This window comes from Callospermophilus lateralis, chromosome 12, assembly GCF_048772815.1.
Source record: "Callospermophilus lateralis isolate mCalLat2 chromosome 12, mCalLat2.hap1, whole genome shotgun sequence".
Taxonomy (NCBI): domain Eukaryota; kingdom Metazoa; phylum Chordata; class Mammalia; order Rodentia; family Sciuridae; genus Callospermophilus; species Callospermophilus lateralis.
Window position 1 is genome coordinate 86,881,830 of NC_135316.1, and position 143,694 is coordinate 87,025,523.

The 143,694-nt window shown below is 46.1% G+C and overlaps 2 protein-coding genes across 6 annotated transcripts in view; one reads left to right on the forward strand and one right to left on the reverse strand.

The window, feature by feature from the left end:
- Positions 1-24,362: 24,362 nt before the first annotated feature.
- Slc7a1 (solute carrier family 7 member 1) lies at positions 24,363-98,582 on the forward strand. 2 transcript variants are annotated; one of them, XM_076872349.1, is made up of 13 exons: positions 24,363-24,544; positions 58,624-58,721; positions 73,194-73,577; positions 76,824-76,982; positions 79,412-79,586; positions 83,815-83,936; positions 84,566-84,788; positions 85,922-86,061; positions 88,730-88,832; positions 90,835-91,052; positions 91,332-91,498; positions 91,989-92,097; positions 93,566-98,582. In XM_076872349.1, the coding sequence occupies exons 3-13, from the start codon at positions 73,208-73,210 to the stop codon at positions 93,667-93,669; spliced, it is 1,890 nt and encodes a 629-aa protein (XP_076728464.1). In that variant the 5' UTR covers positions 24,363-24,544; positions 58,624-58,721; positions 73,194-73,207; the 3' UTR covers positions 93,670-98,582. The 2 variants fall into 2 exon arrangements, with proteins under 2 accessions (XP_076728464.1, XP_076728465.1); XM_076872350.1 differs by lacking the exon at positions 93,566-98,582 and having other exon boundaries at positions 90,835-90,916; positions 91,989-92,071.
- A 6,168-nt stretch (positions 98,583-104,750) lies between these two features.
- Positions 104,751-143,694, reverse strand: part of Mtus2 (microtubule associated scaffold protein 2) — a 373,317-nt gene continuing 334,373 nt past the window's right edge. For all 4 annotated transcript variants that reach the window (XM_076872393.1, XM_076872392.1, XM_076872391.1 and 1 more), the window contains 7 exons: positions 124,373-124,587; positions 116,777-116,882; positions 112,853-112,926; positions 109,628-109,726; positions 108,477-108,596; positions 106,920-107,017; positions 104,751-105,098 (listed from right to left, as the gene is read on the reverse strand). In XM_076872393.1, the coding sequence (XP_076728508.1) occupies positions 104,885-105,098; positions 106,920-107,017; positions 108,477-108,596; positions 109,628-109,726; positions 112,853-112,926; positions 116,777-116,882; positions 124,373-124,587 (926 nt within the window). In that variant the 3' untranslated portion in view covers positions 104,751-104,884. The remainder of the gene's footprint in view (positions 105,099-106,919; positions 107,018-108,476; positions 108,597-109,627; positions 109,727-112,852; positions 112,927-116,776; positions 116,883-124,372; positions 124,588-143,694) is intronic.

Here is a 143,694-nt window from a genome sequence, read left to right on the forward strand (position 1 = left end):
AAAGAAATTCCACTCAACATTCCAGAGTTCTATGTGTGACAGGAAAGAATGTAGTAAAAGGATTTTGAGAAGAAATCAGTATGAAGATTAAGAATTTGACAAGGTAGCGTGGAACCAGCCTGTATCCCCACCATTTGGGAGGCTGAGGAAGGAGAATCACAAGTGTGAGGCCAGTCTCAGCAATTTAATAAGACCCTGTCTCAAAACAAAAAAGTTTTAAAAAAGACAGGGGATGTAGCTCAGTGGTAAAGCACCCTGAGTTCAATTCCTACAACTAAAGAAAAAAAATTTAAAAAACTGAAATGGGCAGAACATCATTCTAAATGGAGAAAAATTGAAGACGTTCCCTCTAAAACTGGAACAAGACAGTTTTACCACTTATATATAACATAGTTCTTGAAACACTGGCCAGCACAATTAGACGAAAGAAATTAGAGGGATACTCATAGGAAAAGAAGAACTTAAATTAGCACTATTTGCTGATGATATGATTCTATACCTAGAAGACCCAAAAAATTCCACCAGAAAACTTCTAGAACTAGTAAATAAATTCAGCAAAGTTGCAGAATATAAAATCAACACCCATAAATCAAAGGTATGTCTGTACGTCAGTGACAAATCCTCTGAAAGGGAAATGAGGAAAACTGCCCCATTTACAATAGCCTCAAAACAAAACAAAACAAACAAACAAAAAAAACCCTTTGGGAATCAACATAACGAGAGAAGTAAAAGATCTATATAATGAAAGCTACAGAACCCTAAATAAAGAAGCCAAAGAAGACCTTAGAAGATGGAAAGATCTACCTTGCTCTTGGATAGGCAGAATTAATATTATCAAAATGACCATGCTACCAAAAGTGCTATAGAGATTTAAAACAATTCCAATCAAAATTCCAATGACATTCCTCATAGAAATAGAAAAATCAAACATGAAATTCATCTGAAAAAAATAAGAGATCCTGAATAGCTAAAGCAATCCTTAAAAGGAAGGGTGAAGCAGGTGGCATCGCTATACCAGACCTTAAACTATACTACAGAGCAATAGTAACAAAAACAGCATAGTATTGGCACCAAAACGGACTGGTGGACCAATGGTACAGAATAGAGGACACAGAGACTAACCCACAAAATTACAATTAGTTTATATTAGACAAAGTTGCCAAAAACATACATTGGAGAAAAGATAGCCTCTTTAACAAATGATGTTGGGAAAACTGGAAATTCATATGCAACAAAATGAAATTAACCCCCTATCTCTTGTTGAGGGCTGTAATCAAGTCAAGATGATGCCTGGCACTTTGCCGGGAGGAGTGGTCTGTGAAGCAACGCCAGCGAGCCATTAAGATGATGAGGATTCCTTATTGGTTGATTGCTGTATCTAGTTTATGTTAATTGAGTTAAGCTGTGTGTAATTAGTTAAGTATATATACCTCTGCTGTCCTGCAATAAAGCGGCCCCCGCTGTATCAATCTTCACAAGTTGCTTGTCACCCCCCGGTTATTTTGCCCAGCCAGACTGCGGCAATCTCTGACCATGCACAAAAATCAACTCAAAGTGGATCAAGGACCTAGGAATTAAACCAGAGACCCTGGGTCTAATAGAAGAAAAAGTAGGCTGTAATCTTCATCATTTCAGATTAGGCCCCAGCTTCCTTAATAAGACTCCTACAGCACAGAATTAAAATCAAGAATCAATAAATGGGGTGGATTCAAATTTAAAAGTTTCTTCTCAGCAAAAGAAACAATCTGTGACGTGAATAGAGATCCTACAGCTTGGGAGCAAATTTTTTACCACTTTCACATCAGATAGAGCACTAATCTCTAGGGTATACAAAGAATTCAAAAAGCTAAACACCAAGGGGGAAAAAAACCCCGAATAACCCAATCAATATATGGTCCAAGGACATGAACATACACTTCTTAGAAGAAGATATACAATCAACAAATATATGAAAACGTGTTCATCATCACTAGCAACTAGAGAAATGCAAATCAAAACTACTCTAAGATTTCATCTCACTCCAGTCAGAATGGCAGTTATCAAGAATACAAAAAACAGGTGTTGGCAAGGATGTGGGGGAAAAGGCACACTCATACACTGCTGGTGGGACTGCAAATTGGTACAGCCAATATGGAAAGCAGTATGGAGATTCGTTGGAAAACTGGGAATGGAACCACCATTTGACCCAGCTATCCCTCTCCTTGGTCTATGTCCAAAGGATTTAAAAACAGCATACTACAGGGACACAGCCACATCAAAGTTTATAGTAGTACAATTCACAATAGTTAAACTGTGGAACCAACCTAGATGCCCTTCAGTAGATGAATGGATAAAAAAAAAATGTGGCATATATATATATATATATATTGGAATATTACTCAGCAATAAAAGAGAACAAAATCATGCCATTTGCAGGTAAATGGATGGAGTTGGAGAAGATAATGCTAAGTGAAGTTAGCTAATCCCCCCAAACCAAATGCTGAATGTTTTCTCTGATGTAAAAAGGCTGATTCATGGTCAGATTAGGGAGGGGGAGCATGAGAGGAATAGATGATAGGGCAGAGGGGTGGGACCAGAAGGGAGCGGGCATGGGGTTAGAAATGATGGTGGAATATGATGGACGTCATTATCCAAAGTACATGTGTGAAGACATAAATTGGTGTGAATATACTTTGTATACAACCAGAGATACGAAAAATTGCACTCTCTATATGTGTAATATGAATCGTAATGCATTCTGCTGTCATATTAATTAAAAAATTAATTTAAAAAATTTAAGAAAGAAAGTGAAAGGGGCAGAGGGAAGAATTTGCCTATTTGATAAGGAGATACATCACAAAACTGTTCAAAGTAAAATGGTATAATACTTAGTTAACAGTGAATCCATGGAAGAGCCTGAATAAGGTTTATCTTATTACATAAACTTAATATATGATAAAGTATTCATTGCAAGTCCGTCCATAGAAAGGGATGGATTATTTAACAAAAGGTGTTGGTAAACCATATCCGCCTTTTATTGCACACATTAGAATATATTTGAGATAGATTAAACCATTGAACATAAGAGAGGTTGGGAAATCTTGTTTGATATGAGTGATGGACAAAGGTCAGGGGATCATGGGACTTTAATACACATTCAGGTACATTAAAAGACCTCTTGTTGTTTTCAGCCTTGACTTATTAGCTCATTAACCTCTGCTATTGCTGTTCCTTCCATCCTTAGGTCCTTGCAATTAAATGTAGGACATCTCATAAAAAATTTTTCCTTATCATTAATTAGATAAAATTAAAAGTTTGTGCAGCAAAGGACATGCTACAGTTTGCACCTGAAATGCCCCCAAAGGCCCTTGTGTTAAAGGCTTGATCACCAACCTGTGGTGTATTGGGAGGTGGCAGAACCTTTAAGAGGAGGGGTCTAATTTGAGAATGTTAAATCACTGCAGGGGTGGGGGGCACACTCTTGAAAGGGATATTGGAATCCTGGCTCCTTCCTGTTTCTCTCTGCTTCCTGACAACTATGTGGTGAATAGGCCTCCTCCGCCATATATTCCCCACCATGATGTACTATGCCACCTCAGTCCCAAAATAATGGAGCCAACCGGTCGTGGACTGAAACCTCTGAAACTGTGAGCCCAAATAAACCTTTCCTCTTGTTAAGTCAATTGACCTCATATATTTGTGACAGCAGCAGAAATCTAATACAAGTCATGAAGTAAAAGGCTTACAACCACCCAGAGGAAATCTATTTTAAAACCATATGTAAAAAGGAAAACAATCTCTTTGTCTTCTGACATGGGATATCATTTCGTTCATTTAAAATACTTTTATTTTCATTTTTTTTCTGCAGACTCTCTCACAAACCCTGAACAGTCTACATTCTGTTTTCAGATATCATAAATGTGTGTGGTACATAGGACATTATATAATGTTTTTCTTTACTTCTTGTAGATCCAAGTTGCTATCGCTTAAAATTTCCCTATGGCCCAAAGAATATCCTTTAGCTTTCTTTCTTAGAGGGTAAGTCTACTGGCAACCAATTCTCTTAGTTCTCATTTATTAGAAAAATCTCTATTCCACTCTCAGGAGATATACCTACATATATATATATATATATATATATATATATATATATATATATATACACACATACACTCACGTATTATATACATACACACATGTATTACTTATATTATATATATATTTTTTTTCTTTTGCCAGATACAGAATTTTGTATTGACAGTTTGACATTATTTTGCATTTTTATTTTCTTTAAAAAAAAAATTGTCATCTCTTGGCTGGATGCTCAGTGATAGAGCATGTGTTTAGCATGTGTGAGTCCCTGAATTCAATCCCCAGCACCCAAAAACTAAATAAATAAAAAATGTCATCCCATTGTGGTTTGGATTCCATTTTTTGTCATGAAAATTCAGAAGTTCTTGTGAACTTTTTCTTCCTTGTTTGTGATGTGTCTTTTCTCCCCCTCTGACTGCCTTCAAAATTTCCTGCAGTCTGACTGTGGTAGAGTAGGTGAGCTTCTCCTTCTATTTGTCCTGTTTTTTGTTGGCTGATCTTCTTGGGTCTATGGATTATATTTTTCATCAACTTTGGAGAGTTTTTGCTATTATTTCTGCAGGTATCTTTTTCTGCTGAGAGTGTGATTTTTGGACAGAGACAAATTTATCTTCTGGCAGCATACTGTCCTGAGGGCCCTGGGCTTTGGCATGCCTCCCCTGTGTGATAAGGCTTTTTGGGAAAATTGTTTCAGCATGCAGAATATCAGTTTTTTTCTTCTACAGGGGAGGAAATTATTCTTCTCACTTTGCGGGATTTCTTCAATAAGCGGAAGAGTTCTCATAAAGGATTTAGAAGGTAGACATGAACGGTGGACATTATTTTGTTAAAGAATTTCTTTAGGAAATTCTCAGTTTTAAAATGCACATCTAATTAGTTATCCTCTATTACTTCCAAAACACTCATTTGTTGAATTTTTCAGCAAAGGACCAAAGGAATGTGCACATTCTTCTGTTGGGTGTGGAGGGGGGGAAAGCACAGGAAAAGTCCCCAGGATTCTGGGAGAGCTGACCAAGCCCAATGAACAGACAGGCCCAGCTTCCCTGACCTGTGGGCACAAGAACTAATTCATTAATCCTTATTGTCAAATGTGCACTTCAGACAAGAAAATGTGCAAAATTAGCAATCTCCATAACGTCACATGTTCTGCTCTAGCAAAACCAAAAGGCAGAGCAGACGTACTGTCAGAACCCATGTCTTCCGGTTCTCTCCACTCCATCACCACTGGTTTAATCTGACAAGAGTTCCTTTTAGATCTCTGTTTTTGTCTGTGAGCATTGTAGTCAGCTTTTTGTTGGTGTGACCAAGATACCTAACAAGGACAACCTACAGGAGGGAGAGTTTCTTTGGGGCTCGTGGTTTCAGAGGTCCCAGTCCATAGAAGGCTCACTCCATTGCTCTGGGTCCATGAGGCAGCACATCCTGGCAGAAGGGTGTGGAGGAGGAGTACTGCTGCATTCATGGCTGCCAAGAGGCAAAGAAAGGGGGTGGGGAAGGCGTCTAGGGAAGAACGACCCTTCTGGGGCATGCCCCCCATGACCCATGTCCTCCAGCCACACCCCATCTGCCTACAATTACAATCCAGTCAGTCCATTCAAAATCGGACGGGCTGACTAGGTTCCAGTTCTCACAATCCAGTCATTGTACCTCTAAATAGTTCTGCTTTATGGGAGCCTTGGTGGGGGGGGGCACACCTCACATCCAAACCGTATCAGTACGTAGTTTTAGCACAAGAAAAACAATGATGTCAAAACTACAAGAGAAAAACAAGATGTCCTAACTACATATTTCATTCCTTTATTCTCTTAGAATGTCACAGGGAGCTGCTGGCTTGCTGCGAGTAGGGGATGTGGCTCTTGCGTTGTTCCCTTAGTGATCATTCATGAAGGACAGATGGACATCAATCCTTGAAATAAGTGGGAGTGACCAAGGTCTACCAGGAGGGAAGAGCTGCTGGTAGGAGGTTGTGTTGACGTGGTGAGAAGGCAGGTAGAGAGGATGGAGGTTGGGGAGAAGATGGGAACCCTGCCACGACATGAGTCCACATGCTTCTTATGGGTGAAGGAGTCCAAGAGGGTGTTGAAATGCTCTCTGCCATGGTATCTGCCAATATCTATGGGCATAGATTGCTCCTTTTGATTGGCAGTGTGTTCTATGTATGGGAGGAGGCAGATGATAAGGCAGCAATGTTGCTGAGGAACATGGAACATGTGTTTTGCCAAGAAACACAAAAAGAAGGGCCTGAAAGAATTGCAGGCTGCCAACACCACGGCCACGTGTGCATGTTCCAAGGGCATCAAGGCCTCGTAAGGCCCCGTGAGCTTGAGCCCCAGACACCAAAGGGCTGAGTCAGCTTGTCCACCTCACCCACCCCACTTTCACACTTTCAGGACATGTGCTTGGGCCCTCATTGCCAAGTGTCTTAGACTCTGCAATCCAGGGGCCAAGGCCAAGTTCAAACCAAGGCCCAGGCTGTGGCTTTGACTCCAGCTCCAGCTCCAGCTCCGACTTCAGTTCTGGCTCCAACTTAAGATCCCAAAGGTGCTCAGATCCCCACGGGGACTTTCTGTCTGCAATATGTGGATAATGACTGAGGTGACTGCTGGGCTGCCATTTGCCTGTGGCCCGTGTCCTCTTATGCTATTTGTACAAATAACCCTGAGGCAGGGCAAACGAAAAGGAACCTGGTGGACCGTCAGTGGTCGGGTAACAGCTATTCGGGATGACTAACGAATAACTAGTGAAGGAAACTTACGTAGGAAATCTAGCCAAGGGAAAGATAACCTTCCTGAAACAGGCACAGCATGACCTCAGCTTTACACTGTGCCGGGTTATCTAGTCTGACCTGGAGAATGTGGAGCTGACCTGCCTGAAGCGTACTGGCACAAGAGACCCTGGAGCTGTCTGGGAAAGCATTCACCCTAAGGGGGAAAAGGTCCAAGTCTACACGTCCGGTTCAAGACCATGTCGAAAGGGCAGGAAGGGCATTCCTGATCACATCTCTGGCTCACGTTGCCTCCTTCTGCCTGATTGCCAGGAGAAAGGAGAAAGGAGGCTAAGAAGAACAGAACCAGTCTCTCCAGGGAGAGGGAGCACAGGGGAGAAGGGTGTGTGGTGTTCAAGGTTGTGGGACAGAATTCAAGTTTATTTTCCCTACTTGGAGCAACACTGGAGCCTAGGACACAGGTAGCTGGAGAGATCTCTGGGGCTGGACGGGGGACATGTGCAGATCCCCTGGGCCCTCTGGGAAGGAACTTCCAGACATTTGAGTGAGCAGAGGAGTGGGATGGAGAGTGGACACTTGGTCTTTACTTTTCTGCTCACCCCTGGGAGCTGCTTCTACCTCAGCAAGGCTGATGGCACTCCCAACCCACATCCTCTCATTGCCTCCACGTCCCACAGAGGTAACTTGCAAAACAAGTTAGCCAACAAGATGGCACGGTTCCACGGAATCAGCAAGAAGTAAATATGCATGGGCATCTGACCCAAGAGCCAGAGGCTTTTGATCAGGTTGAAACGATTGCTGGAAGGTCCTCTGCTCTTTGCTACAAACTGTAAAGACCACAGTTTCTGCCAATGGAAGGATTTGAGATGATAAAGTCATCAGGGAAGCTGTGAGAGAGAGAGGGACCAGGCGGATTTTGAGGACCTGACTCCAGCAACACGTGGACCAAATCCTGAACTTATTAGTGACATAACAATGACATTTCAAAATTTCTAAAATTGCGTTGCACATTCAGAGACTTATAATTGAGTGATTCCTGACTAACACAGAGGAGGGGTTTTGGGTGACCATTAAAAACTGTGGGCTTAAGAGGCTGGGGACGAAGCTGAGTGGTAGAACTCAGGCTTAACTGTGGGCTACTGTCACCTGTGGAAACACAAATCGCAAAGAGCAAAATCAAGGGGGTTGGAGATGTAGCTCAGTGGTACAGCACATGCTTGTCATGCACAGGGCCCCAGATGGAATCCAGGAAAATTGTTGCTATGCACACACTATACTGATCTGGAGTGGATGGTGACTGCTAAATCCCATGTGCTCCCTCTGAAGTATTCACTCCCTTCTCCAGGATGGAGTCTTACACTGTGGGCTTGGAGTCTCTGCCACAATCTCAGTATCTGTTTCTCTGAGAAATGAAGGGAATGGAAGGCAACCATATGTCTTTGAGAGTCAGGAGATTTCTGTCTGAATTCAACTGGGGAAGCGTTGAGAGAAGATGGGGGCGGGGGCTTTATCCCACCCCCCACCCCCGACATTGCTTCAATTGAGCCTATGATTCACATCTGGAATCTCCTTAGATCATTCATCATTCATACAGTGGGTGCTTACTCTTGGCAACCACTCTACTTGCCACACAATGATGGAGAGATAGAACAGGGTCTGTGCCTTTATGGAATTTACAACCTAATTAGGAAAGGTGGACGATGAATGATGATGAATCTGACAAATAAGGATGTAGGATACATTAATCAAGATTCTTAGTGAAAGTGAGAGAAACCAAATTAGAGCTAAATCAAGTAAAAAGAGGCTGGTTCCTGAATGTGTAATAGCCCTCAATACCGATGTCTTCAGGCTTGGCTGGATCCAGCATGCCTGTACTCTGGTCTCTCCCAGTTCGTCTCGTTCCTGTGTCGCTATTTTTCTGACTTCTGCTTTCTTCTGCATCAGCTTCATTCTCTGTTGGCAAAGCAGCTTTGGAAAACGCTGGAAATGCATCATCCTTAGCATCTGAGATCTCATGAAAAGAGCAATCCTCTTTCAGTCTCCATAGCAATCCCTTCATTATTCAGACAGACTCCTTTTGAGCCATGCTCACTGCTGGATCAGTAATTGTATCCAGAGATTTTGGACTTTAGTTATGAATGGGCTGATTTATAGGGGCATTTTCAGGCTGCACAAAGACTTGAAGATTTTAGGGTCAGCCCCTAAAGATAACATGAAAACCTCACATCACGAGTGGTGGGAGCGCACAAGAGGGTAAATGACCCACTGTAGGCCCTCAAGAGAGATACACTGGAGGAAACTGGCTCGTGAAGGATGAATAACGATTTTTGGAACAATAGCTAATATTTAGTGAATCTTTGCTGTGTGCCAGGCTCTGTGCTAAGCGCTTTCACATATACTATCTTACATCAACACAACCTCTGATGTAAAAACCTGCAGTGCCCATTTCAGAAAAAATAAAATTGAGGGTCAGAGAGGTTAAATAACATCTTGAAAATCCCACAGCGTGTTAGGTAAGTTAAGTGGGAGGGGAGAATATTTCAGGTGAAGAATTACATGTGGTCAGACTCAGAAGCACCTCTGAAGAATTGACTGTAGCCTGGACCCTGAAAAAACAAGGAGTTCCAGGTGGATTAGGCATAGACACAAGCACATCAGGCCCTTCGGCATCCTTACTTCCCCAGTGCCTTAGCTGCCCCTTTAGAACTTTGTTTTCAAAGACTGAAATGCCTGCTCAGTTTGACCATCAATCTGGATGATAAACTGCGTTGAATCCCTTGCTCATTTCCAAAAAGGAGGCCCTGTACTCCGACCAAAAGATCATAGGTTGATTAAAATCGGTCTTTTGAGAAAGTCCGCCCTGAGTGGCCCATTCTTCCAATGCATCATCCTTAGCATAGTTAACAACGTTGCAACAAACAGTATTGTTGGTTATTGCAGTTGTGTTTGACTCTATTTAGCGAATGCGCTAATCTGAGGGAGATTAGCCAGTCTAATTTGTCTGTAATCTTTCCCTTGGTCCTGAATTTATCGGTACTCCAGTGACCTGGTATTTGTTTTCTTCTTGTCCCCCCCCACCCCCGCCCCTTACTGGAGTATTCTTCCGGGCACAGATCAAATGCAGTGGCTACACCTCTGGATGTCTTTTATTTTAACAGCAGATCGCCACCCCCCACTGCAAGCACGATGCTACCCAAAGTGTGTCACCATCCGGGAGAGAAACGTGGCATGCCCACACTACCCTGCAGTGCGTGGATACAGAAATGGAATGTTTCCATTTACAGAGTCATTTAGAGGGCAAGACTCTCTTAAAACCTGCCTTGCAAAGTTCAGAAGGAAGTAAGTCGCTTGTGGTCATCACTAGAGTCAAGCCGTCTGAAAGGCCGTTCTGTGCTGTGGCTGGAAAGACCAGGAGAGGATAGCAATGGGTGAAAAGACCCCTGGAGCCACTGAGGCATGTGGGATGTCTTTAAGGAGGTGCTGCTCAGGCAGCACTCCAGCAGTGTGGGATGCCTCCAGGTAGAACAACAACCCTCCTTGACCTACCTGCCCTAAGGCTCTCCGGGGAACTGAGTGTTCCCTAGATCCTGATTAAAATTTCATCTTCACTTCTTTAAAGAGACCTTGACCAAAGGCTCCCCACAATGTGGGGCTTATATAAAGCATCCTTAACACGGCACAGGCAACAAACAATCCAAAGAGGTGCTGGGTTTCCAACAATGGTTCCACTGAACTGGAGTTGACCGGCTGACCTTCAGCCCTCCCTGTTGGGATCACATTATTTTTTTACCCAACAGACAGTACCCAATACCCACTGAAAGACAACCAGATATTCCTCTAGGCCAGTGGGAAATGACTTTTCTTTCAAGGGGACATTGGTGCTGTCGGGAGACCTGTTTGCCTGTGGGAGGATGCAACTGGCATCCCGTGGGTAAAGGCCGAGGATCTTGCTAACCATCCCACAATGAACGGAGCAACCACCTAGAGTGCAGAATTATCTGGCCCAAAATGGAAATAATGACAAGGCTGAAAAATCGTGCTCTAATTGTTAACCTCAGTCTGGGCGATGGCTGCCCATGCTCTGAATTACAACAAGTCTTTTGCAGATGGTTTTGTTGGAAAGTTCCTATCAGCTTTTTAATGTGGGGGCATGCCATTAGTTCACGATAAAAAAAGCTCGTTATAAATACCACTGCCCCTGGAGTTATTTCCACATTAGTAGCCAAAGAATAAAATAACTAGGTACTGAGAAGGTATTTCTGGTATTTCCTTATATCAGCAAAGTATGCATTAGGTGAAAATTATTTCTAATAATAATAATAAGTAGCTTTATGGAGTCTTTATTGTTATGTGCCAGGCAATGCTTAACTTAGGGAGCTTTGGGGCTTTATATTAATTCCTAAAGCAGATCATTAAACGTCCCACTTTTTAATGGGGAAACCAAGGCCTAGAAAGGCCAGTTACCTGCTGAAAGGCACACAGATGGCGACTGAGCCATCTGTGTTCTTTGCAACTGCATGATGCTCTCTGCTGTGAAGCGCACTGTTGCAGGAGGAGCGTTGAGAGTCCTGTGCAAACAAGAGACCTAATTCCATTGCTGAGAGGTTAGAGCAGCACAAGGCAGGAATGGGGCAGTCTAGGGCTATGGACAAACTGTTAAGCAGCCCAAAGTGTCTTTTCATAAAGATTATACTTGTTTCACCGAGTAGAAGTTTCTAGGGTGTGCAAGCAAGAGAGCTGAAATCTTTTACGCCTGACTTTTTTTTTTTTTTTTTAATATTGGAGAGCCAACCCAGGGGCTTTAACACTGAGCCAATCCCCAGCCCTTTTCACTTTATTTTTTATTTCTTTGAGAAAGGGTCTCCCTAAGTTGCCCAGGCTGGCCTGGAACTTGTGGTCCTCCTGTCCCAGTCTCCCAGGTTGCTGGGGTTACAGGTACACATCACCACACTCGGCTTTATGCCTGTCTTAATGAAGGCAGAAAGTTGTGCTTATAATGAGTACCGTCAGAGTGGAAGAGCCACTGTGGCTAGGAGTGACCTAAGTTGACATGCCTTTTTAGAAATAAATGGTGTTATGCCTTGGATCTGAAATGTGCCCCCAAAGCTCATGTATTGAAGGCTTGGTGCAGCAGTGTTCAAAGGTGGAGGTCTTTGGAAGATGATTGGATCATGAGAGCTCTGACCTTATTCATAGATTGATTCTTTCATGAGTGATTGGGATATGGTGGAAAATTAGGAGGTGCGGACTAGTTGAAGGCAGTAGGTCACTGGGAATGCACTCTTGAAGGCTCTATCTTGGCCCTGGTCCCTTACCCTTTCCCCCCAACATTTCCTGGCCACCATGAGCTGATCAGCTTTGCTCCATCACACTCTCCCCACCATGATATTCTACCTTAGACCCAGAAACAATGGGGCCAAGTGACCATGCACTGAAACTTTTGAAATCATGGGTCAAAATAAATATTATTATTTCTTCCTCCTCCTCCTCTTCCTCCTTCTTCTTCTTCTTCTTCTTCTTCGAGAGAGAGAGAGAGAGAGAGAGAGAATTTCAATATTTATTTTTTAGTTTTCGGCGGACACAACATCTTTGTTTGTATGTGGTGCTGAGGATTGAACCCGGGCCGCATGCATGCCAGGCGAGTGCGCTACCGCTTGACCCACATCCCCAGCCCCTAAATATTTCTTCTTTAAAGTTTTTATTTCAGGTATTTTGTCACGGCAACAGAAAGCTGGTTAATCCATATAACTTTTATCAAGTCAAACACCTACAGAAATCAGCCAAGCCCCACCAAAGGTGAGGATCAAATGAGCCTTCTCCAGGTGCCACATAGAATCTTAAGGTTCACTGATCTTCCCTGGTTCAGTGAGACAGGCCTGTCTTAGTGGAGAGGGCAATGAAGAGAGCCAGAAACCTGGGTCCAAGTCTTGCTTGCCCTTTCTTCGATTTCCTGCCATCTGGCAAGAAGGGGAGAGGAAGGAAAAGAAGGATGCAAGGGGTGGGGGGAATAAGATTAGGAGTGAGCTCATGATTTTGACCCCTCCTTTTACACAGTATCTTATCTAATCTCAAAACAATCAGTCACACTTGAATAGGTTGTCTTCCTGTAGGGAGACTTTAAGAGGTCAGATAAATTGAACAGGTCACAAAGTTGATTAACAGTGCAGTCCGGATTCAAACCTCACCTGTCTGTTGCCAAAGTCCCCCTTTTTTTTTTCCTACTCTGCTGTCAGTGGGAAGTGACAGCCCCCCTGAAGCTGACAGCATTGTTCTCCTATCATTTCAGAGCAATGGCTTGGCAGCATTTCTGGCTTGGCAGCAGAACTGCGACACTGCGGATGAGACCGATGGGGAGAAGCTGTAAGACTTTCCTATCGTCTATACTGGGCACCTGGACCAAACAACTGGAAATCAACAAATACATAAATAAGGAAATGGAGCTGTCAGTCTTAGACTGTGAAAAGAGCCCAGAACTGTTAGTTTGAGGGCTTAGTTCTGCCTCTAATTGGGCCTGTGACCTAGAGGACCCAAGACCTGGCATGGGCCCCATTGCAACCACAAAACTAGGTTTCCCCTGGCAATCATTCACTCTTTTCTCTTTCAGCTTTGACAGGCAATCTTTTTAAAATACGATTTCTACCATATTTGTTTCTAGGGCCACCACAACAAAACGTCACAGACTGGTGTAAATAACAGACTCTTATTGTCTTGTGCTTCTAGAGGCTAGAAGTCCAAGATCAATCTGGCTGGGGTTTCGGTTTCTTCCTGGGCCTCTTCCTTTGACTCACAGATAGCTGCCTTCTTCCTGTGTCCTCTTGTGCATCCCTGGTGTCTCTCCCTCCATGTCCTAATTTCTTCCTATAAGGACACCTCTCAGGTTGGATTAGGGCTCCCCTTGAAGACCTCATTGTACCTTAACTACCTCTTTAAAGCTCCTATATCCAAATGCAATCACATTCTGAGGTATTAAAGGTTAGGACTTAACATAGGGGATGGAGGACCATCACTCCACCCATGACACATCACGTTTTGAAATATTCTCTTTTTGTATTTCCTGAATTTAAATGTCACCAGATCCAGTGTTCCTATGTCAAAGAACACAGCAAACGTATGGGAAATTAAAGACTTTTTCATGGGCAGTTTAAACCTTCCAAACACTGTGAGAGCCCAGAGGAAACATGCACCACGGGCCTTTAAATTGGAAGCAAACTTAAATTGAGAATATTCTTGAGAAAGGATCCTCTTGGTGGCAACTTGGGCCAGAGCTCAGGTGAGAGGGTACCAAACACCAGTGCTGGAAAACTAAAGGGGTGAACAAGATTGTGCCAAGGGCCCCAGCAAAACAGGGCCTTTAATTATGATGCGGTGTTGAGGCTGGGGGGCAAAGGACAGTCAGTGTAGGTGATGAGGATTGGGTCAGGAAGATGGGGGCTGATTCAAGAGGAAATGAAATGCTAACACCTCCAGAGCACCTCCCCTCCTCCAGCCTGTGGCTAAGGTTTCCTGCCTGGAGGGCAAGAAGTTGTTAAGGAGTAGCCACCCCAGGGCTCTCTTCCTGCCCCTGGTCACTCCACCTTTTGGTCACTGGTCGAGATAAGAGGAGGAGGGGGCTTGAGAAGAAAGGAAACCTAAAATGTATAAAAGGGGCAGGACACCCCACTCCCTCTCAGGCACCAACTCAGATGCGCTGCTCTGGGAGGAGCCTCTGTCCCCCCCCACCCCGACCCCTCTCTGTTCTATCCTTTAAATAAAACTTTTTGCTCTTGCCTCAGCGTTTCTCCGGTGTTCAATCTTCAACACCCCGGGGAACAGGACTTGAACCTGATTCTTAACAGCTGTATCAATGTCAAAGGGAAAAAGCTTTTTTTTTTTTTTTTAATTAAAAAAAAAGTTTTATTTTTTAATTCTAATTTGTTATATATGACAGCAGAATGCATTACAATTCATATTACACATATAAAACACAATTTTTCATACCTCTGGATATGAAAAATTCTGTGTAAAGTATATTATTCACACCTTTTGTGTCTTCATACATGTATTTAGGGTAATGATGTCCATCTCATTCCACCATCTTTTTTACCCTATTGCCCATCCCTTTCCCTCCCTGCCCTTTGCCCTATCTAGAGTTCATCTAATCCTCCCATGCTTCCCCTCCCAACCCCACTATGAATCAGCCTCCTTATAGCAGAAAAAACATTTGGCATTTGGCTTTTTGGGATTGGCTTGCTTTACTTATCATTATATTCTCCGACTCCATCCATTTACCTACAAATGTTATGATTTTATTCTCTTTTATTACTGAATAATATTCCATTGTGTGTGTGTGTGTGTGTGTGTATATATATATGTGTGTGTGTGTGTGTGTGTGTGTGTGTGTGTGTGTGATATATATATCACATTTTCTTTATCCATTCATCTACTGAAGGGCATCTAGGTTGGTTCCACAGTTTAGCTATTGTGAATTGTGCGCTATAAACATGGATGTGGCTGTGTCCCTGTAGTATGCTATTTTTAAGTCCTTTGGATATAAACCAAGGAATGGAATAGCTGGGTCAAATGGTGGTTCCATTCTCAGTTTTCCAAGGAATCTTCATACTGCATTCCATATTGGCTGCACAATTTTGTGCATTGCACTAGCAATGTATGAGTGTGTCTTTTTCCCCACATCCTCACCAACACTATTGTTTGTATTCTTGATAGCTGCCATTCTGACTGGAGTGAGATGAAATCTTATAGTAGTTTTGATTTGCATTTCTCTAATAGCTAGAGATGTTGAACATTTTTTCATATATTTGTTTATTGATTGTATATTCTCTTCTGAGAAGTGTCTGTCCTTGGCCCATTTATTGATTGAGCAATTTGTTATTTTGGTGTTTAGCTTTTTGAGTTCTTTATATACACTAGAGATTAGTGCTCTATCTGATGTGCAAGTGGTAAAAATTTTCTCTCAAACTGTAGGCTCTTTATTCACCTCCCAGATTGTTTCTTTTGCTGAGAAGAAGCAAATAGGGGTTTCCACCTTCATATCAAATAAAGTAGACTTCAAGTGCAAGTTAATCAAAAGGGATAAAGAAGAATATTTCATACAGCTTAAGGGAACAATTCAGCAACAAGACATAACAATAATAAATTTATATGCCCCAAACAATGGCGCATCTACGTTCATCAAGCATACTCAGGTTCAAGAGTCAAATAGACCACAACGAAATAATTCTGGGTGACTTTAACACACCTCTTTCGCCACTGGATAGATCTTCCAAACAAAAGCTGAACAAAGTAACTATAGAACTCAATAGTGCAATCAGTAACTTAGGGAAAAAGCTTTAAAAGGATTCAGGCCAGCTTGGCGGAAAGGATAGAAATCACTGGAGTCTCTCCTTCTTATTTCAGTATATTCACTTTGAATTACTTATGGGGAAGACAGGGCACCACCATCTTTTTGAGCTCATTGCCATGCTTTATCAGGTTCTTTGGTGCCAATGGTTTGCAACACTGATCAATATCGTATACTAGGCCTGAGCCTGTTTCCTGGCAAACCACAGTGTTATGGTTTGGATGTGAGATGTGCCCCAAAAGCTCATGTATGAGACAATGCAAGAGTGTTTAGAGGAGACACAATCAGGTTATGAGAGCCTTAAACCAATCAGTGAATAATCACCTGATGCAGTTAACTGAGTGGTAACTGAAGGCAGGGAGGGTGTGGCTGGAGGAGGTGGTTCATTAGGGGCATGCCTTTAGGGTATATATTTGGTGTCTGGAAAGTGGAGTCTCTCTACTTCCTGATCATCATGTGAGCTGCTTCCCTCTGCCACGTTCTTCTGCCATGATGTTCAGCCTCACCTTGAGTCCTGAGGAATGGAGCTGGCTGTCTATGGACTGAGACTTCTGAAACCACGAGTCTCCAAATAAACTTTCCTCCCTTAAAATTGTTCTGGTCAGGTCTTTAGTCGCAGCAGCAAAAAAGCGGATTAAAACACTCAGAAACTGCAGGAATTGAGAGTGAAGGCTTAGAACACACCTTTGCTGGGTTCTTGAATGTAGGAATGCTTGCTGACATCTAATTTTAAGAAATAGGTGAGAACATTCTGGAATATGTGATATGCTATGGGCTAAATCATGCACCCCCCCCCCAATTTTCACGCTCTGACATCTTAACCCCAATTCCTCAGTATGAGATTGAAGGTTTGGATGGTTTTCGGTTATACAGATTTTTGGAGGAGGATAAGGCCAGACATAAAATTTTATTTTGGGGTACATTTTTTATTTTTAATAAGATCTTTGGAGTTTATTATAAATTTGGTTGTAGAATTTTGAGGTAATATACCAAAGAATTAAAACTCCCTTTAGGGGTACATTTTATGTCTCCATCCTGATTACATGTAACATGTATGTGTATATGTATATGCATGTATAACACATATAAACATAAAATGTTCTTAAGGGCATGTATGAATATATAGTTGTGAGCAGCATAACAATGTTTTGGTCAATGATGGACTGCGTATATAAACTGGTCCCAAAAGATTATATCACCAATGATATCATAGTCATCTTAGTTTGTATAAGTACACTCCATGATATTCATACAGTGATGCCCAGTAACATATTTTGCAGAATATACTTATGTCTTTAAGTGACCTGTGACAGGTTCTATAAAAATGGAAGTATATTGCAGACAAAAATGTTATAATATTCTCATAATATGAACTGGAGTCCTTTCCATAACATTAAACATTATTTGAAAACATGGTTTTAATGACTGTTTAATATTCTGTTTTATGAGTGCATCTGAATGTATTTAACCAATCCTTTGTTTTCAGAGATTTATAAAGTTTCTGCTTTTGCTATGAGAAATGTACAGGCACATACATACGCTTTGGTAAGCATCACTTCTTGTATTGACAGAGCTGTATTTTCTTACTAAGACATCCATGGTGGGCCCATTTCTCTGATGGTGGAGAGAAAGCACTTTCTATCATGGTGCAGGTATGCAGGCGGCTGGTTTCAAAGATCTGCAGAAAATTTTGGCAGAAATATCAAATCATTCCCTAGGGACCGACCAATAGCCAGAACTGTAGGCTCAGTGTTGCGCTTTTCGATCTAAGTGCTTGTCGGGTGCCTCTCACAGTCTTTTCTGCTTCATTGTCAAAGTGCTTCTAAGTCTTCCTGTCTGGACAAGGACCCATGATTCTAAAGATAGAAGTCTGTACGAATCAGGACTCTAATGGACATAAGAGACAGAGACCCAAGATTACGTGGGCCCAGCCAAAAGGGGCACCTCGCCGGTTCACATTTCCAGGAAGGGCGACCTCCGTCAGCACTGCGTGGGGACACAGGACTACTGACACTTTCTCTCTCTCCTTTGGCTTCTTTTGATATCTTTACTTCATTTTCCTCGGGGCTGGAATGGTGGCTACTGTAGCACCTGCCTGATGACTGCCCAGCTCTCCCCACAGGGAGCAAAGAGACTTTTCCTTATGCAAAGCCCCTAAGTGCTTAGCGAGGCTTCCCATGTGACCTCGGTTTAGGTCATCTGCTCACACACTGGAGGCCCTCCCATAGCGGGGGTGTGTGTGGGGGGAATTGGCTGGGAGCTTCCTCTCCCCAGCTCAATTCCCAGGCCGAGGGAGATGGGCTTTTGTGAAATGGAAGTTCCTCTTGAGGCCACAGCAGTGGGGGAAGTTGAGAGGAACAAGAATTTCTCAGAAGAGGAAGGAGTACTGGTTCCAGAAGAATGGAAGGGAGCCACCCAGGCAGTTGCAGAGACCCACCTTGGAAGACAGCAACAGCTACCCCAGCATCCCAGGAGCCAGGAGGGAAGGTTTGCTCACACAACCCTTGCAGAGCCAGCTACTGGCAAAGGCTTCTGTGTGTTCATTGTGAAGGACAAAGAAGAATTTTTTTATTATTACGAAAAAAGAACTGTTTCCTCCTTAGCCTTTCATGTGACACTACAAAGAATCTACTGTCATATGTAATATTAATGCACACCGGGCATTTGTTGTGTGTCAGGCATGGTGCTAAATGCACTGGGTGAATATCACCATATATTTGTTACAGAAACTATGATTCCTATCTTAGAAATGCAGAAACCGAAACCTGGAGAAAGGTGAAGTAATTTGCTAAAGGATGTGTGGCTTAGAAGTTCCAAAGTCAGGATCGGGACCCATGTCATCCAATTCAGAACCCACAAGCTTAACCTATCTGATATATTGCCTAAAAACACTTCAGAAATAGAGGACTCAATGTCCTTAATCAGTTTAATTTTAAGTATTATTTGTATATTGGTGCTGGGGAGGGAATCCATGGTCTTGCACACGCTACGCATGCAATCTACACTTCAGCTACAAGATGAAGTGCTTTCTGTATACAGATCGATAAGAGGTGCCACGTATGTGTGTATATATGTATGTACATACATACACATATATAATATGTGTATATATATGTTTGAATGTTTTTAAGTTTCTAAAAATATTGCGCAGCAAGAACAGAAAGTTTCCATATATTCCTTTACTGATCCCCCATTTCTCCCTGTTATTAACACCTTGCACTCATGTACTCAATGTGTCATAATTGATAAACCAATATTGATTTATTAGCCAAATTCTACAGCCTATGTTAAGATATGAACCTTAATTTTATATTGTATGTTCTATGTGTATTGACAAATGCACAATGATACATATTCAACATTATAGAACTATACAGAACAGTTACACTGACCTAAAAATCTGTATGGCTTTATATATTCATCACCCTCAGCCCCAACTCCTGGCAAAAATTGATATTTTTAAGGTCTCTGTAGTTTTGTCATCCAGTATCATATAATTAAAATAATAAATTACATAGATTTGCAGACTGGCTTTTTACATTTATCAGTCTGCATAGTTCCTCTATGTTTTTTCATGGTATCATGGTGCATTCCTGTTTTACTATTTAATGCTATTTCATTGTGTAGATGTACCAGTTGGGTTATCCATTCACTTCTGGAAGAATATCATGATTGCTTCCAAGTTTTGGAAACTGTGAATAAAACTGCTACAAATATTGATAGGAGGTGTGCTAGTCAGTTTTGCATTATTGTAACAATTGTATTTTGTTATATTTGCATTATTGTAACAATTGTATTTTGTTACATTATTGTAACAAAATACAATTGTTACAATAATGCAAAACTGACCAGCACACCTATCAACTAGCAATGAATGAGAATTCCTGTGGCTCCATATTCTCACCAGCATTTGTTGTTATCAGTGTTTTGGATTTTAGCCATTCACTGTATAGTGAATGGAGAGTCATTTCACTGTTGTTTTAACTTACAACTTCACAATGACATATGATGTTAAATATTTTTTCCTAAACTTATCTGTGGTCTGCAGGTCTTCCTTGGTGATGCATCCATTCAGATATTTTGCTATCTTTCAATTGGGCTGGCAGATATTCTAAAATGTGTATTTGGTATATTTGGTCATCATTTCATATGATTCCTAACATCTTTGGGATTTTCAAAATGATAGTACGCAAATATGATGATGGGTGGTTGGGGGATGGTCACCAGAAAGACAGGCCAATTAAGGTGTTGAGACTTTCAGTCCAGCTCTCAACCTCCAGGGAAGAGAGAGTGGCTGAAGGTTGATCCCATCATCAATGGACAATGATTTACTCAACCATGCCAACATAATGAAGCTTCTATAAAAATCCAAGGAGGACTAGGTTTGGGATCTTCTGGATAGCTGAACACATGAAGGGTGGTGGTCCAGAGAGGGTGTGGAAGCTCCATGCCCTTTCCACATGCCTAACCCTATGCATCTCTTAATTTTTATTAATTTGTTTATTGGGGCTCACCCAGGGCCTTGTGTCTGTTACCACACTGTCACAGAACTACACCCCTAATCTGCATCTTCTCACCCGTATCCTGTATATTCTTTAAATAATAAACCAGTAAACATAGTTTTCCCTTGAGTTCTGTGAGATGCTAGAGAAAACTCATTGAACCTGAGGAGGGAATCTGGGTCTCCCCAATTTGGCTGGAAGCACAAGTAAAACAACCTGAGCCTTTGATTGATGCTCAAAGGGGGTGATGACAGTCTTGGGGATTGAGTCCTCAACTACTGTCTCCATGTAGTTAGTGTCAGAACCAAATTGGATCAGAGGACACTCAGCTGGTGTCCACTGTAGAATGGATTGCGCAATGTGTGGGGAAAGAAAATGCCACATATTTGTCATAAAGTCTTCCTGGTGTTTTCCTCAGGTGTCTGTTTTCTTACTGAGTTTGGAGAGTTCCTTGAATACTTTGGATACTGGTCCTTTATTAAATATGTGTTTTGCAGAGATTTTTCTGTGGTCTGTCATTTCATTACCATTTTATTGTCTTTTGCAGAGCAGGTTTTAATTTTAATAAAGTTCGCTGTCTAACTTATCAATTATTTCTTTCATGGATCATATTTTGGTGTTGTCTTTAAAAAAATCATCACAGAATTCAAGGTCACCTAGATTCCCCCCATGTTTGTGGTCTTCTAAGAGTTGAGTAGTTTTGTGAGGGGTTTGGGTTTTGTTTTTGGTGCTGGGGATGGAGCCTAGGGCCTTGTACATGCTAAGCTTGTGCTCTGCCACTGAGCTACATCTCCAGACCTGAGGTTTGGAGTTTTTATTTTTATGGTTTATGGTTAATTTTGAGTTAGCTTTTGTGAAAGATGGTGTAAGGTCTATGTCTAGATTCATTTTTTTCCATGCAGATGTCCAGATACACTAACACAGTTTATTGAAGAAATTATCTTCTCTCCATTAAACTTCCTTTGATCCTTTAATCAAAGATCAATTGGCTGTATCTCTATGAGTCTATTTCTGGGCTCTCTATTGTATCCATTTTTACATATATTTTTCATATTTCCCATGGAGTTTGTATCTGCCCACCAGGTAGCTAATTTCTTATTTTGAAGATGAAGAAACTGAGGCTTAGAGTAGACAGGCATATGCTCTTTCTAGGCCAACAGCTGGTAGAAAGTAGAATCAGAATTCCAACTCACATCTGTCTGACTGATTCTAGGACCTTCCTGTACCTGGTGTTGCCCTGTGGTGCTACACTGGAACATGGCCAGTCAACCTTACCCTTAACTTTAACCATGGCCAGTGCTCTCCAGGGGTTAAATTCTAGCATCTCCTTTCTTTAAGCGTCTTTGGACTCTTGACCCAGCTACTCTTTGATTATAATCAAGACTGCTTATCACCTTTGACATAAGCTCTGACCTGTCAAAATTTAGTTTTTCCTAAAATAGTCAGCCTGTTTTATCAGCACTCTCTGTTTTTCTTTTTCCTTTCGTCCATCTGTGTAACCTTGAGCGTAATAATAATTTTTTTTTTCAGGTTCACACTGATTCTTTTTGCTGAGAAATCACTTTCTCTTTGGCCTTGTCATTGAGGGGGTCCTATTGTCTTTCTGAAGGCCAAGTCTACTGAGTGGGCTTGCTGGACTGAGCAGTGTTAAAAATCTCTGTCAAATTAACTCTATGTGAGCTCTCTGTGTTGACCTAGGAGAGCATCCCTACCATCTACTAAATTCTATTTTAATGTCAAAAGTCAGTTAAAAAATTGTAATCATATTTCAAAAACCAAGGGATAGTCTTTTGATCAGAATTGTCAAAGGACAAAATTACAACAATTTAAAGCTCTTAATTGGTTTTCTTTGCAATTCTAGAATTGGGAAACATTTCATTCTATAAAATAGATTAGATTCCAATGAGCCAAGGAGAAGAAGTTGGTTTTATAGACAGAAAAGAGCTGTATAATGTAGGAACAAGGAATGAATCGTAGATTGGTCATTTCAAAGTTATTTTTCTTATATATGAGGACAGGGAGATAGAACAATAGAAAAAATAACATCAGTTAACCTCAGTTTATTTCATGCTTCCTTTTTTAGTGTAAAGATTAAGGCAGAGAGAATTTATTATCATGCCAATTGAAATTTACTGCATGGGAAATTTGGCTATCTCTGTAATCTTTAATTTCTCAAAAATTTAGGTAAATAATTTAGTTTCAGTTTGGTGACATGGAACTTCAGGGTGAATAGCTCCATTTAGATTTTTTCCCTTGGTCTTTGGGGCCTACTGCAGGAGCCCTGTCCAAAACAATGGTCCCTGGAATTTTTATTTAACAGAATGTAAGTGGTGAAATTGCAGTATATCATCCAATAAATGAAGTGGTAGAGTTCCAATCAAATCCTCATCTGTTGCCAACGGCAGAGCAGGTGGACTTTGAATCACCAGCCTCACCTCTTGAGAAGCATCCATCCGTTGATGCCAGTGTCAGGAGGTAGAAGAGATTGTGAGAGTCTTAGGATACTTATGTGGCTAAGGTGTCATTTCACCATGGTATAACTGAAACTGAAATTCATCGTTTTAAAACAAAGAATGTGAGGTGGCTTATTATAATTCCAAACGGGGTTCAAAGAGCTTTACAAATATGAACTCATCTCCGTGTGTTCAATAAGACATTTTCCTACCCTGCTGGGTGGCATGTGCCTATAGTCCCAGCTATGGAGGAGACTAAGGCAAGAGGATCACTTGAGCCCTGGAGTTCAGGGCCAGCCTGAGCAACACACAGGGTTTCAAGAACCCTGTCTTGAAAAAATAAAAATGAAAAGAAAAACAAAACAAAAGCTATGCAGTAATGTACTTGATACATTGCTTGTCTAATTCCAAGGGAGGATGATACTATCGGCCAATGAGCCCCGATTACTGACCAAGGCCATTTGGGGCCATGGGCATCAAACACTGTTCTTTTGCTTTTTGTTTTGTTTTTCCTTACAGAGATAGATGGAGGATGGTGGTGTTCATCTGTTTCCTATTTACTTATCCCATGCTACAGATTATAGGATCTTTAAGTTTGTGGCTGCTACTTGGTTTGGAGAGCAAAGAGATGAGATGACAAGGAGTGAGACAGTGAGGTGAACAAGGTAGGATTCCTACTAAAGTTTGTGCAAATACTGCAGAGTAACTCCCAGAAGTGAGCTGCCCTGACTGGCCCACCAGCCAGGCATGCCTATGCCACAGCCGAGGGACACACAGGTAGATGCAGGCTTTAGGGCCTTTCCTGATAATGGACAAGAATAAGGTTTTAACAAGGGCAAAGGAAAAAAAAAAAAACGAAAAAGTATTCTAATGACAAATGAAGATTTGTAATCATTGTCTTAAAATCCTTGACGTACGCCCTAAATTTTTAAATTTGGTGATAGAAACTAGTCACCAGCCCGGGAGTTGGCACCGCGGGGCGGAGGCACGCGCCCTGGCCCGCGCGCGTTTGGGGTTGCGGGGGACCAGAAGATGCTGCAGCGCCGCGAGCTCGGATTGGCGGAGGAAAGGCCACAAGCGAAAGCGCCAGGAGGTGCCGCCCGCCGGCGGGGGAATCCCAGGTTGGGGCGCGCGAAGGCTCCGCCGCCCCGCCTACCATGGGCGCGTCCGCCCTCGGCTGCCGCGCCGCGCTGCCATTGGTGCCCGGCTGTGACACGCCGGAGCCGGCCGGGGCCCCGGGCGGGCGGCGCGAGGGGCGGGGGCCGGGCGCGCGGCTGATGAAACCGGCGCCGGATCCCGCCCGCCTCGGCGCCCCATTCACTCCGCGCGGGCAGGTGTGAGCTGCGCATCCAGCCGGGCAGGCGGGGCACGCTCCGGGCCGATCGTCCGCCAGTCCGTGCGTCCGTCGGTCCACCGCAGTCCTGCGCGCATCCTGCCGCCCGCCGCCGCCCGCCCGGTGAGTGCCCGAGCCCTCAGCGCAGGGACAGCTCCCCGGCGCGAGTCACCTTGGAGGGGCCTCGGCGCCGCGTGGGGTCGCGGGAGGCGGGAGCGAGGTCAGGGAGGGTCCGGCGCGGGGGTGTTGGCATCCTCCCGAGAGGTTCCCCCGCTGGGCGGGAGCGGGGACGTGCCCGCGGGGCCGGTGCCCATGCGGCTGTCGCTTCCACGGAGTCCATTTTGGTTCCCTGAAGGCGCGGCGTGGTGCATGATGCAACACCGACAGAGTAAGCTGGGGCGGCCTGGCGCCTCGCGATGCCCGATCCGCGCGCCTGCCCAGGGACCCTGGCGCCGGGGCCCTCGGGGTGGCCTGGGTGGCCCGGGGCGCGCGGCGGGCTCGGGGGGCCGGCCTAGGCGGCATCCCTACCCGCCGGCTGCGAGGGAGACCTTCCCTTACATGGCGCGGTGCTGAGCACCCCGCCCCGCCACGAGGTCCTGGGATGTGTCATCAGCCGCGGGTGGGGACCCCGCCGGGACGCTGGGAGGGTGGTCCAGCGGCAGGTGGCCGACCTGGGGACGGTGCTGTGCACCCCTGCCCTGTGGTCGCGGCGCCCGCCTCCTGCCTCTCCTCCCTTTCATTATAGACCCCGAGACCCCTGTCCCCCAGCCCTTATCCAGGCTCCCCGGGGTTACTTGGAGGAGGTCACCTCAAGGTGGGGCTTCTTGTGCCCGATTGGCCTGAAAATACAGGGTTCCTCAGGCCCTCCAGATGGTTTGGAGGAGGAGGAAGTTCTTCCGGCTTCATAAAGACGACCTTTTCTCAGCGTGTTTCTCTCTGCGTAGTAGAAAACTTCCCGGGCACTGGCAGGTCACCAGCCCGGCGTGTCCACGTAGTAGCCGCTGCTCCACTGTACGACCGTGGCCTGCTGGGTGAGCCTCTGACCCTCCTCACGGGGTTGGGAACCAAATAGGAGTTGTGTTTGACTTGTGTCATTACGATAGCCAGACATGTGCCTTCAGGAAGAAAGAACTACACTTCCCAGTACCCACAGCCATGCTCTCTGTTGCTAGGTTTTCTCCCAGAGGACAGGGTTGGGATTTCAACCCCAGATATATTTCCCTAAAATAAATATGCTTTTTAATGTACTACAACTGTGTACATTGCCTTCTGGCTGAATGTTCTAATTGTAATTCAAATTATAATTTAGTTGGGTTTTTACCTTAACATAGCTTGCCCTTTATGTGTGGTTCAGATAAAAGGAAACCATGATACATTTATTCCCCTGATATTTGTTGTTGGTCTCAGTGGAAACTATCATTATTTTCATATGAATGCACCTGCCTGGCTTTAAAACAAAAGGTCTTATTTAAGATACAGGATCCGAATAGAAATTTAGGGGAAAGGTCAATAATGGATTAAAATTCCTTTTAAAGGTTTGGCATATTGAGGTGTTTAATGATTATAAAGGTAAAATTCAAAAGGTGTCAAAGAAGTTTTGAGTAAACAAACAGAACAGGGCTTAATAAGAAGTGATCAGAAAAGTACTCACTTGGCTGGATATGAATCTTAGAGCCACACGGCTGTTTTTATGCATGTGCTTATTGGCTTTAGGTGAAAAAAAGTCACAAAAGACAAGAGTGATGGCCTCAGGAAGTTTGAATTCTAAGACACATATGTTCATTACATTTTATAGCAGATCTCATCCTCTGATGGAATTAGCACACGTTATTGGGTGTTATAGTTTCTTTTTATCGAATCCAGTAAAATCAGGCAATCGTTGGAGGGCCCATTGCATCCAATGAAACGAATCCTTTCTTATAAGTAGCCATGTATTTGAAGGTATTGCTTATTAATGCCAGGGAGGAGCCTGAGTAGGAAGAAGTCCTTGTTATGGAGGGAACTGTTTCCTCTCACTCTGGGGATACCTGGGTCTCTGTCATCTTGCCCAGAGGCATCTCCTCAGATACCCTTCATTTCACTTGGCCCTTCGTCCTTACTCCATGGAAGACCTATGGATGAGACCCTGGCCTTATCTGAATGATTGGTCCCTTCAGGCCTGGGTAGTGTGTGTGTGTGTGTGTGTGTGTGTGTGTGTGTGTGTGTTTTGCTAGGGATCAAACCCAAAACCTCTCCTGTGCTACTCTACCACAGGGCTGCACTCCCAGGCCCTGGTCAGCGTAAATTTAGAGGCATACCCAGCCAGATTGGCAGTATTCCCATATGAAGTGTGAGAGAGATCAACTATAAATCCAAGCACGGGGGAATCATGGTGGAGGTGGGAAGGCTAGGGAAAGAGCATGTTGGGTGGAAGAAAGATTTGAAAAGACACAGCTAACATTTTTAGATACTTCCATCCCTAAGGACAGGCCTGGACTAGATGGACCCTTTTGGGGCCCTTCCAAGGTGTATGACTGTGTTGCAGCCACCTGTCCCAGAGTGGTAGCCTTCTTCCCATTCACCTCACTCCGAAATTGGGAGCTCATTGAGCTCTGTCTCTTTTGCTACCTATCACCTCCCTTGCCCCTCCAGAGTGGGCAGCTTGCTGGTGGACTTCCCTGGTAGGGTGGGGATCCCAGGTCAAGGTTCCCAGGTTTTAGTTCTCCTCCAGGGAGGGAATACAGTAGAAAAATCTTTGGCTTTCAGCCTCGTGGTAAACTTGAGCTGCTTTTCTTTCTATTCCTCCAAATCTGTTACCTGTCCTCCCTCTGCCCTCCAACAGTTTGGAAAATAATGGCCCCTGCACTTGTTTGGAGAGAGTCAAAATTTGTCAAGGGAGGTTCAGTGCATTTGCTCTTGGAGTGACTCTGCCACAAGGATGGGCACAAATGGGGGAAACCCTTTGGTGGACTGCTAACGATGTCTGTTTCTCTCCCAAGGTGTTGGTTCGTTGCAACACTGGCAGACTAGGGGGACACTGTTTTCTTGATCCACTGGTCAGGATTCCGTCCTCCCAGGAACATGGGCTGCTGGAAGGACATTTCTGGACATTGGAAGGTTCACCCTACTGCCACACCCAGCGGCTTGCATTGGGCTTTTCCTCTCTGGTTATTATGGACAGTGGGGACCTGCAGATGGTAATTTTAGGGATCACGCTGTGCAAACCGAGTACAATCTGTGACTGAGGGGCGAGGCGTCCACCTTTCCAGCTCAGGGCGGACCCTGCTGCTGCTGGTCTGAGGAGCCCTGGGGAGGGGCACCGAGGCTGGGAAGAGTGCTGCTTTTGACTTCTGGACTCAGCTTTGCCCCTCTCTCCATGTGCAGACTCTGGGAAGTCATTTAGACTTTCTCCAACTTAAACACTTGTAGACCGGGGACCTGTCCTTCCCAGCCTCCCTGGCGAGAAGCTGGAAAACTTGAAGTCCATTCGATCTTTTGACAAAGGTGCCAAATTCATGCAATTTCTTTTTTGAAATCAGCTCGATTTCCAGTTTAGATAGTGGTGGGAGAAAGAATGTCCCTTTTCTTGGTAGCACTGTGTCTTTCTCCGTTGTCTCTCTTTTTCCAGGTTGTGTTTCCTTTCCCCCCTGCCTTTTCTGGGGGTGCAGAGGGCCTGGGCAGACGCATTCCCTTACCTTTCCACATTCCTTCTGCAGTGCTTTTTTTCAGGATGTTCAGAGAGTTCTTGGCCATACGGACAATCAGACGTTTTCCCCTGTGTTCAGCAGTGGGTCCTAGTTCCGGGTCATAGAGACCATGTAGCAGTGGTGACTCTGGGAGGGGCCTCTGCTCGATACAGCCAACCTGAGCTTGTGGCCCCACTCCCCAAACTACGGGGTCAAAGTAGAAGCCACGACCCGTCCCCAAAGAAAGGGCTGAATGACAGAGTGAGCCCTGCTTACAGGGATGCCTGTTCTAAAGTATTTCCTGTACCACATGGAAATCCTTTCCCTCGATGCTTGCATAGTAATTGGCTTTTATTATTTATTTATTTATTTTTTGAGACTGGCGTCTCTGCATTACTGAAGCTGGTCTCCAACTCCTGGGCTCAGCCTCCTGGCTAGCTGGGGGAATAGGTATGTGCCATTGCACCTGGCTTGTAGTGCTTACCTTTCAGGATGGAGAGGATTTAAATGAGATAATTAATGTTACACACTTAGAGCATCTGGTACCCAGTATTTAACATAAATGTTAACAGTTATAGTGGAAGGAAAGGTTAACTCTTTGATTTAGGTGTGGGAGAAAAATGATTTTTAAAACAACGTAAAGTTTGCTTCCCCATTTGCCATGGCAATAAAATGTAGTCCCCTTTCCTGGAATGTGCCCAATTCAGGGTGTTGTGGGGGCATTTGGGCCTTAAAGTAATCTGTTGACAAGTTCCCCATCCCCTCTGGTCCTGGGTCTGGAGGGAATGATGACAGTCCTGGGCTTTTGGCTCTATTGCCTGGATGTACCTGATGAGATCCAGGTGTGTGTGTATGCACATGTGTGTGTTTAGAAGGGGGTGTGTGTTTAGTGGGTGTGGGTATAGTGGCTGTCCTTATAGTCATCTTGATTCCCAACATTGAACCCAAATTACCGGAAGTCCTTGGGTTTGAGAAAAGCTAAACCCCAAAACTCAGGGCCATCTGTTTCCATCCTTTCTTTGAGTAGGTAATATCCCTACTGGGGTAAGGGAGGTGGGTTCATCCCTCAGTGGGGCTCAGAGAAGGAAAGGAACTGAACATTGTCATTTCCTCCAACGACTGTGACAGTTCTCATTCTTCCCATGAAGTGGCTTGAATTGATCTGTTAAGGTTTACTTGGAAGTGCCCTCTTTCTCTTTCCACACCTTCTTCCTTGCCTACCAAGTGCCATCTACCAGTCTCACACCAGATAGGAAGGAAGGCGGGGACAGAGGAGGTCAGGAATCACAAGTGCATGTTTAGTGCTTCCTGAGTACTTGGCGCTTGATGCATCTTCTTCCAGCCTCGTAACTGCCTGTCAAGTCTGGTCCAGCTGTTTTGACTGACGGGGAAGTGAAGGCAGGCACGTCCCACCCCACTGGGTACCCAAGCAGGTAATAAATGGCAGAGGGAAGATTGGAACCCAAGTGGCTTGGCTCCAGAGCAGCCCTCGTGTGTGATGGGACTGTGAAGCCAGCCTGGGCTCCAGCCTCTCTTGGAATGTGCCCGGCGTGCCAGGTGCCTGCTGAGATGGCAGCACCCACCTCTGACTGCTCCCGTTTGTTTCTGGGTAAGTTGTGGTGATGCTGGCAGGGCCTCTCCACCATTGGCCAGCTCTGGTTATTATCGTGGACGGTGGGGACCTGCAGATGGAGCCTTCCCTCCCTGGCCCTCATTTCTCTCTACCATCTCTGGATGCAGATCTTCCTTGCACAGCTGGAGCCCGGGGGCTGCTGGGGCAGCTGTGCTGGGCAGGTGGCCAGACTCAGGAGCCAGCATGTGTGGCAGAGACCCGGCTGCATTCTTTGGGGGTCAGTAGTTTGTCATTCACGTCACTAGCCTCTGGCTGGACACATTGCTTCCTGCCCCAAACCACAGGGGTGCCCATCCGGTCATCCCTGAGCTCCACCTCCGTGTCTCTGCAGGGAGAACTCCTGGCAGGGGGTCTTGTGGGAACCAGAAACTGTTTACACTCCATTCTTCTGGGGCCTGTGGTAGTTGTAGTTCTGCCCCCAGCTTTCATTTACTGATTTCTGCCATGTGGTGAAATGGGGAAGTGTCCCCTTCCTTAGAAGACACCCCTTTGACACCCTTGGCAGCTTTCTACCCTCAGGAGTGCTTTCCTAGGGGCCAGAGCTTTTCAAGTGGCAGGGGAACCTCCTACCCTCCCTTGGGATGAGACCAGGTCCAGGAAGCTGGGAGCTTTGGGTGCAGGCCTTGGGGACCCTCAGAATTCCTGGAAAGGAAGATGGACAGGTATGTAGTAAAACTCTTTTCCACCGCTTTCCTTCTTTCTCATTTCTTTCTTTTCTCTTTCAGCTTTTTTTGGATAGCATTTTGAACTTAAGGAAAAGCTTCAAGAGCCCAAGGAACCCTTGTGCCCTTTCCTCCAGGCCACCAGTTGCCACCATTTTGCCCCTTCTGCTTTTCCCCCACATAGACACATACAAGTGCACGTATGCACGCTTTTCTGACATGTCCTGATGCGTTATCTGCCTCTCCATAGTTTATCACGTATTTCCTAAGAACAAGGATGGCTGCAGTGTGGAATCTTTGCTTTCTTCCCCTTTCTCAGTGCTGGGGATGGAACCCAGGGCCTTGTGCATTCTCCGCAAACACTGTTCCACTGAGTCACACGTGGAGCCTGACAGTGAATCAAAATCAGGAAGCTTAACCTCAGTGCAGAGGTGTTATCAAGTTCACAGCCCTTGTTCAACTTTGAATTGTCCGCGTGGTGTTCTTCACAGCTATTTATGTATCTACCGTGTTCTAATTTTCTGCATCACAAGTCTTTTAATTTTTAAGGGCTCTCACTTTAAGAAAAAGTTCCTAAAAGTGGGACTGCTTACCGTGAAGAACTTGGAAACTAGTACAGTGACAGGGGAAAATTAAAAAGCCCATGATTGCTGCACAAAGCCTTGGCACTTGGCCAGGTGAATGAATTGTAAGAAAAGTGGTTGGTCACCTGGTCACCTGGCCCTGCAGACTGCAGTCCCCCTCCTGGGAAGAGCCCCCTCAGCTGAGCCCTCAGGCTGTCTTTCATGCTCCTGCCCACTCTTTGGGTGGTTGCCCACATGAGCAGCCTGACAACCACCCTTGGTAGCACTTGACTCGTGCGCACATGTAGGTACTTGGGGTGGGGAAGGGCGGAGATCATTATCACATACTCAGGACTTGTTTGAGACTTGAAGTGCTGCAGGTCCTCTCTTGTCTGCTCTGTACCCCTGGCTTCCTCGACTTGGCAGAGGTTAAGGATGCACATGGGGCCTGACAGGGCTGCGGCATGGGTCCCCGGTGGCTATTGCATATAGTTGCAGACTTGCCGCTGGGTGAGCCTCTTGTCCTTTCTAGGAGGCCACTGGAAAAGGAAAATTCTAAATTGTGTTGCTTTGTTAATGACTGTGCTACTCAAACGCAGACTTTCCTAGGGGAAGGTTTCAAAACTCCTGTGCGGTGGAATTTGGATCTTCTCTGTTTGGGTTGTCCCCTCTGCCGTCACCGCCAGCACTGACAGTGGCTCCCCTTTTTCCTGGCCTGGAATGGGTCCTCCTAAGTGATTCTGCTTTCTGGAATGATTTTGTTGGACACTATTATTTCAGAGTGCACGACGCCTCATCCTTTGTACCTCAGTTTCCCTGAGCTGCGAATCTACGCTGTGTGTGAGCAGGGGCCTCTGAAGGCCATGATCAAAAGCTTCAAGTATTTTTCCATGAGTTTGTTTGTTCTTCTCCTGCCCCAGACCCTCTCCTTGAAGGAGCTGGCCTTGACAGTGACTCGGGTGGGCAGCCGCCCAGGGTCCATGCACCCTGCTGAGCCCAGTAACTCCTAACCTGGCCGACCAGCACCGAGGGCTGCTCTTCAAAGAAACCCTTTGAAGTGCAAACATTTCCTTTCCTGAAAAGAAGGGAAATTGAAATGAAAACTTATTGTTCTGGGCAGACAATGTTCTCTTCGATCAAAGAGGGAGTGGGGCTTATAAAGGGAGATTCGCGAATTAGACCTCGATGTGGCAAAGCCCGTGAGTATCCATCAGTGTGGAGGAGCGCACGGGGTCTCTGAGGTTGGTAAGGCTGCATTTTTTCCTTATGCTCCTAAATCGAACATATTTGATTTAACTATGTCTCTTTGTGTTTTTTTCGGAAATGACTTTAGGTGAATTATAATTCTGTTTCCATGTTAGAATATTGTGTAGCCAATAAAAATGGCATTTTCAAAGAGCATTTGATCTTAATGGGGAAAACTTTAATGTTGAAAGTGAAAAAAACAACAAAAAAAACCCGATTGTACTTTTCCATGTTCACCGTTATCTTAATGAGATCTGTGTATTTGCACAAAAAGAAAATGTCAACATTGAACTTTGGGAGCTGGGAGTGTAGCACAGTGGTAGAGAGGATGCTTAACATTTGAGAGGCCCTGGGTTCAATCTCCAGCATCTCCTACTCCACAATAGTCTTTGTTTTGTTTACTGCTGTGTTTGTAGCACCTATGATAGTGCTCAACAAATAGTTATTGAAGGAATATTTATATAGGTAGGTAAAACAGTATATTTTAAAGAAAAAATAACTGAGGTAAATTGTAACATTTGTCAGATAGATAGGACAATAAGTTATTTCAAGTTTCTATTACATTTCTGCCCAGACAATCTCACTTTGGGGTTTATTTTATTCTTTGGTATAAGTATGTACCATATTTTGTACTTCAGTACAAATCATATGGTGAATTGTTTGCTCTGTCATTTCGATTTGGAGTAATCCAGCCCTGTTAAGATCGGAGTATCAGGATATTACATTTTTGCTAGGTTGGTTATTAGATATCTTCACAGATCAGGTAAAATTGGAGCTTTCTCTCAACCTACCCTGAAGCTAATCACCATTGGGCCAGCCTGTCCCATCCTGTTATGGAGAATTTTTGCCTGATTTGCCTAGGATTTTTTTATCTTTTCAGTATCAAAGATGACCGAGATACACTGACTGATTTCTAAATTTATAATGTTTTCAGAAAATACAGCTTTTCATTTCTACATACAATGTAGATAAGCTTTGGAAATGTCCCTCGTTTAGGCTGTCACCTGTCTCTGGTCCTGCAGGACCATAGGCACGTGGGATTCAAGGCTCTGGTAGTGCCTGTCCCGGTCGTCAGCACAAAGTTCTAGAAGCCTTTCTCGGGGGTGTTTGGAATGTGACTTCTGCTACCCACACACTGGTGTTCCCAAGGACAGAAACTTTGACCACTATCTACAATAAGAACTAAATTTACATTGCCATCAAGTCCACACATGGCGACACACATATTGATAAAAAGATTGGAAGTTTCCATGAAACAGCACCTACCATTACTCTTGCCTACAGTGCAGCCTGATTATTTTTTTTACGGTCCTGGGGGTGGAACCTAGGGCCTCACACGAGCTAGGCAAGACCTCTGCCACTTTCCTCTACCCACAAAACTCTTGATAATTTTTATTCTTTTCTATTTCATTAAAGACATTAAAAAAGAGGGGTGCTCCTAGTGGCCACTTCCAGTTTGCAAAACACTGCCACACTTGGATGCACCTAGCCTGCAACTTTCCCAAATCTCAGGTCTGCTGCAGGCACTAAAGGTACGAGAATAATTCATCTTCTCGGAGGAGAAAATAGTGCAGTAGAGGTTTCTTTGGTGGTGAGAGTTTCTGTCTGAACTGGACTTTATTTCTTGTGATGATTCCCAGCAGGGGAGCAGGTTTACAGGACACCTGTGAACTTCCCAGCTTGCTTTGAGTTGCAAACTGAGTAACTCTGGCATCAGCTCTCTTTTAGAGGTGGCCTGGTCAGGATACGTGTGTGTTCCTGTGTTTCTCAGAAATGGACCTGCCTTTATTTATTTATTTACTTGTGGTGCTGGGGATTGAACCCAGAGCCTTATGCGTGCGAGGCAAGCACTCTACCAACTGAGCTATATTCCCATCCCCCTTACATTATTAATTTCAAGTACTTTGAATTTCCTTGAATGTATTTTTTTTCAATGTGTTTTAAGAAAGAACACATCTGAAAAGTTAACCTTTTCTTTCAGAGTTAAGGATTTGTGAATACAACAGGAAAAAGATGCTTTAATAGAAAAGTTAATTTGGGGACTGTCCAATCTATTGGATTAAAGTTGAACAGAGTATTGCAAATATAATACTAGCAATGACAATTATATTATTAAATAGTTCTTGGAAAGGTTGAATGGATTTTTGCTTAAGAAGAATTTGAATTTTATTTTGATTTAGCAAGTAAGTATTCTTAAATAACAAAGCCCGTGTAGTGTATGTAATTCTTAAAACAATTGTAAATCAAGGGAGTTGGTTCCATTGAACAAGGGCATAGTGACATAACAGAACTAACACAAAATAAATTGCCCTAGTTTATTAAAACACGGTACAAATATCTGTCCTGTTCCTTGCAAACCTCTTTTATTTACTATGCTCAATAAAAATAAATTTGCTGTAAGATTTCAGAGTACTTAATTTACAGTCTTTTAAAAAATGCATGTATAAGTTATAAATTGCCATCACTGTTAGTATTTGAGTAGGAACTTCATAAATTTGGTTTTATGCTGTTACATACATATCAGTATTATTTGAAATACGTGATAATCTTTAAATGTAGTTGAGTGACGCACTCCTCACAAATCTGTAATGTCAAATTTTTAACAGCCATTTTGGTTTTTTAAAAATCACTTTTGTTAGAAGTCATTTCTTTTTCATTTTACTTTCTTCCTAAAGGGTTATCTTGGGGAGATATTAAGTAAGAATATCATTAATTCTTTGAATAATTGTCCTGAACTGGAAAATGTTCATCTTATTGGTCTTAGAGTTTGCAGTCAGAATTTAGAAAGTGATCAAAACTAATTAGAGGTAGGGATTAGTGCAATAGAGGTTTTGTTTTGTTTTTTTTTTTTTTTCAGTAATTACTGAATGTCTGTGAGTCTTTGATCTGGTGAGTGCAACTGTATACCTTGGGCAATTTTGAGTTGGAGTAGTGCCCAGTGGAAAATAACACTCAACATGAATTCAAATCACTTTCCTGTTGCTCCTGGGTGCCCCTCCACTGTCCTGGTGGAGCCTCTGCAAGGGAGATCTTGCTGTGCCACCGTATAAGCTCTTGTGTTGGTGGTTGAGTTGGAGCCTCTTAGGGGCTTCTGGCTCTGACCCCCAGAGCTGTGTCTTTCTGGTGAGTTGTCCAGTTATGTAAAGGAAGGAGTATCATTTTGCCCTGAGAGGCACTAGGAGGCAGGCACAGAGGGAGAGAATGGGATCCTCGACACTGTTGCTTCCTGACACTTCCTGACACTTCCTGACACTGAGCAAGAAGTGCTGCCCCAGGTCCAAATGAAGAGACTCAGACATTTTAGTTCTTGTCCCTTTTCCTAGAATTGCTCTTAGGAATTCTAGGGAAAAAAAAAATCTAGATTTCCTTGAACTGGCAGAACTTTGTGCCCACTTGATAGTGAGTGTGGACACGGTGCAGGCCCCCTGCCTATGCCTGAGGGCCATATTCCTCTTAGGTCTGGACTTCTCTGAAGGATACAAGGTATACACTACTAAAAGTAAAACTCTAAACTTAGGGCAACACTTACTGTAGTATATCGTTTCTGGAAATACAACACACAAAACTGGAAGCGTTTCCATTGTAGTTGTACATATTAGGTGAATTCTGTGATGTGCTTCTTAGTTATTTCTATCACTCCTTCATCACTGTCTAAAGGCCCTAGGTAGGTAGGTGTATAGGGACTGGACAGATGTGCCAGTGGAGGCCGGCAACAAGGGTAGAAGGAAGGATTACATCTCCCTAAGCATTTAAGTAAACTACTTTGCATAATATGACAGGGCCTTTCCTATCTTAAAGTCAAACTCTGGGTGTCTTTATGCTATCTAAACCAGGGTTATGTACAAATCCTCCCCTGGGAATCTTGTTGAAACTCAGATTCTGATTCAGGAGGCCCAGATGGGTTCTGAGAGACTGCATTTCTAACTCCAGGATCACTTGGAGTGGCAAGCCCCTAGAAAATGCTGGAACCTGCAGTCATTTAGGAATACCACGGATTGAAAGATCTCAGGCCACGTCTGTCTTCATGTCTTTTGTACCTGGAGTAGTGAGTGGTACAGAGTAAACATTCAAAAAGTGCCTTTTCAACGGAAGAAATTGCTGTCCTGTGCCCATTTATTTTAGTGCCTTTGGAGGGGCCTGGTGGCCCGTCTGTAGTCTGTGCTTTCATTTCTGACCAGCCTGCTTATCTGTTTACAGCAGATAGGAAGTGATAAGTTCCACTGCAGAGGTGGGGCTGCTGACAGTGCTGAGAACTGATAGCCAAGGGCCTGACAGCAGGGGAGAGGACAGAGTGCTGCAGAGAGAAAGTAGCACGGTGGGGAGAGTTGAGCTGAATGATAGACACCTTCTTTTCTGTTTTAGGAGATCCCTGTTGTGTGACCAGTGGCAACTCTGTGCCTTAGTTTCCCTGCGTGGAAATGGAGAGTCATGGTTTCCCACTTGGTAGGCAGTGTTGAGGATCAAAGCTTCGGGGCTATTGCCAGGCTGAGTAAATGGGATCCCCGTTAGGAATGGTGTCTGCAGGGTTAAACTTGAGGCTTCAGAGAGGTTTTTTGCCAGATGAAAAATCCCGTTCCTGAGGTTGCCCATAAATGTGTCTTTGCTTTGCTAGTAAAAGAGTAGGTGTCAATTAACATGCAAAGTGAATTCTCCAGAAAATGAGCTAAGGAGAGGTTGCTACATGTTCCCTCTTTGGCAGGAAATTCTTCATGGAAGAGGCAGATGCAGGAACTTTCTAATTAAGGACGGGCAAGGGGAAGATGAACCTGGCTTAGAGAGGGCCTGTGGGGGTGGCCATAGTGTTGAAAGAGCTGGCATGGATTGCCAGGTTTCTGGGCCCCCTGCTCAGAAGACCTGAAACTAGGGTGCCCCTTGGAAGAGCTAGCATGCATTTGGGTGTATGCCCTTGTGGTTAAACCTCCTTGCGATTTACTTATTCTTGGTTCTTAAGAAATCTCAGGAAGGGACGGCCAAGGGGAAAAGGGGTGCTTGGGCACAGTTCCCAATCTGTTCAACCTCCGTGGAGGTGTTGGACTCTGCCCCGGGGAGAGATCTGACTTGGAATACTCATAACTACACCTTGGCTGTGTCTAGCCTGCCATTGAGTTCAAGGTTCTCTGCCTGGCACATGAGTTGGCGAGAGAAATTTAAAGGGGATGAAGCAGAACAGTTTCTTAAAGAGCCTCGGCATGGTCTTAAGCTTCCCAGATGTTCTATGGCACACACCTAGAAACACCCAAGAGTTCCCTGAAATGCCTTAATCTAAGTGGTTTTCTTGCACCTTCTCACAGGAAAGTGGTGCGGGGGCATGAGAATGGGGTGTTATAAAATGCAGGTATGTGGCTTAGTTTTTCCCCCTGTTGTTTTCCTTCACTAACTCATATACTCATTAGAAGGCTTTTTGTTGAGTAGGATATAGAAATACCAATTACAATAAACTAAAATAAAAATAATTCAGAAAGGCAGAAAAATAAAAAAGAAATGTCATTTACATGTTTCCTCAAAATCTGAAACTTGTAATCACTCCTATAAAGTGTGAGCCAAGGCTGCCTTTCCAGGGAAGGTCTGGGGTGGTTGTGGGTATGGTGGGGTTGGTGGTGGAGGGACTTAGGATTTATTCTGTGCCCTTTGACAGCTTGTGAATTTTGCACGAGGCACGGGTTGAGTTTATAAAAATCCCATCATGGCCTTGTTTGGGGGGAAAATCAGATTAGTTTTCATGGTACATCTTGCAGGAATTTAGAGATCACTTACGATCACCTTTTCAGTCCCTAAAGAGGTGCATACTGTTTATTCGCCTCACCAGGCATTAAGATGGACAACAGATCGCATGGGTGGAAGTGTGCAGTTGGGCTCATGAACAGTCCCTCTGCTTTATAGCACTTGTCACCTTGCATCGGGGATCGGTCAGCTGAAGACATGTGTCATGATTGTTTAACAAAGCAGTCAGGGGAAGAAATCATGACATGTTCAGAAGTGTGAAAAATTCCCGTGAAGGAGAAGGTTATGCCACCCGTTGTGGGGTGTGTATTGCACTAGCGTTGATGCACAGTGCGCGTGAAGAGAGTGACATGGAATGGTCTCAGGGAAGGGCACGCATTAATGAAGGAACTAGGAGACCAGGTGAAGGGAGGTAGAAGAAACTTGATGGAGGAGTCCTGGATTCTTAGCAGGGCCTCATGGGCCTTGAGAACCCGAAAACCCATACAGGCCATCTCTGTTGTCCCCTGCTGGGTTCGCCACACTCTTCTCAATCTTCAAGATGAGGCCACCTTAGGGTGTGCGTCTACCCTAGACTTGCCCTTTCAGTGACCTGGAAGCACATAGAGCACAATGCTGTGGATTCTTGTCACCCCGGGCAAGACCTATGCTCAGGGTCACCTTTTCTACTTACCGATTTAGAAGGGATTGCATTAAGATGTTACTTTCTTTGGGATTTCCAGCTCTAAAAAGGATAGAGGTGACCAAAGACCCATGGAAGAGCACTGTGTGGTTTGGTAACGTGTGAAAGTGAGTGTCCAGGGGTAACAGTGATCAGGTGTACTGGGGACAGGAGTTCTGGTCTTAGGACATGAAAGATTGTCACTGAGAATCTTGGCTTTGTCTGCATAGGCCCAGAAATGCTGAGCAGGGCACTGATACTCCCAGAAGGCACAATGACTCTTATAAAGTGGGGGCTGGGGGTAAGGTACCTGGAGACAGTATCCATGTGGTTCGCCAAACTTGTGCTCCTTCAAAGGACTATTCCAGAAGAGCTTCTGCATTCGGAATGGTAAGTTTCCTTGTTGCAACTGTGGAGTACGTGGTCTTGGACGCAGCATTTCTCAGTCTGATTGCCCACTAGTGGATGCTAATCCATTCATGACGGCCAGCCATTTCCTGGTGTCGGGTCGAGCTGGGCAGCAGGGTTCTGTTGTGCAGGGTGACTCCTGGGGAGGGCTGGAATGTCAGGTTAGGCCATGAGAAGTTTTAGCTCCAAACTATCTCACCAGAGAGGAAGCCTGTCAGAGGTTATTTTTCAAAAGACTTATGAGCCAGTCCTACACATCAAAATACAGACAGTCCTCATCAAAGGAAAGGGAAAGAAATCCCGCCTGTGTTAACCCACGCTGCGTGGACTGGGGGTGAAGCCTTGCAGCAGCAGCAGAAGCAGCAGCAAGCCCTGCTGAACCTCTGTAACGAAAAATCTAGCAAGAGCTGCCTTCTGCCCGAAGCGCCTTTGGCAAATGCTTCATGGAGCTCTTGCTTCTGCTTCTCCCCCACCTCTTGAGCAACAGACTTCCCCCTGGCAGAGTAAAGAAAAGCACAATGTGAAAAGACGGGAGAGGGCTTCCTGCCTGCCTCCAGGTCCTGCATGCAGAGGAAAGGGAAATAGTATGGAAGGAAGTCTTGTGTCTCCGAATGAGAGGATTCTTGTCAGCCCTGTGGCAGGTACCGAATGCATCTCCTCAGTGCATATCTGGTGTAGGACAAGAGGATACCCACTGTGACCTCGCAGCTCTCAGTCTTGTCCAGGAAGAAACTGTCGTTGCAAGGAGATTGTACCACATTTGCCCTTGTAAAAGCCCCTGCAGCTGTTCCCTGGCCTCCCCTGGACTCCTGGATAGACTCAGCCTGGAGACAGGGTGTGGGACACCTGGTACTTTTCATTGGCCTCAACATTTTGCCCAGCGTCCTTTAGATTTGCTGAGCAGGTCTGATCCAGCCATGAAGGGGCATTGTTACTCACATATGCAGATGTGTGTGTATAAAAACAGCATGCCCTTGTACTGAGGAGCGTGCAGAGCAGTGCCCCCAGTTCAGGGAAGGTTTTCAGGAGGACAAAGGATGGCAAATAGTCAGATTTAAGGGAAGGGAAAAAGGGCACCTCAGTTTTGCAGCCCAAGTTCAGATGTCCTCAGTATCTGCTCTCTGGGCAGAAATGTGATAAGGACTGTGTTACCAAAGAAGCCTTGGCTTTCGTTTGGGGATAGCACAGCATTCCTAAGAGTCGCCTGGAAGAATCGTGGTACCCCAAGGGTTAGAGATGTGATCAGAGTTTCAAATGCCATGGGCCACAGCAAAATGAACCACACTTACCAACCAGCTTCGAAAACCAGCCATGTCCTTTGTCAGGTCTTGCAAATGTTTTGGAATAAATAAAAAGCAAAAAAGACTTTGTATGGCTTGTAACACACTGACCAAACCTGGAAAACGTTGGGAGGAAGGGAGGTAGGCTCCCGAAGAACGTGGTTATGGCTGCACAGCACACAGGGGCCAGGAGTGTTTGGGGTTTATCAGGAATCTTTGGACAGTGATATCATGGGGCATGCCTGCTCACAAAGCTTGCTTTGTGAACTTGTCCCAAGACAGGACGTTTGGCTGGAGTAGACTAAGTTTGACCGGGATATTATTTCTTATGTTCTTGGCTCCCCAGACAGGTGTTTGAGAAAGGAGCAGGGGTAAACTTGGTCCCCAACTGTCTTTTTTTACATTCTTTTGGCATTGTAGAGAGAGTTGCACCCCGAGATGGACACTACCTCTTTGTTTAACTTAGGAACCCCCTCTTGGAGGCAAACTCTAGAATCACTTGCCCTCTCTTCCCCATGTCCTCCCTTCCTTGAGATTTCACAGCCACACTTCAGGGGACACTGCTCGCTGCTTCCTCCACCGCCCCACCCACTCCCTGCACGGAGAGAAGGTGACTTCCTCCAGCTCATCTGACTGTTAGCACCTCAGACCACAGTTAAAGAAGACTACATCACATATGAAATTGTATTTGAATTCTAGAAGGGGCCTTGTGTTGTGCTCTGGATATAGGAATTTGTAAAGACCAGATTAACACTTCTCTTAAGGCATTTAAAGAGAACCCAGCAAGGACTCCTCTGAATTGGAAATACCTGAGTGGCACGTGGAAGGATAGGGGTGTCAGTGCCAGACCTTGGCTCTGGTGTGCACAAGATGTAGGAACCAGCTCCCAGCCTTCCTCTGCCACTTTCCTGGGGCCTGGGAACTGAGGGAATGGCTGGCTACTTCCCAGTGTGGTCCTGCACACTTAGCGAGTGGGCAGTAGATCTTCCCTCTCTCTTTCTTTATTCTTCATTGACTTCATCATGGTGCTAAAGATGGTGCATCTGTTGTCTAGAAAGGCCACTGGGCGCTCTCCTACCAAGGCCTCTTCACAAATGCACAGGTAAGGCTGACTCTCTGGAACACCCCGCTCCTCTCCTTCTCTGTCTGCAGTTGCACAAAGCTTAAGTTTGATTTGAAGTTGGTACTGGTGCTGGCCTTTGGAGAGTTGGTGACCCCAAGAAGCAAGGGACTGATCCCAAATTGTGAGTCCATGTTGGTTGCATTAGCTAGTTCTCTGCTATTAGAAAATTGGTCATTTTTATCTGAGCTATTCGGGTGGTTCTTTTTACCTGCAGAAGGCTTTGTATTTCCTGATGATTTTGCAGGCCCATGAGTTTATGCCCATTCTGGAGCATGAAGAAGGCAGACCGTTGATAATATTTGGTAGAAATGACTTTCAAAAAATCCGTCTTCAACTATGAACAGGGAGCTGATTGGCTGATAGGTCCTTCCTTGGAAGTTGCAGGACCCTAGTGGCTGACCACAGAGGCTGTCTCTTTAGTGAAGACAGAAATGTGTTCCTTTGTGTCATGTTGAAAAAATTAGAAGAACACAGACTACATTTGGAATCTAAATTTTTGGGGGCAGTGACACAAAACCCTTATGGATTAACTTGTACATAAATTCAATTTTCAGCTTAATTCTTTTAGCTGTATTATAAAATACCTAACAGTTTAGGGCTAGAAGCATGGCATAATTGTTTTATGCCAAGTAGTGTTTAATAGCATATCCAAAAGCTAGATACACTTCCCCTTGGTCCAGGCTCAATTATTTGTTTGTAATTCTAATTTTGGGCTGTTTGGAGGAATAGATTGTTGACAGTAATAAAGCAAATAAAAGCTTCTTTTGAAAAACTGAAAATATACTGGGGATTTATCATAGGTTGAAAGGAGTACACAGTATTATCTTTTAAAAATATATGTTGTCGTCATTTTCTCTCTTGCTCTTTATCTTTTTTTTTTCTTTGAGTTTATTGTTTTGATAAGGTGTCCCTGGGAATTCTTCCAGCGTAGATCAAGAGAAATTGGCACTGGGTTGAGTAATAATAAATAAGAAAATAAATAATAATAAATAAGAAAATTGTGGTGTTCTCAGATGTTTGTTTAGTTACATGTTCCTGCTCCCCCTAACTAAAGGACAGTTGCAATAGTTACACAAAAGGGGCAGAGAAAAAAGTGCATCCTGGGAGGTGGTGGCCTTGCTCCTCTGCTTTGTTGATGAGAACTTACCATGTGCTCCATCAGGTGGCGTGGCAGGTGTTTTATTCATTTGTTTGGTACTGGAAGTAATCCTCAGCAGACAGACGAGTTAAAGAATAAAAAACATTAGGTGCACTATGAAATGTCGAGATTTACTCTATAGACTTTGTTTTCAGTTGTACGATTTTAAATTTCGAGGTAGGCTCTTTGAGAATTACCGTGTCCATTCATTTCCTCATTCCTGCAGCAAACACTGGCCAGGTGCTCTACAGGTGCCCACTTTGAATTGCCAAACTTCTCGCCCTTAAAGGGCGGTCATTCCTTGAGGTTCTGCAGATACGGTGATAGCACAGCAGTTGGCCTTGAACCCTGTTTCCTTATGGTTAAGTGAGCTCTAGAGAAGGTCAGGCTCTTGCTACCAGTTCTCATCCCTTGGACACTGAACTGTAGCCACTAGGCTAGTTACTCATAGTACCCCTTTTTCTATTAAGGCAGTCTAGGCATCTGCTCTCAGTCCTCACCCCCTCTGGTCTCTGAGTTACTTCATATGGTTGGCTATTCCCTTTTCTGCATCTTTCAAAGGCCACTTGCTACAGACCCACAGGCGAGAGGGCTTATCACATAAGCCAGGCATTACTTATTAGAGTGGTCTGCCGAGTGCCTTTAGAGTGGCGATCTGTGACAGGCCCCTGGCCCAGACCATTCGCCCTGCTTCAGAATGAGTGAGGTGCAGGACCTGAGCTCTCAGCACAAGACATAGCAAATAAAAGGTGCTCAGTTAAATTTGAATCATAGGTTAGCAGTGGATTATTATTATTATTATTATTTTTAGTGTAACTTCTTACTGCTGAAAGACTGTATGGTGGCATACTTGGGACGTATTGATGATCTACTTGGGACATACTTATATTCAGATTTAACTGTGCCATCCTGTATCTGATGTGATGGCCACACACTAGGCTACCATCAAGGTGTGCCCTGCCTGGCTCTTGGCACGCTTGGCAAGGTGAGGGTGTGGGGCTTAAGGGCAGCAGACAGAGTTGGACCCTCTGGTGGCGTAGAAGTCCGCCTGCCTTTGAAGTCTTCAGACTTGCTGTTTCCCCTTTGTTATTGTGATACTTCCTTCTCAGCTCCTGAAATGTGGCTGTTCCCTTGGTCCTGCCGACAGCCTTCTTGGCCCCCTGGAAGCTCCTCTTGCCTCTGGTGAGCCAGCATCTGTAGTCCTGGGTGCAGAGTCTCACACGCCTAGCTGCGTGGCCGGTATGTCCATCTGCTTTGCTGGATCCAGAGCATTTGGACAACGCTTTTTGGATCTGAGGATATTTTGACTCTTGGGAAAAAAAAAAAAATTTATCAGAAATATGTGTTCTTCAGTGAATTTTCAATGAACATAATTTTCTTAGTGGACTTCAGTCTAAGGTTTTTAGAGCGCAGATGAACCATTTAAACTTTTTGTTTTTATGAAGTTATTCTTACCAGAATAGATTATTTCCCAGTTATGTTTTTATGGAAGTTTCTTCTGCCCTTATCAGCCATTTGCCCACAGCAGATGCCTCGGGTGGATTTTAGCTTTTGCCACTGTTTTCTTTTGTGTCTCTTGTTCCTTCAGTGCCCAGTCTTCGTCCCTCAAATTTGGCAGATGTGCGTTCTGCCCAAGCGGAGCTGGCCTCTGCCTGTGACGCTTGCTGGTTGTTTCTGATTGATTTGGCTGGTGGCTGCTCTGTGCAGTGCTGACAGCAGTCCCACGCAGATTTCCAGTCACCTTCGTCCACCAGCCGTTCGACTACGCTGCACACTGGCGGGGTCCAAGTGGCAGGGTCACGGTGTCTTACCTAGGTCTCTGTGTCAGCTCAAACTCAGTACCTGCAGATCCCAACTTGGGATTTCTTCCAGTCATGCAGAGTTGAGAGTTAACCTTGACTCACCTGACTCCTGCCCCTCAGAGTCCATAACTGACTGCATCTGCTGCGTCCTGTCTATCAGATCATGTGTCCAGTCACCTTCTCCCTCCTCCTTCCACCACATCCCAGGACAGTCATCCTGAGCGGGGTCTTCCCGTTTCCCATCTCTCTGTCTTTCTGACATTCTCCTTTGCTTTTTTCTATGTCTTTTCTCCTCAGTTGAATCATGAGCCTCTTGGGGGCAGGGGCCACGTCTACAACTTTATCTGTCACCCACAGCTCCTCACGGAGGGTGTGCATGGAGGAGGAGACACAGCAAGGACCCCTGAGTGAAGGGTCCTGGCTCGGCCACTGGGCCTGGGCCAGTGCACTGGGCTTGTCTGGCTGCAGGTGGCCTGGAGAGTGCGCTGCACTGGGGCTGTGCTCGGGAGTCTACCAGCAGCGGCCAACCCTGTCCACCTGCCTGTGCCTGCGTCAACGTGTCACCTGTAGCCCCAGGTCTGGGCGCTGCCTCTCTGGCTGCTGGCCACCTGGCATCCTTCCCAGTGACTTTTTGTTTTGACCTTTCCTTTGGAAAAGGTTTCTGAAGCAACATTGTACACATAAAGGTCAACAAAAAAGAGTGGATGATAAGTGGACAGAGATGTAAGTCAAAAGGCCGGAAGCGAGGTTGCTTCACAACCAGGCCGGAGGGGATGAGGGAAAAACAAACGCCTCGCAGTTGTTCTTTAATCATGTGTCTGTAGCGACGTCAGGCGGGACGGGGAAGCAGACATTTCCATCAGTGTATACACACACGGGTTGGCAAAACAAATAACTGGGCTTTGTGACCATGCAGGCCTCCTGGAAGGAGGACTGGCCTCTCTGCCTGACTTCAGAGCGCGAGAAACTGGAGAATCCACCTTACAGCGGAACTGGCGAAGCCGTCTCCTTTTCTTAATGCAAGTTCAGGCTTCCAGATTTGGCCCAAGCCAGACTGAGGTGACAGGGCCTCTGGCTGAAGCGTGACCCATGGCAGGTGACATGTGTTTACTTCACTGAGTCTGAATGGCACACGGTGACATTCACGATGGCCACGGTCCCTGCCAACCCCCCAGGTCACGGCCAAGGGCAGAAAAGGCTTTGGTTGGTAGTGCGACAGAAATGGGGATGTCCAAATATTTAATTATTTTAAAATAAAAATTTGGTGTTAAAAACCTGAGTCGTTATTAGTTATGCTTTTAAGGTTTACTCATTTTGTTCATACTTTTAATAGTTTAAATTCAGTTTTAATATTTCCAGACAATAGCCATCAAATCTTGTGCCTTCTGAATTAGTGCAGATGGAAAATTAATTTAATGACTTTTTTTTTTTTTTTGGAGATTCTGGGAATTGAACCCAGGGCCTCCTTCATTCTAGGCAAGCATTCTACCACTGAGCTACACCTCTAGCCCTTGCAATTTAAATTTTTAAAATTTGTTCTAATTAGTTATACATGAGTAAATTTAAAAATTTAAACCACATATCTGTATACTGTTTGTCAATTACAAAATACCTTCATACTGTAAATCAGTTATTTGGGTTACTTAATCCTCATAGCACTTTTAAGGTTGGCTACTAGTAAGACCTCTCATAGATTAAGACGCTAATAATACTGCAAATTTATTGAACTCACTAATGCCTGACATATTCAGTACTTTACACACATTAATTCTTTTGACCCTCTTCATCTTGCAGAGATGAAAGAGTAAGCTCAAAGAAGTTAAGTAACTTCCCCTTAAACTTTCCCCAGTTTAATTTGAGATTTTTAACCTCTATCTTGCCTCTGTCCCTTGATCCTCACATTAGGAACAAGATAGGCCTGGGTAGGGATGGAGGTGTAGGTGAACCCAAGTCATGATTCCTGTTTCATGTAGGAAAACTGAAACAGAGGCATCTAGTGGCTTGTCCAAGGTCACACAGCCGGGCTCTGATAGGGTTTCTGATACCTCTTCAGACATGTGAGCTGATAAAAATGTGACATGAAAATTCTTCCATTCAGTGAACACTCCGTTTCAATGATGCAGTTTGGTAGTAGCTGCAGATCCACTGCAGGCCCTGGCATCCTTGTCCATGCCCTTCAGAGCAGAGAAGGTTCAGGAGAGGGACCTCTGCATGTAGCATACTGGTCATTTGTTTTAGGCCATAGAAATGGTGTGACTGGACCTCCCAGGATTCACACTCTGGTCGAGCTCTGCTAGATATTCTTTCCTGTTGGCCCACCCAGGGGCTGCAGTAATATGCATGGGGCTGCCAGGGATTTTCTGTTATTTGGGAAAACGTTTCCTCCCTGGTCCTGTTTTTCCTTTTATTGCTATAATGTGACCAGGACGTCTGGACAGATTAGAATGCTGAGAGGTGTCACTGGCTGGATCCTGGCCAGCCTTGAAGGTGGGCCCAAGGTGGCATCCGGGCAGACCGAAGAGAGCTTTGGGATGACCCCCGCCCCAGCCACTGAGAGCTGGGATAAGCACCATCCATCGACACTTGAGGTTCCTTGCTCTCATTTGTGAAGTGAGGCTTGGTGGCTGAGTTTCTAAGTGCGCGAAAGACCTAGCAACGTGTCTGCAGCATACTAGCTGCTCAGATGTCATTAGGTTAAATTGAGGAACTTTAAAAAACCCAGATATTTGTTTTGATGAAACAGTGATCACTAGACTCTAGGAACTTTTGTGACTCCTGGAGCAGCTCGTGTAACAGGAAGGAGGGCTGTCTCGGTACCACACTGCCAAACCATCCTCCTCGGAGTGGGCCTGTGTTCCGTGAGTTGTCATCAGTAACTGCAGGCATCCAGAGCTCACTGTCCCTAACACTAGCCATCAGGGGCCCTGCAGGGAACGGGTGGCATTCTCAAATTGGGCACTTTGAGATGAGTTTAACGAGGCAACTCCTTATAAAAGCAGGGCAGAGTGTCAGTAGCCTAGGGTAAGTGAGGGAGGGCCCCTGGGCACCTCCAGCATCTTGGACCTGGAGAAGGTTTGGTGACTGCAGCTGGCGGTGTGACGGGTAATGTCACACCAGACTCCTCGAAGTGGGGTCTCCTTCATTCACCTCCCTCCTTTCATCTTCCCAGAGAGACAAGGAGGAAGATAGGTTGGCCGGAGTGAAGTCCCACACAGGTGAGCCCCGGGCGGGGAAGTGGCTCTGGGGCCAAAGGATGTGACGGGTACCTTCAGTGGAGTTGAGGACAGAAACAAGTTAATGAGTTATGCAGCCCCACGTTCTTTTTTTTTTTTTTTTTTCTTGACAAGACGCTCTTAAAATGTCAAAGTGACTAGACAGAGCAGCATGTGGAAGGCATTGGTGTAGCGGCTTCTTTGGTAATCTTCTTTCCCTCTGAAGCTTGAAGACCTGTGTCAGAGTGCCTGCACGTCACTCCGTGCACTTGAACTTGAGTTCAAGTGGAGTAATAAAGGCACAGATGAGCTCAGGGGTTGGCAAGCGAGTTCTATAAAGGACCATATCACAAGTATCTCAGTCTTTGCCACATGTGCCTCTGTTGGAATGATCGTCATCTCTTTCCTCCTCCTCCTCCTCTTTTGTTACCTTTTATTTTATTGTTTTTAGTTGTTGATGACCTTCATTTTACTCATCTATTTATATGCGGTGCTGAGAATCGAACCCAGTCCCTCACATGCGTGAGGCAAGTGCTCTGCCACTGAGCCACAACCCCAGCCCTTTTGTTCCCTTTTAAAATATGAACCTTAAGATAAAAACAAAACCATTCTTCATTCGGGGTCAGTATTAAATCGGGCCATGTGCCGTAGTTTTGAGTTCCTGGAGCACATTGTGGTTTGCCTAACTGCTCTGTGGGGGCTTCTGTCTGTAAGATAGGTTTTAGGGATGGGAGAAACATTTCTGTCTTAATGGTGTGTTAAACCCCACTGTGAACTGGAAAAAGGTAGATAGGAGACACTTCAAGGGCACCCTAGGCTGCAGCCTCAGGGTCCCCACACTGCGGCTGCCTCTGAAATTGGGTAATGGAGGTCAGTTTAACATCTGACTTCTGATAATTCTGTTGTGCTCCATTTATGGGAGTAATATGTAGGTTTTTTTTTTTAATTGTTTAGGTGATAAAGAGGTAGATTTCTTTAGGGGAAAATATCAGTGGTGGTGTGCATACCACACAGACTGGATTGGAGTGGATTAGGGCAGCTCTCATTCCTGCCTGGCACTGCCTTCTCTGATTATTTCATGTTTCTTATGTAGCCTCCTGGGACTATTTTGCACAAGAGAGCTAGTTTATAGTGAAGTCTTGGATCGACCTGTGCCAGGTGTGGGATGCCCAGCCACCTCCCCCTCCCCGTGGAAGCTCAGGGGCGCTGGACCCTCCACGGTGAGCACAGTCCCTGACTGTTCTAGTCAGCACAGTCCCTAACTGTTCCTGTGTGGAATCGTAGCAACCAGCTAGTGCCTTAGCTGCAGGAGAACAAATTACTCTTAATAAGTCTATAAAAGAAGTGCAGAAATTCAGTGGCAGGGCTTGCGAGTGCTTGCTTAATTCCTTTCGGTGATGACAGGGCGGCACCAGCTCCTGGACCTGTGCCGCCCGCCTGGGCTCCAGGCCACCTCCAGGCTGGTTTGTCTTTATGGGCATCTTTAGCGTCTCCACCACGCTGTGATGCCTCCGTGGGAGGGAAAGGGAGGGTGGAACTGCCTGCAGGGTGTTCCACCCAGCAGCCCCACACTCCCAGGAGAATGGCAGAAGTCAGTCAGGTGTGTCTTGGCAGTGGAGGGGCTGTCACCGAGCCCTGTGAGCGTTCCCAGCATTCAGCATGGGAAGTGTCCCCAAGTCTGCCTTCACCTCACTGAGCTGGGTGTTTCTTCCAGCCTCTCTGGTGCCTTATTTGCCCTAAGAGTGCCCTTTGATGGCCTCTGGTTTCAGTACCATAACAGGGCCAGGAGATGGGTCCGTTTCTTCCTGCCTGATGAGCTTTTACAGACACTTCTCATTACCTCTTAAAGCATCCAGTGTTCTCTGATCCTGGACCACGGGCATACACGAGAGGATTTCCCTCTCCCCTGCGCGCGGTTGGAGCTGAAAACGTAGAAACTCTGTATGTCATGTATTACATTATTTAAACCAACAAATGCTGCAGTATTCCTTAATTTTATGCTGTGCTCTGTCACCGTGAACTGCTCAAGCTGCATGTTGAGATGGGAGCTTGCATTCACCACGGAGCAACAATAAAAGATGAGGCAGTGCTGGTAGAGAGGGTTTATTACATAGGAGCTGAAACTCTGAGAGCAAAACGTCTGTTACATACAATGAACGGCTGTGTGAATAGAGCGGAGAGCCTCTTACCAGTTGGAGCCGGAGCCACAATTATTAATTTGGGGGTGGGGTGGGGTGGGGTGGGGTGGGGGATGAGAGTTTTGACTTGAAGCTGGTTTGAAGTGTGTGGGGGAGAGCGCTGAGGGAACAGCAGAGCTGGTGTAGAAGGCATGGGGTTGGCCTGGGCAAAATCAGTAGGAAACCGGTACTGTAGCTCTTCGTGGAATGGGTTCTTCTTAGCTTTCTCTCCAGCAGCTTTTTAAGTACAGTTTACACACCCTAAAACTCCCCCATTAAAATATCCATTTGCTGGGTTTTAGTATATGCAGAGTTATGCAACCATCAGCACAATTTTAGAATAATTTCTTCCCCCAGCCCCACCTACCATTCATAGTTCCTCTCCATTCCCTTCCTGTATCCCTACCCCAGCCTGAGGCAACCATTAATCTCCTTTCTGTGTCTATTGGAGACATTTCTTATAAATGGAGTAACCCAACCTGTGGCCTTGGTGACTGGCTTCTTTCACTGACTGTTTTCAAGGCCTATCCGTGTTGTAGCATGTGTCAGAACCTCTGTGGATGAGTGACCTCCTGTGGTATGTATGGGTCTGTCACATTGGATCTGTTCATCATTCCGTGGACATGTGGGTTGTTCCCAAGCTGTAGCTGTTAGGAACAATGGTGCCATGAGTGTTTGTACAGGGTTTTGCGAGAACACATATTTTCATTTTTGGGGGGTATAAATCTAGGAGTGGAATTGCTGGGACGTCTGAGCCAAACCTGAGTTAAACTTCTATGTTTAACCTTTGTGACATCATCTTAGTTTTTTTGTTTGTTTTTGAATTATGAGCTTCTTAAAATTGTGGTAAAATACATATAAGATTTACCACCCCAACCATTTCTGAGCTCATGCAGTTCAGTGGCGTTCAGTATATTTACAGTATTGGATCAGTATTCTTCTAGGTTTTATTTTTACGTCTTTTGTTTGTTTGTTTTTTTTTTTTTTTTGTCTTTGCTGGGGGTGGAACCCAGGGCCTGGTGCATGCTGGGCAATAATTCTGCCATCGAGCTACACCCTCGACCTTCCTCTTGAGTTTTGATGAAAATCCTCACCGTCTCTTGAGCCCCAGAAAGGGAAGTAACTCGGGCCTTCTCTTGGTAAAAAGATGGGTTGATAAGAAGCAAACTCAGTATCTTCTGGGAGCTGTCAAGGTCTAGATAGGGAAATGGGTCCTTGGACTAGAATTGTAGGGCCCCTCTCTGTGTAGATGCTGCTTGGGCAAGAGGAAGAGGGTGGGGTTAACTTGGAAGGATTTCCCAAGAATTGGTAAATTGGTAGAAGGGAAATAGCAAGGCAGGCTAGTGTCTGTCTGCATCCTGGGCGGGAACCCACTGGGCGTGTTTGAGGGCCACCGTCCTTCCCAGGAACCTCTCCTGGGCCCAACTGGATGCACAGGGGGGCTCATTTCCATGGTGGTAGATCTTCTGTCAATCCTTCTGGGCCCTAGCAAGTGGAATAAGGGGGTCCTGTGTAATAAGGATCATAGATTGCATTCACTAAGTCATGGGAGAGTGCACCAGCCTGGAGTCCAAGTGTGTGAGCCTGTATTTTTAGGGAAAACCATCATTGACATGGAAGAGACCTTGAAGAAGCTTGGCCTAGACCCTCACTGTCCTTGAGCCCTGTCTTGCACCCAGGGATGGCTCCCCGACCTCCCTGGAGACATTCCCCCAGGCCTCTTTGCTCTCTCTGCTGCTCATGTCGGAGACAGCCCTGAAGTATGCGTATGTTTCCCGAGCAGCTTTCTCACCTTCCCAGTCGCACCTTCTTTCCTTGCTGGCAAAGACTGTTTTATATTCTTGGTTAAATCACGGGCAGACAGCCATGTCCTATGTCCAAAATCGGGTCGTTGGGCCACTGTCTTACCGGAGCAGCTCGTTAATGAAATAGTTCTTTTAAAATATTGACAAACCATGTAATTAAGAGCTGATTATTTACATGTCAAACAATTCTTCATTGAAACTGAGGAATTTCTTTAAATAGCAGCTCCCCCTGGCTGCATGTATTTGTTTGTGTAACTGTTTTGGCAGGAAAATCTCAAAACACTAGCTCAGAGCCAGGGCCGCTAAGAGCAGAATGAAACCAAGAGAAAGCGCTTCTGGAACTGTGTCGTTTACTCCGCAAAATTCCCCCAAATGTATGTATTTCAAAAAGTGCTTCATGGGCTCATATGCATCATCTCCACTTATGGATTCCTACAGTTCCGTGAGCTTAGCTTCCCTATTGGAGAAGTGAGGAAACTGAGATTCTGAATAATTCGTCCAGCTCCTTCAGTATTCTGTGGTTGGCAGGTTGATACCAACGTCAGCTTCAAAACCTTTGCCTCCTGTTCCCTTGCGACTCAGTGTATTTGCTAAGTGGGAGGATCATCCTTATATTCAATTAAACTTTCACTGCAATTACATTATGGCCTACAGCCCCAGGGGACTTATTATAAGTCTCAGGAAGAGTTTTGCTAATATTAAAAATAATGGAGAGCCAGACACCCTGAGGTTCGAGCCACGCCTTCACTCTGTGTCCACTTTATACAGCCGGGCTTTTCATGTGTGAAGTGGTGTAATGGCTGTGTAAATGCAAAGGCTTGGTTTGAGCGTTAAGTGAGTCACACACCTAGAGTGCCTCAGGAGAGGGCACTGGTATACAGTAGGTGCTCGATGTCATTATTGTAGTTATTATAGTAGGTGCTTTTATCATTATTATGTCAGTGGCGCTCTGACTTCACATGTGCATTTACTGTCACTGGGTCAGAGGCGGAATCAGGAGGCTGGATGGGAAATGACCAAGTGGAAAATCAGTGTGTCCTTCCATACCTCCTTCCTGCAGCCCCAGCCCTCCCTTCCTCTTTCTCCCACTGTTTTCCTGCCCTAGCCATTTTTTCCTTTGATAGTCCAAGAAGATTTCTGCATTCCATGGCTAGTTGGTCCCTTCAACCTCTTAAAACTAGGATTTTGTTTTTCAGATGATTAGGTTTGAATAAAGAGGTTCACGGCTCACTGGCCAGGACAGTGTCCCTGGGTGAGGAGCTGCCTTCCCCACCCTGGGAACAGGGCCTCTCACCAGTGAAAGCTGGCTTCTGCTCAACACCAGAGCGCTGTCTTTGATGACAACAGGGTGTTTTGATGAGATGGCATTTGGGCCTTAATTCTACCTTCCCTTGGTGGCAGCACCTGACTGTGAAGTGGGGCTGGGCATCCTGCCAGGAGGCTGTCGTGAGCACCCTGGAGATGCCTGACAGGCCCCCAGCACCAGCAGGTACCTGGCAACCCACCTCTTCAGACGCAGCCTCCCTCCAGCCGTTCTAGAAGACAGCTCACTCCTCGAAATGAGAACCCGGATTAGTATGGGAAGCCTGTCTTTGTCCACACTCCGTCTTTTAATCCTTTACCTCTGTCTTCCTCGGCTTGCCACTTAGTTATTCTCTGCGCTGCTTTGGGGACATCCAGAGCTCTCCAGGGATGTGATGACAAGGTTTGGCTTTCTCAGGAATGTGTGCACATTTGCAGACGCTGTTTGTGGCGGTTGTTCTCAGAATGTCGGTAGTGAATCATTTAACAGCTCAAGTCAATTCCACCTGTAGAACATTGGCAGCCCCCAGTTCTGTGCAGTAAGACAGAGTTTCTCCACCTTGCCATGATGGATAATTCTTTGGAAGGGGCTGCCCTGCATTGTAGGATATTCAGCAGCATCCTCGGCCTCTGCCTGCTAGTTGACCCCCTTCCCTCGATTGTGACAGCCAAAATCTCTCCCTCCCAGTGTCTCTAGCCACCATTCTACTTAAGCTGCTTATCTTCAGATTTCTGAGCATTTTGCATCTCCCAGGAAGGAGGCACCGTCAGATTTGGGGCCACATGGTGTGGGCGAAGAGAGGGCTGGGGTGGTTTTAGTTGTAGAAGGATTAGGATAGGATAACTATCTTGCTGTCATCTCCTTGACCACATTTCCTTTAGAGTTTGTAATTTTTACCCCCTTGTAAGTATTGTAGAACCACAAATCTCTCTATATAGATTGTGCGGTCTCTCAAATAACTTTCACATTTAAATTTTTTTGCTTCCTTAGGGGATGGATAGAAACTGGTATAGGTCCCAAATAAAGGTGGACATGAGATGAGGAGACATGAGATGAGGAGACATGAGATGAGGAGAATACCACAAAAATGATAACTATGCAAGGCAGTGTATATGTTAACTAGCCAGATTTAATCATTCCACAGTGTGCATATACTTTGAAATACGCTGTGCACAGTAAATGCATGTATATTTTTATCTGTTAATGTAAAAAGAAAAGAAATTAAAAGAGGCAAGATACTCATATTCTCAAGCAGACAGTGAAATCTATTCTATGAATTTGTAGAAGGAACCGTGATTGACAACTGTAAAACCCACTCTTGCCAGGTAGAAGACAGTACATTTTATCAATGAGAAAATGGTAAGTGGGACTATGTGGTGCTGTGACAGAACTGTGGAAGTGGGAACATGTTTCTGGTAACTGTCCAAATCTGTTCCTTTTGAATATTTCATTTCACTTAATAATAGTCTAGATGAATCTGAAATGTAGTGTGTTAACTTTCTGTTACTATAACAAAATACATGAGATAATCAACTTGAAAAAGAGAAATGGTTTGTTTTGGCTCACAGCTTTGGAGTTTCAGTTCATGACTGATTGGCATGGTTGCCTTGGGCCTGTGGTGAGGCAACACATCATGGTGGAAATACATGGTAGAGCAGAACCACTGCCTTCATATCTGGGAAGCAGAAGAGAGAAAGGGGCTGGGGTTTAGCTCTCCCTTCAAGGGTACACCTGCAATGACCAGAAGACCTCCCATCCCAGCAGGCCCCACCACTTAAAGGTTCTACCCCCTCCTAATAGTGCCAAGCCTTCAACAACAAACATATTTTTAAAATTCCCACAACAGCACTGCCTCTCCAGACCGGAAGGCTGAAAGACAGGAGTCACTATCAAGTTCTGTGTGCTTCTCCAGATCCTTCTGTGAGTGTGAACTCAGAGTGTCTGCAGGCATAGCAACTAGGCAGTCCATTCTCAGCACGCCCCAGGGGGCTGCAGAATCCTCAGGACAGTTCTGGACCCTCTCCTCATTCCCTGGAGTTGCTTTGGGAGATCCAGAGTGTGCCACTTCTGGTTAGTGTTTCACACATGCTTATTTTTTTGAAGAGATAATCCCAATAATCCAACGTAAACTCCGCAAAGACAGGGACTGCTTGTTCCCTGCTGCGTCCCCAGTCCTGGCACTGGGTTCATACTTGTGGAATGAAGAATGTTCTACAAACTCTTTCCTGAGCAAAGTGGCTCTGTAAGTTACCAGGAAGTTGGGCACTATGTTTACCAAATAAATCCAAGGACATGGTTAGTTGGTGCTTCCATTGTACTTCACGGAAAGATCCAACTCCTTCTGACTTGTAAATCAGTCGATGCAGTGTGTTGTGTGTTGCCCATGTGTGCCAGGTGTCCACTATTAACATATAGCCATACCTGATGTCACGGTCACACTCTCACAGTCCCCACTGCTCCCAGAAGCCTGTCAAAGGCAGTGTTGGAACGCTGTTGGCTATATGTATAAAATAAACAAAATTGAATTCTTTGGGTGCGAGGTAAAGCATTTTCTTTATTCTGCTTTTAACAAAGGAATTCTCGAATCTGGGAAGTTAGATTGAACCGCCTGGGACATTCTTGGGTTAAGAGAAGCAGTCCTGATGAATTGTTGGCCGTGCATTCCAGTCCTGTTAATCCTGATGAGTCTGTCCTGGATTAGCGCATGGCGGGCCTTTCCTGGGACTTCAGTTTAGCATGAAGGGCTTTTACACCACGGCAGGAGAATGTGCCTGCAGCGAGAATCCCTTGGGCAGCCTGCTCGATTCATGGCTCATGAGGCAGGAGAGGAGCCCTCCTGTCTCCCCGTGTCCAGCCTGCATTCAGCTTGACTGAGTTCTCTTCGCTGGACACTTCCAGTCGTGGTTCTCAAACTGTGTGGTCTCAGCACCCCTCCTGCTCTCTCTTGAAGACTCCCGAGGACTCCCAGGGGCTTTTGCTTGTGTGCTTTGTATCTATTTGCCACTCAAAAATGATGATTTAGGACAATTGTATATTGGTCCTTCCACAAATGACAAAGAAAAAACTATTTCATGTTAACTATAAATTTGTTTTTATGAAAAATTAACAGTTTTTCAAAACAAAACAGATCCAGTGAGAAAGAGTGGCATCTATGTAACTTATAGATCTGATGTTTAGCTTCATCAAAGAAACTTAGTCTTTTTTCTTTTTTTCCATGCTGGGGATGGAACCCAGAGCTTCCTCATGGATGCCAGGCAAGGGATCTACCACTGAACAACATCCCCAGCCTTATCTGGATTCTATATCAGCTTCTGCATTCAGTCAGTTTTGATGTGTTGTGTTAGCTTGGTATGTAAAGAAAGTGTGGCCTCCGAGGTATGTTCTTAGAAAAGGGTGAATGCTTTCGGAGCTCTCTTTTCTCCTTTTTTGTTAGTGCTAGGGATTGACCCCTGGGTTTCTTGCATGCTAAGGAGGCACTCTGCCATGGTACATGGCACCCCAACCCATGGTAGCTCTTTTAGATAACTGTGACTACATCAAAACTCTACAGCCATTAGTTGGTTCCCCTGAAACCATCAATGAGCTTTTTACACTCTAAGACCCATGGATGTTTTACACTTTGAATCAGTCTTTTTACCTGTGTTTTTTCCTGCTTTACTTAACTATATAGATCTTGTAAATCTATGCATTTCACATGTATTTTTTTTAAATATCACATTTGTTAATATCATCCTGAGTGTCATCAGAAAATTCAAATTTCAAAAGCTGTTGAAATCTCAGTGATGGCTGTAAATTTTGCAGAATTCTGATTTTTTTCTTCAACTCACCTCTCCATCCTTGGCAGTGAATGTCAGTTCTAGATTCTGTCCCTGTAGCTCCAGAGTTACCTCCCCAGACGACAAACCTTGATCATGACTCTTGGCTCTCGCTCCTTTCTGTGAGAATAAAGTGGCTTTCCTGTCTTAGCAAGAGAATTTGACGACTTTACTCCCAGAGCCCAGTGCTTTCACAGTTTCTACCCTTTTTTCAACCTTTTACAATTTTTTAAAAGTGGGTTAAGTAACACAAATTCATCACCTTACAGTCTGAAGTCTGAAATGGGCACAAATCTAAGAGTTGGCAGGGCTGTGTCCCTTTCCAGGGACTCTGGGGGAGAATCTCTGTCCCTGCCTCTCTGTTCCCACAGGCTGCTTGCTGTCCTTGGCTTGTGGTCCCTTTATGTATTCATGAACTTTGTTAGTTGTCCAGGCTGACTTTCAACTTGGGATGCTGCTACCTCAGGCTCCTGAGTAGCTGGGATTACAGGCGTGTGCCACCGTGCCTGGATTTCCCCGTATGTATTCAAAGCTAGTGATGCTAATGGTCACCTGTTCCCTCTGCAACCTGTACAGGCTGGGTGACCTGGCATATCCAAAGGACATGGACATTTGGGGGGTCATCATCATGTTGGTCACGCTCAAGCTTCTTCATCTTTGCACTCGTTTCCCACTCTCTGGAACATTCCTGCCCTCCTTCCTTCTGTGTTTGTGAACTTGTTCTCCAAATATCACCTCACTGCAGCAGCCATTCCTGGGCCTGTAACTGCTTTTTGCTGGCACATTGTGCATCCCCACCTTGGTGCCCAGCTCGCAGTAGGATGTTTGGACGTTTGGACTGTCTCCCTGCTGAGCTGTGAACCTGACCTCCCTGACCTTCGTTTCCCTCAGTCCTCTTGTGGCACATGAGGGTCCAGCAAGAGCACCAATTTGACATTTAGGGACATTTGATTATGGGCTGTGTTTGGATATTATTGAATTAATGGTCAGTTTGTTAGTGGGATAAGGTCCTTACAATTGTGCAGGACAGTGTCATTCTTAGAAGTTATTGACTGAAATACCTAGAGGTCAGGGGTCAGATGCCCGTAACAGCTGCAGCTCACTGACCACATGGTTCTTGGGGGCAAGTGTGTATTCACCTACAGAAGGATAAAGCAAAAATGGCAAAATGTTAAATTTTAATAAGTGAACGGTTTCCTTTAACTTTTCTGTAAGCTCAGGCATTTCCAAAATAGAAAGTGGGAAGGGATAAAATGTCACTGTGAATGTGCAGAAGGTGTTGGTGGGAACAGAACAGGATTCTCATGGCTGGAGATCACTGGCTGCTCAAGCTGCTGCTGGGGGCGCTGTTTGCATTCTTGGCGCAAGGAGAATCCTCTCTGGGTTCACATGTGGTGCGAATCGCACTCAGGCAGCGTGATTAAGCCTCACAGGCATCTCCAGGCGCCTTTCCCTCTGGGACTGCAGGCCACCCTCTAGTCACCAAGTCCTGTTTTTATCATCCGATTGCTGGTGTTTAAGGGTGGGCTTGTACTTGGCACGGACATGCCGGCTGGCCCATCCAGGACTCCATCACCAAAGGCCAGTTGTGTGAGCTGAAGTCAGATTGAAGAAGCCAGCCGTGGCTTTCTGCCCCAACCCCTGCCCATGACCTCGACCTCTGTGCCCTGTATTTGTGGAAATAGCCTGGGTGACACTTATGTGACACTTGGGAGGCTCTGTTTGTCCAGGTGAAATGGTGGAATCTCCAGCTGGGTCATCTAGTCTGATTTCCCATCAGCCCCCTGGCTTTCCCCACTATTCCCTGTGCCTGGTCGATGCCTGGGACAGGACCTTCTTGTCCCCCGTCGTGTACCCCTGTCATCAGTGGGCCTTGCAGCTGGCGGTCTGCCTGCTGCAGTGCTGAGCTGACTCTCTCCTCCCTCCGCCAGGCCGACGGAGGTTCTGGGGCCAAAACAAAGCATCTGACAGCTCTTCCTTGCTTTGCAGGAGCCTGAAGCCCCCGTCAGAGCCCTCCATAGACGTGCTGGCTGCCAGGTCCCAGTAATTCTCGGGAGAAGGTGACAAGTCCTCACATTCTGTTCCAGGTACAGTGTGCCCATCAGCCCCCCAGCAGGTGATCTCTCTGTGCTAGAATTTGTCACTCACTTTTGACCCAAGTTAACTGACAACTGTAGACTTAAGTCATTGTCTTTCTTTCTTTCTTTTTTTAAATTTTTTTTAAAATTTTATTTTTTTCTTTTATTTTTCCGTGCTGGGGATGGAACCCTGGGCCTTCCACTTGTCAGGCAGGCGCTCCACCACTGAACCACACCCCTATTTCTGTCTTCTTTTTAAAATTCTTTACGGCTGTCCTCCTTCAGTCGCCTTGAGCCCTTTGGTCCCCACTGACAGGGCAGGAAACAGGGTTGCCTTCCACATCAGTGTATCCTACAGCCCTACATTTCCCCCACACAGAACTCTTGATGCCCCGAAGCTGACAAGTCCTTGTAGCCAGAGTGGTCACCAGGGCACGCTCTGGGTGTGGGATTAGCTTCACGCTGTCCCCTCCTCAGTCCTGGCCAGGTGCCTGGGCAGTGCTGTGTCATGCTGCCCTGAGCCTTTGATTCCTCTGCACAGCGGAGTGGCACCTGCTGTGGGTGCTCCTTCTTGACTTCTGGAGACTTTGCATATCTCAAGGTCAAGGGCCAGTTCCAATTTCCTTCCTTTTGAAGAACTATTCTAGCTGTTCCTCAGCCTTTCGCTGAAGAATGCTACACTGGCTGATGTGGCAGTGTTATGGCTTAAGTATGAGGTGTCCCCCAAAAGCTCATGTACGTATGAGACGATGAAAGAAAGTTGCGAGGTGAAATCACTGGTTGACGAGAGCCTTACCCTAATCTTTGCATTAATCCCACTGAATGGATGAGCTGGGGGTAACTGTAGATAGGTAGGGTGTGCTGGAGGAGGAAGCCCCTGGGGGCATGCCTTTGGAGTATATATTTTGTCGCTCCTGAGGAGAGCCCTCTTTGCTTTCTAATTGTCGTGTCCTGAGCTGCTTTCCTTTGCCACACCCTTCTGCCGTGATACTGGACTTCGTATCAGGCACAGGGCAATGAAGTTGGCAGTCTGTGGACTGAGACCTCTGAAACCATGAGCCCCAAATAAACTTTCCTCCTCTAAAATTGTTCTTGTCAAATCTTTTAGTCACGGTGGTGATGCTGATGAGATCTGGGGAGGTCAAGGCTGGCCAGGGAGGCTGCTCACCCCCCATCTCTCTTTAAATAACAGTAGCTTCAGTTTTATCTGAGTCTTGTATTTGGGTGCAAAATAGGATGTAGAAAAAAGGGTTCCATCACAGACATATTTTTAAAAGTTATTGCTCTGGTTATTTCCTATTAAACTTAAAAATCGAATATGAAGACTTTATCGTTATTGTCATCATCTCGAAGTTTTTTCAGTTAGGACAAAGCATGGGGTAGAGTGTTTGTGTGCACAGGAGCATGTGTATAAGGAGTGTCATCCTACCCTTCTTCCTCTCCCGCACATTCATTCAGTCATTTGTGGCCATTCATGTCCTTAATTCAGTCCATTGCTATGTTAAAAATGTTTACATAATCAGGATCAGCAGCCCCAGCTGAGTCTGTAATCAGAAGGACTTTGTGGGGGATGTAGCCAGTGGCCTTTGCCACATGTGAGTAACGTGGAGGGGGCTGACTTGAAGTGAGAATTAAGGGGGAAGGAGGAGGGGCCTCCCATAAGCTCCAGTTCCGGGGAGGATTAGGCTATAAGTAGGCACCTTGTTCATGAGGCTGCCACAGCCTTGTAAATGTCAGAGACAAAGGTGCAGAATTGCCAGGTGCACTTTCCCAGAGACAGTAGGTAAAATTAGATCCTTGCCAGTGGAGAAGTGGGAGGATGTTCTGCCTAGGCTGAGCCATTGTGTGCTGGACCCTGTGAGCCTCCAGGGTCCTTTTCTTTCTTTCTTTCTTAATTGAGGTGCTTATTGGGTAAAAGTGCTTAAATTAGAGTGGTTCATTCTGCTGCTTGCCCTGGCTGCACCCGTCAGACGTGTTTCTGCTGTTCTAATAGAGTGTTGGAGAACATCCTCCATGTTACCTGACACCAGGGCTGGACTTTGACTTCTGAGGGCAAAACCTGACTCGGATGTCGGGTTCTGTCTTCTCTGGCCGGGAGGGCACAGAGCTTCACCTGTGCTTCCAGCACCTAGGAGGGGAGAGCACATAGTAGGTGCAAAATAATTATCTATTGTGTTACCATCCAGGGGTTGCCATCTAGGGGTGCCTGGGTTTGTTGTCTCATTCTGCAAAAAAAATGATGGACGGGACACAGAGGTAGGAAGCAAGCAGCAGGTTTATTGCAAAAGTGACGGAGATAGACTTCTCTGGAGAGAAGGGGCCCCGAGCTGAGAATCCTTGGGGGCATTTTGGTCTTTTCTTTTTATGGTCTCTAGAATTTCCTCCTTTCCTTATCTTCTCCCCTGTCCATGATCTCCTCACCACTGTCGATCCATGCCCCCTCTGTACGTCTGTTTTAGTCTTTCTATTGGGTCCCCAGCTTAGGCGCACAAGTATGGAAGTGTCTGTCTGATTGGGTCCTCCGCTTGTGTCCATGAGCACTTTCATCAGGCAGGAAGTGGACCTTGTCAGAGACCCTCTCTGTGCTCCTTTGTCCTGGCCCTGCACCAGCCTCCTCACTCCCGCCGTCTTGCACTGGCTGCCTAAGACTTTCCATCTCTCCCCAGATGGATGCTTATAAATACAGTTGCTTTCTTCTCTCTAGACTGTGAGCTCTGCAAGGACAGGGACAATGTGTGGTTGCATCTTTTGTACCTCCTGTGAGTCCTCAAGTGGTGGCCCAGGATAGAGACCTTCACGTTTGTTTTTTAATGAAACAACAGCCATTTGATATACACCATTTTCCTGGAAGGAGAAGATGATATTCAGATCACGGAACCTTAACCAAAGAAAGGTAGTTTCAGGTGGAGTAAGGATTCGCCCTGAAGCAGAGACCCTTTAAGAAAGGTGGAGCTCTGGGTTTCAGTTCAGAAAGGGTTAAGGAGAGAATAATTGCACACTTGCTTATGATCACACGTGATCATTTTGAAACGTACAATGGTCCTCCATGGCAGCAGCTTCAAACCACACACATATATTTTCTCACAGTTTCTGTGGATCAGAAATCTGCATGGCTTAGCCAGGTCCTGTGCTTGGGGTCGGAGAGGCTGTGGTCAAGGTGTTGACTGTTGATTATCACCCTGAGGTTCTCATCTGCTTCCAAGCTCCCTCAGGTGGTTGGCCGGATCCATTTCCTCATGGTGCAGGTCTGAGATTAACCTGGCTGACCTGGAGGCTACCCTAAGCTCGTTGCCTGGTGGGCTTTCCCAGCGTGGCTGCTGGCTTCATTGAGCCAGTAAGAAGGCTGTTTGAGAGCTGGAGCCTGGTGTAATGGGATGATCAACCACAGTTCTTACCTTTGCCGTGTTCTGTAGGTCTGAAGCAAGCTCCAGGCTCCACCCATACCGGGAAATTAGGAGGTGAGGCCCTTGGGCAGTGCTGAGGGCTATCCATTGCTGATCACCCTTCCTGGCTCCTTGAAATATAGATTGAAAAGCGGTTCCCATCCGCTGGTCTATTTTTGTAAAAAATTATTTCATTCTTTTCTCTTTTTTTCTACAATAATCCTGATTTTTAGAACTTTTCACAGCTCTGTAGGCCCACTTCTCCTCCAGCCAACATAGCTGTCCTTGGGCCATCACTGACCTGCTGGCTGGTGACTGGCTCCAGAGTGCATGGTAGGTTAAGTTGTTCTTTGTTAGCTGCCTCAGGGTCTAACTGATTTTATTACATTGTGTAGGAAAATGTGGTCCTGGGTGTCCAAGGACTTTGCTCATCAGTGAACTTGTAGCAGGCAGGATATCTTCCCAGTAGGTTTTTCTGCAGCAGTGGGGACCATCAAAGGTATTACTTAAGGCATAAGTCGGAAAGTCTGTTTTCAGCTTTTTAAGAATTCCTTTTAAAGGGTGTAGCTCAGTAAAAGAGCTTGTGGTTGGCATGCTCGAGGCTCTGGGTTCGATCCCTAGCACCGTAATGGAAAAGGCAAAAAAAGCCTCAAAAAAAAAAAAAAAAAAAATAGTGCAGTCATTTGTGCATGCTGTTCTCGCTCTCTAAAGTGTAAGAGAGTCAAGTTATCCACTGTCTGGAACATTGAGTTGAGTATTGAGAGTCTCCAGGTTCAAGTTTGAGTAGCTTTTGCAGTGACATCTGTGGCTATGGTGCTGCCTGAGAGCCTTCCAAGGAAGCAATGCAGGTGGCACAGCCTGTGACCTATGATAAAATATGGTCCGTGTCACAGGATGAGAGCCCCTTTGCATGTAACGCTGTCTAGTGTTTAGTGGAAGAGGGAGATTTCATCAGTAGGAGGTGGCGGGGCCCATTTATTCAGCATTTGGAATGCCGTGTTCATTTCTGCTCCACCTGGTCCTTTGGTGTTTCCTGTTTTTTGATCATTGAGTCAGATACTCTGACATTTGAAGACCTTTGTGTCATTGGGCATTTACTTCCTGACATCTGGAAGGAATGTCAGGCAAGTCAGATCCCCTTCTTTCTACTAGAAGCCTACCTGGACGCCTGCTCTAAGTTTGTTACACAAAGAGGAAACCTCACGACTGGGAAAATACGGCAGGTGGTGGTTGAGGACTAAAGATAGGCAAGGCGTGAACTGTGCCAGGAGGCTGTGGCATTTCTTTCAGATTATAAATGCTTTCCTTCTGCAGCAAATGTCTGATTTTGCCAACAGTGAGGCACGGTTGTGAATAGACCAGAAAGACCTACCATAAAATATGGCATTTCCTGCTTAAGGATTATTTGTGCATGACATATACCTAGTAGATAATTTCCATGGTAACCAGGGGCGTGTGTGTTATATGTGTCTCTCAGGGCTGTATGGGGGGGGCCTGGGACAAATGGCGGGTAAATATAAAAGGTCATGGCATTTGCTTGTGCAAAGGTGCTTTATTACTTGGATTAAAATATCACACTCAGAGGCAAATGTATTGACCTGTTACCAGAAAAGGAAGTCGAACATCAAGTAACTGGAAGTCCTATGGTTCGGTTTTTCTCTCCAGTGTCTTTTATGACAGTACCAGATAAATCCTCTCACAATATTATTTTGTTTTGATGCCCTTATTTTATTTTTTTTTTTAAATTTTAAGGTGTAGATGGACATAACTTTTTCATTTACTAATATGTGGTGCTGAGGAACGAACCTATGCTAGTGCCTCACACATGCTAGGCAAGCGCTCTACCGCTGAGCTACAACCCTAGCCCCTGATGCCCTTCTTTGATTAAAATTTTTGCCTTTGGGGCTGGGGCTGTAGCTCAGTGCTGGAGTGCTTGCCTACCACGTGAGGCACTGGGTTCTATCCCAGTACCACATGAAATAAATAAAAAAATTAAAAACCAAACAAATAAATAAAATAAAGGTATATATTTATGAAGAAAGGACAAACCTTAAAAGAGATTTTTACCTCTAAGTAGAGGTATAAGTCCCTCAGATGGCTGGGCAAGATTCCTCTTTGGGGCCATTCTGTCCCTTCCTCCTGCTCCTCACTGGCCACTGGGCACTGGCCAGCGCTGCAGTTCCACCTGGCTGTTCTCCGGTGTGCCACAAGTGGATCCACCGAGGGTGCTGTGTCCCCTCAGTTAGGTTAGGAGGAGAACCCCAGAGTTCGTTCATGTCACTCACAAGAAGGTGGCTTAACAGCATCTCCCTCTCATTCTCTCCCTCTCCCTCTCAGCAGTCACCAGCTTTGGAATAACCTATGAGCCATTCTGTTTTTCTGTAAGTGTGTCCTTTGGAACTCCTGTTGGCTTTTCCAGTATGGACTAGTGTGAGACTGGTTGACTTTGAAGACTATTTCCTCATCTGTTCGAACTGAGGCTCAGAGACAATGGCTAGAAACACAGCTAGGAAGGGGTCAGGTTAGGTCTGCTGATCCAATCAATTAAAAAATGATTGAATATTAACAATTTTATATGGTTCAACCTGATCCTATATACAAGACTATTTAACTCAAGTTAATATTGCAGTGGTGGCTTACAGCACCTGGGGTTATTTTGGCTTTGGGGACATGGGTGGGGTGCTTGGTGTAGATAGTAGAATTTGCTCAGGGCTTTCTGGGTCAGTTCACAATGAATTTCTTTTTGCATTTAATTTTGGAATTTTCAAGCCTATATAAATATACAGAGAACCATAATAAAATTCCATGTTACTTATTATCGGCACCTCTTAGAGGGGTGGCGGCTGCTTCTTTTTTTCCTGGTGCACTCTGGGCAAGTGCTCTGCCACTGAGCTACATACACCCCCAGCAAGTCAGAATCTTGAGATGGCTTTGACTTGTCTTTGTACCCTCCTGCTTTCCTTTTTTCCATTTTTTAATTTCATTAAAGGAATTTCCTTTCCTTAATTCAGAATCATCAGTGTACATTGATTATAGAAAAAAAATTTGTCAAAGTGCAAGGCATAAAAACCACCTGTGATCTTCTCCCCAGTGACAACTGTTTGGATCCCCATTCCCCATAGACAGCTCTTTGTCTACCTTTATTATTTTAAGGGATGCTAATGTGCTATCTTAACACTTCCCATTTTCATCAGAGATACAGTATGGCCAGCATCATATTGGATCCATCTGCCTTATCTAGCTCCTTCTGCTACGTACCTTTTCCAAGCCTCTGCTATCTTTACGCCTTCTAGGACTCTCTGCCACATCCCTGGGTGGGTCCTGCAGCCAAAATCATCCACTTTTCCTCACTCTGGAATAAACCTCAGACTGCTTCAAAGCCAGTGGGTCTTGTCCAGCAGGAAGGGAGTGGGTGGGTCATACTGACTCAGCCCACTGTGTGTGACTAGTGAGCAACTTGATTTTACTGGGATGTGGCAGTTAAGGAGTCGTCACCTGACCCTAGTCAACCTTGTGTCTGTAGAATTTCAGGTAGAGTAACAAAAAAGGAAGACTTGTCAGGCAGCCGGGGGAGGCTTGGTCAAAGTTGAGGCAAAGCTGGGTGCAGCAGTGTACCCCTGTAGTTCCAGCTGCTCAGGAGCCTGGGCAATTAGCTAGGCTTATAAGAAAATGAGTGGGGTGGGGGACGAGCTCAGTGGTCGAGCACATGCTTAGCACGCGCAGGGTCGGAGTTTGATCCCAGAACTATCCACCCCAACCCCCAAACAAAAAAAAGTTGAGTCAGTTTGGCACCTGTCATAGGTGATGGCTTCTAGAACTAGGGGATCTGTCTCCATTCCTCCCACTGCTGGTGACTTAAGTGATGGAGGGCATCTGTCTGCCACCTAAGCTCCACCCGCCTAGTCTCATGAGAGGACTAACTTAGCTGCTTCATTGATCTCATGAACTGTAATGGAAGTTGTGTAGGTATCTGGCATGGCCCTAAATGAAGAGCTCGCAGTTGATGTGAAGTCTGTTTTGGGACGCCCCAGTTCTCAGGCCCAGGTCCTGATGGAGTCTAGTTAATCAGCATAGTACTTGGGAGGCCGTCGTGCCTTCCTGTGCCCCACCCCACAGTGTGTGGATGGATGTTTATTTACATGCTCCAAAGTGAGTGCGATTGGCAGTCCCTTGGCAGTGGAGCTCTGTGTTCCTGGGAGAAGCCATTACTGTCATGCATTTCTGCCCAGTGCCAGGCGGCTCCCAGGTGATGGTGGAAAACGCCATCCTGGGACTAAAGTGCTCTTCACTCACATCCCATTGGCTCAGGGAGGAATCGGCTCTCCGGTTTTATCCAGTGTTTGTGAAAGCACACCTAGGAGTTCCCCCCCCCCCCTTCTCCTTTTTCATGTCATTCCCTGATTTGGGTAAACAGCATTGGAAAGGATCAAGTGCGGTGAAGGAGGTGGAATTCAGCCTGGAGGAATGAAAGCCCCAGTGAGGTGAGCTTTGAGCTGCTGGATGGATTGCCCTTTGCTTCTCTGGTGCAGAGACGATTGAACTGCAAATTGTAATGGAGATTTAAAAGAAAAAAGTTATTATGAGGAACTTGCATGGTGATAATAATGCTTCTTAGCATTTGAATGAGAGCAAATTTTGCCTTTCAGAGTGCTTCCTAAAGCGTTGTCTCATGGTCTTTATAAGAAACCTACAGTACCATCCCCATTTTACAGATGGGAAACTGAGGCCCTGGTACTGTGACTTGTTTTAGACAATGAATTTGGGCCTTACAGAAACTAAGGAGGGGCGGGCGTCACACAGTGGAGCAGGAAAGAGAGTCATGTGGGTGCTGAGGGTAGAAGTCACCTGTGAACTTTACCCAGTGGTCCCACTCCTCAGCACATGCCTAAGGGACTTAAAATCAGCATACTATAGTGAGGCTTGGGAACTAGGTCAAGGCCTTGTAGATGACTTGCGTTGCCTGTGTTTGGGTTTATGCTAAGTAGCATCTTTGCACGTCTATATTCATTTGTAGGAGCAGAAACTTGCATCTTGGCCAATCAAACCATTACGTGTTTACTATCTGCTGCCTACTAAGGGCTGTGGGATGGAAGAGTGACTAGAATATGGCCTTTGCCCTGGAGACCACTGCATTGCGTCAGTGGGTGTGAGGGGCTCAGCCCCTGTGAGGCAGGTGCAGTCCACTCCACCTGGCCACAGTGCCATCCGTCCCCACTTCTTTTCCACACTACCTCTCCCCACCCAGCCATGCTATCCCTTGGGCCCTGTTGATCCAAAGCAGTTCAGGGCTCTGAAGGGAGGAAGATGATCTTGGCCGCACCCGTCCCTGGCTGTCTGGCCTCCGGTGGGTTACCTGGGGGAGTGACACTGACACTCTGATCTGTGGTGGGGCCTGGCATCGCTATTTTATAAAATCTTCCCAGCTGGTTGTGATACAGGCCCAGGACTGAGAATTACTGAGTTCTGCTCAAGCCTGGATCCTTGTCTCTAGAACACATGGCACTGCTTATTTGGTGACGTGGCAGGAAGATTAAATAAAATACATTGCATGAAACATCTCTCACGGCTGGTGCCCCAAGAGGCTCGTTGTTCTTCATTGTTACTGTTGTTTTCTGTTTTTAAAAGTAACACCTCATGGAAGACAGCATGACAAGTGCAGTAAGGGGGAAAGAGACAAAAAGGAAACTATCTGTAATCTGAAGACTCATCTCAGTCACTACCTGGATGTCTTTGGCCCACAGACATGCCCCATATGCACCCACTGGGTCCTGTGCTGATTTTAAATTTTATTCAGCCTGTGTGAGTATAATCCTCATGATGTTCCCAATTACACTGTTCTTAACCTATAAGGTAATATCTTCTGTACACTGTGCATGAATAGGGTCTTTGTGAATGGAGTTTCCCTGTGGTATATATTAAACTCACTCAGTCTTTCTGTTAGCCACTCCCAGCAGTTGGTAGTGGCTCCCAAGACTTGACTTTGTTTTGTTTTCTCTGAACCTTCTCTGTCAAGAACTAATGACTTGTGGACACTTAAATTATCCCTGTTGGCTCAATTCTTACATAACCTTTGATAATCTTAGAGGCTGACCACACTCCTTTCTTCCCTTAGTCTCTTTCTGCCCATGAAGCGACTTCCACTGCTGCTTCCTGGGACCTTATTCGCTTCTGTCATTTTCTCTTCTTTCATACCTCCAGTCTTTGCCCTAGTGTCTCCCAGGCCCAGATGCACCCTGATATATATATATATTTTTTAAATTGAAGTTCTGGCACCTGGGCCTCCTAACATCTGGAGGGAAGTGGTTCCTGCTTTGAGATCACTTCCTTCCACACCACCTCTTCCCTGTCGTCGATTCTGCTTCTCCTCCCCCACAATGACCAGCATCCTAGAAGGCTCTTTTTTTGGACCCTTCCTATCACCTCTGGTTCAGGTCACCCAGGCATAAGCACTGTGGCCCTGCTTTTTAAAGCTGTATGCACCCTCCAGGGCCCCTCACGCGCCCCTGGGGCAGTGCCTACACGACAAGTCTGTGGTTTCCCAGCTGCTCTTGCTTTAGGGGAGGGGAGGTAACTACAGTGACTTTGTGCCCACCCGACTCGTGGTCTCCAGGAATGCCAGCACCCAGCAAAGACGGGAGTTTCTTCAGCCCAGTATAAATATGTATGGCATTCTTTCTGCCATTGGAATGATAGGTTGTACCAACCAGATGTCTGGTGGGAACTGGTGGTTTGGAACCTGAGCCATTTGGAGGACCTAGGAAAGATTCCTAGTGAAGATTTTAGGGTTAAGGTTTTCTTCCAAGGATGACATTTAGGAATATGGTCTCACAGTCTACTTCAGACCCCTTTCCTCCCTCTTTCCCTCAAGCCGTTAAGCTGGAGTTTTGAGGGATAGAATCAATGATTAAATTTGAGACTAAAAAAAAAAAATCACCCCAAGGATACAGCCCACCTTACCAGAAATCTTTAAAACAGAGCCCAGGAAGATCTTTCTCTCTGAAATCTCATTGGGTCATTTCACTCCTATTTTTACATAGTGATTACTGTAATGAAATTTGGAGTTAGACTTTCTTTGGGAAAGGGACAGATTTTCTCTGCTTTTCAAAGAGGATACCACCTAAGACTAGTGTTCTTTAATAATAGGTGACTAGGCAGTTAAGATGCAGCTGACACGCTTGGTGTGGCAGAATTCTTGTCAAGACTTCAAATAGAAGTACAAGTCAACGGTTGTACAAATTATCCCTCCCCATAAGAAAGGGCAGCGTTGTTTCTAGATCATGTTTTCAAAGCATGCCTGCAGCTTTCCTGCAGCTGGAAGTCTGTCTCCACCTGACACTGCCGGGATTGGCATGGTTAGATTCGTTCTGTGCAGTGAAGTGTAGATTTTTTGCCTCACTGTTTGTTGGTTGAACAACTTGCTTCGGAGTACTGGCATGATCGGAAGTGTAACGTGTGCAAACTGCTGATAGAAAATGCCAGTCGGAGAACAGTTTTCTGCAACACCTCCAAAGAGACACAAAGGATGCTTCTTCAAATAAACCCCAGGCTTAGTTATCTTACTTTCTCCTGACTGGGGAAGTAGAAATGAACACCTAACTTGCGACATTGATGTTTCCCCATTATCAGCTCTGCCCCTCTACCCTGCAATGGGACGGTGCTTATGTTCCTGCACCTTCAAAGGAATTGAGCTCACCCTCACCCCAGATAGCAAGAGGTACTTAAGAAGTCATCAAAGGAGAGGTGATGGAAAGTGAGTCCACTGTCAGAGTCCCTGCTGTGCCTTCTCCCACTGATGCACAGAGTATTTCCCAAGTGCCAAGGACAGGACAGAAGACAATGAGCCACCATTTGCTTATTCAAGAAAAGTGAACTGCATCCATGTGGTCACGGTTGTCTCACCAAAGAACTCCCTTTTCACCTTGTGTCGAAAACCAATATCTGTATCCAAATTTATAGTATTTAATAACCTGCCTCCTTCATTTTGAAGGTGGAGGTGAAGTTTGCCCAATGGTAAGTAAATTGGTTCTTTGAGCAGCCCTTTCGCTGGCATGGGCCATCTGCAGGGGACGATATGGGTACATGTGTGCTTCTGTGCTTCCATCCATGCATGTGCAAGTGGGTCATCTTGTCCTAACACAAGGTCCCAGGATAACATTCTGTTCTAAGGAGGCTTGGAATTCTGTTCCTGGGGCATGTACCCCTCAACAAGAATCCCACTTCAGGCCCCTTAGAGCTTTTGGTCCTGCCTAGGACTATAGCGCACTTTCTGGAAAGGAGTGGGAACTGTGGGTGGCCTCCCAAAGGGCCCAGGTCAGAAAGGCAGAGCCTATTGAGTGGTGTTGTCTGTGCCTTACATCTGGCTTTTAGAATCTGCCCATTATTAAGAGGAAATGAAACCCGGGACAGGAGGGAGCTGGCGGGTAGTGTGTCTGTCAGTCCATCCAGCAGTCACGTCTACCAGCCAAATTCACAACGGTGCAAGTACATGGAGCTTACCCACATCCACTTCCCATTACGCTCCTTTCTATTTACTGTAAATACTCTTCTTGCCGTAAAGAGTGAGGTTGCGAAGTGCTCTACAACGTGTTTCTCTGTTGTCGTTGTTGTCTGCAGTGCTGGGCCTTGAACCCGGGGCCTGCACATGCCAGGCGAGCGCTCTCCCACTGAGCTGCACCCCCAACCCTGCAGCGGTTTTTGCGCTCTCAGCACAGCCACTGAGTGGCATGGCAGTGCTGTCCCTTCCTGTCCAAGAACTTCACCACCCCAGAACTCTTCACTGATCAATTTGTTGTGACTTATACTTTGACTTCAGTAAAACCAAGTGAAATCTTCTACAAGTGAAAAGAAAAAAAAGCAGTTCCAGGAGAAATTAGCTCCTGGGCTTGCTTTCAGAAGACTAGAACCTTCCAGAGCCTCCTGCAGGCACCAGCAGCGGCAGGGCCTCGGTACCTCCTGCTGTTCCCTCCTGCCTCCAGCAGCCTAGAAAACCCCCTTCTTCCAGGCATCACGGGCAGCCTGCTGGAACACCTCAGAATCTTCTCTCGCGGGCTTCCGGAGGGTAGCACTGCACTGCTGTAGGCACCCGGAGCCATGAGCCTCTCTGCTTGTTCTCCTGGGCGCCCCTCAAACTCTGATTCTGTGATTTTCCCACTCAGCTGCTGCTCCACAAACAACGCTCTTTCCTTTTCCTCCCATTTCCCTCCACCTGTCCCCACCTTGCCCCACCAGGATATCATTTCCCTCCCACCTGCAGTCCCACCGGAACCCCAAATGAGCCATGGGCCACTGGCGCCTTCAGAACTGCGACCTTATTTGGCACTGGGCTCATCTGTAGGGAGGGGATTCCCCGGTCTAGCTTCGTACTTCACAGATCTTCAGATTTTTTTCCTTCTCTTCTGGTTCCATTAGGTGCAGCACAGGAAGAACCACTCCCAGTTCTTCCGTGACCTGGAGTTGGCCAGGGACATGAACAATGCTGAAGGGAGGTCTGGGAGGGAGGGTGCACGGCGTGGGCAGGTGGTGAAGCGTCTTAGGTGGCTAGGCAGGGGCTTTTCCAGATGCGTGGTCTCCGTTTAAACGGTCTCGCTTACCGATGGCTTAATTGCAGCTGAGTTAGGTCAATAAAATAAAATATCAACTGATAAAGATGGAAAAAAAAAATCAGTGGTTTATTTCGTGGTACCTCAATGGCCTCGTGTCATCATGTGCACGAATTACAGCTACTGACCCATGTTGACACCTGAACTGAAGTCCATACCTGACTCAATTCCTGTGGTTTTCCCCTGTGGTTCCTTTTCTATTCCAGGATCCCAGATCGCACTTAGTCCCCCGCCTCTTTAGGGTCTGGCAGAGTGGCTCTGATGTTTTTGATGACCTTGACAGTTTTGTGGAGTACTGGCCAGCTACCTCGTAGAATGCCCGATCGTCATTTGACTGGTGATTTTTCCCAAGGTTCCAGTGGGCTATGGGTTTGGGAAGGCAGACCCCAGAGGTACAGTGTCCTCCTCATCACAGCCCGTGCTCAGCGTGGCTTCACGGGGTTGATGCTGACCTTGCTGGCCTGGCTAAGGCCGTGTTTGTCGGGGTTCTCCAAGCACAGGAACTGTCCCCCCTTCCATACTGTGCTCTGTGTGAGGAGGTCACTATTCAGAGCCCACCCTTCAGGAGTGAAACTCCACATCCCCAAGGGTGGCCGCTGCCCCAGGACAAAGGCATCACTGTAGCACCTGCCTTCCTGGGCCAGGAGGGCCTGTCCGTCACAGGAAAGTAGTCTAAAGCTGCTGTGAGTTCACAGGTCCACCATGTGTTCCTGAGGCCCCGCGGAGCGTGTTCCCTGTGACAGCAGCGTGGTCCAGAGGGAAGCGCTTCCTGGAGTAGGATGGCTATGGAAAGCCCTCACTTGAAGCAACTCAGTGCTTTTCTGCTCTGGACCCAGTTCTCCGCTCACTTAAAAGTGGAAACAACTTGTCCTTGACCTCAGAGGGTCCTGGAAAGATCTGGAAACACTTGCTATTCAAGACCTCTGGGTTTCAATGATTAAATAAGATGGTTTGGTGTGTCTTCAGTGACAGTACAGTATTCAGAAATGACATCTTGTTTTCCTTTTACATGATCACTGCAGGTAGGAACAATGTCATTAATTTGTGTTTCCAATACCACATGATTTCTGCCCGTGGAAAGCTCTCAGTTGAGAACTGAAATAAACACGGAAGCTCAGGGACTTTAAAGCAAAGGCAGCTGGGTATAGCAACTTCCTGGGGCACTTCTGGAAGTGCTGGGGGGCCCTGAGACCTAAGGAGTCAATGGTGGAATGCTGTGAGTTGGAACATCTTAGCAGGAAATAATTATAAAGGACCTTGTGGTCCTGCCATTAGGTGAGGTCCAGGGCTGGGGTTGTGGCTCAAGGGTAGAGCAGTCGCCTAGCACGCTTGTGAGGCACTGGGTTCCATCCTCAGCACCACCTACTAAAGATAAAGGTATTGTGTCTACCTACAAATCAATCAATAAAAAATATATATTAAAAAGAAAAAGAAAAAGATGAGGTCCGTGTGAAACTCACAGAAGTGACAAGACACCTTTATCTTTTCTTTCTTGACAGACGTGAACAGCACAATGGGGTGCAAAGTTCTGCTCCGAATTGGTCACCAGATGCTGCGGCGGAAGGTGGTGGACTGCAGCCGGGAGGAGAGCCGTCTGTCCCGCTGCTTGAACACCTTCGACCTGGTGGCCCTGGGGGTGGGCAGCACACTGGGCGCAGGTGTCTACGTCCTGGCTGGAGCCGTGGCCCGTGAGGACGCCGGCCCTGCCATCGTCATCTCCTTCCTGATCGCTGCACTGGCCTCCGTGCTGGCTGGCCTGTGCTATGGAGAGTTTGGGGCTCGCGTCCCCAAGACAGGCTCGGCCTACCTCTACAGCTACGTGACGGTGGGGGAGCTCTGGGCCTTCATCACGGGCTGGAATCTGATCCTCTCCTACATCATCGGTAGGTCCCAGCAGACCTGAGCTTGGGCCCCCCTCCTCCACTTGTTCCCCCCTCCCGAGTGGGCCCCTCTTGGCTCCCCAGGAAGACGGGCTGCTCCTCCCCAGGAGCTCTCCCTTCAGGGCTGTCCATGTTGCCTTTTGTGTTTGTGAAAGGTGTTCGGCTGCCCGTGGGTATCGCTGTAGTGAACTGCCCCGGAGGCAGGGGCAAGCCAAGCCCGCCCCCTTCACTCAAGAGACATAGAATTAATAAGCTGCTTCTAATTAGTTAAAAAGTAATTTAGTTTCTTTGAGTATTTTTTCTGGTTATTCAATATATCACCAATTAAAAAAAAAATGGAGAAATAGAGAAAAGCACCAAGAAAGCAGAGCTGTTCAACCTGAGAACCCAGAGAGACGGATTCTCTTATTCATTCATTCTTTCTCTTAAGAAGCACAGTGTCTGTTGAGTGTTTATTCTGTGCTGAGCATTTTGATGGACATTCGGGATACAATGGAAGAATAAGGCTCGGAAGAGTTCATAAGAGTTTACTATCTGGAGTGTAACAGATTTGTATTGCTGATACATTTGTAAATTTAAATGTCTATTTTTGTGCAGTATGTCTCTTTATACAATAGGATACATTAATTTCTCAATGTTAGCCATTTTTCATGGTCCTATTGCTAGTGGTTGCATACCATTATATAGATTCATAAACATAGCACAGTTGTATTGGATGTCTTTGTGAGATGTTCAAGTCATTTTCACATATGTTATTATTATAACAGTTAATTACTCTCTTTACTATCTAACAAGCAGAATGTTTAGATCCATGCACCTGTGTGTCGCCTCTGACCCTCTGTCCTCTCAGGGAACCTGTTTCTCACTGGGCATTAGCATTAAACATGACCACCCAGCAAACAGAGCCACCAAACATATAATCTTTTTGATTGAGTAGGGGAAAATGCTTTACTTCTCTTCATGATCTTGGTGTTTTGATCACAACTGAAGGTGACCACATCAGTGCAAAAGAAAGATCTAAATATAAGAATAAGCAAAGGATATGAATGGTCACTTCACAAAAGTAGAAATTCAGGTGGCCACTAAATGTTCTTCTTTATTAAAACAAACTTTCTCTTAATATTGTTCAAAAAAACAGATGAGGTAAGTGGAGTCTGTGACTCCTGGCTCACTTTGTGTCCTTCTCCTGGGGAACCTGGAGAAGGTACTGCCCTCTGGACTCTTGTGGCCTCATCTCTGCATGAGGGACACTACTGCTACTTCACCAGGCCAGCTGGCAGAGGTCAATGCACAGGCCCTTTGAGGAGTACCTTCTCTTTTTTCGAGTATCTGCTGAGCGCCAACAGAGCTTACTCTTCTGAATTCTAAAATAAAATTCACAATGGTTTTCTTTTTTTTTTTTTTTCAGTGCGACATCAAAACTTGTAACCACAAATGGCTCTCACACTGCACTGCAGTCTCTCAGTGACAATGTAGCTATTTTAAAAGGACTGCTATGTTTTCAGAGGATTTACCTGGGCATAAAACAAAAACATTGAGCATGAAGTGTTTACCGCTTCTAGACCAACAAATAAGAGTCTTTGTCAAAGTGCTATTTGCTTGTGTAAGGCTGATGCATGTATTATGGAAATTTATTCCTAGCTTTAGCTACTGGGGAAGGGCAAATTTTCCAACAATTTTTTTTTTTTTAACCATGATTCAGAAATGGGAAGTGGGTGGGCTGGGAAGAAAGCCCAGGGCAGTCCCTGGCATCCAGCAGGGTCGGGTCTGGGAGCCCAAATGCAGTGATCTAGCCTCATTGGGGGTGCAGGGGAGACAGTGAGACCAAATCTTTTCATTCAGGTTGTGATCTTCAGGAGCAGAATTCATAATAAGTTGTTGTTTAGGATGAAGAAGCATGGTTACGTTTTTGAGATGTTGGAAAAATACTGAAACCAAATAATGAAATTGAATCCTGTGCAGATCACTATGGAAAAACTCTGTGGATAATTCAGACCAGTCACTGGCAAGGCCCTGAAAGTAAAGGAAAATACTATATGCAAATATTGGAATTTTAGTGACATTTCCTGACAAACACCAGTGGAAAAGCAATGATTCTCTTCAGAATTAAATGAGAGAGAGAGAGAAAGCAGCCAGCTGCTGTTGGCCTTTGGGGTGCAGCTTGTGTCTGTGTTCCTTGTGGCCATGAGATGCATGGAGATGCATGGGGCTTCATCTGTGGTCCTGCATGGTGGGACACTGTGGCTTCTGGGTCAGGTGGTAAGAGCTCAGATTGAGACCCAGAGTGGCACTGCCCTGGCATAAGTGGCGACCTTGCTCCTGAGACGGGGTCACCCCCTTCAATGCTGTCCTGGTAGAGGGGATCTTGGGGTTCAGGTACCATCAGCCCTGCTGCCAGGGTGGGTTCCTGCAAAAGGGGTTTCTTAAGCAGACTGCCTGCTGCATCCCAAGACTACATCATGCAATCAATTTCTCAAGTTGTCATCAGTATTTTTTTTTTAAATGAAATCAAATAAAATTGAATAAATGCTGTCAGAGTGCCTCTTAGGTGGTAGGGGTGACTACTTTTTTGTAGGAATTTTATTGTTACATATGGATATATGCAAACATACGCTGGGTTTCAACTATACCTACAGATGCTTTCTGACCTACAGTGGGGTTCACCTTGATCAACCCATCGCTAATATGAAAATATGATAACCTGAAAATGCAGGTCATCCTTCTAACATCCTAGCTTAGCAGCCCAGTCTTCTGCAGTCTCACTGTGTCCCCCTCTGATCATGGGGCTGACCAGGAGCTGTGGTCACTGTTGCTGACCAGCATTGAAACAGAGGACCACACCAAGTGTTGCGAGATCCCGCAAAGATGCAGATTCAAACTTCAAAGTAGTTTCTGCGGAACGCATGTTGCTTTCACCCCCTTGTGAAGCTGAAATACTGTTCAGTTCAGCCATTGTGAACCAGGGCACATAGTTGCAGAGGTGTCCGTGTGAACATGAGGGTCTGCATGCATGTGGCGTTGAGGCACAGACATGCTTCTTTCCAGGCCCTGGGAGCCTCCTCACACTTTCCCCTTCACTCCAGTTGCTGGTCGAGCCTCTCTTCTGGCTTAGTACCTGCTGTGGTGAGGCTGCTGTTGTGAGGTCCCAGCACGCTGTCTGTGACCCTGCATGGTGCTGGGAACATTGAGCCTGATGACGCACCTTCTGTTGACAGTTGTCCTAGAATCACCGCATGTGCTTTGTGGCAGGAACGTCAAGTGTAGCGAGAGCCTGGAGTGCGACGTTTGACGAGCTGATAGGCAAACCGATTGGGGAATTCTCGCGGAAGCACATGGCCCTGAATGCTCCTGGCGTGCTGGCCGAAAACCCCGACGTATTTGCTGTGATTATAATCCTCATCTTAACAGGTAAAGCCACACCTTGACCGGGACATGGGGCTGGTGCAGTGGGTGGAGGAGATTCCTCGACAGGCTTTTGTTAAGTTTGTCTCTCTTCTTTTTTTCTTTTTTTTTGTTCCCCTGTGGATGGAACCAGGGCCTTGCACATGACTGGCAAGTGCTCTAGCACTGAGTATACCCCCGGCCCTCTTCCTTTTTTTTCTTGTCTTTTTAGCCAACCTCCCACCCGTTTTTTTTTTTTTTTTTTTTGGTAATGCACGGAGACCTCTGTTCATTTGTCCCTGTGCTATGGCTTCTCATAGATTCACAGAGTCGGCCTGTCAAGTAGCCATTGAATTGTATGCCATTTAATTAAAAGACAATCTTACGCTTTATCCATGTAAGAATATATCACAATGAATCCTATTTCTCTATATAAGTACAATGCAGTAGTTTAAAATCATAATAATAAGAAGATCAGTAGAGAAGTGGATGGGGAGGGGAATGAAGTCTATTGAATTATGTTATGTTCATGTGTGAATATTGCATAATGAGTCCCACTACTACATAAAACTAAACTGCACTAATGAAAAGAATGCAAGGTATTGACTATAACTGTTCATGGAGTGAGATTTTGTTAGCACTGAAGGTTCTTTGTACAAGTGACTCAGGAATAGAAATCCTTTTGACCCAGTGGGTGACCATTTGAAAAGAAAAAGTAGTTGTTTGTCTGCCAGGAAAATGTGGAGGAATGAGCTCCATCTGTCACACCAAGGTGTTCTGGTCATTTAAAGACTTCTTGGTGGTTTTACACCGAACAACCACCAAAACACTCTTTCAGAAGCAAGTCGTGGTTACAGTATTTTGAAATCCCAGATACTACTTGACACAGGCAATGACACCTTCTTATTAGTGGTGGTAGTAGGGTCTTGGCCACTAGAATGACGTTCTCCTTCATGGAGCGTGAGGCTGAAATGCAGACAGATTCTCATCTGGGGTTAGAAAACCTTGGATGAGTTTTAAAAACAACATGCCTTCCTTTACACACCACGTAATTGAAATAATTTCACACCAGCAGTCTCAGCAGTATTTCTGGCCCAGTTGGCAGAAAAGCATGTATCAGAAAATAAGTTTGCATTACTGTCGTGAGATTTTCATTTTCATAAACATGAAAGGGAGGGACACTAAAAGAATATATTGGAGTGTGATGTTATCTCTTCCCCCTCCCTCCTGTAATTAATTGCTCAATTTTCTTTTAATGTCTGTATTTCACAATCCAATCTAATATGCACAGCAATTTTTATTTTAAAACATATGAAAGGTGTCCATGGTAGGTCAGTAGTCTCAAATTAGAGTGGTGGTTGAGTGGCGCTGGGCCCCTTTTCATGACCATCAGAGTCTAGCCCTGTGTGTTGGTCAGCTTTCTGTTACCGTAACATGTACCAAAAATAGTCATCTCAGAAAGGGGAACGTTTCCTTTTGGCTCGCTTTTAGAGATTTCAGTTCATGATGGTCTGCCTTGTTGCTCTGGGCTGGTGGCGAGGCAGAACCTCACGGTGGGAATGTGTGACTAAGCAAAACTGCTTCCCTCATGTCTGGAAAGTGAAAGAGAGGAAGAGGAAGGGACTAGGATTCCCATTTGACCTTCAGGGGCATGACCCCAATTCCCTAAAGACCTTCTACTGGGCTCCACTACTCCCAATAATGCTGCTTGGGAGAGCAATCCTTCGCCACGTGGGGCTTTCAGGGACACTTAAGATCCAAACTACAGGACCATGGAAGTCCCCAGATGGCGTGATCACCTTAAGGTGGTCCTGGAGCACATGCCTCAAAAACAGTGCCGTCCTGTGCCCCTGAGCTATCGTGAGGTCCCTGAGCTGTTTTATTTTACTTAGTACAGTTTTATGTTTGTTTCATTTTGTTGTCTTAAAAGTCTGAGTTTACCAGCTGCAGTTGGTCTAGCTTAGACATGATTTTATATCCAGAGTCCAACGAGGAACCACACATGGTCGTTCCTGCCTGCATGACTAACATCCCAAAGTCCATCTGAATAATTTTTGTCATCTGAAAAACCCTCCTGGTGCCAAGAAACGGAGCAGGGCATCTCCCCAAAGCGGGAGTGACTTGGCGTGCAGGTTGTCAGTCCTCTGCCTGCTCGACGCGGAAGGTTGACTGTCGTGCTCCGGATCGCTGTGTCCCTTTCATGCCCCGTGGAGGGGGTCCTTGGTTCCCAAGAGGATCTGGAAAGCCAAGCCAGCTTGGGTATCTGGAGAAGCACTGCCTGGACTTTGATTGTTTAGGTCCCTGCCCCGAGAAAGATAAGGTTCCCAGAGGTCTGTGGAGGTTCCATGCCGTTTAGATTTTTTGCCACCTTGTTTCTGACCCTGTCCTGTCTCTGGGGGGACTTAACCCAGTGTGTGGTTAACACAATCAAGAGTTGTCTCTGTCCCCTTTTTCAGGACTTTTAACTCTTGGGGTGAAGGAGTCAGCCATGGTCAACAAAATTTTCACTTGTATCAATGTTCTGGTCCTGGGCTTCATAGTGGTGTCAGGATTTGTGAAAGGATCCATCCAAAACTGGCAACTGACACCGGAGGATATCCGGAATTCATCCTGCAATCCCCATCACAACAAGTGAGTCATTTCTCCGTCTCTTGGCAGGTGACAGTTCTCCATATTTGGTATTTAACACCACACACACACACATATTTGGGGATGTAATTGATTAAGACAATATTGGCCTTTCAAAACTAATATCATCTGAATTTGTTAAGGTGTTTTGCTTTGCTGTTTTTTACAGTGAAGGAGCTGAGGGTGTTGGGTATGTTTGGAGTTCTGCTAAGGTTTATTCCCTGAACAGAACATTGCCTGACGAGGAACTTCAGATTTATGTAGTCCAGGGTGGTTGTGAGACTCTTTAATCTCTTCCCTTATTTTTGCTGACAAGACTAACCTGTGAATTTTCATATTCAAAAGATTTTCTCTGCGGTTCCTTGGTGATCCCACTTTATTTCGAAACACCTTCCTATAATATCATCAATGTGGAACTTTGATCAGAGGATCTTTCTTTCACATCGGTCTTGAGCTGCCGAGCCCTGACACAGGAGGGCCCCAGCACCCTGATGTTTGTCATTCCGTATGCTCAGAGCTGAAGGTGGGTGGAGAGCTGGCTTCCACCCGGGAAGCCCTCCCCAGCCAGCTCTTATTTAGGAAACAAAGGCAAACAATCTTTTTCATCCTCTGTTAGATTTTCAGGTGAATCTTAGTCTCCCAGGATGGAGAATGAGCAGTTTGGTTTTATCTGTGATTGTTTTCATTGAGGCTAATGGTTCAGCTGCTATATGGTGGAGACCTTCCTCATATGCAATGGCTTTACGTCATTACGTTGATGTGCCAGGTCCTTTTGTGAGCATTCCTGCAGTGGCTGGCCAGCTCGGAAGCCCAGACTTCTGTCCCATCTGTCATCCCTAGTGATTTCTTTTGTTGTCCTCCCCTGCCTGGTCAGTGCAATGCTATGGGCAAGCATGAGCCCGCTTTTCCAGAAAGGAGAAGAGAGGATTGGGGAGAGTGTGTCTAGGGCTTCTGAGGATGGACCCAAAAGACACATGTCGCTGTCTGCATTCCTTTGGCAGGACCTAGTGGGTGGCCACATCTAGCTGCAAGAAAGGCAGAAGAACACTGTGTCCCACCAGGACCTCGGCATTAATGCAAACCAAATTGGTCATTGGTTAAGGGCCAGGGGTCTGATCAGCAAGAGTGTGATGTGTGACTACTGGAATGTGAACAGGGAGGTGTTGAATGAGATGCATGAAACGTCACTAATGCTGCTATTATGTGGTTATCAGTTCCAATAAAAATCAGCCTTCCCTTTCCAAACACTATGACAGAGAAATAAGGATTTTTACGATATCATTCCCCAGCATTCCAGAGCCGTATTTATACCAAATTTATTAATTCAGGGTGGAGTAAAGCCAATTCAAAATATGCTTTGAAGTACTATCATAGTAGACTTTGAAAACTTTGAGAGCATATTTTGCTGGTTCCTGTTTTCAGGTCAGGAATGAAATACAGAGGGCTCTTTTTGTTTCTTGGTTGCTAGTCAAAATTTAATTTTATTATTTCTATCAAGAGATTGATTGTGTCCGCCATGGTGTTACTTTCATGGGTCATCCTTCTCTGGTTGCCCTGGAGATGGTGAACTGCACTGGTCTTCCAGACAGAGAAGTGTTTGTTGCCCTGGCCTCCTGGTCACGGGTGGCGCTCCTCAGTTCCAACTGTAGACCTGGGACACTGCAGTTGGGGTGGCAAGGGACCAGCCACTTGAAGAAGTGGAATTCTGTAGGCCGGCAGAAGAGCTGGTTCTTTCGTTTTATTAAAATCTCCAGCTGCAGATTTGTGTCTATGACAATGGCCATGAAGTCTTGCATGAAATTGCTTGTCCCACTGGAATAACAGGGCTTTTCCCAACCAGATGATGACCCGGAGCTTCAGAGTGCGAGGTTGGGAGGATTCTCTGATGACTTTTCTTTCTGTGACTGGTAGGAGGCCCTCCAGCCTAAGTTGGTTTGTCTCTGGGTCTGGGACAGGAGTGACACCTTCTGTCTGCATAGCTCCTTGCCACCTTGACTTGGGCGTCCTCTGGCTTTACCCAATGTCCTGGAAATGGCTAACACATGAAGTAACAGAGACTCATCCAGGCCACATGGGAGTCTGCTGAGGTTTTGTTGGGTGGTGTCTGTTGCGGTGGAAAAAATCACATGGACTTCCTGAGATGAAGACGTAGCTTTCTGTGGTCAACACGTGGACATGGTCAGACCAACATCTTCCATTCCTTGGATGAGGGATCCACTTCTTCCATTTCATCGCTTTGTCCATGACCCACGTTTCCAAGACCACCCCAGAGCCCACAATGGCTGCTCCTCCCACTCCATCCAGCAGGAAGGACAAAGGAAAAGGAGAAGCGCACCCTCCCTCCCCGCCCTAATCTGGGGCGTTTCTCAGAAGATGTGCACACCATGTCCGCTTTGATGTCCTTGAACATAGTCGTGTGACTGCACCTACAGCTGGAGGATCTGAGAAGTCCACAGTCTCGATTCTGAGTGGCCATGTGGCCCCCTAAAATAATGTAGAAGAAGTGGGGGATGTCCCTGTCAGGGACAGCCAACAGTTATGTCAGGGTGTCAGGGAGATGTTAGGATACCGGAGGGTGATACCTAGTGGCACAGACCCGTACGTTGTCAGCTGTCTTCCTTCTCACTTCTCAGTAGCCCGTTGAGTGGAATGCAGAAAGGCTGGTCACCCAGACTGCCAGGGACAGACGCTGCACTGAGGCCTGGGTGTAGCTTCTCTTAGTCACCAGCTGCCATTGGTTAGGTGGCAGTGGTGGCAGTATCTCACATCCCCATGAGCCTGTTTACCCAAGGTGGCAGTGCCAGTGACGCATGGACTCGCGCCCCACGTGCATGTGCCAGTTTAATAATTGATGATATATGAGGAGCCTCTAAAAATGCTTGTAATCGCTGTGGCTTGAGGCGCCATGGAACGGGATCTGTGCTTATGTTTCCATCCCTGCTGTGCCTCTGGGACCAGGAAGACTCAAACTTGAAAGCTGAGTCTAACTTTTGGAGTAAAATAATTACATGGTTCATATATCCTAATGTTAAGATTTTCATTGAAAAATCTTGTTCCCATTTCTTCATCTGCCTCATTCTCTGCCCACCCCCAGTAGGGAGTCATTTGTGTTATTTTTTTGTGTGTAAGCTTCTGGTTTTTCTTTTCACAAACGGGATCAAGTGCAAGAGTGTGCGTCCTATTCCTTCCCTTTCTCCTCTGTTGTTTTGCGCATGGTCGGTTTTACTTGCCAGCGTCCCCTGCAGATCTTTGAACGGCAGGACCTTGCTCCTGTTTGTAGCTGATGGTGTCCCGACATCTGGCCTCGCTAGTGTCAGGTGGGGTTTGAGGAGCAGGTGCAGCAGGGGCCATGGCTGCAGTGGTTTACCTCTGCTCACGGCTCCAGAAGTCCACCTGGTCCTCTGTCCCTCAGCTTCAGGGGTCATCTGGTGCCCTCCAACACAGTCCTGGGAACCAGTAGCTGTGTTTTCCTTTGCCTCCTCCCTCCGTGCATCACCCAGAGCCCTTTCCTTCCCTCTCTCCCACGCTTTTTTTGTTATCTGGATGATGAAAGCGTGTTCGACCACTCCTTGCCCTTCTGTTTGCCCGTCTCTCTGGGGTTTAGTAATGATGCAGCTCCCTGTGCTCTCCTCCTCCCTGGCACGGGATCCTCAGCCTTCCCGGTGCCCCATCCCTGGTTGTTTAAAGGAACCATCGAGGGTGACACTCCTTCATTTTTATTCGGGGCATGTCAGCAGCTCACGACCTGGTGGATAGGGGCACCTCAGAAATGCTAGGGTTCACAGGGACAATTCACTTTTTTTAACCTTAGTCTCCAGGAAAATATCTGTTTTGAGAGTACTGATAAATAGGGGACCTGGGACAGGGACAGTGCAGTTGTCTGGCTGCTCATGTCTTTCCCTGAGGGTCTGGGGAGGAGGGCATGGGACCAGCCGCAGTGGCCAGAGTCTTCCTGTTTCCTGTTGGACTCCCTGCCTGTCTCTCCCAAAGTCAGTACATCAAAGATGCTTCTGGAAGGGTGGATAGTGTTTACCATCGTGGCTCTGGACTTGGAAAAACAGTCCACAGAGTTAAAATGCCCCGGCCTAAGGATGATGGCCTAAGGGTCTGAAGCCCCGGGTCTAACAGGGTTGTGGGGGGACAGTCTGCGGTCACTTTTCGTTAGGAGATATACTCCACTCCTTGTATCAGACTGCACCACAGGTGTCCTAATCTTTGACTCTTTTTCTAGTGACACAAAAGAAGGGAAGGTCGACATGGGTGGATTTATGCCCTTCGGATTCTCCGGTGTCCTGTCAGGGGCAGCGACCTGCTTCTACGCCTTCGTGGGCTTTGACTGCATCGCCACCACAGGTACGCCCCCGCCGGGATCCCCCAGCAGGCAGGCGGGACTCATGCCACCCGTGGCCAACACGATGTGACACCTCCCTTCCTGCTGCACCTTCGGATTGCTGCTCTTTTGCCCAGTAGTAACGCAGAGATCTGTGATTCCTGCTGAGGTCCCCCCACCCCCTTTGTCACTTCCTCGAGTGGCACTTCCTGCCAGGAAACTGCCTCATGAACATAAGTGACAGAGCTGCTTAGCAGGGGAGAGCGACGGCCTGGCTGCAGCCTGGTTTCATATCTGCATCGTGTGGGAGAGACGAGGCCATTAGACACAGTGTCATCCTGGTGGACTGAATAGGCCCCGCTCCCCGGAGCCTTTCCCGTTTTCTCGGCCAAAGGAAACAGGTGTCTGCCTTAGCCGACTCCAGCACAGGGCCACAGAGCACCGACCCTAGGCGGTGGGCCGTCCTGTGTGTGTCACCCAGGGCTGCCCCTCCACAATAGGAAGCAGGGAGGGCCCGCTCTGTGGGGCTGAGAGCCGTAGGGGGCTGTTCTTGGTGTTTCGTGACACTGAGGGGCCCTGGGTATTGTGTGGGTGGGTGGGTGGGCTGCCTCGTGCTGTTGACCCTCCTTGGCTGAGTCCTTGCTGGTTCCAGGTGAAGAGGTCAAGAACCCCCAGAAGGCAATCCCTGTGGGCATCGTGGCCTCCCTCCTGATTTGCTTCATTGCATACTTCGGGGTGTCCGCCGCCCTCACGCTCATGATGCCCTACTTCTGCCTGGACATAGACAGCCCCCTGCCCGATGCCTTCAAGCACGTGGGCTGGGAGGGCGCCAAGTACGCAGTGGCTGTGGGCTCGCTCTGCGCACTTTCCACCAGGTGAGAGGGGCTTCTGTGGGGGCTTCTCATGGGAGCCTGGCACTCTGGGGTGGGGGGGGAAGGCTGTATGAACCATGAGAAGCCATGACGGGTGGATTCACCACTAAAAACCCTCCTTTCTCTTGAACTCAAGCCAGCACCCCAACCTGGACTGGGTACTTTTTTTTTCTTCACTGTTACTTTTAATCATCCCCCAAGTTGCTAGTGTTATTGATACAGTCAGGCCTCCTTATCCATGGGGAGATAGGCTCCAAGACTCCCAGGAGATACCTGGAACCACAGACAGTATCGAAGGCATACATGTATGACATTGTTTCCAATGCATATGTACCTGTGATTAATTTACGATTTAGGCTCAGTAAGAGATTAACAACACTGGCTAATAATTAAGTAAAACAATTATAAGAATATAATGCAATACAAATTATTCAGCATTTGTTAATGGTTTATTTCTGGAATTTCTCATGTGATACTTAGGGATTGTGGTTGACCACGGGTAACTGTAACCACAGATAACAAGACCATGGACCAAGGGAGAGAACTGGAACCTGAAGAGCCTAAGGCCAATGTTTGGTTGTGATCTGGTTAACAGGGGCTTACACCCTGATCCTAACTTTGGCCTCTGGACAGGGCCCTCTTTTGCCCCCCGTTGGCCCTTAGTTTGACTGTAAAGCAGGAACTACTTTGGAAAAAAAGGAATAAGGGCCTTATAATGAGAAACATTTTGCCCTGGGTATTTCCTGCCAGCCTGCGTAAACAGGATCTATTTGCTAAATATTGATTTGCCAGAGAGAAATCCTCATGAATGCGTGATTGCTTTTATTTTGTTTGATTCAACTAGAAGTAATTGTATGAATAAATACAAAACTTCCCTTTCCTAATGATTACGTCTGGATCACAAGCTAGTTTACACTAGATGTTCCGCATTCTTTACCCTAGCCCACTCTTACAGTGTGTACTTTTCCTGGGGTTGAGGTGGGCTTTGCACAGTTTGGAGGGAAGCCAGGTCTTGGTGAGAAACACCAGCTTCCCTCCTCTCCTCGGTGGTAAATTGTGACGGTAGCATATGGCGCCTTTGTTCCTGATGAGCGCATTTTGTTTTACTCATGTGTTTTGCTGTTTCTTCTGCCTAGTCTTCTAGGTTCCATGTTTCCCATGCCACGAGTTATCTACGCCATGGCTGAGGATGGACTGCTGTTTAAATTTTTGGCCAAAATCAACGATAGGACCAAAACCCCTATAATCGCCACTCTGACGTCAGGTGCCATTGCTGGTAAGCTCGGGACTCACTTCACATGCTAGCGTCTTAGTAATTGAGTTCTCCCTCCCCAGGGAGGCTGGGAAGGCACCAGTCACACCTGTCTGAGAAATCTTCACCGGCCTTTTTAACCCTTGGGTTTGGCACTTCGAACTGGTTCATTGAAAGATAACTGCCCCTTCTTGGACAGAAGGCAGAGAGGCCAGAGGGCATGACGGAATTCCCGGACAGTGTGAGCTCTCGTTGCCCTCTCCAAGGACAACCTTTGGCTTTCCCACCTTGAACATGTCCCTCGGGACACTTCAGCAGGCTGGCAACTTGCATGAGACAAGCCAAGTGAGACATTGGGCTATTCCCTGGAAATCCAGTGTCTTTGAATCTTCACCCATAGATTCTCTGGAAAATGAGTGTCCCTAAAAGTTGGCGTTTAATACAACGTGCCACCAATTCCCTGGAGGATATTGAGAGTGTTGCTGATGAAGCCTTTTGCTTCTAAGTTTATAAACAATGGCAGACCCAGAGGAGGGTTCTCTAATCAAATCAGGTCCATCTCTGAGAGGTCAGCTTTGACGGATGAAATCAGTGGAATAAGGAGCTCTCTGAACTGTGTCACGTTCCAGGGACCCCAGTGAAGGAAAGGGGAAGTGAGAGGTTGCTTTCATGCACACTGCTCCATTAATGTGTTCGTAGTTTCCTTCTTTCTTGATTTTTTTCATGATTACGTGAGCACTGAGAGTCAGGTTCCATCCCATTGTTCAGATGTACAAATGGAGGCCCAGAGAGATGCAGGGAAGATGCATACCCAGGAAGGGCAGAGGTGATCCTGGATTCCTGGTTTGTGTTCATGTTCAAAGCAGCCAGGCCAACTAGAGCTGTGGTTCTTTCTGATAAATCGGGACACATGACAGTCACACACCAGTCAGGATTGGTACTTCTGTGATTTGTGGAATGGCCACTGGCAAGACACTTGGCCATCTTCAATGCATGAATTATTGACTAAGTTATGTTAGTTAGGCCCTAGCAGAGCGTGCTTAGTTCTGTGGGTAGATAGATATAAAAGGAGAAAGCAATTTTAAAATTATTCAATTTTTTTTTTTTTAAATGTAATTTACACTTCTGCAAGTGATCCAGGTGGTCAGGTCGAAGGGGGCTATATATCAGAACATGACCAGTACATCTGAAGGACTAAGGAATTGGAAATAGTGATTTTTTTCAGTGTTTACATGTGAGTTGATCATACAAAAGACAAGCCTTAATTTCCTCCCCGTGCCAATAAAAGGAAATCAAACTGTAATCTGTCAAGTAGCTATAAAGCACATACCACTCATCAGGCCAGGGATTTGCTTTCTCTTCATTTGGCAAGAGTGGTAAGTATTTGGTTTTCTGAAATCACCTCACATGGAAGAAATTTGTCTCGGGTTTCTCTATGAGTAGGAACGTAGGCATCTGTGGCATGCACAGTTGGATACTGTTCTAATTATCCAGAAGGCCTTCATTGCTCTTTAATCCTATTATTTATCCTCAATTTAAATTTGTGGGGTGTGCAGTGATCTAGTGGGGCTCCAGAAATATTTGTGGAGAATAATGTTTTCATGTTTATGTTTTAACTTGTATTGATTGCATGTGATCTGAAAATATCCCAAAGCAGGTCTTGCCAAGTTCCTTTTTAAAATGGGAAACTTGACATGGACCCTGACATAAATAGACACACATCTTGCAGAAATTATAAATTTTCAGAACCCACACTTTAAAAAAATTTTTTTTAAATTTTATTTTGCAATGCTGGGCATCAAACCCAGGGCTTTGTGCATGCCAGGCGAGTGCTCTACCTCGGAGCTACAGGCCTAGTTCAAGCATGCCCGTTTAATTCTTTTTGAGGTGGGGGGATATGATGACAGGGCTGATACCATTTGGAAAAAAACTCTTCCAAGTTTCTCCCATGTGGAGCGATTTAACATGTGAAGAATAGCTCCACTTTCCCTGCTCACCTGCCTGGTTAGCAGCCCCGTGAGGCTTCCCAGAGCACCAGACTGGCCGCCTCTGCTGCCTCCTATCCCTGTTGCCATCCGCCTGTTTGGTGGTGCATACCTAGCACCCAGTGACCGTCACAGTGCTGGATGGAGGACAGATGAGTGGATGATAGATGGATAGAAGAATGATGGATGAGTGTTAGATGACAGTGGATGGATGGGTGGATGACTGATTGGATGGATGATAGGTGGATGGATAATTGATGGATGGGTAGACAGATGAACTGACATGACTGTGAGTCAGTAGAGTGTAGAGTCAATCACAGGAACCTACGTCAGATTCCAGCACTTCCGTTCACTAGCTGTGTAACCTTAGATATCTCCTAAACCCTCAACTTCTGTTTCTCCATCTGCATGTAGGGATGGCTTGCAAAGTTTATCAGAGGGGATCAAAAAGGATAAAAGTCCTCTTTATACAAATGTTAGTCATTACTGTTAATCATGGCTACCATCTGTTGAAAATCGTGTGTATGTTTTAATCCTGAACTTTGTCTTCCCTTGAAGCAGTATCTTTCCATGGAAAGGCTGGGGTTGGGGCTGAGAGTAAAAGCAGTGCCCCTCGTGTGCCCTAGATCACAGGTGGTGGGTGGTGGTCCTGGTGTTGACCTGTGCAGAGGACCATCTGTGGATCCTGATGTCTGTCTTCTCTCCAGCTGTGATGGCCTTTCTCTTTGACCTGAAGGACTTGGTGGACCTCATGTCCATTGGCACTCTCCTGGCATACTCTCTGGTGGCTGCCTGTGTTTTAGTCTTACGGTACGTATGGCGTTTCTGGGCTCCATGACAAACGTAGGTGCATGTAGCCATTTAACATCCTAATAAAAGGCTTATGTGGATGGGCATGGTGGCACATGCCTGTAATCCCAACGGCTTGGGAGGCTGAGGCAGGAGGATTGAGAGTTCAAAGCCAGCCTCAGCAACTTAGCCAGGCACCTAGCAACTCAGCAAGACCCTGTCTTAAAATAAAATATGAAAAAAAAAAAATGTGTTGGGCTAGGGATGTGGCTCAAGTGGTAACGCGCTCGCCTGGCATGCGCGGGGCGCTGGGTTCGATCCTCAACACCACAGAAAAATAAAATAAAGATGTTGTGTCCTCCAAATACTGAAAAATAAATATTAAAAAAATTCTCTCTCTCTTCTCTCTCTCTCTTCTAAAAAAAAAAAAATGAAAAATGTGGCATAACTTTTAGGTTGGTGACAGCTCCTTTGGAAGTTGCCAAGGACAGTGTGTGGTGTGGCAGTTGGAAACACTTGAAAAGAGTCAGGGTGGCCCCGACCTTCCTGAATCATGTGCCCTCATTTTTTTCTGGGTAGAAGTTAGGAAGATACAGATAGTTCTCAGCTCCACTGTTGGGTCTGGATCCTGGGATTAAGATTTTTGAAGGTTTAGGGTAATGACTAAAACTGTCCAAATTCTTGGGATAGAGAGGAATGGGCCCTGGCCCTAGAGGGTACTGGGAGGATCCAAGGAACTGTGTGATGCTCCTGGAGCCTGATTGCATTGTGACTGGGAAAAATGAATCCCCTTGCTTGGTGTGGGTGGCCTCGGTTGATTTTCAGGGACACGTTCCAGGGTCTGGCTGTTTCCATCTCGAGGACAGTCACAGTGAAGTGGCTCCTAGGCCCAAGATCAGTGCTTGGTGTTCTCACCCACCCCAGTAACTCCTCCCAAAGCACAGCTCTAGGCTTCAGTTTTCCTTTTACTGTGGAGAGGCAGGGCTCCACCCCAGGGATGGCCCAAGGTGGCACTTGTCATAAGACCATGCGCTCATGGAGACTCTAGTGTTGGTCACCCTGCAAGAACGTCCTCATTTCTTTTCAGGTGTTTATACTTGTGGGGCCGTTGGTCCCATTTCTGATGTACTCAGCACCTGATTTACATAAGACCTGAGCTGAGCCTCAGTGGTGGCTTTGTAGAATCAGCTAAAACTATTCTACATGCCTTTTATTCCTTCCTTCCCTTGGCACAATGCTAGAATGTTCTCATAGGTTCCTCCACTTTCTTAATTGACCAAGGTCATGTTACACAGGGGACTCCGTGCAAAAACAGTTAACTATCTTTATTGCTCACGCTTAGAATTGATAATATGCAAAAGAATTTAAAAGGCATTCTGTCTTTCGAAGCTGTGGAAGAGAGTTGCACTTTGTTCATTTTGGGCAAAGATAAGGAACCACGTTTAAAATGGAAGCTTTTCTTGCAGGTAGCTCCTGTCCTGGAAATCATGCCTCAGGCTCGGTCCTTCACCCAGCTCTATAGAGTTATTTACTCCAAGGCTCTTGGAGTTTTAGAATAAATTGATCCAATTAGGTCACGCAAACAGAATTTCTCAAATCCATCAGCCTGCAGACAGGATTCTCTGGCTCTCTGCACCAAACAGGATTCTAGTGTTATTGCTTTCTATTTCTGTCCTTACTCTTAGCTCTCTGCAAACATGGTTTTGAGGGAAGTGGCCTAATATCTTAACATCCAGGGCCCCTTCTTCACAGACGTAGAGAAACTCTTGGGACATTGACTGAGTTGCCTTACAGTGGAGGTCATATTCCCCCAAAACAGACATTGAGGGTGTTACCGAGAAGCTGGAAGAAGTACCCAGGTCTCTTCCCAGTCTCTGTACCATTCTGACCCTCTCTATCCTATTTCATGCCTGGTGTCTTGGGCAATTTATCTTCGAAGGCTTGCTGAGAACTTCAGTTGTATGTGTTCCTTCCCTTAATGAAAGCAGATGACAGTGGTCATGCCCCATGCATCTCTTCCCAGATATCAGCCAGAACAGCCGAACCTGGTGTACCAGATGGCCAGAACCAGTGATGAGCTAGATCAAGTCGACCAGAATGAACTGGTGAGCACCAGTGATTCCCAGACAGGCTTTTTACCAGAAGCAGAGAAGTTTTCTTTGAAAGCTATACTGTCACCCAAAAACATGGAGCCTTCCAAGTTGTCTGGGCTAGTTGTGAACATTTCAGCCAGCCTCATAGGTAAGAGCTTGCCTCTTCCCTGTAAGGGGTATGGGGTCTTGCTTGTTGGCACTGTAGGGTTTCTTGTCAATGGGGATGGGGTGGCGGGGGGGACGTTGCTGGAGAAGACGAATATCTGGTTTGCTAACAGACTGTGACATAAATTTTTCTGTCCAAATTGTAATTGATTCCACAGAAATGAAGTTCCCTCTGGACAGGTTTTTGGGGAGAACTGAGGGTACCTGTAGGAACTTGAGAGCTGGTTGAGCTGTACCCCTCTTTTTTTTCTCTCCCTCTCAGCAATTCTTATCATCATATTGTGCCTGGTGGCCGTGCTTGGAAGAGAGGCTCTGGGCAATGGGGAGCTGTGGGCAATCTTTCTGGTCACGGGATCTATCCTCCTCTGTGCACTGGTCACGGGCATCATCTGGAGGCAGTCCGAAAGCAAAACCAAGCTCTCGTTCAAGGTGAGCACCTCAGCTTAATAGACCTGTGGGGAATCTCCTGGGAGATCTGAGACCTGGTCCTGCCGGGAGGCTGTTCCAGACCTTGGTGCTCCAGAGGTGCTCGGGCCAGCTGTCCTTGGGAAATGGGGCAGGGACCCTTAGGACACAGAGGGTGTCTGCTGAGTAAAGCCGTGACTCTCGGGTGGTGGGGTGCACCTCGTCCACGGGGACTTATTGTAAATGTCTGTCTCGGTGGATTACATGTCATTTCCAAGCTTCTGCATTTTTAGATTATACGAATCATAAAATAGTTCTACCTTAGAGATGAAGTGGAGAATAATGAGAGGAAAATTAGAAAGAAGTTCACTTTGGCAATTAGTGGCTTGGAATCCAATTCCACCTACTGGGATTTGCCGGTGGACGTGTCCGTGTGAGCTGGAGGAGGTATGGGGATGTGCATTGCAATCATGGGCCACCCTCTGTGATCTGACACCGCCCTTTGTCTCTGCAGGTCCCCTTCTTGCCGGTGCTTCCTGTCCTGAGCATTTTTGTGAATATCTATCTCATGATGCAGCTGGACCAGGGCACGTGGGTCCGGTTTGCTGTGTGGATGCTCATAGGTATGTTAGGTCAGGGGTTTTTCCACCTTCTCCTGGGGCCTCCCCCTGCCCTCAGGCCTGTGAGGGCTGTTCATTGGTCTTGCCTGCTGCTTGGCTGGATGGTTAATGCCTTAGACCCTCCTTCGTTCCGGATTTCATAACACAAGGAAACACGTCATCAACTCTTTTCTCTAAAACAATGTTAGGCCCCCCTGGTACGTGGTGGGTTCTCCCCTCCCTTTTAGATACTTTTCAAGGTAAGAGTCTATTGCCCAAGCTGGTTACCTCGTTAGGCTGGGGCTGGATGTTACTAAGTACCAGGCTCGCAGTATTGGTGGTAAGATACCTGTTCCTCCATTCGGAGAATCTGGACTGTGCCTTCTGCAGCCTGGCCTGCACTGGGTCTGTGTGGTTCTGTAGACCCTGGCAGGCATGGGACCACCGACTGATGATAGTGTCTTCCTCACGGAAGGACAGCACTTCAGAGCCCGGGGAAGGTATTGCCAGGGCCGGGAGGCTCTTGACAGGACGCATTCTCTTGTTCCTGACATGTGACGACCAGGGGTGCCTGGTCTGGGGGTCTGCTGCCTGGGTGTCAGTGAACCCTCTCTGGGGCTGTGTCCCACTCCCTGTGGGCCTCTGACCCCTGGCCCTGGAGGGGCTCTACCTGGGTCTCTCCTCAGTGTCTGAGTCCTCACGCTGATGCCCAGGAGCCCCTCCTTGACCTTTGCCCTGAGGGCTGTGTCCTTGCCAAGACTGTCAGCCCTGGGTTCAGGTGCTTCAGCAAGATGGCTGCTACCTCTTGGTGTCCCAGGGCTCCCCAGCGGCACTTTTTCTCAAGGACATATACTCCTCTTTAGGTGAAGGGACAGGTCCTCCTCTGCAGTCTCGCCTGTGAGATCAGACTCTATAGCACTCGTTAAAACAGCTGCTTTTCGCCCACTGTGGCCACTTGCTGCTGGTGGTGAGGAGCGCCTCTTCCCACCACCCCTGTAGAAGTCCCTGTGAGGTCATTTCCTGAGCTTCTTCCCATGTGTCAACTGCACTAGGTGGCCCTGGGGCCGCTGGCCAGTCCCTGGGCGAGGGGTTAGAAGCCTAGGCTGCAGGCCCCACTAACACCTTTGGAGTCCCGGATGCTGGCTTTTCAGGTTGAGCAGGTCCCCTCACCTGCAGTGGGATAGGCAGAAAGCCAGGAACCTGCCCCAAATCCCACCTTCGTCAGGAGCAGTAGGGGTTAAGCTGGGCCCTGAGGCTCTCCCTGGCCTTACCCCCAGCTGCTCAGAAAGGGGCAGCGTGAGGACGCCTGGAAGGATGTGGGTAGCTCTGCATAGGAGAAGTAAGTCGATGACCTTGGCCGACCTTATTTACGTGCCCAGTTTGTGCAGATGGAGAAGTCGGCGCCCGGGCGGCCCTCTGCACCTGAGCCCCCGTGTGTGCCGGGCAGCCCCGCCCACCCTGCTCACGCCTCTGCTCTGCTTTTGGCCCACAGGCTTCATCATCTACTTCGGCTATGGGCTGTGGCACAGCGAGGAGGCGTCCCTGGGCACTGACCAGGCAAAGACTCCCGATGGCAATTTGAACCAGTGCAAGTGACATGCAGCCGCGCTGGCCAGAGCTGTGGCAGCCCCGAGGGATGTCTGCAGAGGACTGGGCAGCACCTCACTCTCCACCAGTATAATAGGAACCACCCTCGTCCGCGACACCCCCAGTGCCACCAAAGGTGCAACTAACCGTATTGCAGCCGCAGCCAGCGCCTGAGGCCCCGGTCTCCTCCAGACAGTTCCCTGGCAGGGCCACCTGGCTGTGGCTGGCCGTATATCTCCTTACTTCCCTCTGAACAAAGAAAACAGCCCCTCTCCTCCCCAGCCAGCTGTGCTGCTGTGGCCCCCGGCAGAGGGGAGGTCACCTGGGCTCCCTCCCTGGGGCTGCTCTGGTATTGCAAGCATACATACTCCAGACCTCCAGTAGCCATTTCCCCCTCAGCCCCAAACAGCCGGCCATAGATGCGAGATGAGTACCACAAAACAGTGTGTCCCCAGCAGTGCCATCCCAGAGCCGAGTGACAGCAATTCACTAAAATAACAGGGCTGTTTGACTTCCCTTGCTCCTGCCCTCTGAGTTGCTTCCAGATGGGGTGTTAGGACTGGGCCTCTCCCCATAGTGCCCTCCGAGCAGGTTGGCTTTGACACCCCGTCACAGACCCAGCCCACCATGGGGGAGCAGGACCGAGGGCAGGCGGTTCATCCTAGGCACAGAAGACGAGAGGCTTCTGGTGCGAACAAAGGCCCTGGGGTCAGGGGAGGGCTGGCTGTCTCGTGCATGCCCATAGACCAGGGGACCTTCTCCAGTCCCGTTCCTGGAGGTGCTCTGGTGTCTGTCCTGCTGGCCATGTGTCCTGAGTAACTGGAACACTGTGTTTGTGTAGGACTGGCCCCAGAAGAGTTTCACACTCTGGGGTCTTTTCCATTCACTAAGTCTTGCCCTCTGGTGGCTTGCGCACCACTCTTTTGGATCTTATAAGGTTCTCAAAACAGGTGGCAGCTCGGTCTGCGGTTGTGACCCTTCTGCCCCCTGACATGGTCTGTTTGGCTTCTGATGTGTAAGGAAATTGAATCCTCCTGTTGGTTGTGAATCACTCCACCAAATTAAGTTGGGGCTTAACATTAACTTGGAAAATGGCCAAACAATGACTGCGAGCCGCTGGCCTGTGGGTCGGGGTGTGTGGTCCACAAGGAGGCAACTTGGAGTCCTGTTGCTCTTGTGTATCTGTGGTCCAGATGCTGCAGCTTTCCAGACCGTTGAGGTCCAGCGGAGACCTCCGTGTCCTTCTGTGACTCCTGTCTACACCCGGCACTCTGTCCCCTCCTGTAGCTGGGGTGGGACCCAGGACCAACACCATTTCACACACTCCTTGTAGATGCAGGGAAGAGGAATGCTGATGGAACCTCACTCCATTTAAAGTACCACCGGAGCCCACAGGGAGGGTGAGAGAGAGCCGCATTTTAGACACCACAGAGAAAGAGCTGCTGCTTTTAAAGCTTAGATTCCTGTTTCTTTCCTGCCTGAGCATCGATGCAAATCTGGTGGGAAGAAACTTGGTTGATTGATGGCTCTTGTCTTTTCCCCTCTGTTCCAGGAGGTTCTTAGAGAGATGTGAGCATTAGTGAAACTGGCCTGGGGCTGTGGCTCAGTGGCAGAGCTCTTGCCTAGCATGGGCGAGGCCCTGGGTTTGATCCCCAGCACCACAGAATAAAAATAAAGCAGCTAAAAGACCAGGTCAGCCCATGGAGGGTGGCCCATGGCCAAGAACTAGGTAATTATGCCCAGTTCTGACCACTTGCTGGAAGCTTTATTCCAAATTGCATCTGTGAATGTCCCAGAGGGCGTATCCTAAGACCCCAAGGGTTGGATTTCCAAAGAAAGGTATTTAAATTTATGTAGATTGGTGCTGTAAAATATTTTCATAAACATTAACTTATTTTGTTGGGGGTTTTAGTTGTCTGTTGTCTTCTTATGACCTATTAGGTTTGTTTGCCTGATTTTTTTTATTCCTATTATTTTTTCTGGATAGGCAAAGAGAACTTGAGGGAATGAGGGTGAGCAATGAGGTGGTGGGGAGAGAGCATTCTGTTTCTTTAACTTTCTTTCTGGCTGAAATTTTTGTGCAAGCAGCGCTTGATGGTCTGTATACAAGTTGATGTGTCGGCCTGTATCAGTCATCAGTCTGCACGGTGGAAAGGGGTGTTTGGGGGTTTGACCACAGTCAAACAGTCTCCCATCATGGGAACATGATGACAACCACAGATCTGCCCTCCTTTCCTCAGTCAGATGCTTACTGTGCAACGCAGAAGCTCACAGGGGTCGGGGGTGGGGGACATGGTGCCCCTGTACCCTCCCTTGTTAGAGGAAAAAACTTCAGAGAGCACACATAAGGTAACTTGCATGAAGAGTTCACTGCTTTTATTAAAGATTGTGTGCATTTGTCAGGGGGCTTTTCTGTGTAATAGGGGCAGTGGTACATGGAATGGTATTTGGGGTGAGCCTCTCAATTTTAATAAGCCTTTTCTTACCACATCCCTCATTCCTTCCCCAGAAATAAAAACACAGGCAAAAAAAAAAAAGAAAGAAAGAAAAAAGAAAGAATAGTTTCACATCTCTTAACTCCTTGTGCAAATAAGAATATCATTCCCAGTTTCAGGACTTGGGTGGTATTTTCCTACGTAGTCAGGATGTGCGAACCTTCTGAAGATGCACACATCCTGCGGAATGCCCTGTCTTCTCTTATTGTGCACCAGGCCCAGATACTCAGATTAGAAAGACTCATTTTCAGTGAGTAAGCACCCTCTCTCCCGCCAGGCTCAAATTTAGGAAGAAGCCAATAGTAGGAACCCCCAGGAGCTCTGCTGAAGAATAGGGGTGATAGATGTCTCCTGAGCAGCAGCGGGGGACCCCAGTGACGGGCTGGGACGAGAGCTGCCTTCCGGGTGGCACTCCCATCATCCCCGTCCACGCCCGTCAGGTGGACTTTTGTGCATTGGACACATGGTTTCAATCCAAGAGGGAAAACTGTATACTCCTCTTTCCTGGGCCATCTCAGAAGACTGTTAAACTCATACTGTTTTCAGAATTGTTCAAATCTTCCCCCATTTGGATTTTGGTTTTGCAAATGCAAAAACTCCATTGAATCCCTTATCTCTATCTGGCAATCAGCCACCTTGTTCCAAGTGCTGAGGCAGTGTTTAGCCCCACATGTCACTCCCCTGCCTGTTGCCGGAAGTGACTGCAGGACGAGGGGTCTCTGGGATTCTGCACCCATCCTTCCTGATCAAGGCTCTGGAGCGCCCCCTCCTGCACCTTTGGTGTGGCTGCGTGCACATCTGGAGGAGACCCTTGGCCGCCCTGCACTTTGCTGCACTTCAAGCAGGATACTGGGAGACTTGTGAGGGGCCTGCTCCCCCCTCCCCGCTGACACTGAGCAGGCATTCTGAATTAGCTGTAGGCTCTCGCCCAGCACGGTGAGCCTTGGACAGCTGTGAGTACTGGACAGGAGGCCGGGTTCCATGTGTGGACATGCCCTGCACAGACCCCACCCAGCCTTTCTTAGGCATTGCTGGACATACTGGGCTCACTGCAGGAGCGTTCCTGGCTCCCCGCTGGGACCCACCTTTTTGATTTGAATGTGCCCTGTTCACTGACACTCTTTTCTTGCTAATAGGAGCTGTCGGTTAAGTTCTGTTGGCACCCAAGTGCCGGGGCGCCTGTCCTCGGTGTTGATGGACGGGTGGAGCACCACTAGGTCCACCCTCTAGTGGGTTCCTGCACTCCCAGGACAGGGGAATTACTGGGCAGAGGATGTGTGATGCGTGTGCAAAACTTACGGAGTTCAAGTTCAGACGGAACTGAGTATCTGTTGTGTATAATTGTGTAAAATTCAAACCCTATCTGTTTGCCATGGTCATGAGTATTCTATGTGAGGCTCCCAGGGGAGAAGTACATTTGTCAGACTTTTGGGGGATCAAGAAATGCTTCATTGATGCGATGGTGCCAGATGCTGCACTCCAAGTGACATTGTGGTTATGGTGCCTAATGGATTCTCAAGGCAAAAATAAGTCACCTGGCTTTCATCTTCATCACTCTTAATCCAGAGCCTTTTGGTGCCCATTGCTTCATTGAGCCACAGGCTCTCTTCCCAGAGGGACCTGGTGGGGCCAAAGCGCTCTAGGCACAGTTCCCAAGGAGCCCTCCAGGATCGTCCTGTTACCAGTTGAACTGCCTGCCGGCCAGAAACCCATGTGAGACCGAGACCTTGTCCAAGAGGATGTTCTCAGAGTATAATGTGCCAGCAGGGTCAGGAAGCGGGGGTGGGGAGATGCATTCAGACTTTGTTAATTGATTAACAAGGTATATGGTTTCATGTTTCTCGATGACAAACTTTTTCAGTTTGGGGACTTATTTTCCCATTTGAGAAGTTATAATATATATTTAAGATATGTTTCCTGCTTCCGTTGTGCCTTTCAGCTTCAGTGGGTTTAAGGATCACAAAAGGGTCATGATACTAATGAGGGTTGGTTTATTATCAAACCTGAATAGCTGTGGTTTCTCCAGGAAGTTTTTTTCTTCTACTGAATATGGAGCCATTACAAAAGAGTTGTGTGTTTTTTATTATGTAAATTGTATGATATTTTTTTGCTCGTTTGATGTTCTATTTTTCTAATAGTTTTCTTATAGTTTCTTATAATGGTGATACTAGATTTAGATTCTGATGCAAACTGTAAATCAGGTTGGTCTCTGCTGGGCCCCTCCTGTTTTCTTATTATATTTTATTTTATTTTAAGGACAAGCGCAGGTGTCATCCATCACCTTAAAAAAAAAATGTGAAACTGCTCTGTTTCTCTTTTTGCTGACTACACTGTACATTGACTAACTTCCTACCATACTTTATGTTGTAAAATCAAACTATTTTGTGGTACATTATCTCATGCTTCTGCAAAATCTAATAAATTCTGTCTGTGGCTTCCATGTATACTGTGTGATCTCAAGACTTCTAGTGGCTTTTGGCTGGGTTCCTCCCAAGCGCGCCCCACTATGGAAAGTTACAGATCTCAGCTCCTTCAGCGTCTTCCTACTTTCCCATAGCCGATGGTTTTAATCTTATGGCCTTGTTTTCGCCGGTGGGGGAATCCTTATCCCAACCACTTGAGCCTCAGCCAGGGAATCCCTCAGACCCACATTTGTGTCTTCTTTCTGCCTCGTCTCCAAACCTGCTTGGCTTTGGGGTTCCAGAGGTCACCAGCCATTGGACAAATACTGAAGGACATGGGACTCAGCAAAAGCCCTTCCACTGACACCTTGGCTGACATGCTCACTATTTTGTTAGGGGGATTGGGGTGCAAGCAGGGCATAAAGGAGCTGGGGGCAGGATTGTAGCTATTCTAATGATTGATATCCCACTCCTCCAGCTCCCTGGAGAAAGGACACATTGTTTTTGCACAGAAGGCAATTCGGCCATGTGGGTCTTAATTCCCAGACATTGAGTGCAGTGATTCATACTGGAAGACCGGTTGCCTGGAAGATAAAGTTTAACCTTTGCGTTTGCTCAGCTGATGGATAGCACTGGAAGCAGACATGCAGGGGGCTAGACAGGGAAGGACAGCGAACTGCTCTTTCTGGTGCCCATCGTGTTTACAATCAGGACGGTGTAAGGGAATCCGTGCCAGGGCACTACACACACATTTTGGGTTCCTTGGCCACACAGGGAATCAGACCCAAGCTTGGGCAGTGTGAAAACAAGGATGTGCATGTGTCTCAGGAAGACAGGGTAGCTTCCACCCACAGTGTGATTACTGTTAGACACAACTTAAAGGAAGGAGAGAACCAACAGGCAGCCCAGAGTGCTCAATGCATCCTGGAATTGGGAAGTGGGCATAGGCTCTGGACACACCTGGTTCCTGGATGTCTGTGTCTAGTAAGAAGGCAAGCTCTGGACCCTGGTTCCTGCAGCGCCACACTGCCACCTAGTGGTTGCTGCTGGGTGCTGCAAGACAGCCTGGAAAGATGCTTCAGTTTTTCAGCAATTTCTTAAGACCGAGACTTCATAAGTCCCCTGTGCAGCCATTCCAGTCTGCAGTACCAAGGGAACTTCACGTAGGCAAACCTTTCCTCATGTAGTTCGATTGTGAGATGCTTCTGGTGAATCAAAAGCTGTCCCCCAAATTAGCTCAGCATTCCAGGTAACCAGGAATCCTATGGAACTCTAGCCCAGGGAACTCCCCTAGCCTTTCAGACCCTTCAGTAACCCCAGATCTGGGCAGAATCTGGGGCTGCAAAGGGGAGGATTGGAACCCACTGTAGATAAGCATGTCTGCCCCCCCCCAAAGGGATTTGTTTAGTTTTACAAGCCATACATATAGCTGTAAAAAAATACAATGTGAAAAAAAATCTTTAGAATAAAACAGTGTCTTTGCTACTGGAAAGAACAGCCTCAGCAAACTCCTTGGCCTCTCAGCAAGGCCAAACCCCTAATCCCAGAGGACTGAGGATGAGTAGGGAAGTGGGCAGGAGCCATGCTGGGGGTAGGGGGCAACTGCCAGCAATGCTTTTAAACTCTGCACAATAAGAGTGTGTTCTTCCACTAGCACGGTGGGGAGGCGGGAAACTAAAGACTGCTCCCTGATACATTCATTGGGTGCAGAAAAATGAGCAGTCACTAGGCAGAGACAGCAGCTGTGTTACAGGTCTTGCTCAGGTGTCTGTGTGATACATGCCCAAGAGGAAAGAAGGGGGTCACACACACAGGTGTTCAGAGATACAGAGCATCCCTACCCCACTGGAAACACTTCCAGACACAGTGAGGAAGCGAATGGATGGCATCTCCATGCTGCGATGGGAATGACAGAACTTGGCATTCAGAAGCCCCTGGTGTCTTTCACTGTTTTGTTTTTATGAGGTCTGGGTCAAGAGGTTTCAGAGAAACAGATTGGCTTTTTAAAAGATATTTGGCAAATGCTATTTAAGTGAATTAACTCTTCCTGTCTTAACAACCAGAATGGCTTGCCACTCTTTAGTGATGGTGGCGCTGGTGATGGTAATGGTGGCCATGGTGATAGTGGTAGTGCTGCTGATGGTGGTGGTGGTGGTGATGGTGGATAGTGGTGGTGATGGTGATGGTGCTGCTGGTGATGTTGATGGTGGTGATGGTGTTGGTGGTGCTGGTGGTGGTGGTGCTGTTTGGTGATGGTGGATAGTGGTCATAGTGGTAGTGGTCATGGTAGTGGTGGTGGTGGTGTGTGTGTGTGTGTTTAAATAAATGATGCAGACTCAGGAGTGAGCAGGATCCTCACCTTCTGGGCACCATGAATGAGAGGACAAGTCATTCAGTGTTTGATGCCCTTGCACGGATGAAGCACCAGCTCTGCAACTGTGCCTGCAGGTGGGAAGCCATTCGACTCCGGGGTTCCTCCTGCACTTAACTCCTCCCTAGCAGCTCTGAGATGATATAAGACTCTAATATAGGATAGCCAAACTCTCCAAGGCTTCTTGGTACAAGGAAGGTGACAAATATTGGGTTGATATCAGGGGTCTCCTCTGCCTGCTCTACATCAGCCATAGGAGGGGACAGTTTTTTCTCTGCGGACAGGACAGAGTCCATGCTAATCTCATTTCCTGCCCATGCCAAGGATGAGTCACTACTTGGCTCCTTTGTTAAGTGGAGTTGCTGACATCTGCTTCATTTGCTGCACAGGGATGGGGCAAGGACGATGGTAGGCAGCTACTGTAAAAGTGTGAGGCACCCAACTTGCCCCAGAAGAAACTAGGTGGGGACATGTTGACAAATAAAGCATTAATCCATAGGAGGTCACCATCGATGATCTGGGAAGCACAGGTGATCTGATGGGGGTCATTAGGGTATTTCTCAGAGGACAGGAAGTGGCTTGAAATGTGTCCTTTACACTGGGACTCTTCAGTGCTGTTTGACAATGTTGTGCAACACTTGTTCACGAGGCAGGTTTGCTGAGGTCTCCCAAAAGTAGCTGGCACTCCCACGTGCTCTAGAACCACCACAGGGAACTGGCAAACCGAGCTGCCAACTGGACACTCCAGGGTCAGGCCTGGTGGCCAAACCTGCCGTACCCCAAAGTGGCAGGATGGAGGAAGGGAGCACTTTTAGGTTGGAATGAGTGAACATGTGTCCCGGTTGCACTTGGTGTTACAGAGAGAGTCACCAAGATCGCCAGCATCCTGTCCCCCATTGTCAGTGTAGATACCCACCAGGACGGCCCAAGACAGGGGATACAAATACAAATGGACAGAATTTAAGGCAGTTCGAGCTCTCTTTGGAGTAGAAACATCCTCGTCCAGGTCTGAATTTTAAATAAATGGTGAGGGGTTGCACTCCATCTTTTGTGTCCTCTTTCTAGCAATTCCGGCTCAATCCATCTGGGTAGAGCAGAGCCATGAAACTCTCTAAGTCCACAGCAGAGGCTGCCAAAGGCCCTGGACTGGAAGAGTGGATGGAGGGACCTGCTAAGTCTGGGGACAGGGGAGTCTCTAGATTTCTCTCAATGACATTCTGCTGACCCTGGCACACACATAGAAAAGGAACCCCACCTGCAAAACACCTCCCTTGCCTCCTGCCTGGGATCCCCAGCCTAAGAGGGACAGGTCTCCAGTTACATCAAGTGGATATCACAGAAGGTCCCTCAAGTTCATTTTAATAGGCTTTAGATTTAAACACAAATATGCAACACAGAAACTGGAGGGACAGGAAGAGGAATGTTGTGGCCCCATTAAACTAATCCCAGAGAATGCAAGTCCCCAGCCCCACCCCATCATGACATCCAGCCAGAACCTCTTTGTCCCAGCCTGTGGCAAACAGTCAGTGGGGACAGGGCCGGGCAGGTCTCCCAGCCTCCTGAAGAGACCAGTGCTGTTGGGCAGGTCTGTCCGCAGCAGGTGGGGACACTGCGGCATCTATGTGAGGACACAGCACCCCAGCCTGGGAGGCAGACTTCCATGTCAAGAGAGGTCCAAATCCTAATGGTGTGGGGTATAGGTATTAAGGAGGAGGCAAGGCTGCTACTGCCACCTGTGTTTGGGGGAGCAGTAATGGCTCAGATGAGGAGCCATATGTGATGGGTGTTGGTGATGAAGAAATTAAGGGCCATGTGGAAATGAGCTCGGAGCCCGGGGCAGGGCTGCTTAGAGCACAACTCTAGTCCACCTAGTAAGGGATTCCTTAGTTCTAACATTGCTACGACTTTGACCGCAACAGCCTAACACTGTACCACATTCTAGCATCACACACTGAAGTCTGTATTGCTGTGTAACTGCTTTTAGCATGTGCAGTTATGGAAGCGGTTCCTAATTCGGAGAGCTAAGCTGCTACCGAATTTGTGTCAGCAGGTTGTGCCTGCTGAAGGAATAAAGATTGTGTGTTTAGTCAACGTGGCATGATCTACTCTACTGGAATGCCCAACTCAATACCACAGATCATGCAAAGCCACTAAAGGGAAAAGAACTGTTTCTCCACGGAGAAGCTACTGTGTGTGTCCCCAGAACGGGCAAAACCCTTGGAAGTTCGCTAGAAACGAGGCATGCCTGAGGCAAAGAAGCCCAACTTGGAGCGGAGTGAGGCATATATACCACGTCTGCCTCCAGGTCAGCCACATGTGTGACACTGGGCAAGCCAACCCTTCCATGGGCCATTTCTTCCTGCTCAGTGGCTCTTCTTGCCATGGGCATGTTAGAAGGTAGACCTGGGCTCAGGACAACTTTGAGGGCTTTGGGGAGAAAAGTGCAGGGTCTTTGTCACAGGGAACAAAGGCATCGTTATCATCACCATATTGACTGTTTAAACTACTTCTTTCTTCTGTGTATCATGCTCCTAATCGTCCACAGCACTACATGAATATCTTTCACATTCTAATTCTACCATTTCAGAGACAATGGCCAGTCCAGTAGCCGAGGACTGCTGGCTGGCTGTTTCACTGGGCTTCTCTGTTTGGGAGATCCTTCTGGTCCTAGGATAGGGCCACGGTCAGATACAGAATTGCTCAATCATCCGGGAGAAAGTACAGCTGGGTTTCAGGGAGATCATGTGATGATCTAGCACCTCTTAGACAATTTGGTTTTCTGGAAGTCCCTGCTAGAACCCCTGAGCCATCTCAATGTGAATGATGGGATTGAGATACAGAACCAAATTGAAATGGGGTTGCCTAGGAAATGCAGGCCTGAGGGTCAATGAGTTGACTGTTCACAGCATCCTTTAGAGCTGTAATGGAATGAGGAGGACGCTTTTCTATTCTGTGCCTGGTCAAATATGGATCCATCAGCAGTATTCCTTCATAGGACACGAATGGTCTTGGTCATCTCCAAGGTCATGTCCAAGGTCTCACCCTCACTCTACAAGGTCATGCTCCTCCATTTTTTTTTTTTTTTTTTGAGGGTGCACTAATAGCTTATGACCAATTCCAAGATGCCATTTAGGAAAAAAAGCAAAACTTGTGTCACAAGACTGTATAGATGAGTCACTGTCATGAGTAACATTGGCAAAACTTTTCAACCCCCTTAGGGCTTCCCACTGTTATCCCTCATCCACTCACAACTGGAGGATTTGTAACTAAAACTTGCGGATGGAATAGTAGTGACCTCACTCATGTTGACTATTAAGCCAATTGTTCCAAAGGCAGTTATCATTCACAAATCGCTGGTGTTTGTGTTAGAGTACCACTTGGTGGTAGATCAAAAGGCGCTTCTTCTCTGTATCTTTTTTTTTTTCCTTTTTCTATTTTGGGTAGAAATATTCCTAGGAAGCTGGATAGAAATGCATTTTCATTTCCCAATAATTCTTAGGCACAAGTTAGAAAACTGCTGACCTTCACTAAAATATGTCAGCAAATCACGTTATAAAAAATGCAATTCAGAACCGCTGCATGTGTATATACGTATATCTAAATATACACACATATCGGTGCAGTACACAATGATTATTCAATGTATATTCAAAATTGAGCTATTTGAAACTAACCTGAAATTCTGCAGTGAAAGTTCATCACTCAAGAACAATTGGAGTTGTCTTTTGGCTCTAACTATGGTAAAACGTTTTTGCACATCAGACTCTACCGTTTACACCTTCCTAAGCGCCAACACCACGACAGTCTTACACAGGGGTCAGAAGAGGATGCTGCCTAGGATGCATTATGCAGCTACTGAGCATGCGCGCAGGGCGGCCGCCGGCACTTGGCCAGCACATGGTCAGCACTCCCCAGGGTGGACAGAAGCCTGAGCTCCCGAAGGCTGCGTGGTGACGTCATCTGGGCGTGGTGCTGACCCTGGCTGGGGAGGAGGGCCCGGAGGAGGAGCCTCTGTAAACCGGGGATGTGGGGGAGAGTTTAATTGGGCTGGTTGGGTCCCCAGTTTGCAGCTTCCAAAGCAGCTCTTCATTGGTTCGGCTCAGTCTCTTCTTCTCCTGGGTCTCTTTCTCCACGTATTCCTGGAGATTCGCATTTTCCTCTGACAGCTGTCTGCATGGGGGAGGGAGGTGACAAACAGTTAGGCAGCAAGAAGCTAATGACACTGAACCTGAGATCGGGGATGGGTGGAGAGCAAGAAGAGGAGGAGGCCATCGCCTTCATGGGGTACAAGGACAGGTCTGCCCCAGGGACCAAGAACTTTGGTTGAAACTTAACTTCCGTCTCCCTGACTCATTCATTTCCAGAGCCTCTCTGCCAACACCTGATCTGCCCACATGGCTTCTGGAAGGTTGGGGTACATACTGGTTGCCCAGTGCCCACAGAAAATAGCAGAGACTGGAGAAGAAAGGAGGGAGGCAGGGGCAGTGCTGGTGTACTGCTGAGAGGCTCTGCGGAGAGTCAACCTCATGGAGCCGACACTGACCACGGCCATGGCACAGGGTGGTGGTGGCCTCCAGGCAGCTGGGGATGCCATCTCCTGGCCTCCTGCCCCAGGCACCAGCCTTTACCATAGAAACTTTCCACCCTACTACAGAAGCTGTCTGTGTATCTGTCCACTACTGGATGGGAAGTCCTAGAGGACAGGGGCCAAGGCTCTGCTTGTTGACTCCCTGGGTTCCCACATGGCACATGGCACATAATAGATGCTTGGTTAATGTTTGCTGATAAAGGATGCTGGATGAAATACGATTACACTTTTTGTGCCTTCCATCATGAAGATTGAGTTGCTGGTTTGTTGTACATTTTACAAATTGGTAGCACTTTTGAGGAACTGACAGGGAAAAGTACATGTGCACCTGACAGCTGGACAGACCGAAGCCCTCTAGGACAAAGCCTGTATTTGCTCTTCTGATGAGGGTGACTTGCACATTCCTGGAGGCCAGTGCCACTCTGACACTTCCTCCCACTCTCAGCCTGTGTCTGCAAGAAGGCAGATGAGACAGCCCACCTACAGCCTAGGGCTTGGGGACCCACAGGACAAGGACACTGTGACCTGCACCTTACCTACAGTCCTTTGTGTGTCTCTGAGGTGGGAACCAAGAGGCAGCATCAGGGGTTCAGTTGCGGAGCCAATGGCTGTGTGCGTGTGTGTCTGCATTTGTGCAAGAGCATGTGTGAGTGAGTGTGAGGTTAATGTGTGACTGAGGGTAGAGTGTGAGTGTGTGTGAGCAGGAGGGCAGGTGAGTGTGCCCAAGTGTGTGTCCACGTGGGAGTATGTGGGTGTTTGTACGAGCATGCCCTAAGTGTGTGTGCACAGGAGGACATACCGTGGGTGCACCAAGGAGCCCAGGTCAGTAGAGTGGGCAAGGCTTCCGGCCTGAGTCTCACCAAGGTGGCTCAGTCCTGTGGATGAAAGAGCCTCAGCAGGCCCCAAAGCCAAAATCCTGCCTTGGCCCATCTGCACTATGGGAGTGAGGAGCCCATCCCCTTCCTTGTAAGTCAGGGCTCCCCAGATCAGATCCTGCGGGGACAGGCAGGACTGAGATGGAAAGGGAAGATTCTGGAAGCCAGGAGGAGTAGGATGGTTGGTTCTCTTCTGCCTGGGAACACTCTACTGCTGTTTTTCTCTCAATCTCCTCCAGAAACAAATCTCTTGACCTCCCAGTGCTGGTGGTGGCCCCTGCCACCTGCTTTTGCCAATTGTTCTCATTTCTCTTGGTTGGGGGGGCATTGCTCCCCAGCTTCCCCTCCAGGTTTTAGGCTAGAGGGTCACAGCTACGTGTTTTGTTTTGTTTTTCTGATCATATGGGAAATGCCAAGAGACTACACACGGAAGCTTCGAAGCTCAGAGCAAGGCAAATTAGATGAGAAGAAGCTCAAGGGCAAGGCCATTTTGAGGGTGACATATGATCTGTAAGCCCAGACTCTTACCTGGTGACAACTGTGTTCTGGTCAATCCTTGCTTTAAGGTCTTCATTCTGTTGTTGGAGCACTTGGATCTTTTCTTCCAGAATAATGTTCTTTTCTGCCTATAATGGAGACAGTATATAAGACATCTTCAGCAAGGTATGCAATAAACCAGTACCCACTGCTTCTGGGCCCTGGAGAATTATCAAAAGCAGAATTTTGCAAACTGTCTTTTACAATGCACTCGTGGGTTGTAAAATCAGGTTAGAGGGATGTGATCAGCATTTTTGTTTTAAACAAAATAAAACAAGAGTAGAAAATGCCAGAGTATGTAGTAAAAGTAAGCACTGTTGTCTGTGTTGTGGATATAAATTTTTAAATTTTGTATATATTATATATATATGTGTGTGTGTGTGTGTGTATGTGTACTGGGCTCTGTGTAAATATATTTCTTAGAGTGAGTGTCCCAGGCTACTGTCATTGTCAAATACAAATGGTGGCTAGCACTAGGACCTAATGTGACCAGTGGGTCTTATAGTTCTTCCCAAAGGGTCAACTCTACTGCATCAGTGTCCCTGGCCAGGTAAGCACACACTATCCCATAGAGACTCTTGTGAATTCATGGAAGTACAAACGATATGAACGTATTTTCTTTTTTCCTATTGGGGTCAAGGGCAGCCAGGAACACGAAGCCCAAGATCTGCTTGGCCCATTATCAGAGAATCCCACCAGCCCATGGTTGTATGACATTTTTGCTGTCAGTGTGTCCCCCAGGGCCTGAGACCTAGTCTTGTGCAGTTTCATTCTAGAATGATTTAGAAATAAGTTATATTTCGAAAGAATGGACATGTTCACTGTTCATGTAGTTAATCTTTCAAGAAAATTGTCACTTGCCCATGATGAGGGCTTTGGAACCCTCGCCATAGGACTGGCCTCTGTCCCTAATCTTTAGCATGGGACCCCACCTGACCCTCAATTTTGTTCCCAGGAAGGGAAGTGAGCAAATCAATTCATTTGCCTGGAAAGATTTCTGAAATGAGACGTGGTGCCTGCCTGCAGAGAGCTGAAACACACTTCAGGACAGTCAGACTAACCCCGTGACTGGTGCAAGGCCCAGGGCAGACAACCCAGCCCAGAGGAGGAAGATGGCTGTTGCTCCCAGTGTGGCCCGTCCCCACACAAGCCAGGCCACACAGCAGCAGCAGGAGTGGGAAAACAAATGCATTGCACGGCACTGGGCACACGTTCGTGATAGATACTCCTTCGTGCTGGCTCACCAGTCACACATCCTTCAGGGATGAGGGAGGACCTGGCACTTTCACAGGAAACCCAGAGTAGAGAAGAGACAGGCAACAAGGAAGCCTCAGAGATGGACAAAGTCAGGCCACCTCTGCGACTCCTCATCAGAACCCCGGGCCTCCTGAGAATGGCCTCTGAGCTCAGCTATGGAATTTCCTGCTCACATGTGAACAATAGGCAGGGAAGGGGCACGTCTGGCTGAACACTGTCAATGTTGAGGACATCAATGACAATGGCAGGAAAATCACAGCAGTTTGTCTCCCAAGCAAGTTACCAACTCACCAGCTTTTCCAGCTCAATAATCTTCTTTTCCTGCTGGTGTATTTGCTGATTCTTCATCTCTAACACCTGCTTCAGGCTCTTCATGTCTTCTTCCAAGTGCTGATAAGGGGCCAGTGCAATCTACAGGGGCAAAGAGCCAGGAGCTGTTGGCCAGGGTCCCCAGCAAAACCTAGCATGACCCTAGGCTGTGAATCCAGCTAGATGTGGCCTGTAACAAGCTCTCTGGTGGGCAGCTGCAGCACCAGCCAGACAGCCAGGAGGCTCACAGCCTCCCCAGATAAGGTGTCCTGCTAGCTTCCCGCTGAGAACTCTCATGCAAGCCCAGCTCTGGGTGGTGGGGAGCTGTGAGACACGGCCATTGACATGGCCATAATCCACTAAAAAATCTGGATACTAGATTGGCTGGATGCTGCCACCACCCCCAGAAGGAGACTCATGGGGCAAAAAGAATCCAACGCTGCCTTTGAACATACTCCTAGACACCTTGATTCACCAGGCAACCAGGGACCTTGTGGATGCCACGTGAGCCCATGGCGAGGTCTTGCCCTCATGCATGGGAAAAAACCAAAGTGGCTTAAAAAGCAGAAAAGTCATTTAAGAAAAAGACATGTTAGAGCAGGGTTCAGGGAGGCAAGCAATAAAAACCCAGGACAACTGCAAAATCTGAATTTCAGACAAACAACATGAAAAAATGTTTTAATGTATTTCATGGGAGATACTTATCTTCAAAACATCACCTGCCTTTGTTCATATTTAACTGGGTGCTGTGCATTTCTGCTGTCAGCACTACACTAGACGGAAGGGGGTTTCTAGGTTTTCTGGAAAAAGCTTCCCTCAATTCATGCCTCAGCTGGTGTCCTGGGGCCAGCCTCAAGAGGCTTGGGGTGGAGTGTCTAGACTGTTCCTATCACAGGAGCCTAGGGACCCTGTCTGGGGGAGGGGTGCTTTGGGATTTAGTAAAAAATGACAGGTTGATGGAGAAGCCCACAGCTGTGGCCTGTCTCCGGGGACAGGCACTGGCAGGCATTGTTTTAGCCTCCCAGGGAGATTGTGATCAGCTGTCACTTTGGCAGCAGATCAGCACAGAAGCCTCATCCTGGGGCTGGACACCAGGCCTCCAAGGTGCTGGGAGCCTGGACAGCAGTGGCTACCTCCAGCTGCTCTTCGGTGTTTTTCCTCAAAGCCTCCTCGAAGCGATGGGCTCGGTCCCGCAGAGACTGGCTCTGGAAGGTCAGTGTGTCCACCTGGTCCTGCAAGTAAATAACGTCCCTGTGCAGTTAGTCTATCGCAAAGCATTGTTCTCAGTTATAAAGCTGAAGCTGGAAACCTTCGCACCCTCCTAGGCTTCCTTCTCTGCCCTGAGACCCCTCCCACCACCACCACCACCAAGACCTCTAATTACCAAGTCAGCAATTAGCAAGTCCGGCCTATTCATGTCCCTGGACCCATGACCTCTGCCATTCCTGCTCCCTCCACCCAGGCTCAGGCACCTCGGTGACTCCTTCCTAGCCCCAGCACTCCTTGGTTGCTCTCTTGCCTGCAGGCCACAGCCAGGCTGCCCTTGTAGCACGCAGACCTGAACCTGCCGTCCCACTAGCTGCACCTCCACTTCCTCAAGGTGAATGCACCTTCCTCATACAGCATCAGAGCCAGCCAGATTCTAGACCTCACATTCCACCTTCCCTATTGCCGGCATCTTCCTCTGCCCGTTCCCTCTCATCCCCTCCTCAATTCTGGGCCCCAGCTGACCTTCTGGGCTCAGGGCTGGGTAGCAGGTCCCCAGTACAAGTCACTCTATGAGCCGAGCCACCCAGCATGTCCTACCTTCTCCCCACTAGAGTGACGCTCCCAGTCCCCAGCACATGCCAGCCACAGGCAGCTTTCTATGTATATATTGAAGGAACAGAGGTGTGTTTGAGGAGTCACTGAGCCCCTTCCCCAGCTCCCAGGGCAGAGGAAACTACACTGACCCCTCCCCACCCAGCCTCAGCTGTGGACCTCATCACCAGGGAGTGAAGGACGCTGGACAGTGACTTTCTTATGATGCTTAAGGACAGCCTCATTCTTCTGGCTCACTCAGGCTGAGTATTCCAAAGTCCTCCACCCCAGGACTCCATTTCTGTACTATTAAACACAGGGACTAGGGTCTCCCATGAACTCCTCTGGCAAGAGAAATGGCTGCATCCCCCCAACTAGTAGGAGCAGGGTACTTTAAATTCTGTAACTCCACACAGGGACTCTAGTGTCAAGGTCTGCTTCCTTCCTTCATCCTGGCAGATGCTCTGGTTTGCAAACATCCCTGGGCAGGTTCCTCTTTCCTCTTTCTTTCCTTTTTTCTTTCTTCCAGTTACTTGCATTTCCTTTTGAAGAAATAAAAGTCCCCACGGTACCATTAAATGCAAATGCTCGTACATGAGGGCAATAGAGTTGTCAGCGGGAGTTTGTATGCACTTGACAAGCTCAGGGAAATCACCGCTGAGGGCGGCCCCACGGGGCTCAGCGCAGGTCCACTGTGCTGCTGCGGCTGCCTTCCAGAATGTGCCTATAAAAAATGTCTGCATGGCCACCTGAGGCTCACCCCACACCTCGTCAGAGCTGTCCAAGGAAGCATTTCCTTTCACCTCTTCCCCATCGTTAAAAAGCCAAACATCAGACAATTACCACCCAGGATGGATCTAAAATACCAAACTGATTTTTCTGACTTGTTCACCATTATTCAAAACTGACCCACAGGGACAGAACAGTGCTGCAGTAATCAGACAAGACAGGCTGATTCTCAACTTGGGTTTGCTACTTTATGTCAGGCTGAGACATAAAGACCCAGTTGGTGGCCCTACCCAGCATGGACCACTCACAAGTCAACAGATGGCATGATAACAATAGTGATGATAATCATAAATGTCACAGCGGTTGCAGCTATTGTCATAGCAAGAGCTGCTACTTATTAGCACTTGGCACAAGCCAAGGTAGTGCTACTCACTTTCCACACATTATTTCTTTTAATCTGCCCACATGTTGAGAGAGGTACCGCTGTCATCCCCATTTCACAGGAAAGTAAACTAACATTTACAGAAGTTATGTAATTGTCAAAGACCTCAAAGCTAGTAAAGACAGGCCAGAAGAGTCATAAACACAAAGCTCAAAATCTGTAACTGCCCAAACTAGCTATTTCTCTAGCAGCCAGTAGCCCAAGGAAGTTGGCTGTAGCTATTCCACACTCCTTGTACTGAATCGTCTTCAGCCCAGATGGATTATGCTGAGGGAAGAGCTATGACCAAAATATGCAGAATTTATGACCATTTGATGTTAGTGGCAGAGGAAAGACGAAATGATGAAACAAAACTGTGTCCCTGTGCGTGTTTGTGTGTGTTTGTGTGTGTGTGTTGCTGGGGATGGAACCCAGGGCCCTGTGCATGTGAGGCAAGCTCTATCACTGAGCTACACCCCCACCCCCTGAAGTTTTCCAACAGTGCACTCCATAGCTGTGACACTGGTATCGCCACAACCCTGGGTGCTTTGCTTTTCTGGGCAGGGGAGCGTCTATATAATGTATACTGCCAGGGAAAAGGGACCCCACATGGAAGAAGCAAAATTCCTGCTTATATTAGTTATGGGAATCATCTTCCGTGATTTCTAGGTACAAGTGTCCCTAATATTTAGAAAAATAATCTTTTTATGGTCAGTCTTTCTACACTTGGAAATGAAACTGGTTCCCCTAACCCACTGCCCTGCCCCTGCCCCTGCCCCTTGCTTGCGTGGCAGCAATTCCTTAGGGCTGGGACTGTCACTGGCCTCTCACAGAAGCAGCTGGCCTGGGCCTCTGGAAGGTAGAAGGGAGGTGCACGTGACCCGGGAGACCTGCTGTTCCCCTGGAGACCAACAGGAAGCCAGGCAGCTCCTCTGACATTCTCTTTAGGTGGCAGTAAGAGGCAGAAGGGGCATTTTTCATCTCGCCAACCTCCAGGTGACTGAAGTCTCTTAAAATACCCAGAGTGTAATCCATGAATCAACCTTGCAGCTCCCCTTGCACCACTGCCCCTGCCTAGAACGTTCTCTTCCTTGTGTGCGTCCTTTCTTCAGACACAGCTTAGTTACCCATCTGTCTCCAGCTACAGCACTTCTGTGGCGCTCACTGACGGTGCTCCTCATTTGGAGCAATTATGTGTTACCTTTTGTTGCTGTCTGATACTATTTGTGTCACAGCTCTCTTACCACCAATTCCTAAAGGGCTGGGAATATGTCTTATTTACCTGTATATTCTAGTGTTTAAATCAGGATCTAGTATTTCGTTGGTGCTGGATAAATGTGAGTAAAATTGCTGCAGCTGCTGCTCCTGCTGCGTTGGTATCAGTTAAGAAGATCAAGGAAACACTAACCTGTAATGACAGCCGCAGCTTTTCAAAATTTTCTTCTAATTCCTTTTTCTCAAGTTCATGGGTAGATATCAATTCTGGAGTGAAGACATTGTTGATATCAAATTATTATGTTGGTTTTTCTTTTGAAAAGGATAAAACAAGGCTCTGGGCCAACTAAGGCTAATAACTTTAGGTAAATAAATAAATCCTGGATATAACAGATTTAAGGCTAAAGAGTCTTTTACTCCAGCTTGTACGTGATGACCAGGTTGCCATGTAAAAGAAATAGAGCAGGAAGGAAGGAGGGGCAGGAGAGGAAAAAGGGGAAGAGAAAAGAGGGAGAATCAGAGCACATGTATGCACTTGTGCTCTCGCACAAGTCCACATCCATGTCCACATACACACGTGCATACGTACACACACACACACACACACACACACATCCTGTCTGCATCCTGTATCACAACCAGCCGGGCCAGGTCAGATCCTTTGTTCCCAGTGCTCATCAATCCTTTCACTTTTCCTAGTGGTAAAACAACTGGGTACTTCACATTAGGTGCCCATTTTCCCTCCATCACAGGACTTTTCTGGGGCCTGGGGAAGGAGCTTTCCAAGGACAGTGGTCCTGCAGAATAGCTGTCCTGCCAGCCTTGCTGGAGAATGGACGGCATGGATGGGACCTGGGTCTACAAGGACCCTTTGGTGGCCTCTGGGCCATACTCAGAACTACAGACCCTGAGAATTTGCTTGAGCCAAGATCCAGTGTGAAGTACTTGGTCAGAATGAAAGACTAATCAAATTGGTTCCTCTTGGAGGGTTTGCAGCAATTCTGTTCCATGAAATGTGTCATCCCAGAAGTAATTTGCAAGTTAGGCAGAAAGAAATGTCATGTAGGAGTTATTAAGCAAATGGATTCTATTTTCCTCCAGATGGGAAGAGTCTTATTAGCTGGGTGAAGCCCATTTCATTCTGGCTATACAAGCAATTTGTTTTCATGTTAATAACAAGAGAGAGGAAAGGCCATTAATCAGACCGGATCATATGCTTAGAATAGGTGAGTACTGGAGACCAGCAATTACCATTTTGGCCGGCATGAACTGCAATTAGGAAAAACTCTGTGGTTTCCATTGATCCAAATCTTTTAACTAATGGTGGTAAGGGTTGCTAAGAAATCTAGTTGCCATAGCTGAAATTTGCATTTGGAGAAAAAAAAAAAGAGTCTATTCTGATTTCTCTGACATAAAACCAAGTAGCCTTCTGGTCTACCTGCCTTTGTGTAAATGATTAGTTTTAAGAGTCATTGAGGCTCTACTTGGTGTACAACCAGAGAGATGAGAAATTGCATATGAAGAATCTGTAATGTGTAGGTGTAGTATGAATTGTAATGCATTCTGCTGTCATACACAACAAATTAAAATTTAAAAAAGAGGCATTGAGGGCATCATTCTAAGCATAACAATGATTATTTTAGCCATTATTACATATACCCACATTTTTCTTCACATTAGATAATTCAAAGGCCTTGGATGTGATGTCTAAACAAGATTTCATTTGTGAGAAAAAAATCTACCAGGTTTATTTATGTGAAATCCACAAAAAAAGGACAACATAATATCATTGATTAGCACACCATTTGCATTCACATTTCCTTTCCTGAGATCAGGTTTCTATGGTGCGATGATGGACATTTTCAGACGACCCTAAAACCCCAGGGGAAAAGGAAATCCAGCATCTATTCTGAAGATGACACAAACATTGCTTCTTGCATAATATGTGTCCCCATATTGTCGTTCTTTATTTCACGACAATCTGTTCCATCTTAATACTGTGCTCTAGAACAATGGTTCTCAAATCTTGCTGCATGTTAGAATCACCTGAGGAGTTTTAGGAAATCCTGATGCGGAACCTAACACCAATTACATTGGAATCTCTGAGGGGATTGGATGTGCTGTTTGTTTTAACTCTCCAAGTTGTTCTAATGTGCAGTCAACCATAGGGACTAGTACTCCAAGGACACAAGTAATATATTTAACTAGTTCTCGGAAAATTATTCTTTCTTGCCTCCAGCGTGGACTTTTTCACTTACTAATAGTTCCCAGAGGTGGTGGGGCTGGCAATTGAGGGAGGCAATAACACGAAATGGATTACTGCACTGTGGGTTTTGTTGTTTACTAAGAATATTTTAAGAATAAAAACTTCTGATGTTCATTCTCAGATTTTAAAAACATTATTAATCCATTGTTAAATTTCATTGTTTTTAATATATAATTTTAACAACCAGCTCTACTGAGGGAAAAATTAAAAGACAGGGAAATTTAAAAAAAGTAAGTTGCATAAATGAATATAAATGCACTTGAAAGTGTAAAAAGCTTCTTATTTCCCAAAGGAAAATCCAAGTAGAATCTACTACTGTTGTTTTTATGGCTTGCATAAAACCTTATCCAAATTACATTCATCTGTTTTTTGTTACCCTAATGAAATACCTGAGGCAGGTTTCTTTTATAAAGAAAAAAAGTTTTCTGTAGCTCACAGTTCAGAAGATTTAAAGGCAAGGTGCTAACACCAGCTCAGATCTAGTGCAGGACTCATGGTGGGAGAATGCTATAGCATCTTGAGGGTCCCCTAAGGATCCATGTGTTAAATGCTTGGTCACCAGGCTGGTGGTGGCAAAATCTTTAAAAAGTAGGGCCCAGTCAGAGGTCTTTAGATATTGGGGATATCTGCATCCTGTGTCACAACCAGCTGGGCCAGGTCAGATCCTTTGTTCCCAGTGCTCATCAATCCTTTCACTTTTCCTAATGGTAAAACAACTGGGTACTTCACATTAGATGCCCATTTTCTCCCTACAGGCGATTGGGAGACGCTTGCCCTCTTCTCCTTCTCCTTTGCTTCCTGGCCATGAGGTAAGTGATTTTGCTCTGCCACACACTCCCATGATGGACTGCCTCACCACAGGCCCCCCAAAATGAGGCTAATTGATCTGGATTGCCATCTTTAAAACTCTGACCTGAAACAAAACTTCTCTCTCTTTAAGTTAATTATTTCAGGTAGTTTGTTATAGTGACAGAAAGTTGACTAACACAGAGTACCAGAAGAAGGAGATCACCTCATCGAACAGAAAGTCAGGGTGACTGGGGCCCCACAATCCCATCTGCAGGCATATCTCCAATGATCTAAGGACCTCTTATGAGGTGCCACCTCTTCAAGATTCTATTATCCCTTCTATTGCTACACTGGGGACCAATCCTCTATCACAAAATAAGCCACAACCAAACCACAACACAAAGATAATTCATTTGGAAAAATGTAGAAATAAAGATCTGGGGACTCAACTTATCTATATGGTGGATAGGGACAAGGAGGACAAACTCGGGAGATGCTGCTCTGGCCCTAAGAGCACCACACGTGTGGGAAAAGTGCACCCTCATTGACATTTCCGCTTGGTTTTATGAGATCATAGCACAAGAGGAAGCCTGAGATTTCTTTGCCTGCTTCAGAAGACTGGTCCTCAAGTCAGGCTTCATATTAGAATCACCCAAGGAACCATAAGAAATCCTGATGCCCTCACCATAGCCCAGACCAACCACATCAGGATCCCGGGTGTGGGAACAAAGCTGACATGTGTTTTTGTCATAGCTCCCCTGGGGATTTCAGTATTTAGGCAAGGTTAAGAAAATCTGCTCTGGAATAGAGAAATTACCTACATCCTCCCACCCCGCCCCAGTGCTGGCGATCAAACCCAGAACATCATGCATGCTAGGCAAGTGCTCTACCACTGGTGGACATCCCCACCCCTACCTGAATCCTTCATTTCTATTTCCTCTTTTCCCAGGAACCAACACAAAGGATGCACCAGGAAGAAAAAGAAGGAGAGAAGGAAGAGAAGGGTTCCTGCTTGACTTGCACAGCTCCCCCGTCTCTGCTGCATACAAGGCTGGTAGGTACCTTGGACTTTGTGGTCATGGTCATCCTGCAGAATCGCGATGGCAACCGTGTGGTTATTTTCCATCTCCAGAAGAGCGGCCTCATGGCTGGCGGTGATATCTTCCACCTGAAGAGGAGTCACAATACTGGTTACCAGGGAGGCGGGCAGTGGTTGCCAGTGATATCCTCACTGCTAAGGAAACAGAGGTTCGATTCAAGGAGAAGAAAAAGGCCAGTGGCCCTGGACATCAGGTGACAGTCACCCTCAGCCTGGTGCCAAGGGAGAGTCAGGATTTGCTGGAGATGTGGCAGTTCCCAGAGTCATGGGGGAATCACTGCTATAATCTGGCGGTTGGAAGAAAGATGGCGGCTCCACTTGATGATGGCTACCTCATCCACTTCTTCAGAGCCCTGGTCTGGTTTCTCTTTCCATTCCTATCCCTTCCTTTTGCACCACTCTATGAGGTAAAGATGGAAAAAGAAAAGAAAAGCATCCTCCTTTCAAAATGGAGGGAACTAACATTTACTAATCTACCTGACTTGGGTTATTCCACTTAACCCTCGGAGCAACTTTATAAATCAATATTTTTATGCACTTTTTACAGATGAGGAACCAGAGGCTTAGAGAGGTATACAATGTTTTGCCCAAGGGCTAGCGAATGGTGGAGCTCGCAGTGGGGTCCAGGTCTGCCTGACCCCAAAGGTGAAGTTCTCTCAAACACACCACTGTGGCCTCTACCCAAGCCAGACCATCAAGTAACATTTAGATGAGGCCAGCAGATTTACATGTGTTTATAAGTTCCTAAACATAAGCTTGTCCCCTCTCCCCAGGTGACAATGTGCAGGCAGTCAGGACTTTTAATTTTCACATTTTCTGTTTCTTCTACCCACCAATTCCTACCCATCATCTTGCCTATCATGTTCACTGATGTTGTGTTTTTGAATCATGGTATGGTTTTGTTTAACTTCAAATGTAAGACTTACTGGAGTAATGGCATAAAACAACCTCTCCCTAGGATAGCAAATCTCTCCTGGACATAGCACACTATATGATGTTCATCTGAATTCTTTGTTAGTGACCCACTGCAAAAAAATTCCACCGCGGACTGCAACACAGCACACGTGAACACACATGCATGCACAACTCCATATCTGAAACCAAACTGTCACAAGATAATACTTCTCCTGGAACTTACAATGATTTGATTTTAAAACTTTTATTCTATTTTACAGAATGCTAGTTAAAAACTATTAAACTTATTTCATGACCTAGGAATGTATGAAAACCTGCCATTTGAAAACCAGAATCAGACAATGTGTCTGGGTCCTGAAGCACTTAGGTGGACTGATTAGGAACCCACTGCTTCTCTCTGATAATATTCAGCCACCTCTGCAAGAATCTCATTTCTCTGGGGGATAATTCTTACAATTTCTTCTGTGATCTAAAAGGAGGAAGGGCTCTTTACAAGAAGGAAAGCTTGCTTACCAACCCATGAGATAATTTTCATTTAAAAATGGCTAGATTCCCATTGTGAATCATATAATTTTATGGGAAAAATTTCCTGACTTTCCTCTTAAGGTAAATGAGATTTTTATTCTCTAAAATGGGAAGAATCATTGGATAAAAGCAATAATGGAACCCACAGAATTACCTAGGAAAACTATATCTCATTGTGAAAATGAACTTGTTATGCAACAATTCACTCTTATTTACTGGACATTCTTGATTAAACAATATTTTACTTGAGGCTCAGAGCTATGAATCCACTCAGCAGAAAGGCTGATTACAATGGTATTTAATTGTCCAATTCCTGTTTATATGAGGTTTTAATGGAATCTTTGTCCAAAGCCTTTCAGCCTGTTGGTAAAATAAATCAATGGTTAAATAAAAGGAAAAGGAAATATCATTTCTTTCTGCTCAATTACAGATGTCAGTTAAACACACAGTATATTCTCCTCTCTGTAGAAACAAGTACCCACACATTATCTGGAGATGTTACAGAGTTCAGTATATAAAATGAAAAATCTTTCATTGGTTCTCACTATGATTCCAAGTCACTGAGCTTTTACATAAACCACCAGGTTTCAGAAAAGATGGAAGGACTAAGTTCCAGAAGAATCCACGTGTCCTTGGAGGTGGACATGTCCCAATTGGCAATACCACATTCTGTTTGTGACTAAAATGAATGCCTTTATGGTTTGTTGGAAGACACGTCTTTGATTTAGTTGTGATGGAAATCCCCATCCAACATATTAGGATGGCGTAAGGGCATGATATACCCACTGCTGACGCTAGGAGGTGCTTTTATGAATGAAATACTGATCGCCTAAGTCTAAAAGTCCATATGGAATTAGAGGGATGACCAGTATAATTGGAGGGAAACCAGTGACATCTATGAGCCCAAAGTTGAACACAATAATCCTCGTTCTTCGGCAATTCTTATGCACCTTTTTAAAGGAATGTTTATGTTTTTAAGGAATGTTCCCTCAATGAGGAAGAGATGTTATCCACTATGGGCTATCCCCTCTCCTGCCATGTTTAAATCACTTTGACTTCTCCTCCTATGGCTCCTGGTTCTTTTCTTTCTTTTAATTTTATTTTTTATAGTTGTGGAAAGACAGCATGCTTTTATTTTATTTGTTTATTTTTATATGGTGTTGAGGATTGAACCCAGTGCCTCACAGGAGGGCAGCAAGTGCTCTGCTACAGCCCCAGCCCCTCCTGGTTCTTTTCTAGATGACCGGCTCACAGTTGTGAAGCAGCCAGTAAGAGTCCCCAGTGTGAGAAGACCTTGAAACCCTCTGAAGGTATTCGAGCAGATTTAGAGAAGTGGCCAATGGAAACACAAGATGATCTACACTTTGTAAATCAGGGGGTCAGAGACAAAGGCACTAAACCATTGCCAGCCTACAGCAAGCTTCCTCTGACTGAAGCATCCTTCTCTTTTTGTTAGAACAGTTGGTACAGCCCCCATTAAACCACTGCTGGCCCACCTTCTGCTTTCCTCCACAAAGGTGGCACTCTGGATTGCGCCCTGTAGGAGTCTGTCAATTTGCCCATCAAATATCCCTGCTTGTTCTGAAAACCAGCTATTCCCTGTGACGTGACTCCATTCCCACTGCCCCTTGCTATTCAGCTGGGCTGGTTAAAATAGAGCCAAGGGTTGGAAAGCCACCCTATGCAGTTTGCTTCATTTAGCCATTTGCAAAATTTAATTATCTGGGACTTTGGCAATTCACTTAGAGAAGACTTACATTTCAAATAAAGAAGCACGTGCTCTATATTATCTGGGCTTTTATTACTAAACAAAACCAGATTACACTCCCATTGGTCCTCCTCCCAGACATGTCTCATACTGGAGGAGACAGAGGACGCTGGCTTATGCCTACTCTCTCTGGCGCTCTGCTGATGACTTTCCTTTGCCTGATTACTGGGAGACCCTCCTTCACTCTTTCCCTGCTATCGTCAGCTCAGAGCAGGTGGCTAGCCGTGCATGTCGGGGCTCCCAGTCCCACTCCATCCCTCTGCTTTTTGCCCTCTCTACAGCCCACCTCATGGGCAGGTGTCCACAGAGGCTCCATCTCCCCTGCAGGGTCTCCTCCTAGCACAGGGAGCTCTAGAGCTGGATGCTGGGGAAGTGAGGCCCCCCGGGATCTCATTCTATTTGATTACAGAGAATGTGGTTTCCTCTGCACGGCAGCTGGGAGCCTGCTGGACAGGCGGGTTAAGGAGACCATAATGCAACATGATAGACAAAGTGGTGTCTGCGTTCAGAGGAATCATAGGGATGCTGTTCCTGCCATTTAGTCTAAAAGGATGATTTCATTAAGAAAGGGTAGGACGGACATCCTGGATTTGAGATGAAGCAAATTTCAACTCCAAAGGATGAGTCCTTCTCAAGGTGAAGGAATCTTTGCAAAATCCACAGGGCATCCAGGAACAAGCAGTCCCCAAAGCGAGTGCCTTGGGGCAGTTTGCAATAGAAGACAAACTGTCCAAGGGTCCTGGGGGACAGGCAAATGTCACGAGTTTCATTTTTGAATACCAGGCTCTAGGGAACAACCAAAGGTGGCACCAGAAGCTGGGTGGAGAAGTGACAAAGTATGGTGCAAAAAGAGAAACACACGTTTTCAGTGAAAATCCGGTTTGCATGCTTCGAGAATAGGAATCTGTGGCAATGTGGCCTCTGTTGCTATAGAACCCATTCTACCTGATTTTAATTAAACACCTTTACCACCAGACTTTAGAGTTGTAAGCCAGGTGTGGCGGATCACATATGGAATCCCAGTGATTTAGGAGGCTGAGAAGAAGATCACAAGTTTGAAGCCATCCTTAGCAACTTTAGTGAGACTCTGTCTCAAAATAAGAAATAAAAAGAACTGGGGTGTAGCTCAATGGTAGAATTCAATCCCCAGTACCAAAAAATAAAATAAAATCCCCGTCACATATTTAAAGTCAATTTAAAAAGCCAAGATATAAGGTCCTGCCCCATCTCTGCCCAAATGGTCAGGCCCCTAACTAACACATGCTAGGCTGAGGAAGAAGATCTGTTCTTCTCAGAACAAATGCCACTGTACACAGGAAATCTCCTGGGGATCCAAAGCAGCCCCCAGTGAGACCCCAGGCAGCAAGTCCAATTCAACGGGTATGAATGTTCTGCAAGTCCTTCAGCTGATTTCCATGTTTCTCCAGAGTCCCTGGCCAGGGAGACAGTACTTGCCCCTTGAGATAGTGGATGGCTAAGCTAGGAGGAGATTCGGCTGCTTTTGTCGTGGAGAGATCCTATGGTGAAGCCAGAGGTCAGCCTGCCTTGGTGAGCAAGTCCCAACGTTAGAAAATCCTACAGTTTGGAACTGAGGCAGCCCCTGCCCCATGCTGCTGGCCTTAGGGACACTGGATTTTGTGGAGAGGCCAGACTGGGTAACCTGATTTTTAAAGGCTCCAGAAGGACAGAGATGCCACTATCCATGGGGTCAGCATTGCCACATGTGACTGTCCTTGAGAAGGAGATCCAAGGTGGAGAGTCCAGCCTGGAGTGACTAGGTCTCCACCTCAGTCATCCACAGGGTCTCCCCTTGCACGGGACCAATGAGCATTTAATCCATCTGGAAATCCAAGTCTTGAGCTGATGTGCGTTTCCTCTTCCTCTCCTCTTGAATGTTCTGCTGCAGAAGCTGAAGATCATGGAAACAGCCATTTGGCAGGAAGAGCAGAACCAGGGGTCGAAATCATTCATAGACTCGAATCACTGTTTCCCCCAGGCTCTGGGTGTCTGTTGGGAGGTTTCCCTCACCCATAGAGCATGCAGGTGGTGTTTCCACCATCCACCTCCCCTTGTCCTCAGAGTGGACCATCAACTCTCCATGCCTGAACATATCACCTGTGTTCTTCACCCTATCCTACCATTCCTTGGGTACTTGTCCCTGAACTGCCCCTATGAAATAAGCAAGCTCACATTTTATAAATCTTTGTATCTCTTGCTAAACCCTGACATGGTGTTCTGCATACAGTGGGCACTCAAATACTCTTTGCATAGGAGAATAAGTAAATAAATGGTTTTAACTCTCATAAAGGATCAAGTAGAACAGAATCAGTGCCCCCATAAGACTGAGCACTTTTAAAATAGACATAGGTAGCTAATGTAACTCATTCTCAAATGCAGAAGTGAAGGGCTTTTTTCCTTTCAATTCCTTCCAGTTTGAAATCTCCAAAAGGTTGTTGAAACCCAGCTTAATGAACAGGTCTTGGTGTGTGCATAGAGAGGACCTGGCCCTAAGATGCTTCTGCCGGTGGAAAATGTTTCACTCGGTAGTGGCCCTGGCAATGTGGCATCACTATGCCAGCCCTCGTCCCAGGGGTTCCCCTTGCAGCTGACCACCTCCTGTCTACCTCCAACGTTTGGCATCTTCTCAACAGCCCCAGACCTATGGATCAGAAGTCTTTGGGAAACACAGTTATAAACACGTTGTCTGTTTAACAGTGAGATGAATAGCCCAGGGATAGAGACACAGGATGAGCTGATATTTGCAACAGGTTCGAGGCCTCCATTTACACTAAGGGGCCATGAAAGAGGTGAGATCAGTGCTCAGTCTACGTTGCACTCAGACAGCTTGAGCAGCAAGATGCCAAGGCTTCAGTTTCCACTTTTAGCACCAGCAGGTAACTTAAGCTGCAACCTCTACTATGTCCTAGACTTAAGTCTAAATACCTCAAGCAGGGAGGTGCTGCTGTATTTCACTGGCCTCTAGAAAAGGAGAATGACTAACCTGAGATGCTGCTATATCTAAAAGATACTGTGAAGCAAGAGATTCTTTTTTACAGCAATGGTACTTACTATTACTCTAATATTTCTCCTATGCTTCCCAGCATTCCCAAGCCTCTGGGGCAGCGGGGAGGTGGTGCATGGTATTGCCATCTGGGCTGTCTATTTGGAAGTGACCTTGGGAGACAGCTGCAAAGTTCATGATAATGAAGGGCCATGAAGCACTACCCTGAGTGTCACTGAGATTTAAAGGGCATCTTCATGACTGTCAATTTCCTTGGGTGTATAATGAGCAGAACATGTAAAATAATCACCAATTAGAAGGTGGATCTCAAGGCATCTGAGCTTGGGAATGTGAAAGAAGAGAAAATCACCGTGCAGTTTTTGCGGAGGTAGATTTGTTGGAGTCTGGGTTCCACCTGTCTCTCTCATCAGCGCTCTTGGCAGTAATGGCCGTGGAGTGGGCACATCTGGCTCCTGCCCACTTTTCACATTGACAGGCCCCCGAGGAATCATTCCCTCATTATTCTATGGATGAATTTCCCTGTCCAGTCAGATCGCCGGGTGAAGGCTAACTCCTGGAACTCATTATTTTATTCCAAAAACATGTGTTCTGTGCCTACTTTTTACAGGTACAGTTCCAGGTGTGGAGATCTAGAGAAAACCTGGCGGACCATTCTAAGTTAGTGATTGGCAGCATGGACTCTGGAGCCATTCAGAATTCCACTGTGGCTTTCCTAGGGGCAGCTCTGAATCCCAACAGCTTATTTACTTAGTCCCAGGGACCCAGTTATTTCACCTGCAAAATGGGGCTAACTATGGTCCCTACCAGATAGGGTGATGTGAGGATTCCATGAGCTGCTGTATATAAAGAGTTAAAAGCAAACCAGGGCTAAATACGTGTTTGCCTGTTATCATCTCTGCCCGCAAAGAATATGCAGATGATAAATAAGGGACAAAAGAAACATTTATAATATGTCAGACTAAAGCAGGGGCGGTGGGACAGGAAATATCTGCATGTCAAGTGGGAAGGAAGTGTAATTTTAGATAGGGAAAGACCTCACTGAGAAGATGATGTTGGAGAAAAACTTGGAAGGAAGGGAAAGAGGGAGCCATGCAATGTCTAGAGGGACAGCATTCCAGGCAGAGTGTTAAAGCCCCGAGGAAGAGAAGGGAGGCCACCTAAGGCTGAAGGAGAGGTCGGGAGGGTCAGAAGAAAGAACTGTAGTTGGAGAGTGAACTTGGCCACAAGCTCACCTACGGAACAGGACTTCCTGCTCATTTGACACTGGCCCCCCTCCGCCTGTCACCTGAGTTGCCCAACAGCAGAGCCCGCGCCCTGGGGCCGACTCACCTGCTCCTGGTGCTGGCACCGGATGCGCAGCAGCTGGCTGTGGTGCTCCTCCTGCAGGCGCGCCATCTCCATCTCGAATTGCCCCTGCAGCCGCTCCTGCAGCTCCTGGAGCTCGGCCTGCTGCTGCCAGCCCAGCCTCCTCAGCTCCTCCTCAAATCGCCGCTCCAGGTCCTCCTTCTCCTTCTGCAGCTTCTCACATTTGGCTGTGTTGAAGGCTGGCAGGGAACAAGATCTTCTTAAGTCACTGGGGAGGAGGGACCCAAAGGACTCAACCCGAGTGGCGCGCTCACCTCCACTGTGAGACCACAAAGGTGAATGCGAGAGATAGGGCAGGGTTCCCGGACTGTTTTCCTGAGAACCACGCATGAGCCTCACAAAAGACCCTGGAGGTTGATTTAAAACCAGGGCCCATGGAGCTCTGGGGACTTGCCCAGCAGGTGAAAGAGCTGGGAAGGCCAAGTTGAGCTTTCTGATTGCACAGCCTACAAACCTGTAGCTCCTCAGGTGGCGCGTGGACCATGGGCATCAAAAATAGTGGGCAGTTGTTAAAAATTCAGATTTTGGGTGCATCCTGGGGGAAGCAGAGCCCCTGGGCCAGGATCCCAGGACCTAAACCTCTAACAAGGGCCATGAATGACTGTTACATCCATCAGGCTTTGAGAACTGTGTGCATACGCATGGGCACTAGACACAGGATGGGACCTGTGCTCAAGGCTCATTTTCATGGTGGAAATGCCAAATGGGACATTCTCAGAGAAGTGTGGGGGTTTCCTTTCAGGTAACCTGAAGCTTTACTAACATCACTTTCAGAGGAATCTGTTCTTCTCCACCAATTTGCTCAGGAAGATGGGAAGATGATTAGTCACTGGTTACCCTTTTGCATAAACATTCTGTTCTAGTCATAGATCATGGCTTGCATGGAGTGGGCAAACAGCCAGCAGGGCACAAGGCATGACTGGCTGGCCACCTTTGTTCCCAGACTCAGATCCTGCCCAAGGTCTGTTCTGCCTTGGTGCTTGTGCCTCCCCTGGGCTGTGGGCAACAGGAGCGTGTTCACTTTCTCAAATCTCTTGCTGAGCTGTAAGCCTGCTTCCAAGGAGAAAAGGATCTGGGCAATCCAGGGCCTAGGTCAAATGGAGTTGATTTTACACATACACACACACACACACACACACACACACACACACACACACACATTAAGGTGCACATACACAGCGTGAAGATCGAGCACCCATGAAGTATTCTCTAGGATATGAACTGGGGAGACATTGTCATTTACTTTAACATAAAGTGAGCAAGTTTATCTGTTGGTTAACTTTAACTTGCACTGAGGGTGGCTGCCTGTGACCAGGAATACATATCCAAGGTCATTAGATAGCATTTGAAACACCTAATCCAAAGTCCCACCCCATAGAGGCAGTTCATTCAAAGGCTTCTTTGCCACATTCAGGTCCAAAAGAGTTTAGTTAGCATAAGGGACATTAAATCATATGTTTGCCCTGGAATAATAGTGGTAGACTGGCTAGATATTGTACAGGTATCTCACTTTTTGGGGTGTGTAAAAAGTTGTCCAGACCACCAGCCAAACACTGTCCCCAAAGGTCTTCATGATTGAAGGCTTCAGTTGGCCCAGGATCCCTTGTCTCACCACTTAATGGGGATTCTGATCTGCCAATGTAATCAGGGTCCACTGAGGGCAGGTGACGGGAGGTACCTACTCCACATGTAGGTAGTGAGGGTACGCTGTCTACAGAGAACTTAAAAGCAAAATCCCAAATCATTAATGCCAATGGTTTTAAATAATGTTGATGAAAAAAAATACTCTGTCTCAAAAAAGTGTTTTGTTGGTTTACATTATAAACGATTATTACAATTACTTTTGAGGTTTTCAAAAACAATATTTTTAAAATTGAAATTAAAATCCCAGGGCTGGGGGTGTAGCTCATTGGTAGAGCACTTGCCTAGTATGTGTAAGGTCCTGGGTTCCATCCCCAGAATCAGAAAAAAAGTAAACAAATAAAAATAAAAATAAAACAGATAATTTAAAAACATTTCACAAGAATATTATTATAAAAGTGACTTTGGCTTATATAAGAGCGATCAAGATTATTCTGATGTACAGGAAAGACACTGGCACTGGGTGGATTGTTAATGGGCTTATAGGTGAAACTGCTGCTTCAGAGAGCAAAGCTGTCTTTCACAATTTAAGAGAGAATTGGGGATGAGAGCTGAAGAATGCAAGTTTCTTTCTGAGGTGATGAAAATATTCTAAAATCAATTTTAGTGGTTGTTCTACCACTTGTGAATATACTGAAAATCGCTGAATTGTGCATATAAGCCTTATATCTCAATACAATTTTTACCAAAAAATCCAGGCACGGTAGCAAATGCCTATTATCCCAGCTACTCAGGAGGCGGAGGCAAGAGGATAGTAAGTTTCAAGGCCAGCCTCAGCAATTATGGTCATAACAATATATAATTAATAATATCCTAATTATTTGTTTGCATGCTTTATGAGTAGAAATATCTTAATATTCCTAACATAGTTAAGGTGAATGTTGGGTTTTGGAAGGTGATGGTATCCAGTGGTTAGACTTTTTGGTTTTGCTTCTGGTTTTACTCATTTAGTAGCCGGATGATTCATGGACTTGGCACTCTGTTGGGAGCTCACAGATATCAGTTTCTGTCTAGTGCTGTCCCTGAACTGCACTGTTGTCTTAAATAAATCATTAACAGTGCATTCCTCAGTTTTGCAGTCTATAAAGTGGCAAAGTAATCTCTTAACTGCACATAGAGTTCCAGTCCTCAATTTCCCACTTGGTATATACATTTTGAGAGAGGTGAAACTTTCATTCTTCCAACGACCCTGTGTTGAAGCCCCAGGCCTCAGAAGATATTGGATAAGAAGAACAGCTGGGCACCAAGGGAAAGGGCACCAATATGGAGTCCTCAAAGAAATAAATATCTTCTTGCTTCTGGTAAACCTTCAAAAATGTATCCACTTGGGCATTTTGCAGCAGAGATTTATGTTGGCTAATTTGATAGCATTAAACAACATTTGTAATCATTTCTTTTCTATTTCTATTCCTGGGAAACACTGGTATGTTATAGTTAAGAGGCTAATGCCACCATAATAAACCCCTAGATACTAGGTATCTATCTGAGAATGTAAAATTTTCCAAATAATAGGATTGTGATTGGCCAAGAGAATATAACATTTTAAACTTATAGTCATGATTTTTGAAATGCAAAATTAGGATACATTCTACGGGCTTTTTCCCCCCCTGGGAATTGTATTCCAGGGGTGCTAAGCAACATCCCTAGTCCCTAATTTAAAATTTTTGTGTTTTGAGATGGGGTCTTGCTGAGATGCTAGGACCTCACTAAGTTGCTGAGGCTGGCTTTGAACTTGCAATCTTTCTCTCAAATCACTGAGATTACAGGCATGTGCCACCATGTTTGGCTTGTTCTACCATTTTAAGTAATTGATCCTCATTAATAATGAGCAATGCTCATACACACTGTGAGTGTGTGTGTGTGTGTGTGTGTGTGTGTGTGTGTGTGTGTATGTGTAGGTGTGTGTAATGTAAAAATACTTCAAAAACTATAAAACTGTATTTGAAGCTGGGTCCAGTGGTGCATACCTGTAATCCCAGCAATTCAGAAGGCTGAGGCATGAGGATCACAAGTTCGAGGCTAGCCTCAGCAACTTAGCGAGGTCCTAAGCAACTTAGTGAGAACTTTTCTCAAAATAAAAAATAAAAAAAGGGCTGCAGATGTGGCTCAGTGGTTAGGAACCCTTGTGTTCAATCTCCAGTATCCAAAAAAGAACAGCTGTATTTGAAACATCCTTAGACATATGTAATATGAATATATATATATATATATATATATATATATATATATATATTCATATTATATATATACACACACATATATATATATTCATATATATATATATACACACACATATATCTATCTATCTATCTATATATATATATCTACACACACATATATATATACAAAAAAAATCATATATACTATAAAATGACTTATGAAAGTAAAGCATTAATGGGAGTGTGATCCTTGAGGTAACAGCAGGGTGCACCTGCTCTTGGAACGCTTTATAATACAAGCTTAACTTCAACCATAGTTCATTAGTCAAGTGAGTAGTTGAATATTCTGTGAGTAAGAGCAATTTGCTTTAAATGACTCTCCCAAGTGTCTCTTGAATAATTGTAACTTTTCATTGGTTTTCCAAAGAGGTGGTAGTGATAGGTGAATACAGCATTAGACTTACACTATACAACATTCTGGCTGTATAGCTCAGGTTAAAGGCATAAAGAATATACTGCCTTTTGTGTCCTAATAAATGCTTTATATATAATGGTTATAAAATAAATTATCAAAATATGATGAAATGATACTATGTATATACATAGTATATATACATGTTATTACTCTATATTTACAGTATATATTATGTTCATACACATAGTAGATATAGTAGATATGGTATGTACATATTATACACACATAGTACACCATACACATAGTATATGACGTATGTTACCATTATCATTACATATTGATGGAAAGCAATATACCACAATTAGAAAGATTGTTTCTTTATAAGATGGGGAGACACTGAAATAACAAAATGACAGTTAAGGAAAAAAATTAACTTAAAAACTGATGCATAAAGGCTGGGGGTTTAGTTTAGGGGTAGAAAGCTTGCCTAGCATGCATGAGAGCTTGGGTTCCATCTCTGGCACTGCAAATTAAACCACCGAATAAATAAACAGACAAAATAACACATAATTTAAAAACATAGAGAAAATGGAATTTTCTTTTTTTGAATTTATATTTTATTTTTAGTTGTATGGACACAGTACCTTTATTTAATTTATTTATGTAGTACTGAGGATCGAACCCAGTGCCTCACATGTGCAAGGCAGGCGCTCTACCATCGAGCCCCAGCCCCAGCCCCAATTTACCTTTTTCATCAGGGTTAATTCCACTTTAAATCCCATGGGATTTGAGATCATTCTGTGACCCTCAGGAGAGGTACAGCACCTGAAAATGCCATCTGGTGGCCAATGTCCTTTGTCCAAACTTGTTGGATCACAGTGGGCAAGGTTGAAACATGGCGGCCTGGGATCCTGGGCCCACTGCCTGGAACCACCCTACTCTCCCTCAATTCTTTTTGATGAGAATGTTAAGAGAGGGAAGGAGTGGCTGAAATTGAAGGACGTGAGTGTTCTTGGGCTGAGAGAAGAGCCAGAGAGAGTCACTCAGTGTCTCGTCATCCTTACAGATCCACACAGCATCTCCAGGGCCAGGTGACCGAATGAGAGCCAGCATGGTGACAATAATAGCATCTGCAGAGAGTGCTTCCTGGGTGCAAGCCCTTGCCTCACCTGGACAGGTATCATTGTCCACAGAAACCCTGCTTTCAATGAGCAGGTGAGGACTCAGAAAGGGTAACTAACTGATCCAAGATCAAGGTGTGGGAGGGACGGACCCTAAAAAACTGGAGCCTGACCAAGGGAGCCTCCATGTTGCTCAAGCATTGTTGTGTGTCAGAGGTAAGACAATGCCTTGGTATAGGTTCTTTAAAACGCTCTCCATTTTGAGCCGTAATGCATCTCTCCATCTTGCCTGTCTTCTCACCAGCAGGGAAAGCCAGTGCCACAACCATTCTTTTGAACTTTTTGTTCAGACAGCAGGCCAGCAGTCAATAAGCAGATTTTGGGCTGAGGATGAAGCTCAGTGGTAGAGCATATTCTCAACATGCACGAAGCCCTGGGTTTAAGCCACAGCTCCAAAAATAAATAAATACTAAGTAGTCATTACATTTAGGAAGCAAGTGTCAAGCATAGTTGTAGGCACAGTGGAAAACAGACTCCTGTCGTGGAGGGAAAGTGATGAGTATAAGATTTCGATAGCAAGATTTTAGATAGCAAAAAACTGGAGATCCTGCCAGTGAAGAAAGTCAGATAGGGGACATGCTAGGGAAGGACAGGGGAAACGGGAAGCCTGATTTCTAAGGACAGCTGCTCCAACAAAGCATCATTTCAACAGACTCTAACACCAATACAGAGAGGGGGAAATGGAGCTCCAGGTAGAGAGCACTGACAGTGGAAGGCCCTGAAATGGAAGCAATTCCGTCAGGCTGAGGAACAGACGGACAACCAGAGGGGCTTGAGCATCCATGGAAGAGAGGGAGGCGGGGACAGGGCAGGCAGGGCAGTCTTCCCTGGAAAGAGCAAGGATTACACTTTGGCAACAGCAGAAAATCCCTGGGAAGTCTCAAACCAGTGTTGACAAGAACTAACTAAACTTTTAAGTCCTTCTGGTAGTTGCTTGGAAAATACACCATACTTGGCCAGAATGTTTCCAAGGCCCAGGCACTGAGACTCCGTGGTGATTTGGACCAGGGCTATAGCCAGTGGATTGACAGGGGGTGCATTTGATATGCCAAGGCAACGTGTCTTGTGCATGAATTGGAGGAGGAGGTGAGGGCCAGACAGGAATCCAGAATGCACAGGCTGTTGGTCTGAGCACCTGTAACAGTGGTGCCCTTCAAGGAGATGGGAAGGTTGAAGAAGTCCAACTGGGGCAAACACAGAGTCTAAATCTACACTGACTTCCTCAATTAATTTACACGTAGAGACCCATCATTCCCAAGTGAATTCTCCTCTGACCCACCATACCTAGGAGGGGCCTTTTTGGATGCTGTCAATTAGTATGAAAAATAAAAAATTCAGGCATGCTGAGTTTTGACAAGCCCTGTGCCACTTTAATGATGAATGATGAAATTCTACAGCACATGTTCATACACTGTGCCCTATTTTAAAACAGTATTGAGATCTTCAAAGATTGAGGCCTCGGGGTAGATGTTAGTGAGAATGCCCTCATGAAGCTGGGCCAAGCCAACAGATATGTTTTTCTCCCTGTGGATCTGTAAAGGGTTTTGTGGAAGGACATGTAAGACGTAGATATTACAAAGTGAAGAGTAATTTTTTTTTTTTTTTTTTTTGGTACTGGGGATTGAATTCAGGGGCCCTCAACCACTGAGCGACATCTCAAGCCCTATTTCGTATTTTATTTAGAGACAGGGTCTGAGTTGCTTAGTGCCTCACTTTTGCTGAGGCTGACTTTGATCCTCCTACCTCAGCCTCCTGAATCACTGGGATTATAGTTGTGTGCCACCAAGCCCAGCAAATAATAGTATTTTCTAACTGTTAGGGGTTTTTGAATGCTTTGTAAAAAAAAAAAAAGATAAAAATTTCTTATCAAGGTGACATTTTAAAGTGGACTTGCAGTTTATTCGCTGTGGGCCAAGCTTTGGAATTACAGATTCCAAACTAGGGATTTACAGAAGTCTCAAGATCCCCAGATAGATGTCTGAAGAACTGCACTAAAGTCCCCAACCCTTACTTTTCTCACTTAGAATGGTATTAAATAACACTGGCTGGGGATGTGGCTCAGTGATCCAGCACTTGCCTAGCATGTGCTAGGCTCTGGGTTCAACCCCCACACTCAAAACAAATAAAAATACATACATACATACATACACACCACATACTGGATCCTAAAGGGCAGAGTTTCTGGATAACAGGAGATTAGAAAGGGTAATGGAAAAGTGTAAGCCCAGGAAGGGAAGTAGTCAGATGACAGGAGAAGAGAGAAGGCAGAAATCCAGGGTCCTACCTGGGGCTCCAGTCCAGGAGGAACAGACATGAGCCCTGGGGGGTTCTCAGGGCTCATTTTCTCAGCAAGTTCTCAGCCCCTCTGAGTCTCAACATGGCATCTGTTAAAGGGAGAGCCTGGGCACCTGTCCTGTTCAGCCCCTCCTCAGTCCTGACATTCTGTGGGCATCACCATGTGACCCAGGGTCACCCAGAAGGATTACATTATGTCCACTGTTTTCTGCTCAAGAAGATGGGGAGGGGTTACCATTTTAAAATAGGCTTTCCCTCCAAAATAGACCTCTAAAGAGAAAAGCTTAAGTTACAGGGAAAACATGCTTTTTGCAGAATTAATCACCCACCGGGGTCATGAGAAATCAGTAGTAATATCAATACTTGGCAGCTGTATGTGTTTTATAGTGTAAACATTCTTTAAGGGGCTGGGGAGGTGGCTCAGTGGGTAGAGGGCTTCCCTAGCATCTGTGGCCCTGGTTTCTATGTTCCCAGCAATGCAAAAAAAATTAAGTTCTTTAAGGCACAATGTTAATTTGTTTAACCTCCACAGCAAATTGTGAAGTGGCATTTGGATCTGATTTTATAGAAGGGGAAAAGGAAGTTTTGAGAGTACTGCTCTTTTGAACAACAATAATACTGTTATTCTGCCTTATATTATGGAAAAGGTGAAAACAAAACAAAAAAAATATATATATATAAGGAAGAGCTGATACAAAAACCCTGAAGGTTCACTGTAATCATTAGCTGGTGTGCCAATCGATGCGTTCTTTTAGATAAAAGCTGAGCATTTCAACAAATGGATAATGAGTGATCCTGGATGGGAATAAAACTACGATGCTTATAAGTTACTTTCTTGGTCTGAGAGGAGAAAATTACAAGAATGATTTATGGGCAACAGAGGAAAGAGGAAATGGATGTAGAAGGTGCTTCTAAGTTTTTGAAGAGAAAAAAATTGTTGTCCAAATGAAAACTAATAACACCACTGCCCATAAACAGGAAATGGCTTTGTGGGGAATGGTCTTGCCTGGAGCCACTCCTTCCTCTCCTCCAGGTTCATCTCGGCTTGCTGAGCTCTAAAAGCATCTTCAGGCACCAGCTCGGATAACACACTACCCAGGGGCCAGTCTGAGGCCCAGGCTTTGGAAAGAGCAGATAATGGCTCCATGTGGTTAACCGACTGTTTGCTACTTCTAATTTCTTTTTTTTTTTCCTGTTTAAAGTGGCATCAAAAGATGACCCTTTTAATTTTATCTCAAATCAATATCCTTTCCATCAATTATCCAGGTAACAACATTTCCAAGTTCAACATCCCTTTTAGAAAAAAAACCTTTCATAAATCACTGAAAACTGTCCAAGAGAGGCAGGAGTTTCAGTTCCGATTCCTCTTCACTGTGTGCAGTTTACCCTCCTGACTTCTAAAACATGAGCTTCTGCCATCCAGTCATCTGATAAGCTTCCCTGTCTGCAGGGGACGCAGACTTCCACAGTAGGTGGCTGACCTCCATCCTCCACCCCATAGTGTGGGCAGCCCATTCCCGTTATTTGCTTCCAGGTGGGTAGAGAGATCAAATGGTGCTAGAGGATCCATTTTTAAGGCATCTGATGGTGACAGGCTCACGGGTTGTCATTCCTCCTTCAGGTTGGCCAACGTGATACGCTGGGCCCTGGGCAGTCTGTGTTCTCCATACGACTTGGGAGACATCTCTGTGAGGTTTGCCCAGTGCTGTGGTGGTTTTCATTTGTTGCTCACGGGTTTACCACCTTTTGTTTTGCATGGAATGAAGCATCCATGTTTTAAATCTACAAAGCCTGATTTTAAGCATGAAAGGGGTGGTTTCTCCATCGACTCATCCTACCTTCTCCTGCTACTTCCAAACACATCCGATGGATCCCAAGGAGCAAAGCAGGCCACCTCAAATTGTTTCTACCACTGATTCTTAGTCATAGACGGAGAGGAAGCAGGGTGTTTAGACTGTCAGCCAGAGCCCAAGAATGTCTGTACACTTATAAATTAGTAGTTTAGAATATTAACAGACTGACAATACTAATGAACTCTACTCAGGTGTCCATTCAACACTGTGGTCAGACTTCTGCTGGGCTACTATGATGGTTGGGTTCTAAAATGTCCCCCAAAGGCTGAAAAGGGCTCAGTGTGATTCACTGTCACTCAGTCCCTAATGCAGCAATAATACGACATGGGGCTTTTGGGAAGTGACCGAAATATGAGGACACTAACCTCATCCATGGGTTGATCCATTGATGAGTTCATAGCTTAATGGACAATTAAGAGGCGGGCCCAGATGGAGGAAGCAGGTCACTGGGGCATGCCCTGGAAGCATCTATTCTGTCCTTGCCCTCTTCCTTGCTTGCTCTCTACTTCCCAGCTGCTATGACAGCTTTGCCGCACCCTGGCCTTTCACTATGTCACCATGTCACCATGACATCCCGCCTCACCTCAGGCCTAGAAACAATGGAGCCATCAGACCTTGGACTGAAAACTCTGAAACCATGAACCAAAATAAACCTTTCTTAACTTTAAGTTGTTCGTCTCAGCTATTCTGTCACAGCAACTGAAAGCTAACACGGCTGCTTTCATCTACGAGTTTCCATCACTTGGCACAGTGCCAGCCAAGTGGGACATCTCCATAAATAGGCACTGATTTGAAATAAAGCCAGAGTCACAAGCTCTCAGTCTGCTGAGGAGATAGGCAGGAGGCCACTCCTCCTAGCAGCAGGCCTGTCTGAAACAGCAGTCTGGGACAGCAACACCCCCTCCAGGATACCTGAGCACTCCCGCCTTCAGATGGTGGGTTGTCTTGGCTGGTGGCTTTATGTCTCCACTGTAGATTTCACTCAATTGGTAACTTTTTCCTCTCTAAACATCTAGAATAGAACGGCCTCCTCACTGCGTTCATGGGGACATTGCATCTTAAGTAGTGGCTTTTCTGGGAGCCCTGGCTTCCTGCCACCATGCACGCTGCTCTAACCTGCGCAGTGACCAAGGCAGACTGGATGCTCAGAGAAGTGCCCTTCAACAGGAACATGAAGGTAAGGCTACCTCTTAGAGTGGAGGCCAGGGTTAAGTGGATCCGTGTTCCTGAAGCAGCCAGCACCTGTGTCTGGCTGGCTGAAAGCCACCACTCACTGAGGTCACTGATAGCCAAGCACAAGGCATGGGAAGGACGTTGAGTTAGAGGAAAACGAAACAAAACTGAGACCAGATTATGAATCACACTGACCCCTTTTCAGGACAGGACATGAGACCGGATACGCAATCCCAAACAGGGACAGGATAATAGCATGCAAAGATTACAAGTTGAAGAGAAGTCTACACGATGACCGGGGGTAAAGCGTATTAGCTGGGACCCCTCCAGGTGAGCATTTCTCCTAGTGCATTGCTTGTGCACTATGCAAAAGCACTGGCTTTAGTGCCCAACACACCTGGGCTTGGCCCTGGTCACTGCTCATTGACTGATATTTTCCTTAGGGGATTAACTCCCCTAAGCCTCAAATTCCTCATCTGTAAAATGCAGCTTACACTAGAACTAACCTCCTAGGCTGCCGTGTGCTTTGAATGGAGTAATTCCTAGGAAGTGCTGGTCAATGAATCATCCCATAAATGTTAGCCGAGGCACTTGCTGTTCAGAGTTTGAAGACTAACAGGTGCTGAGTGCTCACTGAACACTGGGTGCTGTGCTGAGTATTCTGTGAAGAGAAGATTATTGAACTTCACAAGTTCAAGAAGATTATTGAACTTCTATGAAATAGGCATGATTATGACTTCATTGGTAACTTTTTCCTCCCTAAGATGCATCTAGAATAGAACGGCCTCCTCACTATTAATTAGAATATTAATACTAATTAACACTGACTCAGGTGTCCATTCAACACTGTGGTCAGACATCTGCTGGCTGCTATGATGGTTTGGGTCATTTCCCAGAAGAACCACCTGAGCAGCAGAACCCAGGCATCTCAAACCTCTGAGAATCCCCAGTTGCTGCTTGTTACTGACCCATCATTCTGTCCTAAGCCAGTGGTTCTCAAACTTGAGTATTCATCAACCATCACAAACAAACAGGGCTCATTAAAACAGACTGTGGGGGCTGGGGATGTGGCTCAAGCGGTAGTGCGCTCGCCTGGCATGCGCGGGGCACTGGGTTCGGACCTCAGCACCACGTAAAAAAATAAAATAAAGATGTTGTGTCCACTGAAAACTAAGAAAACTAAAAAATAAATATTAAAAAATTCTGTCTCTCTCTCTCTTCAAACAAACAAAAAACCAGACTATTGGGCCCCATACCCAGGATTTCTGATTCTGTAGGTTTGAGGTGAGGCCTGCAAAATCTGTATTTTTAATGAGCTTCCAAGGGCTGCGACTGCTTCTGGTTCAAAATCCACATTCTGAGAACCACTGCAGTTAAGAAGCAAATACAGGGCTTCTTAAACTTTCATACAGTGATGAGAAGATCTTGTTAAAAATGCAGACGTTAATTCAGGCTGTGAGTTAGCTGGGGTCAAGCCTGGGTGGAGCCTGGGATTCTGCACTCAGACAAGCCCCCAGATGATACTGTTGCTGTGGCTGAAGGCACCACCTTCTCAGTATCAAGGCCCTAGGACTCAGCACTCAGCACTCAGACCCAGAGAGCCCTGCCTCCTCTGGTGTGAGGAGACTACCACCCTTTACCACTTGCATCAGGAAAGCCATTTAAAAAAAATCACAGAGCCAGTGGTGTCCGCGACGGTCTGAGTGGTTTGAGGGCATTCCCCACCGGAGAAGAGGCTTGGTCCTCACTGGGGTGGGGTGAGGTGGTAGAATCTATCAGAGGGGGATTTATCAGGAGGGTCCCAGGGCCGCTCCTTCACAGAGAAAACTGAAGCCCATAGGTGTGAAGCTCTGAAAACCCCACACACTCCCATCAGGAAGACACGTCTTGTTCAGGTGACCTTCCATGATGGGACTTCATACCCCTGTGTGTGTTTCCTGTGGCTGCTGGAGCAAATCACCACTGACTCAGCAGCTTCAAACAACTCGAATGCACTGTCTCACAGTTCTAAACATTAGAAGTCCAAAATGAGTCTCACGAGGCTGAGCTCAGGGCGTTCTGGACACCTGGCAGAATCCACCCCCTGGCCCTCTCCACCTTCTACCGACTGCCCTTAGTCCTGGGCGCATGGTTCTTCCCTCCAGTTTCAAGGCCAAGAGCACAGCATCCTCGGATTGCTCTCCGAGCCCTGCTTCCACGGGCACATCTTCTCCTCTATCTGAGCCTTCTCTTTTATAAACGCTCTATGATCCACTAGACCCGAAAGACTCCTCTCCCCATCTCAAGACCCTTAACTGGATCACATCTGCAAAGCTCCTTTGCCGGGAGAGGTAAACGAAGCCCGGGTCCTGGGGGTCGGGGTGGGGTGGTCACTCCACGGATGTGCCTCTCAGCGTCTTCAGAGCCTGGTCCCTGCTACCGTGGTCACTGGGGCTTTCACTCACTGGCTTCATGCACATAACCTCTAACAATGGGCAAAACAAAGCCCCACAAAGGCCCAGCCTTCTTCCTTCCTACCTCCAGCCAGTTACCCTCTATTTCTCTTCTTCTTCGTCTCTGGGCTCCTCACAAAACAAACACAAGTCTACCATTCTGCCTCCCATCCCTGATCTTTGGTTTGCTTTTCCAACCGTTGCAATGAAGCAATAGCAACGTCAGCTCTGCCTTCTCAATAGGTCTGGAATTTGACACTCCCCCTCACTCCCACCCTCCTGGCCTCCCCCTCACTGCCACCCTCCTGGCAGTAGCCATCTCTCACCCATATTATTGCAGCAGCCCTGAGCTGCCCCTGAGGCTCCAGTCCTTGCTTCTGAACCCTGTAGTCTCAATACAGCAGCCAGTTTGGGGCCTTGAAGGCTACGGGTCAGCATGTTGCTGCTGTGCTTACTCAGAATCAAGGCCAAGCCATCACGGCAGTTCACCAAGCCTGCCCCACCTGGTGGTCTTCTGACCTTGTCTATTAGAAATCTCCCTGTGTTCACTCTGCTCTGGCTGCCTTTGCCTCTTTGCAATTTCTTAAAAACATTTAAACCTATGGTTCTCAAAAGAGGGTCCCTAGACCGATTGCATCAGCAGCACTTGAAAAGTTGTTGAGGTATAAGTTCTTGGACCCACCTCCTTTCTACTGAATCAGACACTCTGAGCTGGGTCCTGGGTATCTGCATTTTCAAAACCCCTCTGGGTGAGGGAAGACCACTGCTGCAGGCACTTTCCTACCTCAGGGCCTTTGCACCTGCAATTTTCTTCACATGGCAATCTCTTCTCCCGGCTTCCTCACCAGACACTAGGTTCCCTCTCCTTGGCTCTAGTTCTCAATCCCAGGGATCCCTCCAAGCTCAGAGATGTGAGCACCGGCAGAGCAGTGCCCCATTAGAGGTCTAAGATTCAGCTCCATGAAATGCCTTAGCCAGGCTTCCAAGTCATAATAATTACAACTTCTTCATGATAGTTCCAGCTGTTTGCTGAAATTGCTTCCTTAATGACACTGTAGTAGGTTTTTTTTTTTTTTCCTTTCTAGTTGCTAATTAATATTTCTTCATTTAGGTTAGCATCCCTAATCCCAAAATGCAAAATCTGAAATGTTCTAAAACCTGATACTCTTGGAATGCCCACATGATGCCCCAAGTAAAAAAAAAAAAAAAAAAAAAAAAAAAAAAATCTGTGTAGACTTCACGGGATGGGTTGTATTCAAAATGTAGGTGCACTGAAAGCACTATATAAAATCACCCTCAGGCTACAAGGTGTACAAGAAACATAGTGAATTCATAAGTGAATTTAATGTTTAGACTTTGGTCTCATCCCCCAAATATCTCATTATATATGTGCAAAAAAAAAAATTCTGAAATCCAAACACTTCTGATCCTAAGCATTGCTGATAAGGGACATTCAACCTGTATTCAGTTCTTACTGGTGAAATAACTGGTATGATTTCTGCCTTTGAGACAGGACCTACCATAGCAGATGCACACCTGAGGCCTTAACTCATGACCTAGTACCCATTAAAAATATGGTGTGTATTCTTCCCTAACCCCCTTACTCTCCTAATCAATCTTATCACCCAGAGCAACCGGGTACATCATAAAAGCCAGGATGCCTTTGCAATAAGAATAAATGAGAGAATGAGACTATTGGGGGCCACCACCCAAGGACAGAAGGCAAACACACTCCTGGGCCCCTGACCTGTCACTCATGAAAAGCACCACGTGCACCCCCCACCTCCCACCATGCACTCTCTCAGCAGCTGCAACAACTCAACCTTATCGAGAGGCTGAGACGTTGGTGCAGACAGAAGGAATAGAGCAGTTGCTGGGATACGCTGACTGCCCGTTCCTCAAGGCCAGGATGTTTAGTTCACCCCAGAAAACCAGCAAAGCTTTGGTCCCCTCTTAAACAGTGCTGTCTCCCATCAGCTGAAGCCCCAGATAAGCCTGGCCTGCGTGGGTTCCCAATACTTGGTCAGTCTTGTTTCTATCACTTCTATGCCCAGAGATCCCATCTCTGTGTTGGGATGTTGATGAATTTAGGGCTCCACACACAACTTGCAAACCTGGCCAAATGCCACGAGTCCCATCCCTAAGAACAGTGACTGGAACAGAAGATTGCTTGTCAATGCAGCAGATCTCTGTTGGTATACTTTGATGTACCATAGTCGTCAGTCTGTGTGATGTGTTGGTCTACAGTTCTGTATACTGTGTGACTGCCTCCTGGGATCAAGTGATTTGTTCTCTAAAAATAAAACCCTTTAAAAACGCCCCTGTCATTCCCTAAGAAGCTGTCTGGTTTAGAAAAATCACTAAAGACAGAAAAGTATAGAATATTTTTGCCATTTTTTTCCAGATTATTGATTTTGTCTTCGGGTCATGGAACTATACTAATAAATCTATGAATGTGCCTTTTTTCTTTAATAAGAAAAAAATCAGTTCATCCCCTAATGAACTGGGCTTCTCACTAGATAAATAAATGCTGGATAAAGGTACAGAGGGCCCACCATTCTTTCAGCCTTTCCTGGACACCACACGTCTCTGGCCCCATCTGGTCACTGGGCTGCCCACGAACTTTACGATTCCACGTCACCAGAGAACGGAGGACACACTTCCCAACATGACAGATGACACTTTTCATGATTCTCGTAGCTGCTAGGAATCATTTAGGAAGAAGGAAGGTCTGGAGATAGGAAAGGAGGAGTGAGGAGAAAGTATTTGGGCCAGTGGCAACAGAGACTTTTGCATTGAATCTTTGATAGGAGGAATAAACTGAAGAAAAATAAACTTGGACTCAAATATCAAATGCCCCACTGTTAGGAGGAGAGGACAGAAAACAAAAATGAGTGGCAGGTGCTTGTGCCTTTGGGGGCTGTGTGTCTCTGGGGCATAAGGAGGGACCAGCACATCCAGTCGTGATGCTGGGAACTGTCATCACGTGGGTGGTGAAGCTGAGACTAAAACAAAACAGAAACTGAGCAGACACCAGAGGCAGAGTGCTTATGGGGGACCCAGTTTGAAGACACATTATCCATGGATCAACTCCCTGCTATGCAACTTCTGTCCTTGGGCAAGTGAAAAGCGTGGTCCTCTGAGCCTCAACATTCTTGTCTTTAAAATAGGGATGAGGTGAATTGACTTTCATGGTTACTGCAAGGATGAGAGACCATGTAAAGATGCTCCCTGCTAGTTCACAGACATTCAATGAAAGGCAGCCTTGATTATGAAGGAAATCAAAACATTTCTCTCCCAAATATGAAGGATGGTTGAGATAAGAGAATCAAAATGTAGGGGAGTGGGGGCGTTTTTTCTCTGTTTTGCCTGAAGCAAGTCAGACAGTTATAAGACAAAAGGTCTTTCCACTCTCCTGCCTTCGGAAAGAGAGAATGTAAATTCTCCTTTACAACCTTTATGAACTCAGAGGAGGTGTTAGAGGAATGTGATCTGTGAGTAAACTTTACCCATCAGTTCATTCCCAGTATATTTTCTTTCCCACACTTCCTTGCCTTTAAACTGCTTTCTCTTATTACTTCTTTAAAATTTATCGTTCTTTAAAGACATATATAAGCCAGACTCTAAGGCACTGCTCTGAGTTACTTCTCTCCTGTGTGATGTGTGCGCTGCTCTTGTTAATGAACTTGCTTGTTTTTCTCTTGTTAATCCATCTTTTCTTGCAGGAATCTCTACCAACTAGGAGCTTCTGAGGGGTTTGGGGAAATTTATACTGTCTCCCCTTCATTTATGAGTGGAATTTATATGGCCTGCCAACATCTGGTGAAAATCCCAGGCCAGAGAGCCTGGGGCATCTCTCTTAGGGAATGGGAATAAGAATTCATGAAAATGTACAAAATGCCATAGATGTTATTTTTATTTAGTCTGCTGTATCATTTCATTTTGGTGAATGCAAAAGATTACTTTTTAGAGATTTTTTTTCCATCTCTGTCTTCCCAGACAAATGTCCCCATGTGCTGTTAAATTCCACCATGTTAAAAGCATTCAGGAAGGTAACCTTCACATTAAGCATGGTCCCTGCCCTTAAGGGGCCCTGGTCTCATGGTCGGAAGGAGAATGGGTGAAGGGTGACAGAAGTGGGCCACGTGCTATACCAGTGTGCCATGGAAGCTGAGAAGTGCTGGGGGCAGGAATTCTTCCATGGAGAGGGAGGTGATACAGGCTTGAGCTTTCCAGGAAGCCTGCAGAGGTTGGGAGGTGAGTGGGAGAGGACAGGTCAGGAAGAGGCCGCTGAAGTCAGAAGAACTTCCATAGAAACTGTGGGTGGGGAGCAGCAGGAGTTATACCTGGGACCAGGCAGAGGGCAGTCCACAATGCCCTGCTGGAAACTCGAATTGTGTTCATCCCATGAATGATGGAAAGCTGCTGAGCATCTCTTATGTTTTGATTTTCAGTTTTGCATGCAAATAAAAAAAGGTTTGGCACTATGAAAGGGAACACAGTGAAAGGTCATTTCCCCCCTCAGCCCAGGTCTTCCAGCCATAGACAACCCTGTTTCTGCTGGAGCAAGCATGTTTCTGGTTCTGGATGGGTTCTGACCAGGTGTGGGGGAGTGCAGGGTGAAACCATAGCTGCATTTCAAATGCACTCCCAGCTGTAGAGGTGGGAAGATGGACACAGGGGCAAGGAGGGGGTTAAAGAGACCTGCAAGGAGGTTTCTGTAATATGAGGGACTAAGTCACTATAGAGAAGAGGAGGAGAAACCAGGATTAGGATGCATTTCCAATAATAGCCACCATGTCCGGTGGCTTACTGGATAGGAAATCTAGGGAAAGGAAGAGGTAGGGTGCAGGAAGACTCCCAGATCACAGGTCACACTGAATTGTGATGCGTCAATAAAGCCACCAAGTTGTGGCTGACCCTTTGAGCTGTCCTTTATGTCTCTTTCCTTCTTTTATAAATAGTCCTCTACAGGTTTAAAGTGCTGAGGGCTCTCCTACCAGGGGCTCTTTTTCCAACCTCCCTGTTTGCTTTATGAGACCATGTGACTCTGGACCAAAGGGATATGAAGCAGTGAACCGTGTAACTTCTAGATCAGATTATTCCAGAGAATCTCTAACCCTTTACTTTCTCTCTTTCCCTTTCCCTCAGGCTGAAATATGCCTTTTGTGTGTATCAGCCTCAATCACAGGATAGGGGGATCCTGGGGACGGTGGGGCCTTTGTGGAGCAGGACACGTGGTCACACCAGGCCACGTCTCATCTTTGGACTCTTCCATGAGAAATGAATATCTTTCTTTTCTCTTCCATGTATTTGGAGTCTAATTATCACAGAAGCTGACCTTGCACTTGCACTAAGATGGGCTTACAGGAAAAGAAGGGATTTGTTTTGCTTTGAGGTGGGGAATATGTTATCCCCGGAAGAACTGAGCTGCTTGTGGTTCACAAGAGGTGAGCTCTGGGGAGAGGCGAAGGATACAGAGGCAGACCTGGGAGGAGCAGAGGTGGTTCTTGAAACCACAGACACCACCAGAGAGGTCATGGAAAGTGTGAAGGAGTGAGGCCCCGAGCAGCATCCAGGACCCACAAGGATTTGAAGGAAAGATCATGTACTGCATCCTGTGCTACCATCATTTGCAGACATGTGTCTTCCTACCTAATCATAAATTCTCTGGGTTCATGGATTATAATCTCTGAATGAAACACCTAGAATACATCTATTCAGAACAGGCATTGGAAACTAATGAGAGCACTCTTAAAATGCTTTATATCTTAGCAAATGAATTTGCTTTCTATTTTTCCATTTCATGAGGTTCATTCTGAAGTCAGTGTTCTGTTTTATCTCATTAATTTTATTTTTGCAGTGCCGTGGGTCTCACACATGCTAGGCAAATGCTCTAGGCCACTGAGCCACACTCCCAGGTCACTTTATAAAATTTCTTATCTGCTATTTCCAAAATCTGGGTCCTTTAATACCCATTTCCATTGATTACTTTCCCCCTTCAGTTGTGGGTGGATTCTTCTTTTCAGTCATTTTTTTTTTTTTTTAATTGTGAGTGCAACACAATGTGTGATACACTGCAGGGGGATTGTGTTACCTTGTCTCCCAAGTGTCCAGTTTTGTTATATAAGGAAGTT

Coding starts and splice junctions, on each gene's coding strand:
- Slc7a1 (XM_076872349.1), top strand. CDS start 73,208: ATGGGGTGCAAAGTTCTGCTCCGAATTGGTCACCAGATGCTGCGGCGG. Junction 86,062..88,729: donor GACGTCAGGTGCCATTGCTG/GTAAGCTCGGGA, acceptor TCTTCTCTCCAG/CTGTGATGGCCTTTCTCTTT. Junction 91,499..91,988: donor AAACCAAGCTCTCGTTCAAG/GTGAGCACCTCA, acceptor TTGTCTCTGCAG/GTCCCCTTCTTGCCGGTGCT.